The sequence below is a fragment of the Fringilla coelebs genome (assembly GCF_963513975.1).
Source record: "Fringilla coelebs genome assembly, chromosome: 4".
NCBI classification, from domain to species: Eukaryota; Metazoa; Chordata; class Aves; order Passeriformes; family Fringillidae; genus Fringilla; species Fringilla coelebs.
Genome location: NC_140032.1, coordinates 30,089,652 through 30,233,830, shown reverse-complemented (window position 1 = coordinate 30,233,830; position 144,179 = coordinate 30,089,652). Strand labels below are relative to the sequence as shown.

Sequence of the window (144,179 nt, the reverse complement as noted above, 5' to 3'; positions counted from 1 at the left end):
AATTCATGATTCACCTAATTTAGAGTACTCACTTTTATGGACTCAGTTTGCACACAGATGAGCACAAAAATTTAGGCTCCCAAAAGCATCTATTCATAGTAAACAGCTGTCACACTCATGCTCATATGCTTGGCTGACTCTGGGCGGCAGTTATTTCTGCAGAGAAATCTATTGCAACATATCTAAAGTTACAAGAAAATAACATATATTTACCACTGAGCTAAACCCTTACCAGGCATATGCCATGAAGAAAGCCACCTAAAATAGTTGATCTCCAAAAGGAAATAAATTATACCATTCTACTTATATAGAGCCCTTTCTGACTCAGGACATAGGGTAGCAGATATTATTATTGTTCTATTATTCTATGATTTTATACTATTGTTCTATTATTCTATGATTTTACCTCCATTTTTCACTTTCTCCACTTCCCAGGTAGGAACTGCTCCAGCCAAAACTTTTGCCTTTGGAGACAACACACTTCAAATTGGGTATCCAGTTAAGAAGCCTTGAATGAGTTCTGCAATAGATCTCAAATTAATTAGAGACAAGCCAAACCATACAGACACCAAAAAACCCCAAGCAAACAAACAAACAAAACACACTGAAAACCCAATACAAACAAACAAACCCACCAACCCAGCAACACTTGCTGATTTAGCACAAGCTGGGAAATTAGGTGTGAAACCTGGATACTATGTAAAGGCCAAGTAAATTCATTGATTTATTTAACATATACTGAAGAAAAGATGTTTTTACATTCCTGAATGCTAACCAAGGCACAGAAGTCATTATTTAAACCCAAGATTTTTTATATAGAAATTAAATACAGAATGTAAAGGGGGGAAAAATAGCCCATATCTAGTCAAAACTTAATTAGAGGGTTTTGGTGGGAGAAAGTGGAAGATAGTTTCAATCTGTCACTTAATAACAGAGTTCATGGCTTTAAGCTTTCAAAAGCACCTAAATAACATTTCTCCACAGCAAAATTTAAAGCAAAAGCTGTGTTTGGCCCTTCACAAGGACTTTATCAATGAGAGTGACAGGCACCAAAATCTCTCAAAAATGCAACACTGAAGTAATATTTTCCAACTAATTCTATAAGAAGAAAAAAGGTTACAACCTCAATGATTACCTCAAGATCTTTTTAGGAATTCTGGAAGTCAAAAAGAATTATGGAAAGTGTACTATGAATAGAAAGCACAAACACTCAGAGCTGAAATAAAAAGGCTGAAATACCAATCAACTAACAAAGAAACAGAAAAAGATCCTATAAATACACTAAAAGACAAAACCAGAAGAAAATACAGGTTGACTGTTTCACAGGGAAGCCAGGTGAGCTGATGATAACAAAAAGGTTAATTTATAAAACAGCTTTATTTTTTGACAAATAAGGTGAGTTATAAGCAGATATTTTTAAAGGGGACAGATGAATTGGGCAAGTTAGGAAACATAGGTTAAGGAATATTCAGATAAATTGTATGTACACTGGTTTGCAAGTCTTGATTAAATTCTGTCTTTAGGACTCAGTGAAACAGCCTCTCAAACTTTAATGGATTTTTCAAAAATTCACTGGATACTCTCAGGGGACTGGAAAAGGATAATCTTGGTACCATCTTTAAGCAGGAGAGAAAGAAGGGACTGGGGAATTGGAGACAGCCTAACTGATTCCTGAAAAGATTCTGGAACATATTATTTAGCAATTTATAAGCACCTCAAGAATAATAAGATGATAAAAAACATATGACATGGATTTGTCAAGAAAAAAGGTTGTATCAAATTGGCATAATTTATTCCTTTGACAGAGTTGCAAGCTAATGGATAACAGGGAAGCAATAGATGTGATAAACATAAGCATTACTTTTTTCTTTTTTTTTCAATTCTCTACGGCATTCTCTTAAGTATGCTAAGAAAATCTGGTCTGCATTAATTCCCTGTAACATGGCAGAACTCTCTAAAAATCTCCCAAGTACAGACTTCAGCAGTTCCCTGTCAAAGTGCAAAAACATTTCAGACAATGGCAACCAAAAAACCCGTTACTTCTAGTCAATATTTTCACTGATGGTCTGAATGACAGGCAACATGGATGGTGAGGAAACAGCAAAACAGAAAATGAAGAACTTGCAGATAACAAAGCTTAACAACATTGTGAACACTTTCAATTTGCCTCTATTTTCAGGATGGTTATGAACATTTGCAGAAATAATTCAAAATCAGAAGCTGAAATACATTATGATAAGGTGAAGAAATCCACTACCCAGTTATGATATTCAAAACATCTGCATATGTTACGTACTATGAAGAAGATGTTGATCAACCATAAGCTGAGTAGATAACAATGGAAAATTCGGTGCAGAATATTGAAATTTGTCTTCAAATATACTAACTGGAATTTTATCTGTAATATAGGAGTAATTTTTTCACTTTACTTACATCTTTGAGCCCAAAGATAAAATGAATGTGCCTTGTCTTAGATAATGACTTCAACAAGAACACATAGCAATTTGAAAGAGTCCAAAAGAAAACCAACAAAAATACAAACAAGTTTGGAAAAAACTGTTACTTGGGATTAAAGCTTGAAAGATATTTACACTCTTTCATTTCATCTAGGAAAAAGAAAAGGGAAAATAATTGTCAATACTTAGTAAGTGGTTGTAAAATAAATGACAGATGACTCTTCTCTATGCTGACTCATAAAGAGAAGATATTTCCATTTGCAAAAAGATTCAGCTCAGATTCTAAGAAATATTTTTGTGACATGAGACATACCCAAATTGTCGTCACACCTTTCAAGGCAAGGGAAGGAATCGATCCAGTCTGACATGACAGGATCTAATCAATAAGAGTTTTAAACACTGAGCTACCCTTCACAGAAAGAGGATGTTGCAAACCTTCTTCACTGTCTGCTCTAGTGATCCCAAGTAATAGAGCACATTCAGAGCACGTAGCAAGAAAAGGAAAGCTTCTTCCAGGGCAAAAGGAGTACATGCTGTTACTGGGCAGGCTAATGAGCAAAACTTCAGACTCATAGGAAATTTCAACATAAAAACTCAGGGCACTTTTGTCCACGATTAGGTAAGAAAAAACAAGCAGAGGTTTTGGGATGCAACTTTGTATTAGCCCATAAACCATTACCAGGTGGGGCTTAGGAGTTTGCTATGTTCTGTAAACATATAGTCCAAGCTCTTTAAACAGCCTATTGCACTTTGACATTACGAGCCCAAGTCTGCAAAACTGCCATGTTTTTCAAAATGACACTACATCATGCCTGTTTCATATAGCCTTATCCATGCATTGAGAGAATGGATAAAGTAGTATCAGTATCAACAAGAACTTAAGCCTTCAGCGAATGTATGAATGAATTGACTATAAGTGGTACATATAAAGATTACTGATGTACTTGGGAGAAGAGTGAGCCAAAGATAGATGCTATGGATCCAATGTAAAATGACAGAGCTCTATTAATACTATTCATTTACAGCAGGTCAGATTCTACCATAAAAGAAAAGTTTGGTAAGGCAGAAAATAGCATGAAAAGGAAAAACCTAGCATGCAGTAAACCTAGGATCTGCTAAATTGTAAGGGACTGCTGTTTTTATCTTTCATTCTGAATATAAGCGTTTTGCAGAGACTAAAGTAAATTACTGTGGAAGAGAAATCTTTTGCCTAAATGAACACTGAAACTATGGTGTTATAATGAAGAAGGAATACACTCCGTACTACATTTTGTCCCCATCAACCCCATCTCGCCCCTTGACAATCCCTTTCTGTTAAAATATCTAAAAGACATGTTTTATATGCTGGGAAGAAATTACAGCAGTCATCAGTCTTCCATTTTCTCTAGAACAAGAGAAAAGAATGGCAGTGCTCTCTGGCTAGGAAAGTTAACAGTTTGTACAATCTAGTAGGTTCCTACTGAATGATAATTAACATTACCATATTTGCACTTTAACTTCCTTTGCCTTAATCAACATAAGCAATGACAGTATTCACTGCAGAAATCCTGCGCCTGAACTGAATACCCCAGTACTCTTGCTCATGGACTTTCCCTGAAGTCATCAAGCTTTATTCACTTCTCACTTATACCTTCAACAGGTTAGAATCAGAAGTGCTATCTACCACTACCATTATATGGTAATATCAGTGCAAGAGGCAAATTAGACATTTCAGGCTTTAGTGTCTCGTGTCACCAGACATCCACACCTACATGCTAAGGCTAGGTCTTGGGAGACAAAAGAAGGACATAGAGGTACTCTAAGTGGTGTTTGTTCCCAAATCAGTATGGATCTACAGCTAAAAATCTCTCACTAAGGACTATGATGCTCAATATCTTTAAGAAGAGATTCAATCCATCTTTTCTGTATTGCTCAAGCTTTTCTTTCTGCTACCCAATAGTTCAATGGTTTCCTGACTTCTATACTTCATAACATTCTATAAAGTGACAGCATGTACTCCATCTAAAGTTAATACAATTTAAAAGGGAAAGTTTGGTGAGCAAGGGAATCTTTTTCAGGCTTTTTTCTATCACCAACACTTCTGTTTCTGGAAGAGAAAATGTTCCTTCCATTCAAAAGGAAAACTTTCACACATGCAATTTTAAATGTTTTTTAAAACTATCTCTCAGCATATATGTGCAGACCATTTAACAAAATTGCTGTGTCTGTCTCCCTTAATCTCTGATTGAAGGAACATGACTAGCTCTCCTTAATCATCTCTCATGCACTCTTTCCATCTAGTAAGATTTCTTTCTGTCTTAACCTTCACTGTATCCCCTACATACTGTAAGTTAAGCTCCAAGTAGTAAATGAGATCCTGCAAAATTAAGAGAATAAATTTTTATTTTAAAGGTTGAAAAAACAAGATTTCCCACATAAAGCTACAGTTAAACACCAAATTGATCTAACTTTAGAAACAGTTCCTTTATCTTCAGTGAGTTGTAATGTGACTGCTGCCTCTTATAACACTTCTGAATTACTGTCACATTCATCATGACAGATGTGGGTCATTAGAACTGAGGAATTAACTACATGCAGAAGGGATTGGGAGCAGACTGATTTTGATGGAAAATCTAAAATCTACCAGAACTGGGAGGTCAGGTAATGCTTAAAAATTACTTTCTGCCAGTAAAAACAAAACTGTAGGAGGTAATTATCTGACTCTATAAAAACACTATGCTTCTTGATTAGACTAACATATGGACTCCACGAGTTCTCTGGACACAAAAAACAGTAAAACTATGACCCTGATAGAGTCTGACATCAGTCATTATAGGTGGCATGGAAAACATGCACCACATGGAAGAACAAATCCAGAGTTCTAATCCCAAAGGGTATCAGAAAATCTTTACTTCCTGCAGAAATGCTTGCTAAAGTACATTCATGGGATTCTCTTTGGAAAAAACAGTAAATATGATTTTTGGTCAATTATTTTATTAACAAGAAATAAATCAAAATAAATATTCATGAAAGACTGTCACAAGTATCTTTCACGTAACAAACGTGGTAGGTCTCAAACAAAAATTTACACAAGCAGTATATATTCTAAAGCATAGATTTAAAATATTACAATAAAGGATAATTTATGGAAATCAAGGGTTCCAGTTAACCACAGTGTACAAAGGCTACCCTATAGTGAACATGTTGTTTGCCACTGCAGTGCTTGCATATTTAACAGCAACTAAAGTGAATGGGCATCACTTTGTATCTCAAAAACTGCCAAGTTCTTCTTCTCACTATATATTCATGCAGAAAAACAGGACATCGAGAATTACTAATTCATTGCAGCATTTATATGAAAATAAAATTATCTTAAAAAAACTTAAGAGAAAGCAGATTGATCAAAGCAAGAAAACACAGACTGGCAAACAGAATGATGACAAGGAACTGTCTCTGTTAAACTCAGCAGAAGAACAAAAAATCAATTACAGACTGTCATTGTCCCTTTCCCTAGTCCTTTTTTGTTGCTTCCATTTGTAATTAAGTTTATAAAAGCCTTTGTTCTGAGATCGCACAATAAAATGTAAAGAACTTCAACTTTAAAAAAGCCTGGGGATAAACTTATCACCACTGTTTTGTTGCTATTTAACAGATCCAGTATCATGAGAAAGGATATACTTTTGCCACTAATATGCTCAGTGCAGTCACAAAACACAAGCCTTTACAAAAACTCCAGAGTATTTCACCTGTAAACACATAGGGAAAAAAGCGACAAGACCCAAATCTCGCACACTAATAGGAATCTGGAATGAGGTATCTAGTTATTTTTAAACTTCATTTAAACTTCATTACACAGAAATAATGGCAAATTAATCAATGGTGTCTGCTCTCCCTTGAAAGCCTCAGCTGCTAGAATGCTCATTTAGTGTTGCTTCAAATTGAGAAAAGAGTACAATTTTGATCTGATGGGCCTTTCTTTCCATTTACAGGAAATCTGGCAGCCAACACAGAGTGTTGCACTATTGCACCACATTCATAAAAGATAAGCAAGGCACAACTCTGCATGCATAACAAAAGTAATTATTAATCTAGGTCTTGTTGTCAGGATATATTTCAGGTGATCCTAGCTGTTTCCAGGAAAGGAGCAGGCAGATGCTAGAGCTATGTGCCTCTGTTGATGGTAGTAAGCAAAATGATGACTTGACAGCAACACTCATCATAATCACTCTTGCCCCTGCTGTCTCACACATATATACAACCTGCTAGGAACAAATCCTTATGCAACAGAAAGCTGAATATAATGCAAGTTGTGACATGTGGGGAATGTAAAGTGATTCTTTTGGGAGTTATTTGGTACTACTGCCTAATGTCTGACATTTAACAGATGTGCATCCACACGGTGAGTCAGTCCGAAAAACCTCTTTGATCAAAACGAATACATCTTAAGCACTAAGTGCATTTTGCAAATACCTTAGACCCCTGACCAGTTCCAACAGGACAATTCACAAACTATGTCCTTTTACAGAAATCTTTCTATGGCATATTTTGAAAGAAGCATTGACTGGAAGACAGATGCCTTTTAGTGCAATAATAGCAACACTCTGTTATACATAGATCCAAAATTAATTGGTTTTCTGATGGAAGCAATATCTACTTCCTGAACTTACTGTATTTCACCCAATGCCATGATAGATGCCTACAGCACAGTAAACTGTATTTTCCTCTTCAATAGTTAACTATTTCTGTACTAGTCACTGTGTTTGACATTAAGGAATTCACACCACAACTCCAATTGAATTGGAGTTGTTCAATATATTTCAGGTAAGCAGGTCACTTGCACTTTTACAGGACAAGATGTGTTCCTTTTTAAAAGGTAAAGAAAATGAGAGGGTATACATAAAGCTGTGATCCTAACAAAGGCCACTTTCTCTTCCAAGCTAAAAGAAACAGAGGTGGTTTAGCAACCTAAATTTCAATGGTAGAAGGCTATTTGTGAATAGATTAATAATTTTCCCTAGGTCTTGCTAAGCTATATATATATTTATGAGTACATTTTTTTCTGTTAATCAACTTTGAAAGCAGTCAAAAATAGTCATTATACTAAATACTCAGAAATGTTTTTACTCTCTGCCAGATGGAAAACAGGTGACAAACATGTTTTTCTATTCAGCTATCTCTGCCTCTAATACCTACAACAAATAGCAGAAATGCACTGTCAGAAGTGCAAGAGCCACAAGCCCAGCAGTCCTGCACTGCTTTGCATGTCTAGGCCTTGACAGGCCAGGCTATTTCTGTGTTTTATTACCTGTTATTACAGTGTCTTTACATTTGACCTGTAGCTTGCAACTATGAAATGTGGTACACATCAAGGTACACTAGGTTATTGAACTTTTAGTACAGTAGAAACAAATGTGACTTAATGCAGTAGTTTAATTGCCATTTAAAACAAGTGCCAATCTTTTAAGTGATTTAACTAACAATTACTTACAAGTAGCAGGTGTTTTGCCTTCAGATGAAAGAAGATAGCAGCTAATTTCTCAAGAAGCTATAATGTCAACAGTAAAGCTATTTTAGGAAAAAGACATATGAATTTTGTGGAATCTGTTATGTTTTATCATAAGAGAAAAGGAACTTGCATTACTCTGGGCTCATAAAGAGGTTTTTTAAATTTATAGGGACCCCTGTTATTCCTTAGTAATGGATCAAATTCAGCATTAACTAAAAGATAAGTACTGTCAGCAGCAGCATTCTTACTCTACTCAGTAGGCAACATACATAGTCCTTCGAGGGAATGCCAAATGGGCACAAATGTCCTTGAACCTCAAGAGATGGCACTGTCACTGCTACCAATCAGAAGTATGACCTGCAGGCTTTATGGCAGCGATGATGTCTGGAAAAAGCTGAAGCAAAGCATCAGGAGACATTCTATCCATATTTATTTTAGTAAAACATTGCTTAAGAACAGGGCATAGCCGCCAGAAACATAGGTTTTAAATAAGCTAAAGCCTAGCAAGAATATATCTTAAAAGTACTTATATTTTTATGGCTAAATATCTGGTTTAAAGTACCAGTTTTCCAACAGGGAGGACAGAGATTCTGGGGTTTAATTGGTAGGTGTCTGATTGCAAAGTAAATAGCATTTAAAATGTTAAGACTGCCATTCAGAGCAGGTAAGTGCCACTTGATGCTCCTTGCATAGAAGCAACACATGGGTATTTTTCCCTATAGATCTCATATTCAAAGCATTAACATCCAAAGCTTCCTTTTCTTTTCTCTTTCTGTGACATACAGTTGCACTACAGATTTATGAGCATTCAGCTCTTGCAAGAGCTATGCATATTGCTTGAATTCAAAGACAGACAATCCTGAAAAGCCACAGAGAAAGATAAAGGGCCAGTCCTATTTCATAAAGGTTGCAGATCACAACATGTTAGTGGCTATGCATATAAAGCATTCTCATACTGATTTATCAGTTCATGATCTTCCTGCATTGCAAGACAGTTAGCCACAAAACATTTCTTTAATAATTAAAAGGAACTATCTAAAATTTTATTGGCCTCATACAGCTGTTCTGCCATTTACTCCATTACAAATAATGTATTAATATTGCATTAAAAAGAAACTGTGATCAGCTTACGAGCACAAAATGAGTGCCTATATACTAAAGTCTAATTAATAAATCTAAATGCCTTCTCTGTAATATCTGAAGTACTTCCTACTATTAGTCCCAAATCAGAAACAAGGCTTTTATTTTGAGAAAGCAATGTAAGAGCAATTTTTCTCCTCACTCCTTTTTTCCTTGTCTCTTGCTCTTCCTTTTCTTACTGCTAACCTTTTTATCCTCTATCTTTATTGTCTTTAGTTGTGCCCATGGGAGCTAAGTTGTAGTGAGTTTTATACTTCGCCTAGGAGACAGAGAGATTTGTGGTCATTCTTATCTACTCAGATAATAATTTCCAAAGCTTTGGCTGTGTTGCTGAGGAGGTCTTGTCTTCTGCCCTCTCAGGCTTCACCCTTGAAGTTGACAGCTTCATAATTCCTGAGGAACACAGCTGTCAGGAGAGGTTGCATTCACAAAGAGAGTTTCTCTGAGGTAACATGTACCAATTCTGTTAACGACTTTGAAGATTAACCCCATGACCTCGAATTTAACATTGCATCCTGTGAGGAGTCAGAATCATGAGGCAAGTATCAGTATGATGTGCCCTAATGGGCTGGCACATTGAAAGAAGAGGGATGTTATATTCTGGAAAACGTGAAAACTGTTTCAGTCTTCACCAGAGATACACACTCACAGACATTGGCTTGCATAATACAAATGTACTCCAGGTTACAAAATCACAAAGAATTTACTCACTCTCTAATGCAAGCATATGATCAGCAATATCATCACCAAAGGCCTAAGTTGTGATTGAAGGAAAGCATACACTTAAAAGCCTTGCTGGATTGGCAGACTGTCCTTCATTTTTGCAGATTCAAACAGGCAGTGGGAGTGAGGACAGATTTCCTATTTGATAACAATTTCTGATCAGCTATAGGTGAAACAAATGTATTTCTCATTCTGTCATGAGCTCTGTGTGTAGTGGTTTGAAACTAAAAGATTAATTTCCCACTTTGCAGAGCAGTTTGACAAACAATAATAGATTCATTTTGCAGAGGACATACTGGACCTTGCTTTACCAGCACTCTCTTTGACATGCTTGTGTTAAGCTCCAGGCAGGTGACTTCCATGCAGAGACAGAAATCAGCAGGAAGCCAGAGAGTTGGCAGAAGCAAGCCACACGTAAACTGTAAGTCCTGCTGAAAAGACAGCTGCTATACCAGTCATTTCACCACCTACATGTGATGACAGCTCCAGCCTCAGCATTTTTTGTAATCACAACAAACTATAAGGAAAGAAGCAGAAACATAGTAAAGGTAATAAGCACACAGAAAGCAAACAGAAAGCTCAAGAATTAAAAACAAAAAACAAGAAAATAACTAAAAAATCCCCTATCATACAGCTCCCTTTTCTGTGAATTCCATACTAGCAGTGCTGTCACTTAATGCCACTGCAAAACCACAGCCAGGGCCTGACTTCAAAGCGAGTTTGAGAGCCTCAAGTGTAACTAGTGCAGCAGTTTGTCTTGCATAGAGGCCAGTAGAAAAAGCTACAGGAAAGAGCATAAAAAGAGAAAGTAAAGAAGAAGCTTGCCTAATTTTGCCATTCCACGTTCCAGCAATCACATTTTAGATTTTATTAGCTGAAAGATTCATCAAAACATTGCTTCACATTTTCTTCCATGAACTTGCATAATCTCCATTTAAATGCATTTATTCTCCATGAAGTCCTATCTCAGTGCATTGCAAAACCAAACTATGGATACCGTGGAAAAGAATCTTAATTTCATATGTACCAAGTCTGCCCTTTGATGTTGTCAATGGACTGTCCCCTACTTCCTATAGGGAAATGGGGTTTTTATTCCCCTTTATTGACCTTCTATAACTATCTCATTTATGATTTTGTATTAACATATTGTACTACCAACTCACCCTTTAGTCCAGGCAGCCCATTTAAAGGCAAGTGCTTCAGAATAAAGGTGAACACTTGGGATTTTCCAAACAGCTCTTTACATTCTGATTAAAAATAGCATGTGCTTATTCAACAAGCTGTTTTAAGGGCAGACAATATTTAATGGCTTAAAGGGGACTTAGTAGGGCAGGAGAGTGGAGGCCAATTGGTTCATTTTTCAGATTTCTTTTAAAATCATGGGGAAAATTCACCATACTAACCAGGATGGTCTGACTCTGGATTGTGGATCATGACTAAGAGATCTCCCAGTACTTTAGAAAGGTTGAAATATGTGTTTTGATCGCTTGTGCCTACTCCAGATGCAGGCTGCACAATATTCTTTCTTGAAACTGTGATACATATTACATTATGTCTAATCATAATTTGTATCTGAAATACAGTTTCCCTTAGCAAAGAATATATGATTCTAGCTATCAAGATCATGACAGATGCTGCTTTATATAAATCTTTATAAACTTTTCCTAAAAAAATATATTTAAGTATAACATTTGAGAACTGCATCTAAAAATAACTTCAAAATGTCTAATGCTAAATATTTGGATCTTCATTTAATCTCAGTAATTTCAGGATGTATGTGTGAATCTATGGAATGCCATAAGCCTTTGCTCTTTGTTCTGTATATACGTGTGAACAAATACCAAGACTAAATTTTTCATTTAGATAAAGTATGAACTATTCCTTTTTTCCCCCTCTGTGCTGTTAATTGTTAATGCGAGATTGCTACAAACTTTCTTAGTATGAAAATCATCTATTCTGCCAAACTAGAGATTACTACACCTATTGACAAGAACTGAGGGAACTTAGTGACAAGAATTTCAGAGAGAAAACTGTTATTAAAAGTGACACAGGATATTCTGATACTCAAGAAAACCCATACTAATTATAGATGTTTTAGATAATATTAAATAATTCTCATTTTATACATAGGAATATGATAGACTGGACTTCCAGACATTACAGGAGAAATTTTTTTCTTTAATATATACTAGCTAGCTAGTTAAGCCAAGTCACTATTCAGAAAAGAAGTGACTAACAAGCACCTTTATCCAAGGGATTGTCTCAAAATTTATAAATTAATTTACCTCCCAGTAGATCCTGGGATCAAGTCTACCCCACGTTACCTGGAGGCCATGTCCATTGCCCAACATAAGCAATTGTTCCCATGAGCTAGGCCATTTCTCCCCAATAGTACAATTTAGAAATATTGTGTACACAACTTCTTTGCTACTTACACATGTTGCACAATGTCTTCAACTACTCTGTGAACTCACATCATTTCACAGTTTGAAGAATCCTTAGCAAAACAAGAATCAGATCTATAGGGAAGTTTCAGGAGTCCACCATAGTAACAATATTATAAATGCCAAAATTGCCAAAATATATGACACATACACATATTCTCTGCTACATGTCCACCCTATTTTAAAATCTTAACTAGATTGTGCTAAAAGGAAAAAAAAAAAAACAAAAAAAAACCTGCTATGATAATATTTCTTGAAATGTCCTTATCTAGATTGCTAAATTTCTCCACCCCACCAAATTCACTGCCTCAGCCCTGTTTTCTAGGACATCAAAACCATTGTCTTTTTCAGAAAGACTAGCGAGCTAATCTGTTTCTTTAAGAAAACTTCATCATCACTTCATTGTTCCTTTTCTCTCTGCTAAACCAACTGACCTCACTCCCAGCAAAGTTCCGTATCAACCTTTTTTTCCACCTTGCTATGGGATACCTCTCCCAACACCTGCTATTGCAACATCATTTGGAAAGATAATGGGCAATTGAGAACACCGAAGACTTTTGCACTGGAAGGTTTACCCATGCAAAAGAGGCAGTCATATGTGGGGTTTGCAGAGAAAATATGAGAGTTTTGTTTATACAAGCACTTTCACCTGCACTGTGGATAAATGGCTATTTTCTAACAAAAGTTTTGTGAAACTTCCAGCAGATGTTTTAAGAAAAAGTGCCCAAGTTCCCTTAGTCTGTCCAATTTCTAACAAAACTGCTTAGCCAATTCATTCACAGATCATACAGTGTCCAGTCCCTTTCATTTTCTAATCTCATGAAATCTGAATATTAATCTGAAAGAGAATTTGGAACAGATATAACGTATTTTGAATTTCAAGAAGGATTTTGCCTTGTTAATCTCAAAGGATTGGCATAGAAATTTTACCACTTTTTCTAAAAAAATCCATACAAATTTAAAGTCAAGTTCTGGATTTAATTGAAGTAACCTTTTGTACAATCTAGCTTTAATGAAGTGCAATGAAGTTAAACTCCATAGGGGCCATTAATCTGAAACACTCCATTAAAACAACTACAAGGGGAGTTTTTAATAAACAGTGTGAACTAATGCCCATGTGGAAAGGTAATTGAGAGGGAACTGGTGTCTGGGCCAGATTGTTATTAAATCCTTATCACAGGTAAAGCTGAAACCCCAAATGGCAAGCTGCCATGTGATTTATAGTGACCTTCTCTTCCTAGCCTTAAAGAAAAGACTATGTTCAATAATAAAAAAATCCTGTGACTAAGCTATAAAATAACTGAGCAATTACTTAGAATAATTTATACAGTGCAATACACTGACCTTGCTCCAAGCATAAAATCTACAAAATAACTTCAGTAATAAAACTGTGAGCTACTAAAAGGACTAAAGGTTTAACCATTTTTATAGTGCAGAACCTGAGGGTACTATAAATACATATCACACTCCTAATAGGAGACCTTAAAAAAATCCTAATTTTTTAATCTTAAAAAAAGCTTCTCTAAAGTCAGGTAGGGTTTTGCCATATTGCAGGAATGCCTACTGTCCTATTTTAAAACATTCTACTGGGCTGCTAAAGTCCACACGTTTGAGCATAATATACACTCAGCAGCTGAGCCCTGTCTAAGTCAAGTCTCACAGGAAGCAATGCAACAGGAGACAGAAAACTGCACCACAGAACAGTTTGGTTTATAACAGTATAAACTGTAAATGTAAGAAAGAAAAAAAATACTTTTACTATTCTCTTGAAAGGTAGTATAAGAACACATACTTGCTCTAACAATACGTGTATAAAGGTAGAATGCATACATAAAAACAAAGAATATACACTGTGAAACAATCAAAATACTTTTCTGTAAAAATTTGAATAGAGATTATTTCAAATCAAAATGATAAGAAGCATGGCTTCAGAACATAGTGGAAATGTTTTTAGTACCAGCTCTGTACTTTTTTGTATGCTTCAAATGTCTGCAATTTTTATCTAAATAACAGAATTGGAATGTGTTTTGTGACCAGGCATATAATAACCATAAGAGTGCTACAATGAAAGTTTGACAGGGTCAAGTATAATCAACAGCAGAATACTTCAGCTGAAAAGAAAAATAACCACTTTTATTTTCCGTCTAGCAAAAATCCAGATTACAGCGATGTCATCCAGAAGGATACAGGATATGCCCAGCATAACTGACAGATAGAAATTGTCAGCAGGCTCATATCATGCAAGACAAAAAGCTGTCATCTTGATTAATTGGAGCTTAGTTAACTTGGCAACATGCCAAAGGTTAGGACATTCCATTACATACAGCTTGTGTTGCCATCATCAGTGGGCACTTCTACTGAGTTCATTTCCTTTCAGGAAGGGAAACGAAATCTTGCAATTTCAATAGGAATCAATTTTGGCATTAGCTTTAGCCCATGTTCCTGTACTTCATGGCATCCCATGTCTTTGATGGCTTTCACTTTGGTGAAGATTTTTTTGGGGTTTTTTTTTTTCATTATCCATGCCATGTCTCCCCTATCTTCCCCTCAACGTTGTGTCTTCTTCCTTGATTTTTTCCCCTACTTTTGCAGCATCTGTGAGGTTAGTTTTGGCATGTTTTGGTCCTTTGCACTGCACCTCATTTCCTCCCAGACCATTTTCTTGTAGTCACTATATGTCCCAATTTTCTGGGTTTTTTGGGTTTTTTTCAATTGCATTTCATTTGATCATATCTCCTTTCCAGAGTGTTTGTAAAGTCTTTCTTTTCTATTTTGCAAGATTTCTTTCCCTTCTCGAAAGGAAATGAAATTTCCTTTCGGGAAGGGAAACAAAACCTTGCGATTTCAATGGGGATCAACTGGCCAATCTTTGGTCCATGTCCATGTTGCTTTTGCAACATCTGTGAGGTTCGTTTTGGCATGTTTTGATCCTTCACACTACACCTCATGTAATCTCGGGTCCATTTCCTTGTAGTCACTAAATGTCCCAATTTTCTTTTTTTTTTTTTTCTTCAATTGCATTTCCTTTGATCGTATGTCCTTTCCAGAGTGTTTGTCAGTCCTTTTTTTCTGCTTCCAGGATTTCAATGGGGATCCATTTTGGCAAGCTTTGGTCCATGTCCCTGCACTTCACGGCATCCCATGCCATTTGATGGCTTTCACTTTGGTGAAGATTGGTTTTTTTCAGTATCCATGGCATGTCACTCATATCTTCTCCTCAAAGTTCTGTCTTTGTCCTTGATTTTTCCCCTGCTTTTGCAGCATCTCTGAAGTTAGTTTTGGCATCTTTTGGTCCTTTGCACTGCACCTCATTTTCTTGTAGTCACTAAATGTCCCAATTTTTTTGTTTTTTTTCAACTGTATTTCATTTGGTCATATCTCCTTTCCAGAGTGTTTGTCTTTCTTTTCTGTTTTGCAAGATTTCACTTCTCTTCCCAAAAGGAAATGAAATTTCCTATCTCTGATTTCAAAGCGGAAAGAACCTCGAGAAGGTCCCTTGCAACATACAGGTAAAACTACTCAGAATACACTTGTCAACTTATTCACAGGTATTGATCTCTTTCCAGGGGGTTAACATGCGCTATCTTTTTTGACTTTTGGCCAAAACACATCTTACACTCTTATCATGAGAAGAGATACTTTCGGTAAATTTAGATTAGATATTAAGAACAAATTCTTTCCCGTGAGGATAGTGAGACATTGGAACAAGTTGCTCAGAGAAGGTGTGGACGCCCCATTCCTGGAAATGTTCAAAACCAAGCTGGATGGAGCTTTGAGCAAACTGGTCTAGTGGAAGGTGTCCCTGTACATGGCAGAGAGGTGATGGAACAAGATAATCTTTAAGGTCACTTCCAACCCAAACCACTCCATGATCCAAGGATTCTGTGACTCAGTGATGGTTACTAGGGTGCATCTGTATTTAATAAACACAAGCAAATCTGCACTTGTTTCTGTTTATTGGCACCTGAAACATACAGCCAATAAATACAGTCAGTGGAAACTCTGGGTTATGAAGAAATTACTCCAGTGTTGTTTTATGCTTCCTCAGAAGAAAGTGTGAGTTTCATATGTCTTTTTACCTCATTTTAAAAATAGAAATATAATTTAGCTACATATTGGCAAGTGGACAACTCTGTCATTTTAACACGAGTAAAAGTGAAAGCTCTGTATGAAAGCCCTGGAAAGAAATGGAGTTCAGCATGTGACTAAAGTTAAATTTATTATTTAAGTACATTATTAAACAAGGATGAACTGAAGCATGTGTTTAAATGTTTCACTGAAGTGTGTCGGAGAAAGGACTATTTTCAGCTTCTGCTTATGATTTTTCCAATGCTAAATCTAGAACAAAATGAAGCCATTCCAAACAATTAAATGCGCTTAACTGTACTGGTCTCTTTCCTCAGCCAGCTGATTCTTGTATTTCAGTGGAGTCACTCCAGTTTGTATCAGCCCACTACCTGCTTCAACATCTGACTGGGAAGATTTTTTACTTTAAAAATTCTAGAAAAAAGTTCTGTTGAGGTCTTTGAACATGACTGAACTACATTTCATAGGGAAATGCCCTATGATAGGGTAGGATAAGGAGTCTTGGTCAAAAGAACAAACTAGTGAAAATGATGCCTCTCCCCAAAAGGTTTTTCTTTTCTTGCAATTTCAGAAAATAATATTTGAAATTTTCAACTTGGAATAATTCAGTTATTTACAAGTTTCTAGAGATTGGCATGAAGAGGAATTCAGTGTTACACTCTAAGTTGCTTTTTCTGAATTTTCTGATGGAAAATTGTTTCTTTCTCAGCTCTCAGTACTGTCCCCTCACAATCTATTTTCTTCCTATGTTACTTCTTTACCATGATTCTAAAGAACCTGTGCAGCCCTGACACAGCACTACTCAGTAATGGGGAGGGTACCTGGCAGTCTTTGCACTGCTATCTAGAGAAGAGATCTGAAGACAATCTGAACTGTTTCTGCTTTGAGAGTTACAAGACTTGTTTGGGAGAATGTCAGCAAATGTTAAGAATCCTACCATGTTAACTCTAATATTGGCTGGACATTGCTTTACTAATGGAATATCATCCATTTCAGCATCATTTGTTTGATTAGGAGTTATTGACTAAATCAGTATCTTCTGTCAGTTATCTGCTTCACAGAGAGAAATCATGATCTTTTCCTATTTTTGCCTGAATTTCTCCAAAGACATTTCCTAATGGGTATGGATAATATACTCTAGCCATATGGCAATATAGAAATATATATACACACAAGCCCACTACATCTGTATGTGCAAAACACCTTTAAAAGTAAGTTTCATAATACTGGCCATGTACGTAGTCATGCAAATCAAGTATGTAAACACATACATTTCTGTCAGCTTTAAAAAGGTATGTTATTTCCTGAGCTTAAAGCAAATAGCAGGCTCCTAAGGAATAACAATGCCTAGTCAGAAAGGAACATACTGAATATTCAGAACAATTTAGGTATCTGCTGTTCTGCAATTACAGTTTCCTCCCAACACACAAATAATTTTTTACCATATAAAATTCCCTGCCCCTTAACACAAGGAAAATTACCTAAGTTTCAATACAAGCCTGGCTGTCAGGAAGTTCCCAAGACAGATGACTGGACAAAGTATAAAACCTTCTTCCTCTTATAAAATCCCACTGTACCATTTCTGAAGGGAGCTTGGCTTCTTTGAAATGGTTAAGACAAAACATGAAGACAACATTTCATTTTTTTGGCAATCTGCAAAATTATTCTTCTAACCCAACGCAGAACTCAATGTTATTTCGTTCTAAGGGGATGTCCCAGTTGATGCAAGGGTGGCTCATGGATTTCATTACCTGCAATCTACTTTCATAAGTGATGGACCCCTTCCAGTTCTGCACTGTCCCATGAAGGAGTTAGAACCTCAGATAAATCCCAACACAGGATTTCAGTCACCTGATGTTATATTTTATCATAGAATTATTCAGGTTGGAGAGACCTTTAAGACAACTCAGTCCCACCTTTGACTGAACACCATCATTCCAACTAAACTCCAGCACTGAGTGCCATATCCAGTCACTTCTTGAACATTTCTAGGGATGGTGACTCCACCAGCTCCCTGGTCAGCCCATTCTAATGCTTAACCACACTTTCAGTGAAGAAATTCTTCCTGATGTCCAACACGAACCACCCCAAGTGCAGCTTGAAACCATTTCCTCTTGTCCTGTCACTTGTTACCTGTGAGAAGAGGCCAACACCCACCTGTCTACAACCTCCTTTCAGGGAACTGTAGAGGGAAAAGGTCTCCCTTAAGCTTCCTCTTCTCCAGACTAAACAAATGCAGCAAAGCTCCAGAAAGAGGTAACACCTGTAAATTTGTGCTGTTTAGTAATGCACTTTCAGAATACAGCATACACTGAAAACAACAAAAGCTAAGGAAAATAAAGCTTTATCTTTACTGCCCTCTTCAGGCTGCAATAATTTTGGGTTTGTTATGTGTAACAAACACACTCTTCAATGCAGCAGGTCCTTAGAGCCATTCTGAAATACTTTGTTTAATCTGTGATTTTGCCTAAAAGAAGCTATTTGATTTAGACTGATGAAAGAGAGCGACTCTATGGGTGTATGAAAATCAAAGAAACTTTTGATGGCTTCATAAAACATACACTATATGAAGCTGTCACTGTCACATTAATTGAGAAATTCACAGTGAAACAAGCTCTTAAGATTTTTCAGAACAGCAACAGCAGAAACATGATAGCGTTCATATCAAACAGCTGTTCCATAATTTAGAAGTGTTTTAAAGAACAGAATGCTAGAATCAAACATTCAGTAAATATATGATTTTTCACCCCTACAAAGTTAAAATTTCATATTAATTTTAATCATGTTGCATCATTTCATTCTACAAACAAAAACTTCCATATTCTATATTTTCCACTGCCTAAGTCCCTCTATTTCTTTAAGATCTAATTCATATTCCTAACTTTTTCCAAATGTGGCTTATTTCATATTTTTTAAAATATTGTTTATTCTCTCATACAGTATGTTGATGAAGACAGGAAACTACTCTGGAATTTAAACTTATTTCTGAACAATTAAGTCACCTAGTCTCATTTAAAAAAAAAGGATTTTAATATTTATATTTAAAGGACCAAGATTATTCTTAATAATTTCCTTGAAAACCATTAAAACTTTTTCTTTTCTTTTTTTTTTTCTGGCATTTCAGAATTTGGTCTTAGAATCCCAACATCAGCCAAAAAAAATGTTACCACAAACTCAATCTTGTGCATAGTTTGCTTCTATTTTGTATATAAGGCCTGGTGTAAAATCATGTGAGACTTGTCCATAAAATTCAAGAGGACCATGATTAAAATCCAGCCCCTACTAACACAGCCAAACCTTCTGAGATCTAACACTCTAATTCACATTATTGCAATATTCTGGGACCAAGTTCCATACTTGAGGCAATAGCGTGTCCCATCTTTTCTGTTTATCTTTCCTTAATTCACCCCACGTTTATTCTGACTTTTTGCAGTATTTTGGGCTCATAGTTTTAGATTGTTCTAGGATTTACTTTTGTTCCACCTTACTTTACCTAGATCTGTCTTCCAACATTTTTCCTTTCCTTGTTCACTTGTTCATCGTTACCCTTCTGTTTTCATCCTTTTGACCGCTCTTCTCTGTGCTCTAAAAAAATTTGTCCTTGTTATCGTGATTAATCTCAACATATAGAGTCTGAGTCCACCAATTCAAAAGTCAGTAATCTAAGGGAAGGATTTGGTCCATAAAAAATGGCTTTCCCCCCTTGAATTCTGTGAGTATGAAGTATGAAATACCTAAGTAAGATATGATATATTATCATTTTGTTTTCTAATATGTACATAATATGGAAACAGCAAAAAAACAGGTGCTCTTCTAATAATCATAAATATAACTGCATGCTTAGCAAAAACCCTGAATAGTTGTGTTTGCTCATAAGTAGTAATGCCACAAGTGTGACAAGCGTGACCTGCATTACACATAACTTCAGCTTTTTGATTATGGCACATTCTTATGGAAGTTGGATTTTTTTCTGACACAGTTTGGAGGAGGAAAGGGTTAAGAGGTCATAGAAAGCAGGGATTTAGAGAAAATGGCAAAGGTATTTGGATAAAACCAAGCAAGTACTTTAATTTGTGTTTTCCAGTATTTCTGTCTATTCAACCTGGTTACCTTAGGCATTAGCCTGCAAAGCATTTCATTTTAAGCATATAACCAGGTTTAATCACATGCTTAAAATTAAATATATGCTTTGGTTTCATAATGAACCAAGCCTTGTGCCCTCTGACTTAAATGGATTAAAATATAGTTGTATTTCCATCAAATACAGCTTGTACAAATAATGCCAAGCAGTCAGGCTCCTCAAAACAGATACTTTTTATTATTTATTTGTTCCTGAAGCATGTTCATCATTTTGGTACCTCAAATAAGGGGGACTGAGGAAGAAAATTAGCAGACAAGGCTGAATTGGTTAAAATGAAAAAATAACGTTACCTTATTATGTTTGCTAGCTAGCATGTGGCTGCTTAGGGGAAAAAACTTCTCACCCATCACAGATATTACCACATGTGCATGTATTTATATGTATCTTATAGTCCCTGCATTTCTCTTTCACTGTTTTAATTCAGTTTTTGAAACGTGCCAGACAAGCAGACACAAACAGGACCTTGTTTGATCTGATTAGGCTAGAAGGGAGAGTTTGATTTCTTTCCAAAGTTTTCCAACAGTTGACCTGAAACGTATTAAAGCAACTTCCAGCTCTTTTGTTTCTATAAAGTTGTCCCAATTTCCTAATTTCACCAGATCCCACAGTTGCCATGTCTTTGAAGTTCATTTGTTGCTCATGGTTATTTTCTTTCTAGTGATTAGTATAGCAGACACTTAGATTTCAAGTTTGTCTGTAATTTATTCTAGTTGAGAACCTACATGCTGAGGCAGAAATACTATATTCTACAATTGAAACATGCAGAGATCAGGATGTTAACATCTTTGGCATTGAGTACTGCAACACCACATCATAATCACCGTATTACTTGATATTTCTGCAGTGTTATTAAATTGGAATGTGAACATGTACACAGAAATTGATTGTAGAGTAGTGCTAGAACTCATGTGCTGAAAGACTTTATAATCAAGATCATGAGATCATGAACACTTCCTTTCTAACAAATGCTGTGCAATTTATCACATATTGTTTCACACAATCAGTCTTGGTTTAAGAAGAAAAAAAGCAAAGTTCATACTAAATATGAAACCAAATGTCATTTACTTTTAATACCCATCACCACATGTTAGCACGGTCATTAGCTTTGCCTCAAGGTAATGACATTCATATAAATATTGCAAAATATGTTTTCATAGCTTTTTATTTTTCTTAGGATTTCTTCCCAAAATGAAGAGGAATGGTCAGGGGAGATTAGCAAGAAATTATGCAGCAGCCATTAAGTATTTCTTTAGTATCAAAAGTCAGGCTTTGCTGAACCTTCTTTTGAGACAGCATTTTGTTTACTTACAAGTCTAAGTAGGACACCGACAGGAAAATCCTTTGTTTCCCATCAAACATCAGGCTTGGCACATGGATGGCAAGGCAACTGTTTCCTGAGAAGAGGATTTCCATGAGACCAACCTTCAAACTGTAATTGCAATTCATGGTGGTGCAGGATAACTGCCAGAATGGGGCGGTCTGTATTGGCCAACGTGCTCAGGCAGCGCCTTGCTGTAACATCCTCATCTCTCCTGAATCCAAAGGGCCATTGTAGAGCCACATCAATACACAGCAACTGAGACCCTGTCCAAGCACAGGAGGCCCAGAAAGATTTTCTTTCTGGCACTTGGAGCTAAGCTAATCAGGAAATTTGGCACAGAGAGAGGAGTAGAAGGAATCCCACTTCATAAAACAAACTAGTGAACACAAGGGAAAACTTTGCAAGCAGGAAAATCTCTGACGGGCAAAGAAAAGTTTAGGGGACTTTTTAAGCAAGCAACAAGAAGAAGGAAGAGAGAATTTTAAGAATGCTGTGTACCAGTTCAAAACTGTGTGAAAAATTGTTAGTATTTTGAGGAGCATCATATAAAAAAATCATGGCAGACTGTCACGTTCTCAACACTGCAATAGCAGTGGCATATGTGGCTTTCCTGTAACTGTTTGATGAAGGACTCAAAGCCATTAATCTATAAAGGTTATTGACATCAGTGGTTCACTAAATAACTGATACTAGAACATTTAATGAAGAAGAAGAATTGTTTTCAGAAGCAGACAGACATACTCTGACAATAGCCCATAACTCCTTGCTGACACAGACATAAAAACATGTCAAAAGCCCTAAGGTTTAAATTTTAAGACTTCCCTGCTTGTAGGGCCATGTCTACACAGCAATATGGAGAGATACCTGATCTAACTTCAAATGCTTTTATTAGTACACTTGACAAGACAGTGTTCAAAGTCTAAATTCTTTAGTTGATCCTAAATCTTGAGGACAAGTAGCTGCTTTCACTTTGTTTGCTCACCTCTTCTGCTGGGGCCTCTGCCATTTCTGGTTACTTCAGCATTACTCTAATGGCAATATTTACAACTGAAATCACAAATGCAAATCTATGTACAGAATATTTTTCAAGTTTAAAGTACCCTTTGGTGTCAAAACCTTGCAATTATTCAACTATAAGCTGTGTAATTTATTCTTTTGAGACCTCATGTGCAGTCCAAAATAAAAAGTACAACATCCTAAATGTGACAAAGAAAGAATTTTCCCCACTTTGATAGAAATGAAATTGTTGGTGAGCTTTACACTTGCAATCACTGCATTACTGGCCACACCTCCTGGAAAGAAAAATAGATGAGTGTTTGCCTTTCCCTTATGCAGAACATTTAAAAGTCAGTAAAGCTGGATATGGCACAAAAACCAGCTAATATCTATTATTTTTAATTTCAAATGCACTCTTTTTTAATATCACAAACCATTGCAGAATCATCGTTGTAGCCCACATTCTTTACCATTTTTATAAGTAACAGTTGTTTTGTACAAAAGGTTAAACTTGACAATTGCAGACACCTCATTCTTAAGATGGGAAAACACACTGAAGACATTACCGCCTCCTCTAATCTGCTGACATTCCTAGGCCCCTCTCCTGTACTGCCTTTCTTTTCACACTTCTCTTTCTTCAATGCAGCTTTTAGAGAGAACAAAAAAGAAAATTTTCCATACTTTGACATTAACAAATCTCTCTTAATACCTCACACCTCTTCACTTTCCACTGCTGCTTTTTCCAACTAAGCTAAATGTCAGGGGGAATGTCTTTCTCTGCTTACTAGATATGCCTTACTGCACTCTTTCCTGATGACTTAAAGAACTGCCCTTGGCTCAAATGTTACTGATTTCCCACTGCTTTGAAATAATCAGTCATCATTCTTTGCAAGGACTAGCTTCTCAGGAATATTGTATTTCTTTGATCAAATTGTCCTTCTAACCACCTGACTCTTTCTGCAACCTTTCTTAACAGTTCGACTAGCAAGACTAAGTATTCTGTTCATACACAGTAACTCCCAGAGCTTTCTCTGGAATCTTACCCGGTCCACATTCTGGCTTCCTGACCTGACTTTCAGAAACCTTTAAGTGCAGCTAGCTCCTGGCTGACAAATGAGTCTGATACAGACAAACTGACAGATACACATTTTTGACAGTATATATTGCATTTGTGGAACAAATAAGCTAAGCTTTTTGTTGACGAAGACTGTTTTCAGCAGAGAAATTTCCCAACTCATCATACTGGGAGACATTCAACTGGTTTACACACATGAGATTCTAAAGGAAAGAAGACAGAATAAAGCTTACTGCTCTTACTACCTCTTATGCAGTAAGATACTTTGAGTCTCTTGAAAATGCAAGCATATATTCTAAATGTATCCCCCTAAAGGAGGGGACACATGTAATCTAGGAAAGTACTCAGACCCAACAGCAAAAACTGGGAAAGATTCAATCTAACTTATTCACATTTTAATTGAGCTGCTGTTCCAATCATTCAGCCTGCCAGTTTGATATGGCACAGGACATTCATTCTGCAACACCCCAACATCCTAAGACAGAAATGTCCGCTCCCTTGCTGGTGTCAAATTCCCTGTTGCTGATCCCATCCACGTCTTTAAGTGACATTTCTGGCAAGCACTGTTCTAGATTAATCTCTTGTAAAACCCATCTGCCTTTTCCCAGAAGAACACCAAGTGCTTCCTGCTGCCACTCAGGGGAAAACATGGTAAGAAAAATGTCTTTCTTCCTCAGCTGAGTGCTAAAATGATTGAGGCTCTGTTTTCACTCTTACACACCCTCAGTTTCCATCATGTCAGGACAGATGTTAAGATACACAATACTCCCAACTCATTCATATCTTGAGGTTCATCTTTGTCTTATCATCTACATTAGATTTATGTATCCAGGCATCTCTAAACTTAAATAAAAGGAAAACCATCAGTGTTACCTAAGCCAACTTCACATCTAATTTTGTTTCTAAGGTTCTTTGGAAGAGAGATCTTTCTCCAAATTTCCTAAAGGATTTCTCAATGCCAACTGATGTCAGTAATAATGAACTAGAAAATGAGAAATCAATTAATTATGTCACTACAGTACTTTTATTTCTATGAAGGGACCAGAAGTTTTGTGTTAAGCAGGAAAAGAGCTACTTTTCTTTAGCACAACCAGAAACCAGCATTTGAAACTCTAACTGACTTTTAGAGACATCATATCAGTCCTCAAATACAATGCCACCATCTAGCTCTTCCATTACCTTTTATTCAAGATAAAACTATCTATTTCTTGAAGCCTGACTAGCCTGAAAATGCACTTAATAGAGTTTGCTACAGTGCACACTGGCTTCCTGCTTTGCAGGGGAGAGAGCTATTCTCAGTTATACACATTTTATGCCTAGAAACCCAGTAAAAGGATAATCCACTGAAATATGTGTATGTGTGTAGAATTCTAATGTAAAAACAAGTAGAGAAAAATATCAAGCATCCTTCAAAAGCTAACAAGACTTTGTTGTTTGGGTTTTTTTTATTTATTACATGCAAAATCTCATTGGTATCTGCAAAATTCATTTCAAACATCATTTTCAGCTATGGATATGACTCCTAAAACAGCAGCAGAAAGGAGGCAAAAAAGATCTAACAATCCTTGGCATATCTGGGCTCTTCCTTTGTTCCTTGCAAAAATAAAAAACATTAAAAAAGAAAATTTTCACATCTTGTTCAAATTTACATGTACTTACTGTGTTATATGAACACAAGGGTTAAGCTCAGCAAAAGAAAAGCAAGATTCTCTGCTTGAATCAAATGCAACAATTTCCTGAAGATTCCTACGTTGCCATTAGGCATACTCACCACCTCTTCACAGTTTTGTATATATCTATACTCTAAAAAATATTTTGAGGATGTTGTTGACATATACAATGATGCTTATATGAGCATATGAGTGAGAATTTGACAAGTCTTTTGAGGTGAGTCTAGACACACAGATTAATCACTACAGTTAAAGTTCTAGCACACAAGAACCTTGAGTCAACTGTATCACTAACAATTCAATCACATCAAAATGGTGTTGAAAAGAACTCCTCAGTCTTTCAGAAGACTAAAATACCTCTGATTGCACTTAATCGCTCTGGTTTCAACAGCAAGCATAGGCTGGTGAACAAGCAATTTAATAAATTCAAGCATCCATTAATATTTAGGAGAAAAAGTCCTGCTATCTAGGAGGATTTGTAAACCCTGATGCTCCAGAAGGACTTTAAATGAGAGGTTCCTGTCCTTGTATTATGTTCGTAATTTGTGCTAAGTATCATTGATCAACTGCTGGGCTTCCAAAATGAACCTGAAATCTCCTAGAGAAAACAGACTGCCTAACAAGTCCTTAAAATCAAAACTTTGGGGAAAAAAAAAAAAGAAAGAGCAGGCAGACATTGGTGCACCTCTATCAGTAGCTACTTCTAATATCTTTATACTTAAATATAGTCTTCATGTATATGTGTTTGCACATATGCACTAACCTTCCTAAACATGTTGCTCTGAGATCTTACTTAAAAAGCAAGTTTTAAATATAAACACTCACAGCTTTTGATACTCCTCAGCTAAATTCTACTGACCAGATTTTTAAACTCCTGTTTCTGATTTCTGTGCCCTTTGGTTAGTAGAATTCTACATCAGAATAACATCAGTTTGACTTGAATAAGAAAAGCAGAGTAGTTCAAACTGCACTGAGACAGTGTGAAGAGAGCCATCAATAAGCACTCACGAGATGTGCTTTGAATCTCAAGTAATTACCACAAAATGCTCTTCATCTATGAAATACTTTATTTCTCCACTTTTGGTGCTACTTTTGTATTCTACAAAACACTGAGGGTGGTCTTCTTCTATGCTGAAAAATTCAAGCAACTCCTGTTGTCCTGTTCAACTGTTAATTTTTGGTATTGTCCTGTTACTTCCCCATACACCCCTACATGGTGTCTTTAAGATGAATATTTTAAAATGTACTGCATGTTTATAAAGAGAACACTTCTTTTAAAGGGAATTGACTTCTGCTATGACCTTTTCCTTCTCTTGTGATCTATCACTCAGGAAACAAAAGGTCCAAGGACATCTCAGCCATTAGGTACTCTGTTGCCCTCTTTTGGAATAGTTGCATTCATAGATATGGGTGTGTGACATGAATTGGGGCATCTTCGTATTTTTATCCCCTGTATTTGCCTTCATGGGTAAAAACACCAAGTGCCAGTTCACATATGCAGATACTTTTGTATCTTTCTACTAACAGGTAGAGCATAATAAATAAATGGTTTTTGGGGTTTATTTAGTTTTATTTTTAAAACAAGTCTTTGCCTGTTAGAAATTATACTGGTAGAACGAAACAAGTATAGGAATGGCAGCAGCTTTACCGAAGATGAATAGATGAGTGCAAAAACTCCATTGCTATGAAAAAGTTCGTCCAAGCAGAAACTAGCTTAAGGTTTGCCTTTGTTCCCTTTCTGAGGGTTGGTATTTTCTGGTCTTGTGCATAAATTGAAATAAAAACTTTAAGCAACTTCTCTAGAAAATCCAGCCATCATAAATCCAGCCACTGAAAAATTTATTCCCAAGCTTCACTCCAATGCTGGGCCATAGTTATGTCACTGTAATTTAACAGACTGTGACATGGTAGGGTTTATATAAGTGGAACAAAAGTCACTTACATAAACTTGTTCCCAGGTACCCTCAGATTCATAGCTGGGATTCACCAATAAGCACTAATTTCCACAAGAAGTATGGGTGAGGAGAGTACTTTCAAGTGGTCCTTTCCAGAAGATGAGGTTTAGTTAGCAACGAACAGTGTGTGACAAGTTTTGTCCTGTAGAAACACATGAATAAAAGCAGCTTGCCTACATATTCAGAAATAAGCTTTTACAAAAGCCTGTAATAGTAGGGCAGATTTTCAATGACTGAACAAATCACATCTCTACTAAATTGACTCGGGTTTGGATTCTTCAGTGAACAACTCTGAGCTGGAAATGTGTGCTAATGAAATATGTATAGGTATCATGGATTCCCCATTATTTAAAGAAGCATAAAATAAATGAATACATGTTCTCAAAAAGTAGAGCCAGTGCTTTTGGGCAGTCATTCATCAAGCAAGCGCCCGTTGGGGGGCATTTGGAATTTCATATTTGATGATACTTCTCCAGTGTTTCATTAGTTCTGTTCACTTAATTATGTCTTGTCTAAATGATCACTTAAATTTTTTATAGAGCCAGATTCCCTTCAAAGAAGCCAGTCATGCAATACTAAAGGCATGTGGCTTTATAGCTCCTAGCAGCCATTTAAAGGAGTAGAATCCCCCTGGAGCTCCATGGAGATTTCAGTGGGCACAAATGCAATGAAATATTATCAATTTTGCATTACTTTTATACAGAACAGGTGTCTCATTATAAAATATTCCTACTCAGGTGCTGAGAGAAGATGACCTGCCAAAACAAGACAACAACTTCACTTTAAAACAATTGAATTAGGCAGTATAGACTCTTTCCCTGTGTCTTTATCTGGGTACGTTTTATGTCAGCGGAGAGCCACACTTACAAAACATAACCCTCCAGCAGATATGGCTTAAAGAAATAGGACATTATAATCACAAAACACTTGAAATAATCACAGTATTTTTTTCCCCCTCAAGTGAAAACAGTTGTGAAGGGTGGGAGTGTCATGTTTTACTTATGTGCTCAGTCACAAAGGAAGATCTGTCTGCCGGTTCACAGAACAATTTTTTTCCCACATACAAAAGGTTAAAAATATAAATCCAAAGATCCCAGATGAATGAGTTAAAATTCCAATCCCACTAAATGATCATTCTAACCACTGATTTCAGCAAAAGGTTTCACATGGCATTTATACAGCTCCAGCCTGACCCACCTTCCTTCACAACGCCTGCCATGGAGATTTGCAGACAAATTCATGCATCAATACCATAATCATTATTCAGTCAAGTACCCAAGGGAGTGTGAGAGCAGAGGAGGAAAGGAAATAGATACTCAGTGAACCTCCACTGAGTATGCAATTCAGAGATGTTAATAAGCACAGCCGTGTGGAAAAGATCAGCAGACTTGCTCTGCCTCCTCCTCAGCAGTCAATGCTCTCTCTGTGGAGCACAGGCTTTCCTCTCCTACCTTTTGCTTCACATGGAAGAGTTATTCTGAGCCTGTACTTCAGTGTGAAATGACTGTTCAACTCAAAACAATGATGGTCCTGGGGCTCTCACAGGAAACCTCCCAGCACAATGTCCTGGATAGGTAAATCACTTCAGTCTGTCATACAAATGTTTTAATTTTCCCTTGTTTCTATCAAGTTTTTTCCCAGTCAAAAAATCCAGCATGAAAATGCTGTCTCTTTAAAGAACTCATGTGTTTCAGGGCGTAAATACAAACTTCAGCACTGAGGATGAATAAAGCAAGTATGGTGGTAACCAGTCCAACAGAATGCTCACCCCAAAACTGGATTATCTCTGCCTCTGTTTTCTTGACAAGATTTTAGGGGAATTCAAATGCTTCAAAGTTATTTGAATTGAGTTACTTTCATGAGGATCCACAGCACAAGTAAACTTATTAACAGCAATAACAGCTATATATATATAATACATAATACTAACTATAGTTAACAAATGTTATTGTTCTCTACCTGTATTATGTACATCTATTTTGTAAGATTACTATTTCCAGTTCTGCCAAAACTTTAATAAAGGATCTCTCAATTTTGAAAAAGAAAGAAAAAAGACAATCTGTGATTTCTGTCATTTTCAGTAAAGGGTTGTGGGTGAGCTGGATAGTTTGCATATCCTACTGTGCTCTTTTTTATACAGCTGTTATGTCTCACCTGCCTATATTTTCAGATAGGAAATTCTAATCTGGGAAGCTTTTCTCAAAAGGCAGAAAAGGAATACTGAAAGTGCTCTAAAAAATACTGTTACTAAACCTCCACTATCTCTCTTCTGGGTATTTTTGGTACATAGGTGATGTTTGGGAACTTCTTGATTTTCAGAGATTTAGAGTAGGACAGTAGGCCTATATATGGAGTGTAGTTGTTTTGTTCAGAAGTAAGTTAGGATTTGCCTATATATGGAGTGTAGTTATATTTATGTAGTTATATTTTCAGACTCCCCTGAAAATAACCTCCTCACTGGTGTGTGCCTACATGACAGAAAAGGGCAGTACACTACAGAATCACTATTTGTGAAGCACAACTGTCATAGTCTAGCTTGTGAAGACAACTCTGGTTGTTTGACTTTCAAAAAGTATTACAAAAAGCTTAGAACCAGCTTCAAAAGTGCAGTGGCTGCTCTATGCAGCTTTCTGACAATTTCTGCTCTGGCTCTATTTTTACACTAAAGAAATTCAGGAAAAAAAAGTGCTGTGGTTGAGGAAAAAAATATATCCAAACCACTGACACTTAGGTAGTTACATTTAGCAGCTTTTCAAGGCTTTGATCACCTGCCACTTGTCTGAAGGTGATATATGGTTAAACGCTCCCAGCCAAAAGCAGTTTCTGGGAAGAAGATATTATCACTGGAAGAGTAGCAAGGGGTATTGATCATACTGCAGCACATTGAACTGTACCTCTGAGACTTCAGATTTTCTTCCTCAATACACAGACAACTGTAAGAATCTGTCCTTATTGTTTTTAATGACTCTTAGCCAACTAAGATTTCTTTTTTTTAAAAGGCCTTCCTTTGGCCAAGCTTTGGGTGTGCAGTAAGAGAATTATTTTTACAAGCAAAATTAGTATAACAAGTAAATACTAGAGAAAATATTTTTTTAAAAAATCAAACTGACTACCACAAGCAGATGAATATCTACAAAGATATAGAGCTACTGAAACTTGATGGAAAGCAATCACCAGACTTCATTTTCAGAGCAACAAGGGCTCACATTAACACAGATAAAAGGGCAATATCTTGATCCAAAGCACTCTAATGTCAATGGAAAGATTGATCAAGCTCTAATTTCCATGGACAAAGATGAGACTGGGAACAGGTCAGCCCTCTGAGAATGGATGGAGAAAAAAATTACTGAAATGTCAGCTAAATCACACATTGCAAATTAATCAGCTCTATTCTGCTGTAATCGCCCCAGTGGAAAGTATTTGCTTATTATAAAAAAAGTAAAATAAATTGCCTGCGCTTGCTCCAATAATAAGTAACTTACATTAGCCTTAGGTGTCTAAGAAAGGCATACAGACACTTGCCAAGTACAAAGGATAGACTGCAAATTGACACCATAGTCTACCACACCGTCACCTATTTAAATAGCCACATCTTTCTTGCCAACAGATTGTTTGTCCTCACTATCACAAGCAAAGACAAGAATTCTAACAAAAAGTCAGTAGCTGCCATGGGACTTAGGAGGCAACCAGGATAGCAATTCCCACAGTAACCATCATAAGAGTACTAGGGGCAAAACCTATTAACTGAGAGTAGCATAAGCCTTGACCCCCAAGGCGGTTAGGCCAGATAAGGACTGGCAGCATCATGGGGGGTAGTGCTGTCACTACCCATGGGACCCCCAAGGGCTGGGCTTATGCCACCTCTCAGATCAGGGGCAAGCCTGGGTGGCTGCCGTGTTCTGCTGCCATGAGGCTCCACACTGGTTGCAACCCAGAAGGAATCAAGCAGGTGGAGCCATATGCCAATAGATTGTGATGTGGGCAATGAGCAGCCACGGTGTCTTCCTTACCCAGCTTGACTCTAAATCCCTTAACTCAATTGACATAATTACCAGACATGCTCTTAACATGGTGGGAGTCCCATTCATGGGAGCTCATTCACATCAATACCATCTAAGCCAGAAGCATGGGCCACCTCTAAGCCACAGAAGGGACACATCTGTGCATGTGTTTGATAAATAGCTCTGATTCTCACTTGCCTTTGTACTGGTATCTGAAAGTGCATTTTTCCCTCTTCCTAGGAAAGCCTTGCTATTCAAACTCAAGGAAATCATGCACATCACAGAAGGAATGATAAACAGATTTCATTATTTGATTAATATGCCACCCCAGCCTTGGATACTCAGCAAATTACTATGCTACCTCGATTTACCAAATAGTTTTCACTGAGAGAAAAGGAAAGTTTCACTACATGTTTAATACCAACAGAGAAAAAGTGATTCCCTTCTGACTCTTGAAATTAATATCCCTGAGGTATCAGTACTGGCACTTATCAGTGTAGGGCTGAACCCAGGTCAGCAAATGTCTAGTACCTTTCCTGTGCAGATGTTGGTATTCCTGAAGTTATTTCCCTGTACTATGAGATGAGACAAGAAATAAGGAAATGGGAGCACTCTTAGAGAGAACCACAGACCCCCTTGTACAATGTCAAAAGACTCTTCATCATAGCAAATTCTCATGTCACACTTTTTTGAAGATTATATTTCAGTATTTCTGCATGTGAGCTATATAGACTCGATCCCACCAAACTATTGGATTACTAAAAATCAATTTACTATGGGATTACTTAAATACCATACTATGTATCCAGTGACTAACTGCACATAGTGTGTGTGATATTCTGACTTGAGTGAGCTCAGCTCAAAAGGCACCTGCACAAAGCTTTTCAAAGAAACTGCAATAAATTTTACTGGTTGTGGGAAACCTTATAAACATTAAATAACGTCCTGCTTTATAAGCATTTCATTCAATGTGACTAAACACATGGATAGCATTGAGGATGATATTTAACTTTTTCCATGTGCAGATTTAATACCACAAGAAAATTTGAGTCCCCTATTGCTAATTTTCCACCATGTGGTAACTATTTAGTTGTTTTTTAAATGTTACTGAATTACAGAATTAAATTACAGAGCACAGCAACCACCAGTGGGCGTTCTATGTCCCTCTGGCTTAGCACAGGGTCACATATACTAGCATTAAATCATGACAGTATTCCTACTGCAGTACTGGTTGTGTTAATACAGGAATGAACATGCCAGCTGGCAAGACCCCATGCTTATGTACTTCTAAAAATAGAGCACACTAATGTCAGATTTGATTGATATGACTCCATCAGGTTCCTGTCATTTTTAGCACACCTGTGACAATAACACACTGTACAGAGGTACATATAATGCTGGTAGAAAGCCCTGTTAGCATACATACCTCAATTAAATCAAGTTAGACTAATTTATGCAGCTGTGCAGGTCCAGATGTAAAACGAGAAGTGTCCATGAAAGTTGAGGCTAGAAACATTCACAATATGGAAAACAAGGGAAAAATATGGTTTTTAAGCTTCCCTCACAGGTTAGTTTACAACCTTAATCACTCTTTTTGGAGCAAGAAGCACTTTAACAGACCCACTGCAAACTGCCACAGGAGAAAAGGAAACAGTAACCACAAACATTTCATTCTTTCAGTATCAGTGAGGAAGACCATTTATTTCCAGTGGATGAGTGGAACAGAACTTCGTTGTCTTTCAAAGTGCATCTTCTAAAATTTGACTAAAGTTCAGAGCTTTTTCTCTATTTTACAAACTGATGTACATCAACACTGTGGTATCTGAATATGTTCCTCAAAAGCAGTAAAATATCTTCCAGATCCTATTCACCCCAAAGTTGTGTATAAGTATACAGGATTAGAAATATACTGCCTAAGCTTTATGGAGCATGAGAAATGCTACTGAAGCATCCAAATGCACAGTTCCTGAACTAGTTTATTTCTTTACTTACCCCATCTTGGGGGTGTTTGAGACAACATTCACAGAAACACAACAGATCATAATCATAATCACATTGATAAGAATGGAACATAAAGTCCAAATCCTAGCAATGTAAGCACAAAGATTTTAACTACTCTTTTTAGAACAATCAATGGCAATTAATGTAGCCTTAGCCAGGTTTAATTAATTCTCTCCTAGTCATTGTCTCTCAATATTGTGGAGAAGAAAAATTTCTCTCACAGTCTCTACTACCTAGTATTTGTAAAGACATACACAGAAAAGAGTGAATAGTTGTAAAGAATAAGTCCCAATTTTCTGCCATTGTATTCTCTCTAGACATATTACTTACCTAAAGGGAGTAAAGAGAGCAAGGTGTGAGTTAAGTACCTTATACACTGCTGGTTCCAATTTATATCTGCCAAAACCCTCTGTATTAATATTATTATTAAGAATAGTAAAAGGCAGAGGAAAGGATGGAAGCAGACCCTCCCCTCAAAAATCATAACAAAAAAAAATTAAATTGCAAAGAAGGAATGCAGAAAAAACATAGGGGAGATACCCATTCAGGGGAGCAGCAGAAAAGATACAAAAGCAGAAAGGGCAAAAAAGCATCAAGTATGTATCCCTTCTTATGATTCCTATTTCAAAAATCCTGTTTGAGACATTGTGTTTAAGTGTTGACTCCACTTCCATTCATCTATTCAGTAAGGTCTGTATTCCAAAGAGTTTTAGGATAGAAAACCCATTACTAATGCCCCAGGGCTCAAAGGGGCTCAGTTTCAGAATACACATTAATTCTCAGAATATCCTTTCACCTAAGCCTGTTCTAAAGCCCTTGAATTGTGTTCCTGTCCTTGTATTAGTAACTCCCCATGCATATTAGCCTGGAAAGTATAATGTATATTAACAGCCTTTTGATACACAATTCCCCATAGTTTTAGATCCTGTTGTATTTAAATGTTACTGTATTTTACTTAGCAACTATTAAATTGCATATTAAACTACTGAAAAATTCAGACAGCATCAGCCTGGCCTTTATGTTTTTTTGTGCTCAATACCAGACAAATAATACTTTCCCTGGCTAACTATTTTTTGGCATCATGCAAATATCCAAGACCAAAGTATTTTCTAAATATTAATTGGATATTACAACTACACAACTGCTGTGTGGACAACCAGCAGTACTTGCTCTTCTTTTGTTAATAATGCTAAGCTCCCAGGAGCTCATTAACAGTCTTCATCTAGACAATCATTTAAGCATCATGTCTGATGAACAGGATATGGGTCGGTGAATTAGCAAGTAGTCTTTCACTAAGACATCACTCCACAGCTACAGCATGGCTTCTCAGGCCAAGCTGAAAATGAATGTACACAGATCTTCATTTGCCTCTTGCTCAAAACACAAGTTCTTCCATTTCTTATTTCCAGTATGGCACCATATCCTCCACTCTACTCCATCAGCCTCTAGTGCTTCAAAATTTCACAAAATATGGTAAAAATATGAAAAAAAGGACTACACAGCATGCATTTATTAACAGTTTCTGTAGAGAGAGGCTTATTTTTCTATCCATATCTAAGATTGTTTCTAATAGGTTTTATCTGACTGTACTGGTTGAAAATCTTAGAACAGTCTTGCAAAAGGAAAGACTACCTTCGTGTTTCTTGCATTATAATACAAAAGAAGTTCATTAGTACCTAAAGAATTACATCTCTGCAGGAGATGATTACAATTCTCTTTCTGCTGTAGGCAGAAGGATAATCTTTGCTAGAATTTCAAAGTTCCTCATAGCATCCTGAAGAGAAAAAAGCTCCTTGTAGGTAAAGGGAATTAAGCATTTCTATGTGATTCTACCATTTCCTTTGTTTGAAAATTTTAAAAGCATTGCTTTAGAAAGCTATCTAATAAATCTTTCATTTGTTATATGATGTTCTATATATACAGAATCTATATTTCATTAAGCAGAAGCTAAAAGGCCAAAAGTACAGATTTGTGTGTGCCTATCACCACTAAAGAGAAAAGAAGTACAACAAAATAACTTTTCCAGGGGAAAGAACTTTGTCACCTTAGAGAAAAACCAAAGAATTTTCAAACCCATCACAGAGATCAGTTTAGAGTGAAGACATCATAACAGGTAACTCAGAAGAATTAAACCTGGAACTTTCTATCTATTGCTATTTTTTACATCCTGTAAATATTTGCTGGTTCAATTAATATTGTAATGTTATTTACATCTTAAGTGAAAAGGCAGACATATTCTCCATTTCTAATTCCTGTGTCTTGAAGGCTGCATTGATTGCAAGGGGTTTAGAGATTCTGAGCTCCAAGATAACACATAATGTCTTATTGCAACTGCAATGACTAAGACAGCAAAGAAATGCTTGTGGAGCCAACTTACCTCTATTTGAAAAAGGCTTTTTTCTGTCTCTGAGCACATTACAAAACCAGGCACCAACATTGCTTTATGGAAGAAGAAGCAGGAGCACCTGCAATTGGACATAGTGCAGACAACAGATGCTGGGCTAACTAGGAAAGAATGCTGCTGATGCAGCAGGTGAAGACAGCCTCACCATCAAGCATTGAGACAGAAGACCCAATCATGCCAAGCAACAGGGGCTTTGTCAAACAAAGCTTGGACTGATCCAGTGCAAAGGGGGAAAGATGGTGCAATAGCTTCACAGTGACACTATGCTGCTTATGGTCCTGTGGTTTTATTTCATCTGGTTGAGCTGTTATTTTCTTCACCAAACATCTGTTTGTCATCTCTGCCTTGCTTATGATCCACACTGGTATAGTGCTGATATGGGAGCACTCAGACTCAAATTAGATACTGAGTTCCTGGACATCCTTCTAAAATCATTTCCTGGCACTACTGCATGAGCTGCCTACAGTACAGATCTAATGCCAAAAGTAGCTACTGCTTCCTGGTTTATATTGCTCTGATAGTTGTCAGGAAAGAGAGCAAGCAGATATTAAAGCTGCAGGTAACTACCTTAAATTACTTGCTAGGAAAATAGGATTAACTACAATTATCCTACAGTAGAATGACAAGAATCTTGCACATATAAGCCTGCACATCAATACACAGAATGGAAGATTAACCTAAATCTGAAACTTTCTTTGCTATCTTTATTTCAGTCTTCAGATCTATTCTGGCATTTGCCAGAGAGAGAGGGAAGAGTAAATAAAAGCCTTTGCCCTCCAAAATCATCTTTTACCAAAGGGAAAAAAGGAGATATTATAACTGTGGGAATAATTGGTCTTGTCAACAAGGGTTCCCAGATAACAGTTTCGGACTTGTTTAAAGTAGCATAGATGAGAAATCTGGATGTTTGCATTGCTCAAAGGAAGATAAAGGGGTAAAGAGAACTGTTTAAGGGTCCCTGACATATAAAACTAAACTCTGTGGTTTAAAGACAGATTGCTTTGATTCCTCATGGCATCACCCTGCCACTTTTAAAGATCAGAGGAACTTGCAAAGCTGTGTGTTTGTTGACATATTCACTACGCATGACAACTGACTATTAAGCAAAAATAAAGAGAACAGTGATTTTTGAGTGTTACAGGAATACTGGACTGACGAATGAGAATGGGGAAGTGAACAATAAAAAGCTGTGATTTCTCATAATTCATACCTGCTTTTTTTCCTACATCCTGCTGGGTTTTCACCTTCTCATATGTTGCCAATCCTTATGCACTCATAAAGTATTGAGAAACAGGTGAGGAGAGTAACAAAACATGGGACAGAATACAAGTCAGGGAGCAGCTAAGAAACCAATGGTAAAAATTGCTTTGAAAACTAGGAATACTACTGGGAAATAGAAGTTGTTCTTGGATTTCTTCTTCTGCAACATCCCGTTATTCTCTAACTGAAAGTAGATCCAGTGTTATATTTTTATCTACTACTTTTACTGTCAGATTTCTCAAATGTGTAAAAACACCGAAACCACTGGGTATCCAGTCATTATTTCCCTTTACCTTCATATGTTAGGAAGGAAAATCTTCATATGCTAGGAAACATTTCTTTCCCAGTTATAGTCAAAGAGCGGAACATGCTTCCTAGAGAGGTGGTTGATGCCCCAAAGATGCATTTGGAAAACAGTGTGTCTTAACTTCTGTTCATCTCTGAGGTGGTCAGGCAGTTAGACCAGACAACTGTTGTCCCTTCCAACTGAACTATTCAATTCCACTCTATTCGTATTTCAAGGAGCAGACCACATCATAGTTTTTGCCTTTTCTAACTTGCCCCTGTGCAGCTTTTTCTTTTGTAAGTCAAGCAAAGTTACTCTAGGCAAAAAAAAATAATCCTTTTGTTTCAGATAAATAAGTAAATATAGAAAACTGCCTCCCTCTCCATGTTTCTCATGTGTAATCTTAAATTGGTAGAGTTCTCATCAAGTCATGATGTTAACTGCACATACTTACAGGATGTGGATGCATGCATGCACTTACAGGCACATTCCTGTACTATACTCTAAAAGCAGTGCCTCAAGCTAAATTAGAGAATTTCTCTTTTGCTTTCTGAGACATAAAATTATACAATGAGTTTGGGCTGGAAAGCACTTTTAAAAGTCATGTACTCCAACCTGCCTACACTGAGTAGGGGCATCTTCCAGTAGACCAGACTGCCCAGAGCCACGCCCAATCTGACCTTGAAATGCTTCCAAGGATGGGGCATCCACCATCTCTTTGGGCAACCTGTTCCAGTGTTTCACCACTCTCATTGTAAAAGCCTTCTTCCTTAGATCTAATCTAAATCATCCCTTTTCTGCCTATATCCTTTTCTCATATTGCAAAATCCCTGCTAAAAAGTTTGTCCTGCATTTCTCATAAGGCCCCTTCAAACACTGAGAGGCTGCAATCAGGTCCCTCCAAAGCCTCCTCTTCTGTAGGCTGAAAACTGCCCAGCTCTTTCAGATTGTCTTCAGAGAAGATTTGCTCCATCACTTTGATCATCTTCATGGTCTTCCTCTTAACCCAGCCCAACAGGTCCACACCCTTCCCTTGCTGAGGATTCCACAGTACTCCTGGTGGCATCTCACACAAGTAAAGCAGAGGGGTGGAATCCCCTCCCTCTCTCTGCTGCTGACACTGCTTTGGATACAGCACAGAACATGTTTTGGCTTCCTGGGCTGCAAGTACAAATGGCTGGGTCATGTCCAGCCTCTCATGTCACCAGCACCCCCAAATCCTTCTCAGCAGCGCTGTTCATAATCCATTCTTGCCCCAGAGTCAAGCAACAAACTATGCCTAAGAGAAAACAAAGTGTGTAGCAGCAGACTGCTGTGAAAACTAATAAATCAGAAGCAACCACTGCTTTAGCTCAGTTTGTCAAGTACTGCTTTTTAAGTGACCTTTTGAAGACTTCGATAGGCTGAATAGGCTTTCTTTGATTGCAGGGGATGAAGCTCCATCTATATTGCACACAGTTTAAGTAGCAGAACACCTTCAGTGAAGCAAAAGGAGGTATGGAGGACTTGGAATAAAGAGAAGGAGGTCTTCACAGAGCTAGTTGTTATCAGACTGTGATCCATACCATTATCCTTTATATAGGTACTGTTCATTCTCTAATTACCACAGAATAAATTACTGTGCAGACAGAGTGGGCAACAACAGCTATGCAGAACCTGTTCATTATCACAGCTGTAACCCAAGACCTAAGCTATGCAGGTGATCACTTAGTGACAAAATAAAGTTGTCTTACACAAGACCCAAGGTACAATATTAACAGTTTGTCTGTGTGCCTGCACTTAGAAAATATTCCCCTTTTATTGTTTGTTTTCAGAGATAGATGTGGAAGCACAGAGTCCAGAGACCACCCATTGCATTTTCTATGGCCCATTGCATTGTCTATGCAGTTTCCTCAAATGGGTTAATTATGTACCATTGGGAGATTTAAACATCTATTAATTCAAATTGTTAATGGTTTACAAAACTTGCTTGTATTACTAAAACAGTTTAGAATAATTGCTCCTGAATAAATGGTGAGGGTGCATTTTCCAGGGTCTTTTATGCCTAATTCACATCAATCACATCCAAAGACAAATGGACACAGGCCCCAGTAGCAGAACTGTGACTTGGCGATCAAGTTGCAGCAGTTCATGCATTCAACTCTGAAAACCCTTTTATCAATTCCTATCTGTTGGCCCAGAGCTGATTATCTAACAAAGGCAGCAGAATTTGGCCCACCATGTGCTCCATTTTGAAAGCACACAGCTGGGATTGCCAGCATAAGCAAATGTTGGCAGTGTTTAACTCTGACAGGAATGCTCTGTTACATATGCTATGGGACTGTCCAAATCCCTGGCAGAAAATAAAGTGCCAGTGTTTAAGTAACCAAATCTTTTAAAAATCCACATTTGTTTATTTTAGCAGCTCCAAGTGTACTCCCAAGGATAGCTACAGCACTAGTAGAAGGCTGTTGTGAGAATAATCCATTTCCAAAAGAAAAAGTCTTATGAAATAAAAAGCAACAAGAGAATTTTTCACATTCCTTGCAGGAATTAGCTCTGAACTGAAATTTTTAGTCTTTAAAGGAAATTGCCTTTCATCTAGAGTCCTGGATCACTTTTACTGAAGACTGTACCTTCCTCCCTTTATCACCTTAGGTATCTTTCGGTACGGGCTGTAAATCACAAACTTGGAAGAGAAGCTGCATCTATACCATGTTTATTGTGGCCTGCTTGTCTCCATTTGTTTAAATTGCCTCCTATCACAGATTGGCTGAAATTGGTCCAGGAATGCTGAAGCCTAGCAAATACATATATATTTGACAAAGTGGGCTGCAAGTAGATGAAAGTTATGAACAACATTATATTTATCATTTATCTTTCACAAGCTCACATAAATATCTGCCTTTCTTTCTGTACCTTAAAGAAACACCCTAGAAGCAGAAAAAAGTTACAGCTGAACCAGACATAAAAATCTAAAGTAAATCATAAAATTCTAAAGCAGTATCCCTCAATTTCTTTTACAACGCTTCTCAATATAACTCATTTATCCTCTTATCTAAACTTTCCATCCACACGGTAAACATGTAAAGAAACTTTTTTGTCCTTGTTGCTAAAGCATTTTGTACCGTGTTGAATTTCAACTACTAATATCAATAACCCGTAACTAATGTTTACCTAAATGCAAGTACCCAAAAGACTGACTTGGAAATGGATGGTCTATTTACTTAACTTGTGATGAGTATAAACATTCAATCCTTAAAATTGATTTATTTCTAAACACTCATTCTTCCCCATTTGATTTTCTGACAGAAGTTACCTGTAGGTTAATAGAAAGCTAAAGCTGGAGTAGTCAGCTGCAGAATACTGAGCTGCAGGAATTTTACTGTAAATGCAATTTCAAAGACAAGTCTTGCACAAGCCCCCTTTTTTTTCTAACATTTATTTTTCTTGTCTTGCATTGCTTTCAGCAATATGCCAACATAATGAGTTTTTCTTAACTTATATTCAAGATTTAATACTCACTGAAGAAAAAAATTCACAAGAAAGGCAGATAATGCACCTTCTCCAGTCCTGGACTCCAGCTCAGGAATCATCATGTGGCAGTACATAGAGCTGTAAGGTACATACGCATCTTACAGGGAATCAAAGCACCTTTTCCCTTTTCAGGGATCCTCTGCAGTGCTACAGAAACCCTTTCTTCTCTAGAGATCTACAGTTTTGAACATACAACATGGCAAATTCTCTACCTTTGAAAAGGTGTGACTCAGCACTCAAAGGAGGACTCTGGTCCTTTGATATGGTCAGCAGCAATATCAACGCATGGAACTGGGAACTTGGAACCGGGAACTACAAGTCTATAAGTTTCACTTAAAGCTCTGATTGCAATTATTCCTAAGCATGAAAATTTAGGAGAAATACCAGACATAGTTACAGCTAGCAATGCTGTGTGAGTCTCAAAAAACCTCTCTACCTCACCTCATCTCCCTGAGCTCATGGATGGCCTATGGCTGCCTGAAGAGATCAAGGGCTGACCTAGAGTGTGTGCTGACACAACCAACCTATTAAAGACTCAAGATAAAAGCACAATACTAGGAACTGATGACAGAATTTGCTCTAATCACTTTCACCTACCTTGATAAAAGAGAAAAGGCAATACCTCTGTCTCAGTCATTCAGTTTGGAGAAACTGGCTTGTTGGTAAGAGAAAACCTGCAAAATAGTGCTTTAAGATATCTGTTAAAAGCCTCTTAATATATCTGTGTACGTCTTCAGTATATTTACCTGAAGGTCAGAAAGAAAAGTAATCAGTGATTCTTAGATGGTTTTTTAATATAGTTCAGGTTCACAAATCATTCTGAAAAATAAACTGTTGCCCAAACATTTCAGTTTATTCCCACGACTGAAAAAACAGATGTGTCATAACATAGGACAGAGCTTGAAGAACTTTTGGGGGTAATCCTTCTGAGAATACCAACTATTCCCTTTAGCTAAGAATTTGTATACATAGTACTACTGCATGAAAAGCAATTTTTAAACTAGGGTTTACTTTAAGTAGATAAGAGACCAAAGCCATGTTTCAAAGTGTTAGGACACATAAGTATGATAACTGCCTTGCCAAACAGAGCTTATCCAAACAACGGTGTGAAATCCTCACTGTTTGCCTGTATTAGTTTTAAGTGCCTTCTAAAACCAACCATCATCAAAACACGTATTACCAAAAGGATGATTTTTTTTTTTAAACATGCAGTATGTTTGGGAAAACACATACTACGTATTGTGTTTATGGCCATTCTTAAAATGGTCTCAGCTGCTTCCCATCTACAAAACAAGTTACCAGGATGGGAATGAAACTTCATTTGCAAAGTCAGCTTCCAAATTAAGAAAACTCAAGTCCTTCATCTTATTTCTATTGCTATATGTTCAAGTGCCACAACTCTAACAGCACTAGAGAGAGAGAGAGAGAGAGATAACATCCCAGACTTGAAGAGACTACAAATTGTGAATTTCTGAGAGTGTTACATAAAATAAGTCATCAAAACTACTCCTGCATATGAAAACAAATAAAATCAGCTATTATTTTTGCAGTCTAGAAACTAACTGAAACTTATTAATGCCAAAAACTGTAATAAGGACCAGAGAAAGCATTTAATTTCTTTATTTTTCTAATAAAGTTCGGTAGTTCAGTGTATTGCCCTTTCAACAATTTTTTCAGGCTATTATTCCAAGTTGCTTTGGTTTTATTGCAGATGTCAGAGGCTTGAGAAGATGTTCAGTATTGGTTTCACATGGCAAGGGGTGCGAGGTGCCAGCTCCAAACCCACTGCAGGACACAGCTGAGGATATCAAGCAAGTTGGCGGCACCTCTGTGATAACTTATTTAAGAAAGGACAAAAAATACATCACACATAAGACAGTGAGGTGAGAAAAAAAAATCCCACAAACAAGGACAGCGGAGAAGGAAGGAAAGATGCTCCAGGGCTGCAGTAGAAAGTAGAAATTCCCTGCAAACCACAAAAAGCACCAGAGTGAAGCAGGTCGCCCCTGCAGGGCATGAAGAGCAACACTCTAGTGGGTGGATGTGCCCTGAAGAAAACTACAGCCCATGGAGAACCACTGCTGGAGCAAGCTACTGGCAGGAACTGATGCACATGAAGGTCCCAGGTTGGAGCAATCTGCCACTGAAGAACTTTAGCCTATAGGACAGAAAAGTATGAGGAGGTAGGAGCAGCAGAGACTAACCGTGCTGGAGTGATTGTAACCCAATTCCCCATCCTCCTGCATCTCTGGGGGTTGGGAAGGGGTAGGAGAATGGAGTGAAGTTGAGCCTGTCAAAGACAGGGGACAGGGGAAGGTGGTGTTATATTTGTCTTTTTTTTTCAAGCTAAGTCTATTTTGCCCATGATGATAATGGGTAAGTGGTCCCCCATCTTTATCTCAGCCACAAGCTTTTCCATCTTTTTTAATTCCTATGTACTGATTCACAGAATGATTAGGTTGGAAGAGACCTTCAAGATCGAGGCTAACCCGTGCCCTAACACCCCAACTAAACCATGGCACCAGTATGGTACAGTTGAGAAGGTGGAGTGCAACAGCAGCTGGGAGAGCATCTGGAAGTCTCCCAAGATCACTTTGTCACAGGTCATAAAGTACAGGCTAGATTTCTTTGGACATGTCACCATCATGGATCCTTCTTTTCATATTAGCAACAGAGAACAACCCCGAAAATGGCATTTATAGCATATTCCTTAGACACACCATGTTATTTCCTTCACTAAATACATTCATTTGGAACATATTCAGCATTTACCTTGATTTACATCATATTACAACCTTTTTCCCCCACATAGCTTTACCTATAATTATACACATCCTACATCATCGAACATGTTTGTTGCATTTAGTGCTTACTTTGAGGAGATAAAATAGTGAACATCTGAAATTGCATGCGGATCTTTCAGTAATTTTTGTAATTGGAGCCAGGCGATCTATGGATACATAGCATTTTTCTCATGTGCATCAAAAATTTTAGGCGTTTTATTTGTACCAAGTCCCCATTACAAGTGTTTATGATCTGGTTATAACCAAGAAACAAAATAAGAAAACCTCATCTTCCCATTGTCTATTCAAAATCCATTACACAGTAAGATAATCCATTCTAAATACTTACTACTAGAGCTGGGACAACTAAATTCTTCCTATAGCTATTCTGCTTTCTAAAGAAGCCACATTTAAAATCACAGATGTAGATGTTACCAGATCAAAACGATATTGTTCACTAAACTGTGAATATGATAGAACAAACCTGTAATGCCCAACAGCCTACTTGTCTACAGGTACTGATTTGGAAAACAAAATGAGATATTTCTCTGCCAATGTTCCCATCAGAATCATATATGTGAACATAAATGGGTAAAGACTTACCCAGGGTAATTAAGTTCATTCCCTTGATACCATGGGTGTCCTACCCAGGAATGCCTTCTACAAACTTGTCAAACTCCATCCTGAAAGATGTTAGTTTTTCTTCTGATTTCCACTTACATTAATTACATTTCATATACATTTACAGGCAGCGCTGAGAGAATTTCTTAATTCTCTCCAAGGTGCTTCATCAAGCTAAAAACCTACACATTTTCCTAAGTTCTCATTCAAGTTCCTGAGCGCTGGAGTTGTTTAGCCTGAACCTTATTGCAGAACCTTATTGCTCTCTTAACTACTTGAATGGAGGTTGTAACTAGGTGGGCAACAGCCTCTTTTCCAAAGTATCAGCTGAGAGGACAATAGAAAGTTGTGCTGGGATGTTCAGATTGGATATTAGGAAAAATTTCACTGAAACTAGTACTGAGAATTGAAATGGGCTGTCTAGGGAAATGGCTGTTCCACAATCCCCAGAGGTATTTAAAACAGGTGTAGATGTGGCATTTGGCATTTGGTAGGGAACTTGACAGAATTAGGTTAATGGTTTCTCCTGATGAGCTTAAGGGTCTTTTCCAATACCAATGATTTTATGATTCTACAGCTGAATGTATTGTAGTACATTCATATTCTCTCCTGTAATTGAGAAAAACACTATTATTTTATGATTGAATTTAAACTAAATTTACTCATTATAACATAATCCATAGTTACTTTGTCTAGCCTCCTGTTTATAGTCTAAGAATCATTAAGTTCTGCACGGATCTCCTGAGATCCAATCCCTTGAGTCCAAATTGCATGCTCAAGAAGGGTGAACATGAGCAAGTTGCCAGGACCACAACAGATTCTCACTCAATGAAAACAAGTTAAAATAAAACAATCTCTTCTTCTTGCAGTGCTATTGGGCAGCAAAATGATCCTAGAATGCAAGTACTAATAAAAGCTAATATAAAACTCACTTTAATTAATTTTGTATTAATCATAGCTAAAAAATTCCCAGATTCTGGAGCCTCTAGCCAAGCAATTACCAATAGCACAGTGAAAAGCATCTGTGCTGTGTCTAAAAACCTATTTGTATGTTTGGGGCTTTATGAGAGCATAGTCACTGCAAGTCATATCCAAACTAACTTACATTTAACTTACTCTCAATTTTATGAACTTCAGACATTAGGAGAGTAAGACAGAAAAGCAGGCAAATACTCAAGACAGTCAACCAGTTAGAAGTTGCAGTCATGGCAGTAAGCCTGCTACAGACAAACGCGGAACAAAACCAGACAATGTAAATTCAATATTGTCTTTGTGTGTATCTGCCTGCTGGAGAGAGCAGAACGGATCAAATGGATGACTGCTGCTCAATCTAACATCACATTTGAAGCCAAAACTGCTTTTCAGATAATCCTTCAAAACATAAACTCCATCTAGTCTTTCCTACTGTAAGGCAAGTCATACAGACAGGGTTAAGACTGTGTCAGAGACTGGGTTTTGATTTTTATATTAGGAGTCAGAAACCACATGAAAAACTACCTTTTTTTTCATGTTGGTATATTAGTTCTCTAAACCTTAGTTACAAACAAAGTTTTGATTTTTCTGTTTGAAACAGAAGATGGCTTGTAGAGTTCATCCACATGCATGTCTGTGCATAGAAATGCACACACCTTCTCTCTGTGAAAAGCCTAGCATTACAGAATACAAGAGAAACTAGAAGAGAAGAAGCCTAAAACTTCCTCCTGCTGCTGTGGTGGCATTGACAGGGTTAAACTGAGTGTCCACTTGTACTGCCGGTTCAGATAAATGGGTTTCATTTCATTGTTTCCTTGTACTTGATAAGGTTCTTGGATTGATTCCGGTGGCTCACAATGCCTTCCAGGCACAGGATGTTATTCATACTACTGCATCCAAAGCCTTTCACAACACTGTGGTTTCTTCTTACAAAGACAGGCATTACAAAACTAAAATATCAGCAAGATCAGTTTCTCCATTTTTGTAAAATGAAGAAAATTCTGTGAAATGAAATCAATTTTGTCACAGTACAAAAACCATGACAAACAGAAATATCAAGAGAGCTGGGAAAAAAAAATTCCCTCTTCCATCAGAATTGGACAATATTAAAGCAGCGTGGAATCCATGATTCACCTTAGTAATCCACAGCTATAAAAGTATCCAAACATGTTTCAAATCATAGAAGCGTCTCTTGCAGAGCAGGAAAGTATCTTTAACTGAGTCAATTAGTAACAGCAGCAACTCAGGTTCCTATAACTGAAAAAGTATGTCTCTCTCCTCATGGATCTCCATCTCAAATACAGCTAATAATAATAGCACCCCAAAAGGATTTACATTACTTTGCACTGGGAAATACAGTGAATCTGATTGCTTCACAGAAGACTAAATTCAAGACTTTTTGCATTAGTGCCTCAGCTCATCACTGACCTGCATAGTCTCAAAATATCTGTACATCTCTGCATGCCTTCATTTCATGCACTGTCTGCAATAAGATGTACACTAACATCTACTTACCCAACAGAAATGCTGCTGCTAACATTCCTCACTAATAATAAACTATTTTAAGAACTTAATTTTTTAATTAATTCAAAGAAGCCGAAAGACTGATTTTTCATCACCCCAGTCTGGTGATTGCACTGAACCTCCAAGACTGGGCCCATCATTTTGGAGCACACAGGAAATTTTTACTACAATAGCAATGGAGAGTATTTCTGCTTATGATCTGATCAAGAAAATGCAGAGGTTATTAAAATACCTAACGTATTAAGTATTTTCCTGCTTTTCACATGAATTTGGAGAATAAGTTCCCCAACATGAGTTTGTCCCAACATTGCAGAACTAGAGAACCAGCTCAGTTTTTTATACTTATACTCTGGTCAAAATCTTCTAAGATGATTTTAAACTTCTCCTGACATTTTCTTGCATCTCATCCAGCTCTTTCCTCCATGTTAGCCTGCTGTAAACTGTAGCTTTGGGACTGGCAGCACATAGGAGCTCCAACATTGCAATAGCACTTGCGTTACAACACCTGTCTCACACATCTTGCCATCCTAGGGAATCCTGCTCCATGGAAATCACCCAAACACTAACTGCAGAAGTGTTCAACACTGACAGCAGTACCTGTGAGTGGCAGCCTCTTCACCTGTTACATGCCTTACCAATTTTGTGGCTTAGGGAACAGAGCACATCACATTATCTCCTCAGCTTTCCTAACTCAGTAGCCTGTACACTCACAGGATGTTAAGGAGACAGCTGTCAAAGCTAATATTCTCATCTCTGAGCCATCACTCACAGCAACTGCTACAGAAGCACCACAGTAATCACAGCAAGTATGACACAGATCACAAATCAGAACCTTTACAAAAAGTAGTGTTTGCTAGGACTAAACACACAGCCCCCAGCGCTAGTAACCTGGTGAGCAGGAAACGCCAGAGAAGGTGCTTTCAATTCTGCCTTCCTTCAGGAGTTACAGGCTCCTTCCCCACAAGGTGCATGAAGACAACTAGACCAGATGAGGATTCACATCTCTGTATCCTCTAGATGTATACAGAACGGACAGTGGTAAATGGTGTTCCTCAAATCAAATTGCTATTAGTTTTTACAGGCAATCTGAACAGCATCATACAGAAAAAATTAAAGACCTGCTCAGAGCAGCACTAATCTCACTAGGACTCAAATCCTGGAGGTACATACTCAAAACCAGAGCAGGGTATCAAATCCTGGTCTCTGACATACTGGATGATCCCTTAAATGGTATGATAAAAAGGTGAAGGATGTTTGAGCCAAGGGATTTATGTCACATGTGCTAATTTAGAAATATTTAAACAAGAATCTCTTTGCCTAACTGTAGAGCAATATGTTCAGCACCATCTTCTTACATTCAAGGCCAGTTCTCTTAAACCCATGAGGAATTTCACACCTGTGCTTGAGCTTTCCTTTCAAATTAACTGCTCATCAACTCTATTACTAAACAAACATGAAGCAGCTGTAGCTCTCAGACTATGATTAAAATTAAACCCTTCAAATCCAGCCTAGCTTAGAGAACCTCTGTACAGTTGTTCTCCATTGATTAACTCCAACTGGCTCACTACTAAAACTAATCTATTAAGTCTGAAAAAAAGTTTCAAATAAAGCCTTTCACGTAAATGGGATCCAAATGATACTTCAAGTAAAACACAAAAAGATGGTGCCAGTAAAATGTTTTAATAAAAATAAATAATGTATAGGTTTAAAATGCTTTTTCTTTGCCTTAGAGCAGTTAAACTGTGGATTACTTTATTGATTCAGCATTCATTGTTTTGCTTTGCACAACACTGGAAAAACAGAACAATGCCCTTACTGGTCTTCTAAGGGAGGTAATGGAAGATGATAGAGCTACAAACCAACCTGCCAACTACCAGCTGCATGCACCACCTGTGGTGAAATACTGAGTGCTTACTAGAGGTTTTCGATCTGAACTTCCCAGCATACATACCCCCTCTGTGCAGTCAATGAAATACAGGAAAAGACAAATAGGGCTGATCCACAGGTCTGCATTATCCTCTTTAGTCATGATGTCACACATAGAACTAGAAGCTAGACAGTTACCTACACAGCAGGCAAGTGAGTCTTCCGAATGAAGTCTCAAAACATTGCAGAAAATAGCTCTTTGCCTTTACAATGTCTCTTTAAGAGAAAACACATCTGCTAACTGAAACTCATACATATGAGCAATACTTACCCAACCACATACTATCCTTTCCCTTGTTTCTATTTTAGGTTGAAAGCTTTTGCCTCAAGACCCGTGTCATTTTTACAGGTATGATTAAAGGGCTAAATCCTCTCCATGTAATGTTCTAGTGAAATTATTGGTATTTCACTAGAACCTAAACAGCCCTATAAACAACCCTTCGTTAGTATTCTCATGACTCTTTTCTCCACCTGCTTACTGACTTCAGCATTTAAAGTCTGCCAGCATCTTCCCCTCAAGATGGAGCTGGCTGCTTATTCACTTTGACAGTGATTCCATCCCCACTTGTCCATCACATCCTATGCTATACACAACCTCTCAAAAACTCAAAAGTTCACTATACCATTTCGAGATAGTAGCCTGATGTATTGTATGGTCCCAGCACTATGGATCTTTCTCTGAATCAGATGCACACATCATAGTCTCCAGAAACTGGCGCCCAGTTGAGGAAATGCCTGATTCCATTCTGAGGTTTGTAACAGATTTAAAATCTGTGCCAAATTAATGTTAAAACAATTCTAAAAACAAAAAAAAAACCAAAAAAAAAAAAAAGAAAAGGCTACAGATTTATGGAGATTTATGGGAAATGGGAAGACATAGAAGGCACAATATTTGGGAGCTTCAGAGATTAATACAGGCACCATAGAGCATGCAGCCTGTGTAGAGAATCTTACGGTACTTCAGGAAGAGGAAGAGAATGGAAACACCAAGGATCTGCCCTTCAGACATCAGCCTAGAGGATGACTGCATTGCCTTTCTCATGCCAAGAACAGACCACAATCCCAGCAGCAGCCAAAATCACACCAATCCAACCAGGATTATTCCCCAGCCTTTCTGTAAAGAGATGCTTTGTGAAGGCATAGGACAGCACTATGCATCCAGTAAAATGAGTGCTCTGTCACCAATATTCAAGGAGGCATTTGAAAAAAACAGCATAAAACAGCATTCTCCAGCTGCACCTCCTTCTTCCATTAGCAACGGACTCATAGGTGATCTTTAAGAAACTCCAGCATCTCCAGGTTACTTTCACCTGAATTGGATCCCCACACTGACATGCCCATCCATGAACACATCACAGCTACCAAGGCTTAAACATAATTTACTCTCAAGTTCCTCAACTCCAGAGAAGAGCAGGGTAAGGTACAAAAGCAGGTGTCAACCTGTTGGAAGTTGTAGTCACAGCAGTAAGTCTGATAGAGACAAATTCAGAATTAACACAGATAATGTAAATTTAATAGCCAGTCTTACTATATATCTACCTGTTGGGGAGAGTAGAACTAATAAAATGGTTGACTGCTGCTCAATCCAGCATCACATTTGAAGCCATAAGTACTTTTTAGATGCTATTTTAAAAATACACATCACTGGCACCAAGCTGGGGGAGTTCTGTCATGTGCTGCCACATGCAGGAGAGGAAACAAAAGGTGTCACCTGCAAGTATTCTTAGCAGCTCTTATCAGTACCCACACCCTGAGAAGCAGAGGGAGAGAAACACCTAGCACCTTCAGGTTAGAAAGGTGGGACAGTTGCTAGGTAAAGCAAGGAAGGGGGTTTCACACAGCAGAAGACGATTTTCATTTTTGTGTTTTTAGAGTTGTCACCATCATTTGGTGGACAAAGGTTCTACTTGCAGGAGTGGGTTGCTGGGTCTTACACTGCTACAAACCCTTGTTTCTTAATAGATGGCATGCCTTGGACTCATTTTGATACCACAGTGTGCTTTTGTTTCTCATTTCCTTTATCATGTGCTCCGTGTTTATGTTTGTTGTCTTCCTCTGCGTATTTTCTCTCAGGCCATAACCCAATCATGACTAGGAACACACTAAGTCTGAACTGATGCTGAAGTTTTGCAGAATGTTGCAGTAAACTGCAATGAACAACGTTTCAAACAATATCTGGAAATATTATGTGGTTTTGAATCTCAACTATTACACACTCCTACTAAAAAGGACAGTCCTTTACACACTCTGCCAGTCCCTGAGAAGAAGACTGACCTATACATAAACATCCTCTCTTCATTTTATTGCCCCAGCACAGCAGAAAAGCATTGAAGAGTTATTAACTGGCCTGGCCTGCAGGACTCACTCCTTGTCTCATACCACAGGACTGCAAATGTTCTTTTTACACTACAAACTTTCTCTACTTTAAAAACATGACCATGTTCCCTAAATTCCATTACACTGGGAGGGATGGGGGAAAGAACCACATCTTTTCTGTTTTCACTCTAATTTCAACCAGATGCAATGGTTGTCCTCTTGCATCCTGTCCCCGGGTGAGGGGGCCTCTGCACTCACTGGGTTGGACCATTTGCCTTGCTCAGGATAGAAGGAATCTTTCTTCCTGTCTCCAGGGGAAAATGAAGTGGAATGCTATGTTGTGGATAACCTACATCTCTGACCATAGATACACAGATTGACTGTTATTATAGCAGGGCAGTGTGGTATTTTTTTTTTTTTAACTAGAGTACTTGTGGCTTTCCACTATATATTTGGGAAAAAAAAAAAAAAAAAGCATGCTCCATTCATGGGTCTGGCAGAGGTAAATATTTTGTCTCCTCCTAGAAAAGGCAGTTTTGGGTAGCACCTCAGGCAGTGATGAAACCTGAGCTAGATCTTGGCTATATGCAACAAAGACAACAGCATCAATGGAAATTACCAATGTTGAATTCTTCCCCTGGACCCCAGCATAACCAGAACTGAGACCAGTTTTGATCCATCACAGGACTATATACCTGAACAGCTCAGGGAGAATTTCATGTCTAGTGCTCTGGTCCAGTTACAGCAAATTCTCACACACACCCTCCAAAAGGCTGAGGAACAGTAAGGATATGGCTCAATATTCTGTTAAGAATTTAATTGTATTCTGTTAAGAATTTAATTGCACCCCATCTACTGCATATGTCAGAAATCCTTCTGGATTATTCCCTAGTACTCCAGGATGCACTGAATCTGTGACACTCAGCCAGTCTCACAGATTTCACCTTTTAAGATCTAAACCAAGTCATACCTTGTCACAACATAGTTTCATGAAGCTGTGACAGCAAAAAGACTATTTTTATCTTTGCCAAATTAGAGTTGGGATTTCCAGAAGCAGTAGCCACCCCTTCAGAAAAATAAACCTTAATTGGGAAAAAATACTTTGTGCTGAACCTAGACTATAAGAAAAGCACTGACATACACCAACCGTATGCTGTGGGGAAAACAGCCTGAAAATAGGTGATGCATACTGAAATGTTCCCTCTCCTTTTCTCTCAGGATCAGAACATGAAAAGATCAGCACTTTCAACTTCTACTCACTTTACCTACTGTGACAGGACAAAAGCCAACAGATGTTCCCAATGCAAAGCACTCAAAAATCATTAGTCAGGCTCCAAAACTCAAAACAATGGCTTTAGAAGCAGAATTTAAAAGAAATATAGGTGTGCTCTTCTTTTGTTCTAGCTTTCAAATTTTTAAACCTTTACAATCAGGTTTTATGTCTGTTCATATCCATGGGGAACAGGCATTCTAGTTTGCACTGTATTTTTTCAGTGGAAGCTAAAATTTTTACATCATTCATTCTTTCAAAAGTTACTGAAGCTTCAAAAAAAAAGTCAAGCAGCATTAGGATGGTGAATGCTGCCATCTCTGGCTGCTGTATTTCAAAACAGTTTCCATACTGCCTTATGGGTTAGAAACCTTATTTACCTCATGTCAAAAAGGAGGTGATGATTATAAACCTGTTTCATCTGCTTTTGCTGCTTTTAAGAAAGTGCAAGACAAAAAGCTGGCCAAACTGGGCTTACTACATTTGTGGCAAAATTTAAAAAAAAAAAAAAAAATTACAAGTTATTGATGATAGTCATGATGAGGGCAAGGACTAGAAAGTTCTACATTTTCCTTTCAGCTATAACTGCCTCAATCTAATAAATATTGTCAACATTTGGAGGCTCTCTGGATGAATAAACAAGTAGGACAGTCTGAGTCAGACCATCAAAAATGAACAAGAGTGTACTATTTAAGTGTATTTAAGTGTACTTATTTCCCTTTCATATTTGTCCTGGAGGGGACGCACAAGTGGATCCATTATAACTTAGATTTTACACACTTACAAGGAAGTGAGTGGACAAGGATAATGAATAGTTCAGAATTCCCTCCAGAGCAAAAAGCTTTTTCTGTCTTTCCCTGGACTGTACCTATTCTATATGCAATGGTCTGCAGGTCCCCCTTTCACCTCCAAAATTCCTAGGTCCACACAAAAGCTTTTTTAACAAGATATTCACTGCCACTGCATTAGTAAAAATTTCCTCCTTCAGGAAGAGCATCTGCATTCAGGACAAATTACAGAGAATCAGAAGCTATGGAGGATAAGAGAAGAAAATAACTCATAATAGCTCTTCAAATTCAAATGGGCAATGCAAACAATCATAGCACATATATGCTCCAGTTCTGTTAGGGAAAAAAAGTGCTGAAAGAAACTATTTGGCAATTCTGGGAGAGAAGAAACATAATTTGCAAAGAGAAAGGGTACAGTTTTATGGCCATGAGGACAGCAGCACTGAAAATTAACACCCTGCCACAGGTTCATTCTTCTTTTAAGTCCTGCCAATCCACATCTCCATTGAAATTTTAAAGGACACCCATGGAAAGGACACTCAGAGGAAACAGAGTAGGAAAAATATATAGCCCAAAAGGAAGCCACATATCATTTTAGGGATGGTGAGGGTTATCATTTTAAGTCCCTTCTCAGAAGAAATGCTGTGAAGGTGAGTACAACCTGCCCAACTAGTTACAACCACCTGTTTATTTCCTACCAAATCACAGACAAATTACAAGGAGAAAGAAAGCATTTTTTAAGCACTGAATTTAATAAATTTTTTTAAATAGGCTACTTAGAAACTTTATTTAAATTAAACTGTATTATGGGCTAACAAAGAACAATCACAACAGTGATATACAAGTACATGAAAAAGAAAATCTTTCCCCATGGATCCCGTGGCTTTCCTAATGAGATACAAACTTGGCCACATGTAACAAGGGAAATAAGGCTCACTGGAGACAAAAAAAAAAGCACGTCCCAGACAGGGAAAAGTCTGCATATGAACACATAGCACAAAGCAGGTAACTTGCCACAAAAATTCTGCTGTGTTTAATTTATAGTCTGTGTTTTCCATACAGTATCAGTAAATAAGGAAATGAGTTTTCAGCTACATTTGCATCAAACATACCAGCTATTTGTCAGGAAATGTCAAAAATCATATGCTCAACTTACAGAATCAAATTTCCATCCCATAAGAAATGAAATTACAGTACAGAGAAATAAGTTGCTTTTTTAAGCACTGGAAGTAACACAGTTTGATTTTTCACTCATTAGTGCCCCAGATTTACTAGGAGATTTTTTCTCATAGACTGATTTCTGAATGAGTGTTCTCTCCCATCACTAGTAAGAGGGGAATTTATGTTGTAACCTCTGCCCTCGTCAGGGAAGTTATAAGTCTTTTTCCTACTTATCTAACAACAGTTTCAGAACTCACCAGATTTCAATCACTGCTGTGATTGTGCCTGTTAAAAAGGTATAAAGCTGGCCAGTTAAAAAAAATACTAATAAAGAAACAGACTAACAGACAGAGAAACAAAAGTCTTTATACACATATAAAAATTTTCCTTAGTACATCAGGATAAAATGCAGAGCACTTAGTAGAAAAGAATAACAGAATTTTAAGAAGTACATATGCATCATTTGGGATGACAAGCAGAAACCAGAAGGTCTGAGTTCAAGTAAACACCATAGAGAGTTGGCATCAGCACGAAGCCACTGTACATTTGCAGTCACTTTTTCATTTCTCTTTTGCACTCCCTCAGTGTGCAGCAGAAAGGAATTTTGGTGAGTGCTCCCTGAGAAACTCTAGAGCAGGATGTCAATGTCTGCAGAAGCAGATATTGAGGGTCTGGCCAGCTAGAAAAACTTCACTGCAAAACTTTACAGTGTGACAGCAGAGGACAGTGATGGAGTGATCAGGCAAAGCAGAAGAAGCTGAGAAGCCAGAACCAACACATGGTTTCTGTACCAGCGATGCTGAGGATTGGGGGATCTGAGCTGGGGGTCCATCCTGCCCTGACAGGATGAGGAACCCTTCCTAGCTCCCAAATACTCCAAGTACTGAGCCATAACCCGAGCAGGAGAAATGCAATTTTGAGAATATCTGTTTACCTATGCTTAAAAACCTAACACTAACATTTCCAGCTTAAAAAAAAAATTAATAAAGATAAGTTCTGATGACATTTAAAATTTGGAAGTTATTAACAAAATCATTTTCAGAATGCAGTATTAAAAATTCTATGAATCAAATTAGCTTTTTATTTACATCTGTCATGCGCCATTATGTCCTGGGGATGCTTCAACACTGGCACAACTGCTGCTGAACATTATGACAAACCACAACATTCCAGAGTATGTACTTTGTCCCACTGGGGAAAAATTAAAATATAGTTGCTCTGGTTCTAACTCACATCAGATTTCACTCCTTCTGTAAATGAGTAAACAAAACTATATCGATCTTGGCTGTTACATCAGTCAAGAGCTTTGATATTTCACAAGGGGCCCACACTTATAAACAAAAGAGGAAAAAAAAACACATAATCTGTCAACTTGGCTATCAAGAGAGCTACCTCAAGTTTCTCTGGTTTGGGGAGGTATTTTACTATTTCCTAGTGTAACAAAACATGATGGAAGAAAACTCCAAAACACCTAAGTTTGGGCCAGGCTCTTATGACACTAGACTATGACATAGATGCTCAATCCCAGCCCTTCACTTCCACCAGTCCTGAGTTTCCATTGCATTTTTGTAATGATCCCCTTCAAACTTGAATGATGAAAGTGCACATTATGCAAATGACACCTCAGCCAATCTGCCCCATCTGCATGAACGATGGCAAATGATTTCACTCTTTAGGCATTCAAAATAAAATGCACATGCGGCAAATTCCAAGCTGGCAGGAAAATCCAGTCATTAAAAAAGTGATTTGTTTTCTAGAAATGCAAACACAAAGGCTCCATTTATTTCCAATGCCATAAAGAAAATGAACTGTTATATTTTTTTTTAAACAACCACAGCCCGGACATATTGGAAATGTTTTAATTTCAAAAATACTAACTGGCAAATTAGAGTCTAAATAGCTTCTCTAAAGTGGTACCATCTTCTACACAGTTTTCAGATTTATTTCATCACTTTGCCCTGCAGGAAAAGGTTTTATCATCTTCTGCATAAATGGTAATGATGCCTATTTGTTGCTGGTGTCACTAAATTTAAGAAGAAACCTAAGATACGGGAATTTTAAGTAAAATTATACTCGTTAACAAGAAAATATATAATATGTTACGGGAGCCTGAAAAGAAATCTACATTTCTATTAAAATATTTATTGTCTCTGTCATTCTGTCTTTCCTACTTTCTTTTCATAAAACAGAAAAATGGAAACAGAACAGCAAATTTAAAAAATAGCAAACATAATTGATATAGCCCCATCCTAAAAAAGCCTGCAACCACTATCAACTTAACACTAAATGAGCTGCTTAATTGGACTCACCAGGACTATTCCCTATACAAAATGTAAGCACATGCATCATTCTTTTCAGGATCATGATTATGTAAGGGTCATCTGTAATGAAAATAAAACTACCTCCTTTCCCCCCGCCCCAAACTTCTCAATCTGCACTTATTTTCGTGGCTATAGCAGCATCTGGTGGACAAACAGCAAAATTAACATCGGCATATGATAAAAATATATCTATTTTAAAATATAAATTGCTTTAATTGCATTTGGTTTTTTTAAAGTTAAAAAGAAAAATAAATTAAACACAAAAAAATCCAGTTTAGATAATCCTTAATAACTTTAAAGTTATTACATCTCTTATAAATGCTTTTTATCCTTACCTTTTCCTCCCTCATTGGACCTCTCAGGTAAGTGCTTGTGTACTCTGAAGCGCTGGTCCTAGTCTATCAGTGAACACAGGCCCACCTTGACAAAAATGGTACAAATACCCCATAAATACCAAGGTTGCGCAGTTAAGCAGTCAAAAAATTAGAATCTATCAAAAATAAAGTTTTAAAGTTATAGTTAAGAGAACAAAACAAACTCCTGCAGGTTTTCTCTCAACAGAATCAAAGCCTAAAAAGAATTCAGATCCCTAAAATAACCAGTGAAGTGCAAGTTAGCATGCTAGAGTGGCTGACAGACATTTTTTCCTGCTTCACTCATCTCTTCTATGCTTTGTTCTGACTTTTATGCAATTGCTCTGTCCTCTTTCATATTCATTTTACTAAAATATATGCCCTATAGGAATATCTGTTTAGAACCTGAAAAAAAGTATTTAATGATAAGAGTCAAATACAGCTGTAACTGTATTTGATAAAATTGCTCACTGCTGAAGTTGGCTTGAAGTGAATCCCAAAGGGCTGGAAACATGAAAATTTTGGTTAAAATGACAACTTCCTCCTCCAAGTGAAAGAGGAGTTGACAAGGAGAGGTGCTATGCCAGACCCAGACCTTGTTCTCACCAACAAGGAGGGGCTGCTGAGGAATGTGAAGCACAAGGGCAGCTACGGCTGCAGCGACCATAATATGGTGGAGTTCCAGCTCTTCAGGGCAGCCAGGAGGATGAACAGCAAGCTGGCTTCCCCAGACTTCAGGCAAGAGGATTTGTATCTCTTCATGGATCTGCTTGGGAGAGTACCACGGGATAAAGCCCCGAGGGAGGAGGCACCCAAGAAAGATGGTTACTAGTCAAGGATCACCTCCTCTAAGCTTAGGAGCAATGCATCCCAACAAAGAGGAAGTTGGGCAAAACCATCAGGATGTCTGGACGGATAAGCAGCTCCTGGACAAATTGCAACATAGAAGTACCCTACAGAGGGCAGGTACTTTCCTACTTACTAGCGGAAAAGCTGTCACAGCATATGTCACAGTTGAGACAGCCCCAATACACAGAGTATCACCATACAATATCAGACAGCTTCAACCCATGCAGAGAAACACCATACCACATCAGAAGGCTGCGAGCATCAGCCCTTCTTGTCCTTTAGCCCGACTTTGGTACCCCTGATGTCCATGCATTGCACCTGTGTGCCCTCTGTTCCCTTTGGTGGTTGGTCAGTGCCCCTGGGCACTCCATGGCTCACTGCTGTCACTGCTGCTCACCTGCTGTTCACAGCTGTACCCACTGGGGACCAGGCTGGCCCCAGCCCCACTCCCAATCACCACAAACTGTGTGCCTACAGAAAGTAGCATATCCAACACACAACCACACACAAAAAGTAATCTGAATTTATATGGACCAGCAGCTTGGTTCAGGTATTTCTTTTGCAAAGAAACTCAACACCCCCAAAGCTCCAAAATGGGGGTCTTGCCCAAACCTCCTTTAAGTTCATTACTGTTGTTTGCATTTTACACAACAAGTGTAACAACTCCAGCTTCACAAACATCAATACAATTAGTATCATCTTAGGCACGGAGAGAGAAATTCAAAGAAGTTTTGGCGAGAAGAGGCAGGGTTCTGGATCCAACCAACGTATCTGTGGAAGACACCTGCAGTCATCCATCAACTCCAGGGTCGTTCACTAGGACTTTGTACATACCAAGCTTTATCAAGTGGTCACATTTTTGGTGACTTTAAAAGCCTTGACATAAACATGTATGAGACTCACATCTTACTTGTAGAAAATACCTGTGAGGTGCTGAAAAGCATAGATAGGAAGTAAGCATAGATAGGAAATTAACTTGGAAACTGAAATGAAACAACCCAATGCCAGCATCTCTGTAGCTGTACATTAGACATGTACAACAAGCCTTGGTAGGGGTAGTATTTTTCATTTAACCAGGTAATATAATCAACAGGCAACTTTTTGGGCACAAAGCCCCCCCTCTCATGAGTGTGAAGTAGGAAGAACGCTTTTGAAGACTAAACACAAATTACTACTGTAACTGGGATTCTAATCACACACGTGCTAGTAAGGCTGTTCCCCAAGGAAAGAGTCTTGGTACCTGTCTAGAATCTGGTGCTAGGTCAATATGAGAAAAAGGTTGTTATGTGTCATGGGGGAAGTCTGACATATATTTTATTCTGTAGAACACCAAGTGGCTAACAGGATGGGAGAAAAATTGTCATACCTCATTTCACCCCTAGCATGGTACACTTGGCTGACTTGCGAGCTGCATTTCCCCAGCTGGTCCTCACAGGTGTCCCTGGAAGTTTTTACTCCTTCACCAGCACATCCAGGCGTCCAGCTCCCGTGTAACCCTGCCAGAGGCAAGACCTGCTGCCCTTGGCCTGGCTGCTCTCATGTCCGAGGCCCTGCTGATGTCCATGACATGTGTTTTACAACAGACACACGAGGGCTGTAGAAGCTGCGGGCTCATTCCTTAGCGCTCTTTGCCTGCAGTCCGGCAAAGCGCAGGCATTGCACCCATGGAGCCAAGCCAGACTTAGACGGGAAAGGTGCCCAGGGACAGACTGTTTAAGTGTAAATTTAAACTCTTGCTTTATTTTCCCACTCAAACTCCGCGTCCAGCTCCCTCCATGTGCGCGGACCGAAGCGCAGCACCGCCGGTCCCCGCCCACAGCCGGGCGGAGGCAGGGCCGCGGCTTCAGGGCTTCCGCCCGGCCCGGGGCGGAGCCGCCTCCGGCCGCCCGCCCTTTCCGCATCCCGACATGGCGGAGTATTCCTGCGTCAAATCCACCAAGCTCGTCCTCAAAGGGTCGAAAGAGAAGAGGTGAGGAGCGGGCTGCCCGCCGCGCCGCCCCTGCCCCGCGCTGCGGCAGCCGCAGGGGCCCGCACCCCGCAGGGCCTGTGTAGGAGGCTAGGCAGGGGTGAGGCCGGGCCCTTCCCTTCCCCCCGGGGGCTCGCCGGCCGGGCAGGGGGCCGGGCCGGGGTCAGTGAGCCGCTCCTGCAGGGCCCGGCGGGACAAGGGCCGGGTCGGCGGCTCGTTCTCACTTCTTTGCATCTCCCATTGCAGTAAGAAAAAGCACAAGGAAAAGAAAAGGAAAAGGGAAGAGGATGCGGCAGAGCAGCTCGACATTGTTGGTGAGCTGCTTTCCAGGAGTTACGTGACAGTGCGGAAACTGTAGGGGATGCGGCAGAAGCTAATGAAGTTATAGGACTTCGTAAAGCAAGTGTAAATAGAAATACATATCTATTTCTCACAACGTGTCATTTGTGTCTTGGGATCTTCCTAGATTCCAAAGGGAGCTTGTGACACCAATAGAATGGAATCATTTTTTTATAAGTAGTTAAAAAAAAAAAGCATTACTATCTTAATGAGATAGGAAATATTTGTAAGACAGTAGCCAAGGAGAACATTTTACTGCTCAAAAAATGTAAAAGTCATAATTCTAGCTTGTGCGCATGGGAAGGGCTGCTTTTAACTTTGGTAGAATTCTGTAGGAGTCAAACGTTCAAATCCAGATTCGTTTGAATAACTGAGGTCTAAGGATTGCAACTCACATATTTAACAGCAAGATGAAATAGCATCTCTGTTTCTCTTGTGCTGGAGAATCTAATAAATGGATATCACCCCAAAACTTCAGGAGACAGATCCAGAGGGCAAAAATATTTTTCTTGTGAGGCGTATCTTTGCTGCATCAGCTGAATGAATCAGCTTGGTCTGTGGACTAACACAAAGAAGGGATGAAGCACAGGAGTTTGTAACTAGGGATGACAGAGGAGCAGGGAGCAGGTCAATGAGCAGGACTTCCTGAAGCAGCAGCAGCACCGTTAAATTGCCTCTGGGCTATAAAATAATGCACAAAGATTGTGAGATAACTATCTTTTGAATTTAACATTTCAGAGAAGATGTGGAAATATAACCTCTTTAGCTATTGTAATCAGAAGTTGTGATTACTCTGTTAAATAAACTGTCATGGTTTTGTATTACAGGAAACTGGTGGGCTGTCAGTAATTTTGGTGAAATTACAGGAACTATAGCTATAGAAATGGATAAAGGAGCTTACATCCATGCCCTCGACAATGGCTTGTTTACACTTGGAGCACCACATAAAGGTTGGTTCCAGGAAATTTGAAAATAGAGTTTTAATAATGAAGTGCCTAAAAGCCTAGAACTAGCATCACTTCAAGGCAAGCAGTGTTACAGCTAAAACCAGTTTACTAAAAAAAGTGCAATAATTCTAGCTGAAGCCATGCAGAGTACTTAAACCTAATGACTGCCAATCAGTTTCACTCATCTAGTTTCATGCTGGCTTATGTGTGCAATAAATTGAACTGCACTGGAGATAATTACCTGTTAAAAGCCATACCAATTCCTGGATAAAAAGCAGTATAATTTTTATTAAAACCTATAAAATGTTTATGGTGTCACCTGAAGAGTGAAATTCAAGGTAGATGAGTTTCAATGCTTATTGCTGCATCCTTGTCTCAATATACTTGTTTTGTCACTGCACAAGAGGACTACTAATGTGCTGGGATAATTAGCTTTTTTTTTTGAATTTGAGGGCAATGACTCTGACATGGACTGTTCCAGAACCCTGACAGTCTGTGTGTTTCATCTCCAGACACAGATCAGAGCAACAATGGCCATATTCTCCTCGTTTGGTTTTGAGGGATGGAGAAGCCAGTAGCTTTTAGGATACTGAGTTGATTTACCATAGCTGAACCATGATCCATTTTGTTATGAAAGAAATAACATTACAAGGAGATTAAGGTATTCGAAGCCACCAGGAAAATGACAAAACATTCTCAATTATAATTTTCATTAAATTATGATCATCTTTATTTTGTGTCTTGTTTTAAGCGCTGTAAATATGTGAAAATAAATGAGTACCTGCCTTGCTTTTTTAAAAGTGAAGACTCAAAAAGGAATTTTTAATGAAATAAATACTTTCATAGTATTTAGAAATAGTGTTTAATTCTTTTTGACACTGCAATATTAGTAGGCTAATATATCTTATGTTTATACTTCATACTTAACTAATGGAGAATTCATTCCTCAGGTGATGAAGGCCCTAGTCCTCCTGAGCAGTTTACAGCAGTAAAGTTGTCTGATACAAGGTAATTACTGTTATATTTTGGGTTTTGATACTTGTTATCTTTGGATTTTGTGAGAAGCCATTTCATTACTCTTTGAAATACATTGTCTACTATTAAAAGTGTCTGTGATGTTTTGGGTATTGTGGATTGCATTAATTAAAAACACTCTTTATTGTTTCCTACGTTTTCCCTTCGAGGATTGCTCTCAAGTCTGGTTATGGCAAATACCTTGGTATAAATTCAGAGGGGCTTGTTGTTGGACGTTCCGATGCAATAGGATCAAGAGAGCAGTGGGAACCTGTCTTCCAAGATGTAAGCTGTTTGGAATAGTTTATTTGATGTTGCTAGTGTTTGACTGTATTTTGAGTTAATCTATGTAGATTTTTTTTTTTTTACAATGAAGTAAAAGCCTTTTGCAATCTCTTTCATATTGTAACTTATGATTTTCCAACTGCAATGCATTTACTGTAATTGAAAGTTTTTTAAATACTTCAATAGCTGCATTTTGGCAGCTATAAGCATCTTAAAAATGAAGGAGTCAGCAAGTCTTGCTAGCTATTGAAGTATCCATACATAAAGGAATTATTTACGGAGACGTTTGGTGTATTGCAGAGGATATATTGTTACAAATCAAGGATTATATACAACCTCATTATACTTACAATGTGTGATATTGTTTCTGCAGAGGAAAATGGCATTACTAGCAGCAAACAGCCGTTTTATTAGGTGTAATGAAGAGGGGGACATAGAAGCCAAAAGCAAAACTGCAGGGGAAGAAGAAATGATAAAGGTAATCTGTAACTTCTACAATTAATACAGGATTGTCAGGAATCAAACTTAAACAAGCAGGTGTCTGTGTGCTATGATTTTCTGTTCATACAATTATAACTGTTTCCTATAAGCTGTCAGGTTATCTCGCCACAAGAAAAGTAAATTGGTTCCAGGGCTGCATAAATTCTCAGTACTTCATGTAGGGATAAGAAGATACTTTATCACTCAGGAGGACAAAAGATTCTATGTGATTTTCCCGGTAGTTGTAAACAGCTTGAGAGAGAAAAGAGGAATTATGACCAAATCAGGGATAGAGAAGGGTTTCCCAGAATGATCTAAAAGGGGAGATCTTTTAAGAGAATCTGAAAAGACTATCTTGACTTTATCTGAACATGGGGAATATATCTCTACTCTCCAAGTAGAGATAGGTGTCTTAACTAGTCAGAGCAGTAGTATTTTAAGTCAATCTCTGAATTGTCCCTGCCAAAATTAAGAACTGTAATAGTGCTTCTTTGAAATTAAAGGCAGTTATGTCTTGTTTCAAGGATTGCACTTAACATTTCCCATATTTCAGGCACCTCTTACTTTTGCAGTTGTTTCTGGTTAACCAGTTTGAAAACTGAACTTGAAAAGCCACTGTGACTCTCATTCTGTTACAAAGGATATGTAGTCATCTTTCACCTGTAACTTCCTGGTTTTAAAATACAAGTGTTTTCTGTTGTGTTCTGGTTGTTTTTTAATTTTTCTTTCAATTATTAGATTCGTACGTGTGCTGAAAGAGAAGCTAAGAAGAAAGATGATGTTCCACAGGAAGACAAAGGAAACGTTAAACAATGTGAAATCAATTACGTGTACGTACTTTAAAGCTGGTAACAGGCCCAAGTACCTTTTTTTGCTTCTTACTGGGGCTATCTTTGGTGGAAGGGCTCAACTCCATCCAGCCTTTCACTCACTTTTCATTAGCAGGACAAAAGAAGAAAACAGTGTGAGATAGCTCATTGCTTGAGATAAAGGAGAGCTGCTGTACCAGATACTGTCCCAGGGTTAACTGTGAACAATTAGTTAAATTTATTTCCTTTTAAATGGGTGTAGATTCTGAGAGACAAAACCACCACCTTTCCTTCTCCCATCTCTCAAGCTCAGCTTCTCTCCAGACTCTTCTACCTGCTCCTCCAAGCCAGATGGGCTATTGGTCAATACACAGTGGTTGCTTTCTGCCACTCCCTTCCCTTCCTGCTTTCTTCCCTTTTCTTTTCCCCTGCTCTGGTATGGTCTTATTCATGGGCTGGAAGGTAATATTTGCTCCAGTGCCTAAAGCCTCTCCTTCTCTGTGCTTGATGTTCCCACTGCCATTTTGCACTTTTTGGAGTTTTTTTTATTTCTCTGCCTGTGTGGAATTTTGCTTTGTCTTAAATGTGTTTCCGTAGGAGTGCCACCAGCTTTGCTGGTGGATTTGCCTGTGTCCTCTAATGGATGTCTTGAGAGCCAGCTCTGTCCAGTGCAGGTCAGCCCCTGGCCTTTTCTCACAGAGAAAATCCCTGCAGCTTCCCTACAGTCAGCACCTTGCAACTACAGCCAGTATACAGCTCCCTGATTTCATAAGCTAGTAGTTTAGAAGGGCTCTTTAGAATTTGTGACCATTTCATGCTAGTCACATAGGGGCTCATTCCTACTTAGACTGCCGAAAAAAAACAAAAGTTGAATAATTTTCACCTACAGAAGCCTTAGTGCAACCTTCGTACTGGGATGGTTTGCTGGATTTTACTAAGTCAGTTACCTGCTGCTTTAATAGGAGCTAAGATTCTTACCACAGCTGCTGTTGTGTTGGAAAACAAAAATTTTCAAAAGCTTCAGTTCTTTACTACTTTTCTTCCCCCTTACAGGAAGAAATTCCAAAGTTTTCAAGACAAAAAGCTTAAAATAAGCAAAGAAGATACAAAAGCCCTTAGAAAAGCCAGAAAAGAAGGCACTTTTCATGAAATGCTACTTGACAGGTACTTCAAAGTGCTCGAAGTAATGTATTGATTAAAAAACTTTTGGGAGATGGACATACGGTAAAACCTGGGGTACAAAAGAGGGCTAGATTTCAGGGAGACAGGTTCCTGAGCATTTTTCCTCTGGTGAGTGTTGTGCCTGAGTCCTAGGGGTTGCCACCTTTTTTTCTTTTTTTTTTATCTGGATTTTCACTTCTTTAGCTGAAGTTTGCATGTTTGAATTTACCTGTAAATTAGTTCTTTTGAAAATCTTTAACTAGGTTGTTCAGTTTGTCTATTACGAGTTGTTGAGGGATTAATCTTTTTAATTGTGAAAATTGAGCTAATTTTTAACATTTTTCAATACCTATGGTACCAGAATATTTTGGAAAGGCAGAACTTGCATTTTAAAGAGAAATAGTGTTTATTAAGGACAGTCTTCATGTCATCTAGAGGGAATTTTTTTCCCCCCAAAACTGAGACTAAAGAAACCATGTTGAATTTTTAAAGCCTTTTATGTCAGTAATATAGTATAAATATTTACATTAATTCAGTGGGTGGAATGCAGAAAACTAGTCCTGATAATTGCAAGTAATGTGAAAACACTCCTGGGCTCACACAGGTGGTCAGCTTTGGATCATGCTGAATGTGAATTCCATTCCTCAGGGGAGACAAAATGCAATTATTATTTGAAGGGAAAGTCAAGGTTAAATTTAGACACTGTAGTTCTACCTCCTTAGGAAAACAAAGTTAATTAACCAACCTAAAGTGTTGTTAGGCCTTTATATGTACTTTGTAGGAAAGTTCAAGAAAAATTGCTTTCAATGCATTCTTAGCACTTTGAGGCAGATAAAACACCCAGGTGTAATTGTATTTGGTCTTAATCTAATTTTTTTTTCTTTCACTCTTCCCATGCAGGAGGGCTAAAGTGAAAGCAGATAGATACTGCAAGTGACATCCGGCTGGCCCATTTTTCTTCTACGACTTTGATGGCAGTGTCAAATTGAAAAAGAGTAAAATATTTTATAGGGTTTTTTATTTAAGGCATTTTTTAAGTATCTTCAGGAACTGTATTAAAATTTTCTCAAATATTAATAACCCAGTTATCTTGTTAACTGTATCATTTGTGAATACTTGGCTTGTATTAAGGGAATGGCTCCAACAAAAATTAAAGGTAAATCAATTAACAATGGTAAGCTGTTTGCCATGTAACTTAAGCCCTGGGAGACAGACTGTACACTGATTTAGTCCAGAGAGAAAGCTCCCCGGCTTTTAGTTTCCTTCAGGACAAAATGTAGAAATAAATAGATTATTGTATGCAAATGTTTCTGGCCAGAGTCAGGAAATGCAGCATAGCTGTGAGTTGTGCTGTGGAAGAGAGGGAGAAAAAAAATTACGGATTTTTCTGGTGCTGGAAGATAACTGTTTCTTAAACTGACAGTTTCTTTACCAGTGAAAGAACTAAACCAGAATCACAAAGATGCCTCAAAAAAGTACACTGTGTAACGTGACAATGACATCATTTTGTCTTCAGAGCATTTGGGAGAGATTTTAATTTTCCGAAGTCATTGTTTATTTTCCCCTGTTAAAAATGTACTAAAGATGGTACAGCATCTAGACAAAGATTATGAAGTCCCTAAGAGCTGTTTGCCCCAGATATAAAAGATGACCAAAAGATGTTCAGAAAATAGCAGGACCAACTTAATCAGACTCTTTCTTACCATAGCCCATAATAGTATGTTCAGGTATCTGGAAGTAAACACAGGATTATTGTCTTATATGTATTTATTTTCAACTGAAAATATTTTCCAAACCCTATAGAAACTGCCTGATGTCCTGTTTTTAAAAAAAAGCTTACATGAAAATCTCAAGGTTTATCCTGTTACACTGTAATTTTCCTCAGTTTCTAAATCCACAGATTGGTTCTGTATCTTCTTTCACCTGTGCTTAAATGTTTTTATGCCTTGGTCTCTAAAGCTCCATGCAATTCCCAGCTTCTGCTCTGAGCTGGCTCCTTACTACACTGTTGCATGCTCTCCTCCCAAGGCTTTCCCACACTATAGTACATTTTTTATCCTTTCCTGTTTCTTAATTTTTGCAGTTCCATACAGCTTTCCAGTCAACTGTCTGCCAAGGACTTCCCTTTTTTTTCTTGCCGCCCCCACTTGGTTTTGTAAGAGAGTTAATTGCACAGGCAGTTAAGTCACGATGTAGAGACTGCATCACTTCTTTTCTGTGTGCCTAAAAACACGTGGCATGGCTTAGGCATTGCACAGAGCACATGAGACAAGCTAAAACACAGGCATCCTGGAAAGTTTTGAGTACTTTCTCATGGTGCTTCCACTAACTGTTGCCAATGTACACACTCATTAAGCATTTGTTTGCTCACACTGAAATGATAATGCTCATACTAAAATGACAGTATGCGCCTAATTTGGATGCTGATTTGTACTTGTTGTTACAAGAGCCTGGTCTAGTGGAAGGTGGCCCTGCCTGTAGCAGGGGGCTTGGAACTAGATTATCTTTAAGGTCCCTTCCAACTCGCACCATCCTCCAATTCTATGAAACATCTATCATTTAAGTAATAGTTAGAAGGCAGGGCACTTATAGATGGATGCATCTCATACCCTGTTTTCTCATTAGTCTGTCTCCCCAGCTGCCCACTTTCTGCACTTCTAAACTGCAAGATGGAGAAAATCCTTCCTCAAGAATGTGCCTGCCTGGCACTTTTCATTACCACTGGTGCTCAAAAGATAGGCTGGAAATAAATCCCCATGGACCGATACCTGTAAAGCAGATATTTGTTCATTGCAGTGCTGGTGGTGAGGGGCAAATCTCCACCTAACTCACCCACCTGTGTCAAGTGCTGTGGTATATTTATACAGTAAGTATTGCTTAGTATTGCTATGTCACTGCAATATCATCACATACGTGCTGGAACTAATTTACATAGTCTGATCTCATGGTTATTAGATTGTTCTTTTGCTTGCATCTGCCCAATTCAGAGGTCATCAGGGGTATTTGATGAAGGCTTCTACGGTCTTCTTCGCATCTTAACTTTTCAATTTTGTCTTCAGAGCATGCACAGTTATGGTGTTCCTTGGTCTGTCTGGTCCCAGCCAGTCTAAATTCTTTATTTTGTGGCTAATGGGCTTTATTAGTACTATACTTACCTCTGTCTAAAGCCATCTACCTGCTGAGTTTTTTCTTCTTTTTTTTTTTCCTATTCAGCATTAAGCAACTAGTTAACCACATACCAGCCATTACAGTGTCTAGAAAGTTATTTACATCAGGTTGTATACATGTATCAGGTTATATTGATACCTTACAACTCAAGCTATATAAGCACCTTGTAACTTTGACCTAAGTTACACAGGCATCACCACACAGCCTATCTAAAATCTGCGCAGGACAGAGTAATTAAAAATCGCACTACTGCCTAAGTGAAAACTGGTGCCACGGGTTTTCTCCCGGCGTTGCCAAAGAGAGGCGATTCTATTTCGTACTCTTCTGTGCGGAAGTTGCCATTTGTGGAAGGGCGACTGAAAATGAACTGCTGAGCTTCATCATAACTGCACGGGCGGGGCGGTGGGGGGAGCGCCGTGCCGTGCCGTGCCGGGTCGGGCCGGGCCGGGCCGGGCCGGCGCTCCCGCCCCCGGCGGGCGGGGCTCTGTCATGTGGCCGCCGCTCCGGGAAGCGCCGCTCGGAGCGGAGCCGGGCAGGACCATGGCGGGCTGGGGCCGGGCGCTGCTGGCGCTGCTCGTCCTGGCGCAGCCCGCCTGGGCGCCGGACCCGGTGAGCCTGGCGGGGGACGGGCAGGGGCGAGCGGAGCCGGCGAGAGCGGATCGCCCCGGGGCTGGCGGGGGGATGCGGCCGCCGCCCTTCCCGAGGCGGGAGGCCGGGCGAGCCTCCGGATCCACGCGAATGGATGCGCGGCAGCGCCTCGCTGCCCCCACGGGCTCCCGGAGCCGGACAGGGCTCCTGCGGCGAGCGGCGGGAGGGGCTGTGCCGCGGCGGTGCCGTACGAGCCCTTGCTGGCTCCTGCGCTCGGTTCCGTGCGTGTCTGTAATGTCAGTGTCGCGCTGTTCCACCGCAGCGGCGATCTGCAGAAGGAAAGTTCAGAGGGGCTTGCTGGAAAAGCGCACGGTGCTGAATCTGCTGAGTGTGTGGGCTGTGGCTCACCCGAGGGGAGGAGCGTAGGCCCGGTGGACTTGGTGTGTCGTTTCTTGCTCTTTCGGCCGTTTGGGTTTTTTTTTCCTGAACAAATTAAAGATTTAACTTTTGGTGGAATTGGGAAGGTGGGAAGGCGGGGGAAGTCGTTTGGAGCAGGCTGGCTTCCATCTCCTGGGCGTGTAAACAGTTGCTCTTGTTTCCTGGTGTAGTCCTGAAGCAGCGAAGCATTCTTTCATCTCTTGATGTTCCTAAATTTACTCGTCCACTTGTCCTCTATGAAGAGGACAGGTTTTAAATATCTCTGGATTTCAAAATATCCTTTGCAATCTATTTTTAAATATTCTACGAATATACTACCTCTTTTATTCTTTACTTTGCTCCAAGTCTTTTTTTGTTGTTGTTTTTTGTTTTGTTTTGTTGTTTTGTTTTTAGCAAATTGCACTGATTTTGGGAAAATTATTATGGGCTTTATGAAAGGGGAGAGCTGCAGGAAATTGCTGTGGACATCTGGATGGCCAGTGTTCCCTTAGTGTCTTTTAATACACAGGATTTGGCTTTTCTCTCTCCCCTCTCTTCCCTTCTTCCAGTCCCATCCTACCAGCCAAGAGCAACTTCCTAATGCTATAAGCTATCTCCAGCTTAAAACACCTTCAGAATTTTAGCCAAAAGTATCCTGGAGCATGGAGTTGTAGGAGAAAGTGCCAGCTGTCAGAAAAGTAGTAGCATTAGAGCTTGATTTGAATGTGATTTCACTCGGTACATCTTTGCACTTGCACAATATCCGCTGTGTATCCAGGCTGCAGGTTGTGCTGCTGTGCAGCCAGGTATTAGGCTTGGATATTTTATTTTTGTTTGAGATGCAGGGTTGCATCACATGCTGAAGAATTCTTCCTAAGTGCCGCTGGGTTCATCTCATTAACAAAGAACACAGAAGATAAATGCCTTGAATTACATCTCAGAGGTGCAGACTGTCAGTCCCTTCAGCTTTCACTGATGCCCCCTCAGCCATGCTGACCTTTTTGTCCACACTGCAGTTTAGGTAGTCTTGTCACTGTTTCTTCTACTGCAAGAGTACTCCTAACCTCTGTGTTCAGAAAGGTGAACAGCATTGGGACTCCTGCAGCACAATAATGTTGTGTTGGCATTATCCCATGAGGGAAGAGGAGCAGAGAGGAAAGTATGTTAGATCACAGAGTTCAGAGACCAAAGCATGCTGAATATAACAGATTGACTGAAAAGATGGAATTATATTTAATAGGTCAAAGAGGTAGTTTTCTATTTGCTTTTACATAGGAATGTGAAAAAATATAAAATACATACATATTAAGGAGGGATGCCAGAGATGGTCTACATCAAAAATAAATAAAGGAAGTGGTGGTATTCCTTAGACTGGACAATCTACATTCAGTCTATTTCATATTAATGAAATCAGGCTAGGTGTCAAAATATTTACTCAGCAGTCATTAAGCCATGCATTAATTTTCTGTGCTGCAGTCAATAATAACTGTTACTGCTTGATATTTTTTACAGTTCATGCAATTCATCTCAACAGCTTGCAAGTTATATGGTTTCTGTTCCACTTTTTTTTCATACAGTCAGTCAAAATATGAATCTTGTGTGCACTTCCACTTTTTATTTCCATCTTTCTCCATACCATGTTCTACTTCTCCTCCACTGTGTTATCTTCCTGTTAATGTTTCAGTCCTGTGCTGTCACACGTCTGGCTTTGTGTCATTACACACATCTCAATTTCAAAGCTGCCAGTATGTAAGATCATTGAAATATGCAACCTGCTGGTAAGAGTAGATTTTAAAAAGCAAAACAAAGGGAGCATTAAATCCCCATTCAAGAATAGCTGTATTGCTCTTAGGGGGTTCAATGGGTGTTTGAAAAGCACGTTTATGGTCGTAATCTGCTGTTTGGGACCAGCTGCCAAAAGCTTTTTCTAGGGGACGACCTCTGGCTTGTCACATTGGAAACTGCAGGTGATTCTGTCATGCTGGAAGGATGTTCCTGGCTTTCGTGGACAGCATTTATTGTTGTTCTTCCAGCGTCAAGCATCTGCAGAAAGGAGAACCCCAGTGACCACAGTGATAACTTCATAGCTGCTTATTTTACTCTGGTTATAAAAAGTGCTTGACGGTTTTTCTGCTGCTGCCAGAAAATTCTTTAGGTGTCTTTTTTTTTTTTTTAACCTTCTCAGAAAGCTTTGCAGATAATCTCTAGCTGGTTGCAAAAGATAACAATTTTTTTATTCCTTGTTAAAACTTTGTGTAAAAAACCAAAACAACTAAACACCCCACTTCTAGTTTTCAGACTGTCATCTTTTTAAGTTGCTGCCTATGTGTCAGGAGCTGTTGCAGTCACTTGGTTTGTTCTCATTGGAGAAGAGACTGAGGGGAGAGCTCATTGCAGTCTACAGCTCTTCACAAGGAGAAGCACAGGGCAGGCACTGATCTCTTCTTGTTGCTGATCAGCAGTGGGAGCTGAGGGAATGGCCTGAAGCTGTGTCAGGGAAGGTTTAAACTGGCTGTTAGGGAAAGGTTTTTCACGGAGGCTGGTGGGGCACCGCCTGTCAGAGATCAAGATGCATTTGAACGTGTTCTCAGGCACAGGGTGGAACTCTTGGACGTGTCCCATGCAGGGCTAGGAGTTGGACTTGAGGGTCCTTTGTGGGTACCTTCTAACTCAGGATACCCTGTGATTTCATGATATTATAGTTAACCTAAAGAAACAGTTATTATTAGCTCTAATTTCTTCAGATACCTCAATCAGTTTTGAAAGATGTACCGGTTGTTTTAGGAATTACTGACTTCTTTACCTTGCTTTAAACACAGACAGGTTAAAAATCTAAAAATACCACATGTAAGGAGGGAACATTTTCTCTGTTCTCTGTGCCTTTATCTGTTGCATTCCTTTTTTTTTTTTTCTTTTTTTTTTTTTTTGTAGCTTAGGCTGTAAAGCACTGGGAAGATAAAAATAGGTGCAGCTACAGGATTAAAATCTCAGGGGGAAGGTGCCAGGAGTGACATAATGTTTAGCACCTTTAGCTTAAAACCCTCTGAAATCAGTTTTGCACAGGTGCCACTGTTTCCTCTGTGAGCACGGGCTCTACTGACAGAGCAACAGAATTCTGATCCACTTTGGATAACTTTTTTTTAGAAGCTTTATCTGTCAGGAAACATATTTTGATGGAGGTATTTCCTGAAGGTCCAAATGTGTACATCCATTCCAGTAGGATGTATATGTAATGTCACTTCTTTCTGATGGATTTTAGAATTGCAGGATGGAAAATTGCACAAGACAGTTGTGTCAATACTGTTAAGCATTAGTCTGGCTTTGCACAAAACCTCTGACTTTTGTTGCCTAATTAGTCATCTGATATGCCTCCTACCCTCCTTGTTTTGATGCTTCCTCACTTTGAAATAGCCTTTTGTGTTAGACTTTTTGTTCCAGCTGTGCAAAGGCTGTTAACTGCAGTGCAGTGAAATCTAGGAAACACAGTGCTGCTGGTCCTATGCCTTCACCTCATGTATTGGAAAACCAAAATTTGTCTCATGCTTTCTCCCACAAACTGGAAACAGTAGAAAGAGATGACATTATAACGCAGAGAAATCAATCCCAATTCAGAATTGCTGTTTCCAGTTGTAACAAATTAGGCTGGTGCTTCAAGTCTGTTGCATTGTGTAAGACGTTGTGTTTTCTATATTAATGCATTAAAAACAGATAATGAGATTAGCCCAAAGAGAACATTGGCATGAGTTAACTTCTTTGTCCTAATTATGTAGGTGCTAGAGATGTTGCCGCAGTTTTCACTGGAACCAGAATGAATTTCAAGGACACACTAGTAATCTAATTGATACAGCCTAATAAATATTGGAAATCAAGGGTGGGGAGGAAGGGAAGTGGTGGTGGAAGGCTCGTTCCATGTTTTGTTTGTGTTCTGTCTCCCAAACAACTGTGCTTTGGGAGTTTTTCTATGGGCTCCCAGAACAGCACATGTACCTTTCCTTTTTCTTAGTGAGATATATTATACTCTAAGGTGCTTACTGACCTTCTCACATAGTTTTGGGACCAAACCTGGCCTGCTGTCAACTGGCTTGAAGCACAAGTGTGGGTGGCCAGTAGGCATTTGCTTGTATGTCACTGGGTAGAACATAGAATTACAATTGTGGCATGCATATGCATATGTTTATTATATTTATATGCATGCTTTATGTAATTGATAGAAAAACAGCATTGCATTCACTTTGAGTACATCTAAAATAGTTCTCAAACTTTCATTTGTAACTAGCCATGCTCCCAGGAATGAAGGTATATTTTTTAGTTGCTTTCCTGAATTGTACCCCACAAGTTCAGCAGCACTTCTCCACACTGAATCCTCAGCTCATTCCACTAGCTGAAGGACTGCCCAAAGTTCATCATGCTTTCCCTGCTCCAGCTGTGCAGCTTAACACTAAACATAATTAGGAATGACACTATAAAATGGTTATGGATTGGACAAACAGAACAGACTGGTCCATACTGAGATCTGAGGTTCTTGAATGTGTATAAATAATATGCTTTTGAAGGGCTCTTCATTAAATCATATGGAGTAAAAATATATGCAGTTTGTGTATTTATCGTACCCTTGTGCTTGCCATGGAGTACATTAGACAAGTTGTCTAGAGGTCTGTCAGACAGCATGGGGAAGTTGCTGCTGGTCCCTCCTCCTCTATTTTCCTCTTTCCAAAGTCCCAAGACTTTTAATTAACTGACTAGTCCTAAAGGTTTAATTCAAAACTAAGTCTACTAGAATAATAGTGTTTTAACAAAGAAGCTAAATAGTAATGTTTCATTGTCTTTGCAGTATGGAGAAGAGTGTAGGAGTAAAATGTACCCTCCTTCAGGACCAACGTAAGTAATCTGATTGAACTTGTCTAGCAAATTACAGAGAAGTTGTGATTTGCAAGTCTGAACAGAGTTTTTTTCTTGGAACTTGTTCCTGTTGCAGGTCTAAAAAATGCTAGTTACAGGTGGGAAGCACCTATTTTGTCAAATGTTTTTTCAGAGCCTTTTAAAATTTGATCTCTGGTGTTTTTCTCTCAGGTTCAAAGGTAATATACCCACATATGTCATAAATCTCGATCTACCTCCCAGCAGAAGGTGGGATGACTTGATGCGGGACAAAAAGACAGAGGTAAGAAATGCCGAGCTGCTCTGAAGCTTAGCAGATATAAAACTAGCACATAGCCTTTTGTTTTGAGAAAAGTTTTTAAAGGAATACGTGTGCTAACAGTGTCTGAAAGGAATAATATTTCCTGTTGACTTTTCTAATATGATTCCAGTTCAAAATAATTACTTGGGTAAATTATTTTTTCTGTTTAACACTTAAGCTAGCAGCATCAAGTGTAGAGACACTTGTGTTTGGGATGTAGAGGTGTAAAAACCAGTGTGCCATAAACAAGTGTGTGCCATTCCATTTATCAGGGAGCAATACACCAAAAGAACAGCCTTGGTTAAACTGAAGTGAAACTAAGGCAGCATTTCCTCTCTGCACCTCCCTACTTCTCTGAAAATGCTATGTGAGATGATGAACTGGCAAGGGGGAGATTAAGAGCTTCCTACCCTTTTCAGGAATGCTGGTTGTAGCACTGCTGTTTACATAGCACAAATATTTTTTTTAATATTTGAGCCTATTTCAAACTGCTTAAAATAGCTGTGGTGAAGATGGATGAAAATTAAGTTCAGTAATTTTTCATTTCTCAAATGAAGGCTAGGGCTTTTTTTCTCTATCCCTTGACTTTGGACTTTCCACTCTGAAAACCAGACAAATTCTACTTAGATGCTAATATTTATTTTAAAAGGCGTTGGAAGCTTCAGGTTTCGCCTTAAATTCTGAAGAGTTTTATCTCTTGTGTACTTTGGAGTTAGATCACATGGAGTGGAACTCTTATTTGTGACATTTACATGTTGCAGATCGAAAGCACGTGCTTTCATAGGAAGTTTATTGAGTGTTTTCACTAACATCAGTGCTTAAGCAAAGAGCTTGAAATTAACATTCTGAAAGATAGAAGAGTGCAGAGTATTAAAATGTGTTCAGAGGAGCAGAAGATGAGGATGGCTTTACTGTAATTTGTTATTTCTGGTAGAAGGACACATTGGAATTAATCAAGAAAGTTACTTGAACAAAGCTTGAAGAGTGATTCTAGTGGGGACTTGAGGGTATTTGTCTCAATAAGAAGGTGACATTTAGTACTTATTTAAATACGTATTTTTCTCAGCAAAGTTTTTTTTTTTTTTCAAAAGTCTATCAAGGAGTTCTGTTAGTATTCCAGCAATTCTTATGCTTAAGATCTTCTATTCAACAAAAGTCCTTCCTCTTTTTAGCTGAAGACTGTGGTCCAGAATATTAAAGATATAGCAAATACCTTCTTCCCCAGTGGCAAAGTTGTTGACATAGTGGATAACAAAATAGTAAGTATTTTCAGCTTACTTACTTCATTACTGTATGCTCTGACTACAGAATTAGAATGCTTCTGAATGTGGCAATTAAGAACTTTCAAAGTTATCAATTTACAAGTTCTTAATTCCACTTCTGGAACAGAACAAAAAGGCTATTTCCAACAGTCACTCTGAAATTTTGCCTTGTTGTCTGCTCGGAATGACTGAGACCATCAAACAAAAAATGCAGGTCTCTTCCTCCTCTAGTTTCTTCCTAAGATCTTTTCAAGTTTGGATTAGTAACACTAGACAAATATGCAACAGCCTTAGTTACTGTAGCAAAACACTTGACTGAAATTTTTTACCATGTTCCACTTCTTTTAAAAAGTAAAGTAAAATCAGGTTTTGAAAATTAATAAATGTCTGATTACAGGGACCAACTTTGACCCTAAAAATTAATTTGATTCTGATTAGAGTATGCTTTGGCATGGAACAGGGGAAAGCAGTGTAGGGTTAGAGACAGCAAAAGGTCAGATCTCTGCCCCATCTTTAGTTACAGCGTATCTCTGTGTGCCTGAGTGGACATAAAAGCAGCTTTTATGGGTTGCCATGCCAATGTGTGAAGGTCAGAGATGCCCATAAACAATGATGTTGAGCTCCATTGCAGTTGAGCTTTTACTATGTACGAGTCCTACTTCACTTTTCTGTCTGTTGCTGCTAAGAGAGGCTGTGCTCATGTCCATTGCTCACGTCAGTGTTTTGATAAGTGTTTTACTTCCCTTAAGTATATACTTATCTTCCAAGTACTCTGCAAACATCCTCAAGTTCTACAGGCTGCAGAGAAATTAAACACTCAATAGCTGGGAGAAAAGTGTGCCTGTTGAGGAGACATTTGTTGTAAGTAACAAAATACTGTTAATTTAAACATATATCATACAAAAACTTTTCCTTTCAGGCTCATCTGACTGCTACACTTCCTTATCCTTTCAATGAAGAGCTCCAAGGGATTGCGAATTCATCTGGGATTCCTTTGGGTAACAGTTTCCAACACTTGATTAACATAGTGGAAAGCTAGTAATGCAGACTCATTTAAAATTAGTGTGTTTACCAATATGCAGTTAGTTGTAGCCATCTGTGACTTTAACAAATCATTAATTAAGTTGTTAAGGCAATAAATTACACCTCACCCTAAACAAAAACAGTCTTGTAGAGAAGAATGGAATAAATCACATAAGCCTTTTACCAGGCTGGGACTGCTCTGTAGAGCTGTAAGTTCTCACTCCTAGGTTTTGGCAAGTGGAGCAAGTCTCAGCTCCTGTGCACCTAAATTTGAGGGAGTCTTTTATTCTTGTTGGTTTTGCACTCTGCTGTGTATCTGCTGTTGACATAGAAAGAAGTCAAGACTCAGTTTCCTGCTGTGCTTTCTTTCCCTTGTGTTCCTTGCCATGTCCTTCTGCCTTCCCTCTGTACCTCCTGCAAAAGAATGCTGTTCCAGGTGAGGAGTAGGCACTGAGTTCTTCCAGAGCTGAAACAGAGAAGGACCACTGTCTGTTTGCACTGCTTCCCTCATACAGCAGCACTTCTGCTAGCAGCAGCTCTTACGTGGCAGTAGTGGTGCATATAGCAGCCTTCTTCTTTAAAGTCAATTTTATAGCTTGTTTTGGACTTTTCAGAGGAGGAAGTAGCAATGACTGTCAGCTTAGTGCATGGTGAGGCAGAAAGGTGATTCTGATCCCTCTATTTGCTTTTCAGGATGCTCTTGATTTTGCTGAACCAGTCATTTTAAAGATCAAAGGAGATTTAAATTGGAATGTTTAACAGAAATATTACAGAATACTGAATTTGCACTATGCTTATTTTCTAACCAGTTTTTCTGTTCATGGCAAGTTTCAAACTATTGAACTTCATTTCTTTTTTTTTTTCTAGGGGAAATCGTTATTTTTAACATCTTTTATGAAATTTTTACTGTATGTACATCAATAGTGGCAGAAGATAAAACAGGTAATGCAGTCCAAAATCATGTTAACAGATTTTATGTAGCAGAGGGTCCACCTCAGTTATGCAAATACAGTCCTCCTCAACTGCAGCCAATAAGGTCTATTAAAGAGACTAAAAGATAATAATTATGCCTAAGGACTGATAATTAAAGGTATTCCTTGAGAAAGTGAATAAAAGTTCATAAGTGTCTTATGTTTAACAAAAAGAACAAAAATACTTTCAAAGATAATTTGGGTTTGGTTTTGTTGGATGGTGAGATTTTTGTGCTTGGGGTGTTGGGGTTTTTTTAAGAAGTGGTATTTGTTTTTCTGGGGGAGAGAAACACCAGCACCATGCTTGAAACTTTCTCAGTGCCATGTAGGATTTTGCATCTAGTTTCTAGATATTGCATGTGTATGCTGGTAGAGAAAATGGACAGTGTCTTCTAAGAAAAGAGACTCTCATTCTCGTACTTAGTTCTGCAGTCCTTGTCTGCACCTGTTCCAACTTAGGAAGTTTCTAAGGGATTCTCAGGGGACAAACATTTAACTTTTAGAGGAAGCTCAAGGTGTTGCAACTGAATTGAGATAATGTGGAAAGATTAAATCCTGAGGTGGACAGCAGTTTGCAAAGATTACTTGTTTTCAGTTAGGGCAAAACACTTCTTTGACCGATAAAAACACATCATTATATTGTGGTTAGTAGAGAATGGTATTTTCTTTGCACACTTTCCCAGGTATTTGACTGCTTACTCATTTCTTGGGTTTCTAATCTGAAATTTGTCTATTTGTTTAGAAAATTGTATTTAATTTTTTTATTGTTGTATAGGGAAACTGTACCACGCCAGAAACTTGGATTTTGGACTTTTCCTAGGGTAAGTATTTAAACTTTTGACTTTTTTTTAAACCCAGACAAAAAGCAAGCTGAACTTTAAATAGCTACACACATTCTTTGAGTCTTCTTTGGATGTCTGTAAGGTTCTGACAAGTAATTCTCCATTGTGTGTTGTGAAAAAAAGCTAAAATTAAAAGATCAGGATGTTCTGCTGATCTTATGTCAAACTGCCCCAAGTGCATCAATAACAAGTAGCTGTGTTTTGCTACTTACTTTTTTTTTCTCAGCTCCAGTTCAAACTGTGTCAAACCAAAGAATGGCCCATGTAACCTGATCTCTGAGGCACAATATGTCTTGTGCTTTACATGAGGGGATGAAGCATCAATTTTAATATATTCAGTGAAATGGGGATTGGATTGGGGCATGGAGTTTTAATGATTTCCTCCCCACTCTTGCCCCCTAGTTACTGTACTGTGCTCTACTGACACTTCCCATCATTCTTCATTTCCGCACAAACTCTGTAGTTTGTTGCCCAGCACTCATTAGTTCTCCTTTCATGCCCCTGATCAGGTAGTTCAGCATTTGCTTTTATTATCCCAGTATATTTTGTAACATCATTCATCCAGGTGATGCTCAATGCACAATTGGAATTTAAATGCTCATCTTTATGAAAATTCTTACCTATCTATTAAAAGCTCACCCATTGTCTACTGTGACTCCACCTGTCCCTTGGTTTGGCTTGTGTTGGACTTCTCTGACTTGCCAGAAATACTGTGAACATGCTTCCTGAAAATTAAGCAGACTTTCAAAGCTGCTCCCAGAGTCTGGATTATTTCCAGAGAATTTAACAGTCTGCTAACTGCTCTGTATCAACCTTTTGCCTCCAAACTGGTCTGGCTAATTTTACAAACTAGAATTGGTACTTCCCTTCATGTAGAGCAAATCCAGTAGTGCGTGGTTTCTTTTCTGCCTTTGAAAAATAAGAATTCAAGGTTTGGTGTCACAGGCAGTACCTCTGGCTCCCTTTGCCAGCAGGTCCAGAACAAAGTTATGTGTTCAAAACAACATATGGTTGATGGTGGTGCTGTTTAATCCTGAGCAATATACATGTTCTTGGTTCAAACAAAACTTAGTTGTTTTCACTGCCAGCCTGTGCGTTTAGACTTCTTAGTTGTTCCTTGCTGGTACTGCTCAGGTAACTACAGAGCAGTGATCTTGCCTGATGTGAGTAAGATCAGAGCACAGGCATCACACACAGGATGTCTGCATGCTGTGAAGGGAAGCGTTGAAAACTACTGAGGGAAGTTTCAAATGCTGTACTGTCTCCTGCAGATGGGATGTTAAAAATAATTCCTGGACGTTAACTCGGGAACTGAAGCCTTTAGTGGTACTCTTGGACTTTCAGAGAAACAACAAAACAGTGTTCAAGTCCACAAATTTTGCAGGATACATAGGCATGGTGTCTGGAGTCAAACCAGTAAGTATGGGAATGGGGTTTTGTCAATTTGTTACAAATGCTTCAGACTTTCCTTTAATATTTAAATTTTTCTGCTTTCATGCTGTGCCTTGGGATGTTTTCCAATAAATCATCTCTAAGTTGTTCTGGTGCACAGCATAGCTTCTTGAAGACTGATAAAAGAAAAAAATATTGTACCCTTCCTTGTGAAAGGAGATTGCCTAAATGAAATGTTTCTGTTTGGACACTTCTTAAAAACAGCATTGAATTCTGAATATAAACAGGAGTGAATACAAAGTGCTGAAGTGATTAGAGTTTCTTGCTAGCTAATAGCTAATGCTGTGATCCCAGAGGGGAAACAGCACACTTGTGCTATTTAATTCTTTCTCCAATCCTTCTTGGAAAAGGCAGTCCTGCATTTTAAGATTTTTTTTGTTAGGATTTTATTTAATAGGCACCTGAAATCCGGGGTTTACATACATCTTAAAAACCAGCAGTACAGAACTATATCAAGGTGTCCAACTTGCCACAACTCCTCCTTTTCTACATGCTCTATCTTCTGTTATAGGTAGACTCTTCTTGTAGAGCATTTCTGGCATAAATCCCTGCATTATATCCATGTATTTTTGTCTTCTGATCAAATAAATTAGGAAGATGCCGTTCTGAAAATGATTCAGTGTGTAGCTGAATTCAGTTTTTGTCTGAAACATTAGTTGGAGAAGACTGAGATTTGAATTTGAGTTGTGTGTTCCAGTTAGCATGGACTGCAATGTGTGCAGCTGCATGCCCATGCAAATAGCAGTAACATATCAGGGTGTGCTTAGCACTGGGACTTAAAAATCTGCCTTCAAACTAGAATAGTACTCAGAGGTTTGAGAAGAAGGTGACATACAGCAGGGGAAGGAAAACTGCTAATTCAGCAATGCAGCACAGACTAAGAGGAAAAAATGGTCACAGGCTTGACTTGCTTAGCATAAAAGCATGCCTTGCTGATTGTCTGCCAGGTCAGGAAACTAATTTCTAGTTATTCAAGCCCTGCTAAATTAGGTTCTTCTCTACATGAGCTTGATCTTGCAGTCTGTTACTTGAAGGGGAAGAGTCTAACAAACAAGAAGCTAAATTGACATCTAAATTGCAATGCTGCCTCTTGTTTATTTACTGGCACTTGTGGGCTGGCAATGGCTGAAGATTGGCTTGTTTAATGCTTTTCAGAACTTGTTCACTCTGACAATGAATGAGCGTTTCAGTCTTGATGGTGGTTATGTGGGTGAGTAATGTTCATTTCTTTCATTATTTCTGCACAAGTTTTCCAGACCTTAGGCAAACCAGTTACCTTAATAAACAGGTACACAAGTAGTGAAAAGATTGCAGATGAGTTACATAAAACGCAGCTTATTTTAAAACCAGCTGTGAAAGTTAGAATAGCATGAGTGAACTGTCTGAAAACAAATTATTCTGATATTTTGCAGGAATCTTTGAATGGTTTCTTGGTAGAAGAGATGGTATGTGGATGGGCTTTCTCACAAGAACTGTATTAGAGAATGCTACAAGGTATTTCCTCTCCCTTTAAATATTATACTCCTTTAATCTGTTTTGCATTCAACTAGCATGAATACTGTAGATGTATGCTTAATGTCCAGTAATACAGATACTTTCCTTGTGGCCTTAACTTTAAATAGTTCTGATGTTGCTGGTACTCTGGAGTAGGAAGCAAAGCATCACACATGATCCCTCAAATATTTTTTCTCAGATTTTTTTTTTCCTGATGAGCTTGTTGCTAATCTAAATGTATAACAGTATTCTGCATCAAAGCACATCCAACAGGTACTAGTATATTGTAGGAAGTAAGCAGAAACAAAGCTGTTATGTAATAAATCAATTCATTGGAATATGACACAGTATATAATCATTTTACTCATATTTTAAGTGTAGAAAAAGTGCAGAGAGCACCTCTAAACAATCATACTTTAAGTACAAAATGAGGCCAGAAGCTTTGCTTAAATGTGTTCCTTTATCATGATCATGTTTCCTCATATGTGCATAAAAAGGGAAGAAAGGCTTAAATACCCAAACTTTTCCTGGCTCTGTGAAACTTGCTCTTCAGTACTTGAACCATTTATAGCATTTAATAGTCCAGCATTATCTTACCCACAGTTACCAGGATGCAAAAGACAGACTGGCAAAAACAAGACTACTGGCTCCAGCTTACTTTATTCTGGGTGGAAAAAATTCTGGAGAAGGGTGTGTGATAACTCGATCCAGGACAGCTGCTTTGGATATCTGGGAGTGAGTATGCTTGACCTGACACCTGACACAGCCTTCCAGAAGAGGACAGGTTCTACCAATAATTGTGTGCTCTGTTACTTGTGACTTCATTGTACAAGACCTCACTTCTTTACCATCATTGAAAAATACCACTGCAAGCCTAAAAATATAATTCATCTGTATATAGTATATACTGTATATGTGTACTTGCTATATACTTAGAGAAGCAAAACACAAACTTAGACCTCTTTTCCAGCCTTGATATCAAGAAGGGTACATGGTATGTGGTAGAAACCAACTATGATCGCTGGAAGCCTCCATTGGTGCTGGATAATCGTAGAGGACCTGCAATGAAATGCCTGAACCAGACAACACAAGAGGTAAACATCCTCCAAATACCTCATATCCTGCTGGTCTGAAACTCCCAGGTTGCACTACTGACCTGACACAGCCAGGAGCATTCAGTTTATTTTCAAGCACAGCTGTAATGACACAAGTGGCTGATGATTTGTGGTAACTTGTCTCTGCTTCTGGGTTAGAAGAAGCTGCCTCTTTACATGGGGATTTACATTGTGGGTTTCTTGTTTATTTGTTTGGGTTTTTTGGGGTAGTGTTTGGTTTTTGGTGGTGGTTTTAGGGGGGATTTGGTTTTTGGGATTCTTTTTGGTTTGGTTTGTTTGTTTTGGGCTTTCTTTTCATCTAGGTGGGTTTCCTGAAAGTATTTTCAGCAGCTGCATAGGCAGGAGGGTACACCCAGAGATACCTTGAGAAAGACTTTTGGTGGTTTTAGGGTAGTTTTACCAGTGAATTTCAAATACACACTCTGGAGCTGCAAACACACTTAAGTGTGTCATGCTCTACTAAGATCTGGTCTGGTCAAATTTTTGCAGCCCACATTCTTCTGATATCAGAGTGTTACGGGTATCTTGTACTTTTAAAAGTTGTATCTTGTTATTTAAGTGAGGTGTAAAAAAGTTAGTTCTCAGCATTTACATTAATAGATAATGCCCCTTAATATCAGTGTATTATTTTCTTTCAGAATCTCTCCCTACCTGCAATTTATGATGTTCTCTCCACAAAGCCTGTGCTCAATAAGGTAATGCTTCCATTTTTGCAAGAAGTTTAGAGTGGGGAGCAGACCACTAACTACAGTACATATACAGAAGAGGCTTCAGTGGTACGTTCAGGGTTTTTAGGTGAAAACATGTATGTAAAAACAAATTTCACATTACTTTGTGAAAGCAAGTGTAATTGCTGGAATAGCTATTTCCCAAAGGCCATACAGCTTTAAAATTCCCAGTAGCCTGAACCCTTTCTTCATAGCTGGTGCTAGTTTGAGGCAGGAGCTGCTCTGCAGACATCTTGAGCACCCTTCTGACCAGAATTAATGTGCGATCTATGTCTTTGTAATTGACATAAAACAAGTTAATATACCTCATGATTTAAGCGTACTGCAGGCACATTACTCTTGCAACACAAAAGGTTTTAGTCTGGAATTGAAATTTATGTGTTTAGGAAAAAAAATAAAGGAAGGAAATAGTTTTTAAGAGTTCTTGAATGATGTTTAGTTCCTGTGTTAAGTGGAGAGTGAGACAGTGAGTGAGAACACAGACAGTTTATACTTGCATGTTGTTGACTGAAGAAGGTAAATGCTCATTTTAGTAGAACTGTTCAGAGAGAGTTTTTTGCTAATTCCTGTAATGAGGTTTATTTTCTTTTTTCTTCTTCCTCCCCCGTGCCCATCAGCTGACTGTGTGCACAACGCTGATGGAGGTGTATAATGGCCATACAGAGACTTACCTGCGGGAATGCCCAGATCCCTGCAGTCCTTGGTAGCCCTGCACCTCTCCGTGCTGGAAGCTGCTTGTCACTGTTTGCAGTCCTCCACAAGAAAACGTTTCTGGAAAGAGATTTCTCAGTCTGACTCCTTTCTTCAGAAATCTAATGGCTCTACAGAAATGGCAAAGTGCTTCTAACAGTGAAGGGACCCTGTCTCACAGCAGACTTTCTTGCTTTGTAACCAGCAGTTCTGCTGACAAGAAATGTATCCTCACAAGTGTCTGGTGTGATTTCAGCTCTTTCTGCCAAATGAGTTCTAGATCTCTTCAGTCTTGGCAGTGTTCTTGGTGTTTTGTTGGTTGAGGGCTTGTTAATTGGGTTTTTTGGTTTGGTTTATTTAGATTAAAATCCTTCTAAAGAACACAAGTTATAATGGCACCTACCAAGCATCAAAAAGAATTGGGTGTAAGAAGACCATCTGGGACAATACAATTCTATTATTCTTTCATAAGCACTTAAAATTCATTGCTATTGTTCTGGTATAATGTGAGGATATGTCTGATATGCCCTTTTATAAAATAACCTACCAAGTGTCATATCTAGTCACAGTCACAAGGTCTTGAGGAAATATCTGAAACAAGATCTGAGCCAAGAATGTCTTGCTACTGATTTATAACTTTTGCTGAAGCTCTTTCTTGGCCTGTTAACAAATGTGTTTTTTTAATGCAGATTTTTCTGTTGTCTCGAAAAAAATACTAATTCAATAAAGAAAAGATACTTCCTGTCACCAAAGTACACATGTGCTGATTTCATACTTCAGTCTGAGACTTCATGCCTGTTAGATACCACAGTGCTTTCATTTCTATAGACTGTGTCTGAAAAATTGATTTCTTCTGATTTTGTAAACTGGTAGTTAAAACTATTATCATAATAAGGCAGTTGGGTTGTTTTGGGAGGATTTTGGTTTGTTGATTTTTTTGAAGGTGGGGAAAGGAAGCCAAGTCAGATTACACCATTGTCTGCAATTGAAGTTAAGAAAGAAAGGTTGTTTAGAGAGTAGTAGCAGCACCCTAATGTCCGAGGAAGCAGATAAGGTAGGAGGCAGTAATTTTATCTGTACCACTGGCTGCATTGCTGGGACTAGCTTACAGTTCCAACTCCTATGTTTTCTACACAAGAATGCTATTTACCAAATAATTTTAGCAGCTGATAAAGAAACACGGCTTCTGGTTGAAGAAAATGAAGTACTGATATTCTAGGCCTTAAGGCAATGCCTGTAGTAGCACAGCAAGAAGCAGTCAAGGGGGATGTAACACTGACAAATTGAGAGCACACAGAAATCAACGTCCCACTGATTAAACAAGGGCCACTCTAGTTGTACATCTAATTTCTTTTTTAACTGAACCATGCCAGCAGAAGTGTGTTAGCATGATTGTACTACCAAGGTCCATTTTTAATCTCAGCTCTGAATATTGAAATCTATTGAAAGCAGTATTGAATCTATTGAAACCAAATATAACAACACAATTTAAATTAGTGAAAAATGAATGTGTGAAATGTAGCTCCTGGGCCATTTGATACATAAAAGGCAATGGAACCAAGTCAGATGTTGCAGTCTGTACTGCAGAGAGCCCATCACATGTTTCTGAGTGCACACCTCGACCTGCCAGGGGATTGTTCGGATTTATGTGGAATGAAGTTGTGTAACATCCATAATCAAATTACTGCCTAATTTAAAAATCAGTTTACTTGCTTAATTAGTCTTGTCCCACTTTAGCATATGTAGAACAAGGCAGTGTAGACTAGTAACAGTTAAGTAACGTCCCTTGTGCAAGACAATGCACATTTCCACACTTGAAATTGCTTTACAATTGCAAAAGGACAGCTAAATTCCATAGATGTCTGTCCAGAGCCTGAATGCCTATGCTGCTATTGGCTAAAATAAACAAAGCTATTTAAAAGCAAAACCCCCAACAACTGTCTTACTGTGTCTGCCCTAATATACAAAAAGTGATGAATGTAATTGTTTATTCATTTAACCTTCACCTGTCAAGTCTGAAAGTTTTCTCAAGCCGGACAAAAAGTTTAATTTGCTTTTGTTACAGATAGACACACCTATTTTTAATCTCAGTTTACTTCCTTCCCCCTGCTGCTGCTCTAAGGCACAGTGACCATTTCACTGAAGAAATGTTTGCGGCTACTTGCAATGTTGGGGTTTTGTTTAGCTGCCTTTTATTTTACATAGAAAGGCACAATGGCAATGGGTGTGGTTTTTTAATATTAATTTGCTGCACACATAGTTGAGATCCCTCACAAACACAGAGGCAATGGTCTGACTACTTTTTCTTAGGTTTGTTTTTTTCTCAGGTCTAGTAACCAGCCATATCTATTTTTCTCTTCAAGTTTACATAAGAGATTTATGCAGCTTTCCTAACTCTGCTGTGAAAAACAATCAAATTGTTGCAAAAAAGGTGAATATGTGAGCAACAAGAAAAACATACTTAATTTTTGATTATTACTGCATAGCCTAGTTCTAGAAGAATCAGCCTTAGCTTCTAGCACATTTACTGTCTATGTAAGTGCAAAGAGTTAATCCAGTTTACTGTAAACTAGATTAAATAAGGTGTTACAGAAGAGACCAAACTGTTTGGGTGCTGGCATTTAAATGAAAAAAAAAAAAAAACAAACCCAAAAAAACAGCTTGCCAAGTCACTTTTACAATTTCAAGAACCCATGCAGTGAAGCTCCCTACCATTTCAGAGGAAATAAAAATGTCATCTCCCATGTTAAAAAGCAAAATTTTGGCAGTTAATGAGGACAGGAGAAGGCAGGAATTTGAATCTTAATCAAAATCAAGCAGAAGTTCTGGGACACACATGCAAGTGAGTTTGCTTCAATTCAGTTACAAGTCAAGGCTTTGCTTAGAAGCAAAACTCCAGAGCAGGGTCCATAGATGTCCTGGCAAATACCTGCAAGGAAAGCAGCAAGAGTAAATAAAAGGCTTTCACTGGAGTGAGCATGCACGATGGAGAGTGGATGGACAACCAGCAGGTGAGAGCTTCAGGCAAGCTCCACAACTAACAATTAAATACTCCTTCCTCCCAGCACAAGCTTGTGTCCTGCTTTCACATGGCCAGCTCCTTGGGCTACAGGTGCAAGGAGAAAGAAATGCCAAGAAAAAGCTGGATTTCACCTCAGTGGCTGGCAACAGCAGCTTATGGCAAGATCCTGCTTATGGCATGGATCATCAGATGAATTCTTCTGCTTTTGGAGGACCAGCACTGTTAGTGAGAAGGGCACACCCAAGCTCTCTGAGCAGTAAAACCTCTCATCCTTTGGACCAGAAGAACAAGATGAGCCAGGAGTAATCCTCAATCAAAGAACTGGCACAAGCCACAGTTTGCCTTGGGAAGAAAACTGCAGATATTTATGCATTTTGTAAGAAGCTGTCTTTGACAGTTAAGAGAGTCTGAAAACTGAACATACCAGCTGGCCAAAGGCTGTGATCTAGAACCAAGCAGACCATGTGGTTGTTCCCTCCAGCTCTGCCTACCAGTTTTTCAGACCACTGTAACTTGGCAGAATCCAAAATTTTAAAAGTCCTTTGTAACTATGTCTGCTCCCACACAGTTATGTACAGGAGAGGACAATAATTAAAAAGGAGCTAGCCTGTTTACATACCAAGAAGCACTATACTTAGGGCATTTCTGATCTACAGTGAATCAGCTCTGAATTACATTAATTGTATATGAGACAATCTCAGTCTCATCTGCTTTGCAAAGTTTGTTCTCCTAGCTCAAGGGTTACACATGAGCAATAGAAGGATCTCAGTAGTGAGTCTGCCTCTGCTGGAGAGTCACCATTTAAGGTAACTCCAGTCTTTGCTTAATGTTTTGTACTATTAGTCTTTTAAACTTGCTAAGTTTTCACTATTTGGCAGATACACAATGTAGAAAAAAAACACAACAACATGCCTAGGTTTTTTCCTCTTTATATTTCAGTGAAAATGGGTCATCTCTGTAAGAAAGATTTTTTTTGTGTGTTTTTTTATTTGCTTTTGCTACAACTCAGTGCTTGTGATCTAATATTTTTTAGTGAAAAATATTAGATCGTAAGCACTGATTTGTAGCAAAGAGTTGCCATCTTGTTTTTAAAGGGGAACTTTAATTCAGGTACCTGGATTAGACATAGTCTAATGTTTGGATTAGACAGAGTCTTTTCTCAGGCTACACCTACCATCTGAATTGCACCAGTATTATAACCTTTGAGTAGTTACATATCATTTGCATCCGCTTCGTTTCCAAAATGCTACATTTACATTTCTGCAAGAGGTGTACATGCACCATCCCCTGAGAGCTGGAAACAGTTCTCTCAAGACAGCCATATCCAGCTCTATGAAACTTCTGCATGAACCAGGAGGGAAAAAAAAGTTAATGTGACTGGATGGAAAGGAGAAAACAGGGAAGGGGGGAAAAAAAAAGTTAAAGGAGCAGGAGTTAATCACAAAACATCAGAGGAAAGGGAAGTAAAACAGCACAATAAGACAGACAGTAGTGCCAGGCTATAAAGATCTAGGAACTGCAGTGTGCTCCTCTACTGACCCTTCCTTTCCTACCATCTGAATCCCCATCCAAAATGTGCCTCCTCATCTGCAGCAATTGCTGTTACCATATATTTTCAAATTATGGTGAGAGACAGTAGATCTAAATTGATTCTTTAGGAAAAGAATATTGAAATCAAAAATACATATTATCTCAAGCAACTGTTCTTCAGATTTAAAATCAAGATAAGTTGCATTAGAAGCATACTCAGGCTGTGAAGTGGCCAGAAGAATAGAAGCCAGTCATTCCCCCTTCTTTTTGAATCAGATACAGTCTCTATGTGTGATCCCAAAATTCCCTTTGCAGAGATCCCTTGTTTTGCTCACTGCACACGATGGGCTGCATTCCTGTGAAGAATGAGAACAGCATAACAAAGGAGAAAGCTGTTCCAGTTTTCAAGACACCTCTCTTGCAAGAGAAGGGATGATGTTACAGACCAGGCACATCTCAGTACCCACTGGGTCCACTAAACCCCAGCTCTGCCAGGTGCTGCACAGGTTGTGGTGTCTAGCTGGTATCCAGTCTGTGATACCAGGGGTTATATTTTGGAAGTACTGATCACAAAGGCAATTGAGACAGTGGGAGTTATGCTGCAATCATATAAAGTAATGTAAAGTGAATCCTAATTTTTTTACATCTCAGTTGAGTCTCTCAAAACTATCCAGCAGTCTTGATTTCAAACTGTACATCAGAGCTCCGTATGTAACACAGGCACAATATTCCCTTTTCTCATTATCAGGAGGATAAACTAATGCAAAAGTCTAAACTAATGCAAAAGTCTAAACTAATGCAAAAAGCTGTCAAAGAAAGTTGATTTAGTTTGATCCCAGCAAGTCTTCAAGGATCATGGAAGGGAGAGCACCATAGGGAAACTGATGAAAAAAATGCATCACTTCAGTGCAAGGTTTGCTTGGTTCACAAAATAAGCAGGGCTCAGAGCAGCTGAACATAGTCATCCCCATGTTGGCTGAGGCATTGACTTTGTGAAAGGCCAGCACAGAGAAAAAGATTAAGAGCCCTGTAAGCACAGGGCAGCAGGTTACATACATGTACTTAGTATGCTTCTGGGGTTTTCTTATTTTGTAGGGCCTGAGTGTCTGAGCTAGACAGGTCAAGATTTTAGTTGATGAGAATGAAAGACACAGCAGACTGTGGCTTCCATGTGTCTGTGTGAGAAAGAGAGACAATAAAGGAACTTGACACATCCCATTTACTCAAGGTGTGGACCACAACCTCCCACCATGCCATCTGCACCAGCCTCTGCTCTGCCAACGGGTCAAGCATACCACATTTGCTTTGTGAAGATCTTCCCTACACCTTTGCCCTCCAAAGCAGCAACCCACTAATTTTCTCCTCCAACCTCTGATTAGACTCTATATTTATTTCTTCCTCCTGAGACTGCTCTGTTGATTATCTGCCTCCTTCCTATCAAGTAGCCTGCAAATGCAGTGCATGCCCATATCATTTCAGATAAACATCCCAGCCACCCAAACGGGTTTGAAAGGAAGCCAAGTGACTTTGCCTATCCCTGTCTCAAGCTCCCATTTTCAATAATGTCCGTGTTACACAATATCATAACAACATACCAGCACGAATCCTGCTTCCCACAGCCCAGGTGCCAGGGCTACCTGCAGTCTGAAACACCTTCTCTAATTTTTTTAAATAAATACCACACTTTTTTTTTTCTTTTTTCTTTTTTTTTTTTTTGGCTTGGCTGTGAGTGTGCAGAGCTGAGCCAGCACCTCTGTCTGCTACATGGGGGTTAGCTGTCCTTGCCAGAGGAGTTGTCAGCCACAGCATGACAGGTGACAGCCGTTTCCTGTTTCTGAAAGCAGTGGTACCAGCCACACCATCCCTGTCCTTAATTTAGAAAGCTGTTTTGTTGTCATCTGGTTCTACACTTCCACATGCAGGCTGAGGGCTGTAGCAGGAATAACAGCACTGAGGTTACACGACACTTTCCCTGTTCAAACCACTGGGCAAGGAAATCCACAGGAATTGTTCATTGTAAACATTTCCCACAGACTAAACACAACAGGTAGCAGCAAGCAGTGTTGCTCCCCTGCATTTTCTGCTGTAACATGACAACAAAGGAGCATGCTCAAGAACCACTATATGGAATGAGGTAGAGCTCTTCAATGTTACCCTGTGGACATTCTATATTTGCAGCTGAAGATTCATGCCAAATACACTTCTCAGCTCTGAGTATCTGCCAAGTGGATTCTTATAAATGGGGAAACAGAAAAAAAAAGCAATAGCAGAATTTTTCTCAGCATACAGGATGAAACCAATTTCTGCTACTATAAATTACAAAGCAAGACCAGAGCTAATATCAAGGATTTTTTTATAGTCACCTCTTCTTGCCGTTTCTAAAAAACAGTCTCAAACCTTTAAAGTTTTTGAATCTAAATTCCTGGTTACAATGGTTAAAATATGAGGGTTTTTTTTGCTCTGGTATCCACCAGTTCTCAGAGGCACTACCTTCTGCAGTGACATTTACAGATGCCAGTCCCACAATCTGTCCTATGCAGACAAACACCCACACCTTGAGTCCTCAGTGGACCCACATGCCTGGCAAGTCAGAGAGTCAGAAATGCAGCAACAAACAGCAGTAACAAAAGCACAATACATGCTGCAACACGTACAGTGGAGCTGTAAGTCACGTCACTACAAAACACCAGCCTCCACTGTGCAGATGTAAAAAAAAGTTCTGAAAGAGGCACAGATTTGAGATGAAATGTGATGACTGCAATCCTAATAGAATTCAGTGTTTTAACCCTGTACTGTACAATGTCCAGCACCCTTATTTCAACATTGTTTTTAAACAGAGATATCTAATCCATAAAATAGTATCTATAACTTTGTCTTCTAGAAAGGTACAGTGAAAAACTGCTCTTTCTTTCCTTTTGAAGACATAAACCACCTAAAAGGATTAATAAGTAAAAATATGGGAACTAGTAACCATTCCAGTTTTTCCTTTAAGATATTAAAATTTCCAGTTTGGTTTTGTTCTGAAAGCTTCTAAACAAGTTATGTAAATTAGCTATCCTAAGTACCTGGTTCACAACAACAACAAAAGGAGCTAATGATTATGTTACTTTTAGTCTTCTAAAGTTATGCTAATGAAAACCCTAATCAAAGATTGCAGTCACATTTTCAGTCCTTGCCTGTTGTAGGTGGATTTCATGGAGCAATAAGATTTATAGCTTCATCATGACACAACACATATTAGGCTGAACTCACTCAGTTGCTAATGAAATGTGATTTGGGGACTCTTGCACCAGCTGGGTGATGATGATTAGGCCTTATCACAGATAGGTCTAGGAAAAGGCTGGGAAATACTTAAGCTTGTTTTGCAGTAGCCTTGAGCTCTTAGGAAAGGAGCAATTTCTCTACAACATAAGCCTGAAGTTTTCTGCCCATACAAGAGAGGTAATGATAAAGTTTTTAATTGATTTGCAAGTGATAGGGTTATATGAAGTCTGGCAAAATCCTATCAAATCTTTCTGGTTTAGTGCCTTTTATATTGTGAGATGGGTACTTTGTCTTCTCAGACAGCTCAAAAAAAATTTAATTAAGCAACTGGCTTCAGAGAAACCTTGCGAAACTTGCTCTATATGATGCCTCTTCACTTGAAATTCTGCTTTTAATAGTTGCCTGCTGGCACAACAAGCAACTCTGCATAGGTTTCCCACAGCAAAAAGAGGATCCTAAATGTAGTTTCTGATTATGGGAATGGCTCCATATAAACTATAAGCAGCTGGGCCACTCAAACATCTAAGTTATTGAATAATTTTTAAAAAAATGTTTTAAGAAGACAGCTCCTACCCTCATAAAAATAAAGACTTTAAAAGCAGAGGAAGTTCAAAGTTAAACTATGACTTCTAGACTATCTTGTCCATACATGCTGTCAGCTGGGGAAAAAAAAGGGAGGGAAGAATCTATGTGAGTAGTAGAATACCTGTCTCCTTAACACAGACTGTAGCTCAGCTGTAGAGCAGAATTCAGTTTAAAGTCCTTCTGGCTTCAGAGGGCTACACACTTCCCACTCCTTTCCTTGGTAAGGATGGTCTCCAGCTCCTCTCAAAAGAGAACTGCTGCCTGTCAACTGAAAACTACATAATAACTTTTTAAAATCAGTAGTTTTCATGAACTGTGAGATTTTGAATTGGGTGATTAAATGATTCAGAGGTTTTTCAGAGTGGATTGGAGAAATAAAACTTCAAATATAGCAGAGCACAGTAGAAAAAGCTTCCCCCTGTTTTTATTTTAAGTAATTTTTATTGTAAAATACATCCAAAGTTCATTCTTTTATAGCCTAAAGGAAGATTTCTTGAGGGGGTTGTTTTTTCCATTAATGTCTTTTATTCAGGTCAAACTCAGTCATTTTTGTAAAAGAAAGCCATTTCCTTTTCTATTGAACCAAAGGCTTGTATATTTAAAATTCCCCTGCAAATGGACAGTGAGTTCTATGGATTTGTTTTTGAAAAGAGCTGCTCACTTGTATTCCAGAATAAGTTCATAATATTTAAACTATGTGTTTAAGTATGACAGAGGGCAAGGTTAGGCTCTTTGGTATGAGTGTGGTGAGGTTTCCTGGTGATTGTGGGTGATTCTGATTTTCTGTGTGTTTGGTTGTTGTTTTTTTTTTTTTAATGCCTATTTTACATGGATGTAAGACTGTACCTGACAAGCTTTCAGCATCAAAGTGCTCAGAAACACTTCAGAGTAGTGCTTGCTTTAGAGATGCAGGTATGCAGTGCCAGTCTGAGCTAAGGAGTCATCCAGAGAATTGCTAGGTCAGCAAACCTCCTGCTTACAGTTCAGGTCCTACTTCTTCCCTAATGATGTTACCTACTTATCACACTCCCTTTGAAATAATTTTATTCTGCAAAGAAAAAAGAGTCATGAGAGCTGTATCTAATACAAGTCCTTTAAGTATGGGCATTCTGCTGACATACCAGCCAAGAACTAGATGAAGAAACAGTTTTGTTCTTTTTGTTTAATACTTCCACAATCAAACTACAGGTCATACAATACAAACCCACAGAGAGGACACCCCAGCCCTTTCTGAGATGTATCCCAGACCAATGCATGTGAGCAGTAACACTCCCACTACAGATGCTGGGGCTGCCCTTGGGGCTCCTCAGCAGCGCTGGGCTGGGTTACAGAATTCCATGGTGGCTGCTTTCCTTTGGGCCTGTACTGAAGACTACAGTGCCTCCATGCTGTGGACTCTGCCCAGTGTGGAAGGACAAGGCTCAGTGCTCTCCAGAGCACTTCCCTGAGGAAACTCAAAGCCATGCTACTCTTCTCTGGAACTGGCTGAGGACATTGTCTATCCTTTCCTTACTGCTAACTATAAAGCACTGCACAGGAAAAAAAAAAGCTCAAAGATAGGCCAGGAAGAGGAAGAAAAAGAAGCATAAGTTAGCATATTTTTCTGTGGATTTAATTTGTTAAGCCTCTTTTGAGGGTGAGGGTAAAGAAGAAGTGAAAGAGTAATACAAAAAGAACAACTTTTTTAAAGTGCTTATTCATGAAGGCTTTTGTCAAAAAGCACAGAAATGCTGCACTTAGGCTGAGAAAGGTTGTCAAGGAACAGACTGATGTTTCCAAAGCTTCACTCCTTACTGTTGTTAACTTTAACTCTTGGAACAGAATAATTTAGGTTAGGAGGAGGATCTGGAGGCCATCTGGTCCCTTTCTCATGGCAAAAGTACTCTCAAAGCCAAGTCAGTCTGCTCTGGCTCTTGTCCTGTTGGAGTGCAGAGACTCAACCTCTTTCCTGGACAGCCCATTCCAATGTTCCCTCACTTTTCCTGTAGGAAATTTAAGTCAGTGTGGTGCACCATCTTCAGGGTTTCCAGACTCAGACCAGCAGGTTTCTATTGTCTTTGTTTTCCATAAGGTGCACTCTGTGAAGTGGAAATTTAATTACAGCCCAAGTACTAGGCTAGTGCAAGTGGTTCTGTTTGTTTAACTAGGATTTCTGATAAAGGCTCCCTGGAAGCTCTGATAGCAATATGCAGTTACCTGGGCTGGAGCTTTACCACCCTCTGCAGTGGGTGCCAGGGCTGGATGTAGTGTGCTATCCTCTACCCTCCCACCTCCTCACCCAGTGGCTACACCGGCACCCTGGCTGGGCATTGCATGGCTCCCTGCAAAACCATCTGGCTAGAGGCAGCAGTGGCAAATACTACTGTAGGATTTTAACATGCCTCAAAAAAGGGAATTGCCATTTGGCTTTGCTGAAACACATCCTAATTTCTTTTTTCTTCTCCCTCCTTACAAATGAGAAACTGTTAGAACAGTTGGACTGATTAAAATTAGTTACATTCTCATTAATGAGATTAGGAATATGGCCTGAAGTCCTACTTCTAGATGAGAAGAGCACTGAGGGATAAAATGTGCTATCCCAAATACCTTGTGCTGAGGGCCAGATAACTTGGAGCATCCTGTGCCCCAGCTTTGCAAAATCTTTGTCTGATCACAGCAGTGTCACTGACATGTTTTATGAAAAATCCTTTCCTTAGGATTTCTTCTCCTGAAAAGCTGAAAGGCCTCAGGAATGAAATGTAAACAATGATTATCTGCTGCTGTGGAATGCAACAGGTGGATCTGTGATTGGTCTCATGTAGCGGTTTCTAATTAATGGCCAATCACAGTCCAGCTGTCCAGACTGTCTCGGTTGGTCACAAGCCTTTGTTATTCATTCCTTTTCTACTCTTAGCCAGCCTTCTGATGAAATCCTTCTATTCTTTTAGTATAGTTTTAATTTAATATATATAATAAAATAATAAATCAAGCCTTCTGAAACATGGAGTCAACATTCTTGTCTCTTCCCTCCTCCTGGGACCCCTGTGAACACCATCACACAGCAGCCAACAGAAATATCACAAAGAGCATGTGAACAGGTGTTCAAATGTCTCTTGTGGCTTTGCAAGGCAGATAGAGTTTCAATTAAGATTTCTTGTCCTGAGCTTTATTTTTGACGGTTTTACTTTTACTTCTGCTCTCACCTGGCTGGCTGTGAATGCAAACAGGCAGATGTAGACATGCAAGTTAAATGTGCTGTCTTCTGGGAGGATTATGAACTTTCTGTAACACATTTTCCTAGATACCTTCTTTTTACACATCTTTTACAAAAAGAGGATTTTTACACAAGAGGATATAAATATTTCAGGGGTAAGTATTGCACTTCAAGATTAGATAATTTCTGATACCTATTAATACCTTCCCCATCTCCAATGCAGGTTAAGGATTTTACATTCCTCTATTTAGTGAACAACCTTGCAGAAGTGAAGCGCAGCACAGCAAATGACACGTTTTACACCTGCCTGTGTAAGGCAGGTGTAAAACCCCTTTAAGAAGGGTTTGCTGCAGCTCACCTCCCTTCTTTTGTTGTACAGTACTTCTCCACTGGCAGCGGCTCAGCTCCTGATGGAGGAGCACAACGTTCCCAGCAAGGTGCCGGCAGCCCTGAAGCGCCTGGCCAAATGCATAGTGCGTGGTTTCTATGGTGTGGAGTGCTCCCTGGCCCTGGATCTGCTGATCCACTACCCCTGTGTGAAAGAGGAGGATTTGTTACAGCTGCTCAAGTACGAGCGAAAGCAACTGCGCACCGCCCTCAACGCGCTCAAGGCAGACAAGCTGGTGAAGCTGCGGACGCGAGTTGAAACGGGGCCTAATGGCAAGAGCACGAGACACAATTACTACTACATCAACTACAAGGTGCTGGTGGATGTGGTAAAGTACAAACTGGATCATGTGCGCCGGAAAATAGAAGCAGATGAGCGGGATTCAACAACCAGACCCTCTTTTAAATGCCCATCTTGCTTTAGCACGTACACGGACCTTGAAGTCAATCAACTCTTTGATGCATTCACAGGTGTGTTACTTATATTGCTTATTTGCCGTTATCGTAAAGAATAACCCTGAAAGCACAAAACTGTTTCCTAAGTGAACTTTGCAATAAAAGCACGTTTGTTAGAATGTGCTTCTTGTTTGCTGGTGGACAAGGGCCAGCATTGGAATAGGGGATGCTGGGAGGTGAGGGTAAGAGAAATGCTGCTGCCTCTGTAGAACATGCCAAAAAAGGAAGGTTAATCTTGAATGTACAAGCTGGGGTTGAGAATCAGATTCCAGGCCTCAGCTTTGCTTTGAACCTGGTTGAGTAATCTTAACTCATCCATGTCTTGTGAGTCTCACTTCCTCATATGGAAATATGAACACAGTACTGTCTTTACTCTGTTTTGAATCTCTTAGTTAATCCATTTGTGTGGTCAGTCCTTCTGACTGATGTGTTGGACAAGATGGGTAAAACCGTTTGCAGTCACCTACTGTAATAAGCGTCTTGCAGCTCAGTGGCACCACAGCAGAGCTGTTCTCCTGGGCTGGGAAGTTCAGGCTCCTCACAGGTCAACATGACACATCTGCAGCAGAAGTGGTGTCAGAGCTTGTGGATTTTTCTTCTCTAAAAACAAAATAACTAAAAAGAGTATTATTTCAAAATGAGTCAGTAAGGCATCATGTGCAATACATTACTCAGAGCACAGTTACTGTGCTGACATCTGGGTCATGGAATCTGCAAAGGATTCCAGAGCCAAGCAGAATGAGCCTTATATATGACTAACCTGAAATGCCAACAGTGAAATTTGTGTTCTGCCACTTGGCAAAATCATCCCTTTCTTCCTAAATGGAGGGGCTCTGTCAAGTTACTGAAATGCAAACATTGAAGCTGGTGATATATTTTCACAGAATAAGCTTGAGGTTTTGTTTGTTTTCCTGAATATGTAAACATGGGGTTCTAGCATATGCCTTGACTCTGACTCTGGAACAACTAAAACCAGATGCTACTTATGCTTGAAAATGTCTTCTGTTACATTAAGAACTGAGAAGATGAGACTGGAAAAGAAAAAAAATAATCTGATGATAGCACATGTCTATCCAGCCTAAATTTCTCTCCCAAGATATTTCTCACTTGCATAACAAGTGTATAATACTGGTCTGTCTCAAGTTTGCCTGTAGAGTCGCGTTCCGCTAGTTAATGTGAACAAATGGATAAAGCCAGAATGCCTGGACAGATGTCCAGGCTGCAGGCTGCTTAACAACATCCTGCTGATCTTTTTGCATTCTATGATCATGAGAATTTCCACTTTGGAAAATGTTACAGAAACTTTTCGCTGCACTTACTGCAACACTGAGGTAGAGGAAGATGGCTCAGCATTTCCGAAGCACGACGCTCGAATGCTGCTGGCGAAGTTCAACGAGCAGATCGAGCCCGTCTTTGTGCTGCTGCGTGAGACCGAAGATATTGAGCTGCCCTATGACTTGCTGGAGCCTCAGCCAACAGAAATACCAGAATTATCAGAAAGGTATGAACATCACCCTAGAACTCCTGATCAATACAAATTCCCCCAACAACTTACCAGTTGTAAAATCTTTGAAATACTGAACTTGCAGCCTACGTACTCCATTCTCCTTTGTTCAGTACAGTCAGCTGTTTAATGAAGAAGTCTGTAATATCTAAGGCATCCTAAATTATTGCTATACCTTTTTAATTTTTTGATGCATTTTTAAAAGTAATTTATTCCCCAGATTACTCCTTCAGCTAATGTTCATAGCCCTTCCTATAGAAAGTAGTATTTCTGTATCAGTGTGCTTCATCCAGAGATGCACTTCTGAGGAGATTTTGCAAAAATCAATGGTTCAGAACCACTTGCTTCTGAGAGGTAAAAGGGATGGTAAATTATTAGAGCACTTCTTAAAGCTAGTCTGTTGACAAAACATGTTTTTGGAGTTGCCTGTTTGTGATTTTGTTCAGTTTTTTTTTTAATGGGAACTGGGGGTGGGGGTTCTTGCCTGAATAATACTTCTTCAAAATGTGACATGTCATTCAGCTTTGATCCAAAGTTGGGCTCAAGCATGCTGGAATCCTGCAGCCGCCCTGAAAAATGGGCATGCAGAAGTTCTGCTTTTGGCCTTACATACACCCAAAACTTAACTATTGATGTCCAAGACTCAAAGCAAGAGAAGAAAAGAAGAGAAAAAGCAACTGAAAAGCAACCTATCTGGCTGTCACACAGCACTGTGGAAGGACCAGCAACAGCCATCAACAATAGTGTTGGTAAGTTTAGTGAATTCTCCAATTAATTCTGCAGCCTTAGTGTAAATACAACTTTCCCACTGAAAACGTAGCGAGCTTGGTTTAGAAGATACTGTTTCAATTCTGTGTTAGTGGTTATTATCAGACCTTAGTTTCCAAAATCTAGTTTTAAGACTGATTGAGGTTATATTCCTAAAGTCAAAGATCAGGTGTGTCCTATAACTTCTGGCTTTAGCCATGCAGTAATTTTAGTGATAATTTTAACAGCTGAAAGCTCCCAGAAATGTCTGTATTTTCAAGAGAATTCTAGTGTGGGTAAAAAAAGATCCAGAAGAGAAAAAAATCATCTATGTAGGATGCCTATGTGGTAGCTGTAAACTCTTGATCCCTCTAACACTTAGTGTTGTGTATTAGGAGTAAATGCTTCTGAAGAAACTGAAGAAAATATTAAAGAAACTGTCACTGATAATGACATCATCAAGATTCTTCTAATCCATGAATCCAAGTCATCATCTAGCACAGACCAGGTTCCTATTGTCAAAAGCAAACAACATGGATCACACAGTGATAGCAGTGAGTTTGAAGAGGATGCCAAGCACCCAAGACGAGCAGCAATGAAAGTAGCAGGCAGCAACTTTGAACAAGAGGAGGAACAGGAAATTCTGGGTCCTATTTTAATGGTAGCTGGCCAGCCCTATTCTTATGGCCAAGTTAGTGAAAACCCAGAGCTTGTGTCTCTCATGACAAATGAAGAGAGGGACACTTATATAAAAGTAGGACAAGAAATATTCCAGTCTGTCTTTGAGTAACTACTACTGTAGGAATATCCAACCTTGTATAGAATAGATGGAAGGCTTCTGACTTATGTTCTTCAACGTTTACCACTGAAGGGTTTTGTTTGAACTTGCTCTTAAGCAAGATTGTAATCCTGTAGTAGGTAACTTCAGTTCAAATATTATCATTGCAGCCACAGCAAGTGTTGTTTGTTGTTGTAATGCTTAGACTTTGTGGATGATGTAATTAGTTTTGGAGCATGAATAATTTCAGAATACATTTGGATGTGATTAAAATAACATTTGAAAAGCAGTGATGCAATCTATAATAAGAAATAAATTATTCCACCTCTCTCTCAGAAGTAACAGTTACTTCCAGTAGTGAAAATGAGTCCAAATCCAGTATGAGCTGGTTTCATTCCATATGTGCGTTCCACTGGTTTGTTAGGTCGCTCACTGTACAACACTAAAGGACAGGTGTCACACAGCAACCTCCTTAGAAGGGAAGAGCTGTTACTAAATTGCATTAGCAATAGACTAGAAGCAACTCTGGCCTCTGAACTTTCATCCTCAGAATAATTTTTCCAATTCTTCATACTCACTATACAGAACTGTCTTGAATGGTGAACTGTGCAAGGGGCACTTGACAGTAAAGTGTAGCGTTTCATTTTGGTGTAGATCAGTAAGGGAGTAAGCAATGTATCAAGCACAAGACTCTGCTTCTCCCACCTCCCTCCCATACTCCCCAGTGTTCTTTTTAAGCAAGAAAGAAAATTCTGCTTGAAATGAACTTTGTAAGTAGAAGGACTGGCATTAGACATGAGTGAGAGTTTAACTTAATCAGCAGTCCTGCTACTTGAGCAATAATGAAAGTAGACTAGAAGGGCACAAAGTAAAACACAGGCAGTTCCCTCTGAATGTTAGAGAAACACTTCACTGTAAGGGTGAAGTGGCATTGGCACAGGTTGCCCAGAGAGGTGGTAGTCTCCCACCAGGGAGATACTCAAAAGCCACCTGGGCAAACAGCTCTAAGTGGCCCTGCTGGCACAAGATGACCTTGAGAGGTCCTTGCTGACCATTCCATGATGAAACAGTAGAGAGAAGCTATGACCAAAGAAACACCATTTCAATGCATTTTTCATGTATGCATACCGTTGGCTCTGACAGGTAATTTTCTGTACAGTAGCTGGTGTGGGGCTGTTTTGAATCTGTGCTGAAAATGTGTTGATACCTCAGAGCAGTTTTCCTTATTGCTGAGCAACACTTGCACAGAGTCCAGACTGCTTATCACCCCCTGCCCCCAGCAAGAAGGCTGGGGATATACAGTTAGGAGGGGATGGCACCAGGACAGCTACCCAACACTGACTAAAGTGCTATCCCACACCACAGGGCATCATGAACATTGACCTCAAAAAATAAGGAACAGGAGACAGTTGGAGTAATGGCATTTGTCTTCCCAAGTCCTTGTTATGCATCATGGAGCCATTTTCCTGGAGGTGGCTTAACACCTGTTTGCTATTTTGCTTTGCTTGCATATGTAGCTTTTGCTTTACAGATTAATCTTTCTTTCAACTATGAATTATTTTGTTTTCACTCTTCCACTTCTCTCTCTGAGCCCACTGGTTGGGGAGTGAGTAACCAGCTGCCTGGTGCTCAGTTGCTGGCTGGGGTTAAACCTATCATTCTAGTGCAAGAATTCACGAACAGGGTGTGCTCAGACTCTTTCTTAAGCTTAGAATTTAATGATTCACCATATAAACTAACCTTATGTCAAAGCTGCACACATAATCTCACTCTACTTGATAAAAAATGTCCTCTTTTAGGTCTGAGTGAGTGTTGTGCTTTATTAGTAATTAGATGTTTGATTGTTTCAGTTTCACAGGTTTGTCTTTGTCAAAACGTAGCTTCTTGGTCCTCAAAATGGTAATTTTTTTTCTGCCTACAGTAGTACCACCAGTGTAAAGCCTGCAGAGTACCTAAACTATCATAAAACTATACTTTCATTCTTGCACATGAGAGGCATGTGACCATAATCTGCCAATTCAAAATTTGTTCATGAAACCTAGAGACACTCCAAACAAACTAGAAAAAAATCACAGAAGAATTACAATCTCATTTTATTTAAACTTCAAGCATATTTAGGCTTTACCATCACTATACTGTCTCTCACAGTATATAGCCATATTGTCATACTAACCTCAAAAGCGACACAATCCTGAATTAAAGATAACCAGTGCTTTTTAACTACTTTCAGAAAAGCCTTGTGTTTAAGGTAAACAGGATCTTTATATTGTAGCAGGTGTGCTGAATAAGCTTCTTCTAGCTCAGTTTTATGACCTAGTGTTATTAGCAACTCTGACCTGAAAAACTGAACAAAGTTTTCCAATTTACTTTTCTGTAATTCTACCTTGAGACTCCAGGAGGTGCTGACTTCGACTGTTTTTTAAAACATTAACTTTGTAATGAAATTTAGGAAACTACAAATAAACTCAAACACTTTAGAACAGATTCTCCAGACTTTCAATTGCAGCAATTTTAAGTTAGCTATGAAAAGACATAAACATTTTCAGACGGGTTTAATCCTGTGAACATCAAAAGGATTCAGCAAATGCAGAAAAATACAGCTGGTTTCTGCAGTAAACTATAAACCTGGGGTATTCAGCTTCATCTCAGATAAATGGGCTGATAGAAAGGAATTCCACAGGCCCTGAACAGGAACTTTTTTGTTACAGACAAGCTATACTCTAGGCTATAAAGACAACACGTAGGTATGTACTGTGTCTAGACCTTGTATTTTGGGAAGATGCAAGAAACTTGGAAAATTTCTTGTCCCAGGAAAATTAGCATTGTTTCTTGTAAGAGAAGCTACAAGCATGCCAACAAGTCAATTAACTTCTGGCAACAAACTCAACATACCAGTTTGTAAGCCAAAGAAAATTTTTCAAAAGAGAAAACTTACAGACAAGTCCAAACTTTATTTAAAACTACCATTGTGAACAATTTTAAAATTACCAAACAAGTCACAATAAAAAATAAAAAATTAAGACAGAAAAAGAACAGTGCAGCAAAACTGAATAGAAGTGGATTCAGTTCTAGCTGTTTAAACTGCCACAGGCAGAAGATCACATACCTATCCTAAAGAGGCAGCGTGTTAAAAATTTTACATTTTTATACACTTCCAGAATTCTGGGAAATTAGTACTGATCTTTATGCATTTGTATACATAGAGTTTATTAATGCAGACATCTTCGGGTAATTCTTATGCATTTGGAGCTCCAAAAGTTTCTGTAAAATAAGAATAAAATCATTGTCTAATATCTACAAGGTCTCAAACAGCTCATTACCACATTTCAGCTGCTATTTCATCCTCACAAGCATTTTGAGCCATGGCTTACTTGAACAGCTACAGCAATCCCACCCTTAAGAACGGCTTAAGAACGGCTCAGAGCTACAACTTTGGTGTAGCATGGCATTCTTGGTCAGACTGTTCCCACAGCAGGCCTGGGCCTCAGTATCCACCAAATGGGAACAACAGGCTTGTGCTGGCAGAGTTGTGAGAAGCAGAACACTGAGCAGGCAGTGACCAAAATGGAAGGAAAGACGTGACTTTCCTCACACTTTGTTCTGGAAAAAAAATCTGGGCTGCCACTGCAAATCTATGAAATAAAAGCAGGTTCATCAGCTTATACTATCTGGGGAATTGGAAGGAGGCACACTAGGAGAGAACTGCTACTATCAGAATACCCAGTTCATGCCCTTTATATATGCCATTATTGTATACTCCACTGGAGAACTACACATTCTAACAATAAAACAGAAATCTTTAATACTGTAATTCTGTCACAATATTATAGAAAAAAACCCCAATTTACTTCAAAATGTTGAAGTAAAACATCAGTTATTTGTACCCTTACACACTTAAGTATAAGCAATCTTTCCCATGAGTGTATGTGGTTTGATTTCTGACTGAAAAAAGTTTTAAAAAGCCCACAAAAACCATTTTCTCTGACCTCCATTATCAGTAAGTTTTTGTATCTGCATAAAAAATATTTCATGAAAGTGAAAAATTTTATTGCTATCATACACATTGGAACTTTTTTCTACCTCATGGTATACTTCACATGAAAAATAATTTCTTTCTCCCTGAGGAGCTGAAAACTCTCTTGAATGTTTTTATCACAGAGGTACTGAGCAGTCTGTCAGGAAATTATACTGAGTGTTATTAAATCAGATAATAGCAATTACAATTTACAGTATTATAAAACCCAAGCTTGTGAAACAAGAAACAAAAATACCGCTCCATTTGAATAAGTTTCAAAACCATTATGTTGTGACATACACTTTAAATATGTTAATTTTTATGACTTTATCAGCCACAGAATCTAAGAAAGTATATAGAAGAGAGATGGACAGCAAGATAAAATCCCTTCATATCAATACATCACTTTCAAATGCACTATAACAAAACCACCCAATATTTTTACTGCACTATGATAATTGCTTACTTCAATCAGCAATATTTAAATTCTAGTATTCCTGAGTGTTTTTCCAATATGTGTGCAGAATATAGAAAAAAATTACCAGGTTCTTTCAATGCTTGGGCATCTCCTACTAATTCTTGATCTTGAGCTCCACCTCTATCCAGTAATTCATCAGACAAACTCTTGGTTTGGGCCTCTGTTTCCATTTTCTTCATTAAATCTGCCTTTGTAACAGAAAAAGCAAATCTGAAACTTTTGGATAATTCTTGCTGCTGTCTGGGTAATGCAGACATTGACAGTTACACATGCACTTCTAAACAACAATTGCACAAATAATAGCAAAATACCTCTGAATATACAGCAAGTTTGAGGGGTAAGTCTTCGACTTTCACAAAGTCATCTTCATCAGATTTTTGACTTACATTTCCAGAACCAGGTTCCTGTTAATAAAAATGTGGTATTTAAGAAGTGCTATTTTCTTTTCTTTTCACTCCAAAACTATTAAAGTACATTTAAAAAAATATGCACATATCAAATTTGTAGATGGAAACAAAACAAGAGTGCAAACCAGAAATACAGTGAAATAAAAAATAAAAGCTTATAATTTCTCTTGGATGGATCTTAACTGAAATATACACACATATTCATTCACTAGCACAGGTGACTCTGTATCAGGGCTGCCAGCCATGGAGCTTTCAGAACTTGCACCAGATTTGTTTTCTGCACATGTGGTATCTGGTGTTTGAGTTTCATTCACTGCCAAAGATGAGCCTGATCCTTCAGTTTTCACAGTGGCTGTTTTAAAGGATTCTGGGGTATTGGTTGTTAAAGCTGGTGTATTCTCCATGACACTGAGGTAATGATGCACAGCTGCAGCCACATCTTGTTCACCTAAAACCACAGAATTACATTTCAACTAGGAAGAGATAGTAAAATATTCTGAACATACAAAAATTATTATTATTCTTTTTAAAATTATGATCCAAATCTACAGATGAGCAATGAAAGTGAATTAAGAGTCTCTTGGACAACACAAACCTGATTGAAGTAAAACATCTGTTATTTGTACCCTTACACACTTAAGTATAAGCCATTTATCCCATGAGAGTATGTGATTTGATTTCTGACTGAAAAAAGTTTTTAAAAAACCCCAATAAACAACTTCCAGAACTAAGTGACCTACTACAAAATATTCATTCTAGTTATGAGGAGATATAATACAGAACAGTAAATACCTTAATATTTTGCCACTCTAATATTGATTTTTAGTCTACAAAAAAAGGCCAAGAACAAAACTAGTGTTTGCAACAGAAAAACATAGGGAAGGTAATAAATAGCAGTTACACTAGAAATAACATTCATACAACCCAGTAATGCTCCCTTCTTTTGATGGAAAAGCATTTCTTCTCTCTTAATCAGTTACAACATTACTCACAGAAAAAAAAAATTAAATAGAAATTTCAATAACTAGTAAAATGGTAGTAGCAGAAAAAACAAGTACAAGACAAATCCAAACATCAAAACATTTAAACACTTATTAATTCTGATACAGTTGTGTGCCAAGAGCTGCAACAAGCAGTTAAAATTCTTGCTCATGTCAAGCACCAAAAACCACATCTACCATGTTTCCCCTTTAAAAGGTTTACTGTGTAAATATCAACACAGATACATCAGGCAACTGATACAGTTCCACCAAAAAGACAGTCCAATAAATTTGATCACCTTTCTCTTAGTTACATGTATCACAGGCACTGTCCAAGACAATTCTCACCATATGCAAATTCATATGGAAGTGTTACTGCATACAGGGCTTACCTTTAGCAGGTTGTTCTGATGATGAAATCTCACTGCTTTTTGCCTTACTCAACTCTTGGTTTGAAGTCTATTGGGGAAGGTAAAAATGAGTTAGAACAAAATTTTACTGATCAGCTTCATAGATTATTGGCTAATTTACTAACTAGAAACACACTTGCTCCATGAATTTGTCTTTCCACTAGTTTAAAACAAAGACAGCAAATCCTACTTGCCAGCTGGTCAGTAACAGTTCACAAAACTATTAACACTGATATGCATGTTTTATCTGAATGTTTTCTTTTACTGCAGTAGCTCCCACGAAAACTCTGGTTCCACTTAAAAGATCTACTGTTTTAGACTTTAAAGTAAAATGTTCCAGTTACATCCTTGCCTAATGTTAATACGTGTTGAGCAAACCAAAATTTCAACAGATTGTCAGTCTTATTTAATTTGCAAAGAACTGACAATTCTCCAAAACAAGGTCACGTACATTAAAATTTGAAGAAAACTAACAGTGAAATGACAATCATACCCATTAACATTTCACCATTGTTCCAGAAATAACTATCACAAAAGGGAGGAAAGACAAACAAAAGACATGCTAGAATACAACAGTGATTGATTTACTCCCAATTAGAACTTGATCTCAGCAAACACAAAGAAAGAACTACTTAAAGGTTTAAAATTATGGTTTTTTTAAAAGTTTAACTTCTCACTTGCAGTTTAACATTTTTTCCTCTCTCATAGTAAACATTAGTTTTGTCTCTATTCATCCATCCACTCAGGTGAGGAATGCTACGTTTTACATGTAGCACCTACTGGCATCATATGATTTCCTGCATTATTCTTTTACTTTCAATAGTACAAAAAAAGAAGAAAATGAGATACACAGATATATGTACTGAAAAGCTGTGCACTGGCACAGGCTTGTTCTGCTTTTACAATTTTGTCTGCACCTGTTCATTTTCAGTTGTTTCACTGCTGGCTTGTAATGATGTTTGCACATCAACAGGTCCTTCCTCAAACTCTATTTCTTCATCTTCATTCTCATCTTCTCCACTGCCATAGTTAGTCAGAGCTTGGGTTTCTGCTTTTGATAAACCTAAAGGCAAATCAATGTAAAACCACCTTTGAATTGCCAAATCCTGTTGGGGAATTTGATGCAATGATACCCCTTACTTCAAAACATCCTTTAAGAGTAAGTAACGACTGAACTTTCAAAGACCTCTATGTTTCACATCAGCTATATTATGAACAAACACTCCCATTGGTGAGAAACGTCAAAGTTATTAAACAAGTTGGTGCAAAGAATGTAAATGGTAAAGGAATCCAAGCCAGAAGTAGTTGGTGTAAGACAAAAATAAATAAATAAATAAATGCAAGCTTTACTTTAAAGTAAATGCACATTTTAAAAAGCCACATTGTTTAAATGAAAAACTGCATAAAATTTGCACAGCTTTCACATCATTCAGGTTAAAGTCTGAGAAATTTGGAGTTAAGGTGAGACAGGATATATAACCAAATGAATCAATTTCTAATGTATTTTTACAGATCTACTGATTAGGAAAAAAATTACTTCCTCTAATTGGAATATTTAACCCTTGACATAACACTAGGAAATACAATACTGCAAAACTTTCACTGACAAAGGACTGACTATAAAATGAGTGAGAGAAGGTATTACACAGCACTACTTCATGCAAATCCTGTTGTAAGATTAGCTGATCAAAACTACAGTGGAAATACTGAGTAATCAACTATATAAAAGTTCCTTACTTATTGCCACTGGACCACTTTCACTTTCCTCATCTTCCTCTTGATCAGATGCATCAGATCTAATATTTTCAGGCACTCTGTTACCAGCACACACTTCTGAATCCGGTACTTGTTTAGCAGTTTCAGTCTCATCCTTGTCCTAGGAAAACATGGAATACTGTGCAATTTCATGTTTATCTAAAGAGTACACTAAGGTTTCTGCATAAAGGAGTTGTTTCTCAGAAGTTAAAAAGTATCTACTAAAAATCTAAGTAGTTTAAGTAGTCCTTACAGACTTGAAATGAATACAGCAGAACAATACTCCTGAACAGAGCATCAGAACATGGCCCTGTTCAGACACAGCTTTCAAGGACCTCATAACTACTGAGTATGCATTATCTGTAAAGGTCGACATTGATCAGCATGCTAGGTTAAAAAACCCTTTCAATTAGATTTGTCATTATCAAGAAGACAGACACAACTGCATTATTACTTTGCAGCAACTTCCCTGCTCCTCCTAAATGAGGAGTAAAAATATTCCTAATTGCAGCCTCTCATTTCTTTAGCAGTCTACTTTGTTGACTAATTTGCTAAATATGCTGAATGGGAAAATTCTGCATTCCTATATGAACCTCATGTAAAGCCCTGAGCTTGGCTCCAAATGTTGAAAGGACTTCTCTACACTACAGCAACCGTAACAAGTGACGTACAACTTTCTACTTGTACTTCCAAAGCAGTGTGACAGAAGCTCTAAGCCCTGGAAGAAAGCACTGACTCCACTCCCACACATGTCTACTTCTATACCCATATCCATTTAGGATAGCAATTGACATCCTGCTTGGTATATATACCTGTACCATTCCCTTGACTGGAGAAAGCTGAACATTCCAGCTGAGCATTTAAAACTTCATACACAACACATTTCGCCAATGATATCAGTGCTTTACAAAAGAAACTTGAAAAGAAAAGGGACAAATTCTGAGCACTAACATTTCATACTCTGAGCACAGTCAGGCTTGGACTCTGAGACCTTCAATACCACATGTCCCAATTAAAAACATCTACCTTCTCCTAAAGATGGAAAGTAAATTAACTTATTCCATACCATTAAAAAAGAAAATGTTAACTGCTAAAAATAGTTAAGCTGTCCTTAGAAATGCAAATTATAATTTACTTTGTAACTTCAATAAAATAAATGACTGAAAATAACAGAAAGGAGATAAATAAATTTCTAAAGGCTGGAAAATGGGTTGCTTAAGGTACTTGATTTCTATGACAGACAACAGTAAGACTAAGTGACCTATGAAATTATCTGAGGTATAGAGACAGTTGAAAGGCATACACATACTTTGTCCTCATCGACATCTTCAACAGAAGAACAAACATCCACCTGGAGACCTTTTTTTGCCTAGAAGAAACACAAACTGTCTTCAATTCTAAACCAAAATAACTTGCAAATACTGAATCAAACTATGGCTTCATGAAAGCCAGGCTGAAATGTTAACCTTACTAAGAAGCGCTATCTTAAAACAGCAGGAAGCCACAGGGACTTTTGTACACACAGATGTTTTCAAAATTTTAGAGTTGCAAAGCATTAAAAAAATTTGTGCTAACCCTTCTTATTTAAACAATTCTGCTTATATTGGGCTAATCTTACAGTCTGTGGTTGATGCATACCTAGCACATAGAATTTGATACATCATGGCAGGAGGGTTTGAAACTAGATGATCTTTAAGGTCCTTACCAATTCAAACCACTTCATTATTCTAACTCTGATCAAGACAAAGGGCTGTGTGTTCAGCAGTTACTTTACTGGACTCAAGAGTCAGAAAATTGAGCAAGATCAAATATGTCTGCATCAGGATTCCAGAGTTGAGGGCTGTGAAAGACCATCTAGAGATAATTGCGCAGGTCTGTACAAAGTAACCAGGATCTACCACTTCTGGCTCATCTCCAGCTTTGCTGAATCTGAACCTCTGCCACAGCAATGAGACAAACATTAACCTTATTAATTCTAATTCTGTCTTCCAAGAGAGAAGAAATGCTGAATTTAAGCTGGCTCCATGCTTTCTCATAGCAGATATAAACCAACTCTTCATGTAACAAAGATACATAGTGTTGGTTTATACCTGATATGAGATTGGCAACTCAGAGCAGGTATAAACTCAATGGGCAACTTCAGATAAAACGGGAAGTCATGTCTAAATCTTTCTGGATTCAGAGTGTTCCTCTGGCCTCTTTACAAAGCAATCCACAGTCTCCCTCATACCAGCCATACTATTGATATATCTAAATTTATTATCTTGAAGTATAGCTGGTGGTACACCTAAGAATACTTGTAGGACTTTATAGTTTGTAACAGGTTCAAAAAATATCTTCTGCTGGCATTTAAAAATTAATTAATGGTATATTTTGGTACTTGTATTCCTAGAAGAAAGCTGAAAGGACACTGAAATCATAAATACGTGAACATGATCTGGTTTATTGTTTGTTTTGTAAACTTAAAAAACTGCAGCTATGCTCCCAATAAAAGCAATACTAAGATTAATAATGTAAATGGTGTGAAACCTAGCCAAAGCTTGCTTTTTAGAGCAAGAATACGTCCTACATATGTCTCAAGTACTTCTGAAAACTTTATATATATTTTACACACCAAGTCCAGAAACTGATTCTTTCTGCATATGCCAACAAACCAACTACATGACAACTTCAGAAGATTTACTCTTATTTTTTTCAAGATGATGCAAGGAAACCAGCAGACAAACTGAAGAGATAATGAACTGGGACCTCCAATATGTCAAAATACTTAGCTGGGTGTAGTGGGGCCATGCCAAACCAATACACTGGGACAGAGGTAAACTTCCTCACAGTAGATAGTATGAGGCTGTGTTTTCAATTTGTGTTGAACACAGGGTGGACAGCACAGGGATGTTTTCATTACTGTCAAACAGCATTCCACAGAGCCAAGACCTTCTCTGCTCCTTACCCCACTCCAAAAGCAAGAGATCAGAGTGCAGAGCACTTGGAAGAGGACACAGCCAGGGAAGATGATCCTCACTAACCCAAGGATGTTCCACACCACACAGCATCATGCTCAGCATATAAAGCTGAAGGGTGAAGAGTGAGGGAGGGGGCGAGATCCAAAGTGATGGTGCTTGACTTCCCATGTCACCATCACATGTGATGGAGACCTGCTCTCCTAGAGGTGGCTGAACATCTGCCTGCCTATGGGAAGTGGTGAATTAATTCCTTGGTTTGCTCTGCTTGCACATGCAGCTTTTGCTTTACCAATTCAACTACCTTTATCTCAACCCAGGAGTGTTCTCTGTTTTACCCTTCTGCTTGTCTCCCCATCCCACAGAGAGGACAGAGTGGCTGTGAGAGGCTCAGCTGCCTACTGGGGTTAAACTACTCAATGGCCCCAGGTGTTAAAACTATTTCAACACTTGTTAATTCCTTCCTATGTTCACATAAAACCATTAAGACATTACCTCTGAATTATGAACAAAGTCTACACAATTAGACATCTGTAACAGATCCTCATCTGTAACACAGGACTTGCCCTTACTGAGGAAAACCTGTTCACACTCCTACACAAGCAATACTGTGATTACACAGCAACTTGTAAAATAAATAAATAAACAAACATATATATAAGGTACAAAAGAAGGCAATCAAACTAGTTTAGAAAATACACATATTTAGCAATCTACCAAAAGCTACATTTTTCAAAAATGAAATAAAACAAACCTCTTTAGCATAAGACTGCATTACTTCAGTGGTTTCTATTTTTCGTTTACATCTCTGCTTTACAGAAATACTGTTGTTGTCCAAGTCTTGCATGAGTTTAAAAAAGGCTAATTCATTGAATAACACTTCAGAGATCTCCACAAGAAGATCCTCCCCACAATCTTTTAATTTTCTACCAGCAAATTTTGCCAGTGAATCCTGTGAAGAGAAATAATTCTTCAGTTTCTGAAATAAGCTTTCAAGCTTTAAAGATTAAGTATTTTTCATATTTCTAATAACTTGAAATTAGTTATGTATGTATAAGCTCATATTTTTTAAAAAAGTTTTAGTGTCCTAAACAGATTTTACATGGAATCTCTAGTCACATAACACAGAACTTAATAAGCACATGATTTAAACTCCATGCTTGTAGAAAAAAAAGAGGAAAAAAAAAAAGTGCAAACTACAGATTTTCAGGAATTTACACAAGATGTCCATAAAAAGCATCACCAGAGCTCTCCTTGAATACAATCACCGGCCAGAGATACACTTCTCACTACCTCGCTGTGACAGAAAAGATGTTCTTTGTGCAGTAAATAATTTGTTTAGGAACAAAGGTAATACCTTATCACTGTATCTAAGGTGAGGGAGAACAGCAGCCATGCTATTCAAGGTGTAAAATACAACTTCAGAGAAGTTTGCTCGTTAGCCAACTTGAGTGCTGCAAAACAGAACTGAAAGACTACTAACCTGAAGTATACAACCAAGCTGCTTATGAAAGAACTTCACAAATTCTTTACTTTCATCATTTTGTTGCGTAAGAGTCAAGACCATACGTCTTACTGACGTCAGTAATTGAGAAGAGCAGACTTCATCCATGTGTTCCTACACAAGTATCACAAAATGAGCATTGTTGCCACTTCAAAAGAAAAACTAGCCATCAACCCAAATAGAGAAATTAATTTATAAAAAAACCCACCTGTCCACTGAAGGAACAGCACACCACAAAAAAGTCCTAACCAATCTCACAAACACCTTGTTTTTCATTTCATTAATGAAATTGACTTCATTAATGACTGCTTGGTCACAACATACAAAGATTTATCTCAGTTTTCTAGTACATGAGTACTTGGCATCTTATAATGTTTGGCCAAACTAAGAAGCTTCATTTATTGTGGCTGTGTACACAAGTGTATTTAAGTGTATATTAAGATATCTACTGTTAGATGCAGCTTAAAATTGCAAATAAAGAACAAGTCTTCAGACACTCTGACTCTGGCATGTCAACAATATACAGTTTTTAAACTTGGTATCAACAAATATCTTATTAGACAAACCTAAGCTTATATACTGTGCATACTATAAAAAGGAACAGAGAGATGCCTTAAGCAACTCAATCTTCTCTGCTCCCTAACCTTGCAAAGAAGAACTGTGACTATTTCTCCTTCTTTAAAGAAGAACATTTCTTCTTTGTAGTCATAGAAGTTAAAAAGTTCTCAACAACTTTAAAGATATTTGTAAACAGGAGAAAATAATGCTAAAAATCAACTACTCAGAGATATTCTTCAAAAATACCCTATTACTGTACATGTAGCAGTTTTAATCAGTGATGTCAGTTCTGTCTGCTAAAAGGCACCAAATATTTCAGAAGTACATTCTCAAACATTCCTATACTTAATTTTGTCAGCTCCAAAGCAAGCAACCTCTATTCTTTTTGATGTCAAGTCCACCTGCCCTATGAAATCAAGAAGTCTCACCACTTATTTCTCCTATTAAAAACTACACAGAATCTAATGTGGAACATCTAATTCTTACTTCATCTTCAGCAGGGTCTGCAACTGAACACACATTTATCCTCAGCTGTTCCTAAGAGGCAAGTTTTAGATTTTAAATAATGTTCTTCTGTGCAATTACACAAATGCTTTTCTTACTCTTCTAATTCACGCCATATTATAAAGACCCCTTACCTTCAGAAAAGGAATGACCTCTTTCATAATTGCTTTAATCTGCCGGTCCAGCTGCTGAGTATCTATACGAGGACATGGAACTGCAGAAACATCACCTGACTGTGGCACAGACTGACATTCACCAGTACCGGAACCTTGTTTTAATAAAAAGAGGAAAAAAAAAAAAAAGGAGTACTTTTAATACATTCGACATCACTGTTAAAGAAATATCACTTTCAAAAATTTATTTTCAAAAAGAAATCTTATTTCCTTAAGTATGTAAACATCCTTTCAAACTTTGCTAAGTTTTCAATCTAGATAAAGAGGAAAGCAATTTAGCTTGATAGTTACTATAATTATTTTCTAAAACTAAGCAAAATATATGTATATGTGCATACCTTCTAATTTAGCAGCAGAAGCACCCTGAAAATTACTAGAGCAGCCCTCAGAGTCAAGGGTACTTTCAGCTTCAACTTTCATACGCTCATATTCCCTCATCCAAGACAAAGCTTTATCTAAGTGAATCACTGTGTTGCCTATATTCAGAATAAAAACACTTTTTAATCTAAATAAAAAGTTTTCAATTGATAGACAAATAAACAATGATTAAAATTACTTTAAGGCTCCAAGTTTTGAAATCCACATATAACTAGTTGTAATATTTTATTATACACTTTGATAAACTCTGTGTTTCACAATTAGCTAATATAATTATATTTTGTCTTACAAAACTTGTAATTACGCACTAAAAATCAAATAACAGTGTGCTAAAGAACAGACAATTGCAGGCATTTAGGGAGAAAGGGAGGGAGTAACACTTAAAACACTAAGTCACATCATTCTCACCAAGGTCATCAGTGGCAAAGGGTTCAAAATTTGAAGAAGTAGACATAGTACTGCCATTGTCTGCATCAGGTTGTTCACAATCTTGACATGCTTCTGCAGAAAAGTTCTTGCCGAAAGTTTCCTAAAAAATACCAGATAACTGAATACAAAGAAGGAACACACCATACTCTCACAGATGAGTGAACAAGACTGCAATTCTTTTCAGTGACTTGCTGTGGTATCAGGGTTTGTCATCAGACTGCCTTGACCGGAGAATAATCCGACTTTCAAGTTATAAATCCATCAGGTTAATGTACCATGCTTACTTCAAATAATTTAAGTGCAAAACATGTAAGAAACTGTACAGAGGTGTAATTGATTTCCTAAATATAAAAAAGCAAAAAATTTTGGAGAATCATGTGATCAGTACTTGACCTGACCTTACTCAGGAGAGGAATTCGGCTCTTTCTGAATGTATCAGTTTCCAATTTACATTCCTCTCCATGTTTCATTTGCCCCTGACACATCACTCATTTGCAGTACCAAGAATCCTACTGTATTTTATCACTTTTGCATTGATTCTTTTGACACTAGTTGTTTAGAGAAGTCTGTGTAAGTCAGTATTAATTTTAACAAAATTCAATCCTTACTACATTTCACTAGACAAGCATACATGTATGCAAACTGAAATACAGGAAAAGCTGCCAGTAGCTTCTGAATTTCAACACTTACATCATCTGTAGAAGCAAGACTTTCACTAGGAGTGAGTTCAGAATTTGATGCCACCCATGTTGAAGAATTCAGTGATTTTGCACACTTCCCTTTTTCATTTTTCTCACATAAATGTCTGGTCACTATATCCTGGAAAAGATAATCTATGCTGTACAAAAAGATCTAAGGTTTGCTCGATTCATAAACAAAATCAAAAATTCTGTGCATACCTGTAAAGCATATAGAGCCCTTTGCCTCAGATAATCTGTATTTAGCAGCTGAAGCTCATGGAAAAGTTCAATAAGAAAGTGGGGACGAGACTCATTTTGAGAAATAAGAGTGGCCACTTCAGAATAAATTGTGTCTCGCAAAGCTTCAAACATAGAAAGATCACTACCAGTTTCTGTAGAAAAAAGTAAAGGAACTTGTTTAATCCTTGACAGGCATCCATTTAACAGGCTATCAGGTATGCAAGTTATGGGTATACAAATTAAGTCTCAATCATTGCAGATTCCCTAATATAGCTGCTTTCATAAAGCTTATTAATTTCCTGAAGGGCAAACATTCTTAAATTATACCTTATGCAATCTTCAATATATAAAATACAATACAGAGCAATTGTAAAAATAATTTTCTTTACACTTCTGAACAATATCTTTTGAAAGGATTGTTTATAAAAGAGGATACTGCACACAGCACAATAACTATTAAACACTGAAAATGGAGTTTTAAGACATTTCAAGAAAGATAGTGAAAGGTCTCAGGTTTATATAATTCCACATTTCTGCAACACAAGCAGCATTAAGAAAACTTTAGACTAAATTCAAGAAAGCCACTCTTTCTCAACATAAATGCTACATTCTTATACATGTCTAGTATCTCCCAAGTTCACAAAAAACCTCCTACCCTTAAACCCTATTACATAAGACAATGTGTTGCCTAACAAATCTCCCATTCATTTGAAAATTAAGGATTATCCTTGCATCACAACAATCAAATTATTACATGCATTATTTGGGAAGTGCTGAATGGAAACATAGTTAAATCTGGAAAACTCAGTTTAACAGATGTGTAATTGTTAATATTCAAGTTAATGAAGTTATTAGGAAACATTACTGTGCAATTTGATTATCTGCAAATAGCTTACCAATTTTTTAAGCACAGGAAAGCTTTTTCAACCTTTGAAAAGTTACCACAAATTGCATCCCTCCCCCATTACTAATATGTAATAGCAGCTTTTAAACATACTAAAGATGCCTACTGAAATAAATTTTTTGATGTAGTATCTACCTCCACATTTTCTATTTTTCCTATTTCTAATTGTTACTAGTCAAGAACATGGTAACCACGTTCTCCACAACTGTAATTCAAAGCAGCTGGTGACTGCACTTCATGCAAGGTTACTTCTCTTGTCTTGGTTATAGGGAAGGTGCTGCAATAGCAACTAACCTTGAACATCTGCTAAACAGTGAGTTATAGGACCAAAGGTAAGAAAAGAAAAAAAAAAAAGTAATAGCATATTGTTGAAGCTAAGCAGTGAATGCATTACCTGGCGCTTCAATGCATGCATTTCTGTTAGACTGCTGCAGAATTCTCCTAGCATGCGCTGTAGAAAGTGGGGATAGACAGTGATAAACACAAAAATGCGCACCAGAAATAAAGACAGGGTCTATACAAAACAGCAGGAGGAAGACTGCTGAGTCATCCAAACCACATCAGAGCTGCTTACTGTGAGAATGAGAACTTTACCAGTGAAGTTTATTATGTACGCCAATAAACAGCTCTTAGTGTGGATATAGCTACACTGGCAAAGCTTTATATTGTGCTACAACAACTAAAATTTCCGCATCTCTTAAACAAAAGAGAAATAATGGCAGAACCAAAAAAGGCACAGGAGAGAGAATTTGTATGATCTAGATACAAGAAAAGCAGCGCAGATGGCAAAAATGTAAGGGTTTATGTGATGTTAAAAGACTGAATTTGAATGATATTTGATGGAACTCATTTAAGCACAAACAAGAAGACATGTATGCAGTACAAGCTGTAGTTTACACATTAAGCAAAGTTTTATCAGTTTAACAGTTATTTTCCATAAAATCACCAACAAATGGGTGAGATTGGCTACGTTTTTGGTTTTTGTACTGTAAAAGGTTACTAAATTACTTTAATCAAGTATTTAATATACAGAGAATGCCAGAAAGCAATTAATATCAAAATTTTTATACATTTACAGCATCCTTAGAAATTAAAATGCAAAATCCACATGCTAAATATACAGTTCTGTCTTCCTGCCAAAACACACTGCATTTAGATAACACACTAGCAACTAAGGTCCCTTACACAAGTAAGTTAACAAAATAATTAAAGATTTAGAAAAGAGTACCTGAAGACATTTCTGTAGATCTACTATATTTAATTATTTTTTCCAATTGCTCCTGATTCCTTTTGCTGAACACCTTCGCATGAACCACATCATCAGAGTGTCTGCTTTTATTGTTTTTGCAGGGCTCACACACACTAGAAGCACTTGCACTTTCATAACCTAATGGGAGGAAATGAAAAGGAAGAAATAAAGAAACAGCTTACAAAATGTTTTATTATTTTAGAAAATTTGTTCAAGGGCACTCTTAGAGATGCAAAATATTAATGATGTTTCCTATACTAAAATCTTCCTCTGTATACTGAAGCCATACAGTAGTACTAAATCCTCACCAACCCCAGCAGTACTACAATACTAACTAGTACTGTCCCTCTCTTTTCACAATATTAATGAAGCTTTTTTTTTTTCAGCAAATAATCCAGTTTGAACAAGACGAAAATGAAGAAGATTCTCCTTATCATTTTAAATCTGTACATATCTACATTCATGATCCTCTCAATTGGTTATTTATTTTCTATTTACTGAAATGCTAAAAAACTTTATGCAGTTGTATTATATAAAATTAAGTCATTTCAATAACTTATTTTTGTTATTTTAGGTACTATTTATGGAGAATAAATTCTCTGGAATGTAATGATTATAATCCAAGCCAAGTTTGCCACAGTATCTAACATTACTTTACAACCTACCAGCATTTTTAGTTCTGCCTTTTAGCTGAGAACTCTTCCTCTTATTCTTTGATTTGGGCGTTTTATCTTTTGATGCCAGGCTTGCTTGTGCTGATGCTTTTCTAGATCTAAATGTCTTTGTCACAGTAGTTGGGTCTATTGGATCAGGCATGCTACTGAAACTCTCCAAAGACTCTTCATCAAACTCTCTTCTCTGGTTCATATCACACTGATTTTTATGACCAGAAGCAATGTTTTGTACTGAAACTGCAAAACCTGCATTCAGCTGAGACTGATCATCTTTCTTCATTTCTTGGTTATCATCAAGCCAAGTTGATCTTTTTTCCGTTTCTTCTTCAGGTTGTCTCTGATTCCTTCTGTCAGAAAAAAAAAAAGAGCCACCAATCTCAATATACCATAACCTAATCTCTCAGATAGAAACATCAATTATTACCAGGCAAAAAGTTTATCTGTAATGCAAATTATATGCCCTTGTTAGTTAGGCATCAAATGAATATTGAAAAATAACTAACTCCAGAGAACCCTTCCAAATGGAGAATGGAACTTCCCATTTATCTATCGCTGGTTTCAACATTAATATATTCATGCAGCTACTGCTGTGCTCAAATAGTACCACAGGTCAAAACATTTCTTAAAGCAACATTCAGTACAATCTACAGCAACACAAAAAAAAAGCATTCACTGAAAGTACATCCTCTAGTTATTCAAACAATTCAGTTTCAAAACAATCCCAGAGAAACAAAATCTTACTCCACCTACAGAAAGTGTTAGAAAACCACTCCAAGATTGCATTCGATTTTAAAATTTTCATGAAATGATACATTAATTAATATATAGAAAAGCATAACACTACTGAAAAAAATGAAAAAAATTAAACTGGAAGTTTAGAAAAGTCAAGCTCATATAGTAATTCTATGACAATAAATTCCCTTAATGAATTCCCACAAGCCCCAGAATAGGGAGGAGAAGTTATTAAAGGAGAGCTGCATTTTGACATTCAATACCTTTGTTTTTCTGCTCCATTAGAGGAACTGCTTTCAAAGGGTTTGGGGAATGCCATATACTCTGTTTTCCCAGAAGCATTATGATCTAGAGGATGCTGCTGCTCCTGCTGCTCACTGCTGTGTGGAGAAACATTATGTGCAAAATCTCCAAAACCAGATGGAAACACTGGATTACAGTTAATACCTACAAAGTAAACAAGAGAGTCAGAAGATACTACCTCATTTATTTGTATAGTAAAATTCAAATTTGAGACATACTGTGTGGTAGCATGAAATTACGAAGCAAAAACACATAGGGGAAGTAAGCAAGAACTGTTCTCATCCTGAAAGCACTGTAAACAATCAGATTTTATCTTTAGTGCAGGTTTTGAACACTACTAGATACTACAATCCCATCAGTGGAGATCAAGGTTCTTCCAGAAACTCCAGTAAAGAGCTACAAATAACAACAGTTCCAAAAAAAAGGCAGAATTCTGTCTGCCTGAAGACCGTATCAATACTTCAACCACCATCAAATTGACAAGAAAATTCCAATGGTTCAGGTACTTATAGAGCCGAAGAAGTCATAGTTTCATACTACTTCAATTTTAACATCAGAATCTTTATGGCAGTGGCAAACTGAATGTAACTGTTTTTTTGGGGGTAGGTTCCATGTAATTTTAAAAATGTTCTCAAACAGAAAACAGACTCTGCAATTTGAAAGTTCTAATCTAGGTCTATGCCTATTTCCTGGTTTCCTAATAAGATTGAAACATTAAGACAATTTCGTTTACTTTGAGTTATACAGTAAAATGCCTACACTCTTCCTCCAAATCCAACAGCAAAAGTAGATTATAGAAAAAGATTAGGAATACTGTATTCAAGTCAACAGTTACTGTATAACTCTGATGGGAACAAAAACTGGTTAACATGCTCCATTTACAGGCATTTATAACAAACACGAGTGTTTGAAGTTCTAAGAAAAACAGAAATAATTACCAAGTGCCACCTTCCAGTTACATGGTTCACTCAGAATATGATTTCAACTATTAAATGATTGCTGAAGGTATGTAAAAGCTTCAAACACTGTGTTTTGTATGTTGGATTTGAAACCTTACACGGAGTGAGTATTTTCAAGTATAACTAACTTCATACAGTCTTGCTCTTCCTACTAAAGTAAAAATACACAATTATTCAGCAATAAATAGTAAACTTCTGCTTAAGACCATTTCAATATAAAGGAAAAATGACTGAGTTTCATTAAGTTCACATTATAACTTCAATTAAATGAGAAAATGTCAATTTTTGAAATTCATATTACTTCTCACACCTACAGTAATACTCACCTGGAGCAAAGGAGGAAAAATTAGTAAACCCTGGAACACTAAAGAGGTTCACAGGTTGTGGAGGGTAGTTGAACGGACAGAAAACAGGAGATGGAGGTGGTGGTGCACTACTGCCTCTCTCCCTTCTTGATGGTTTCTCTTGACACTGTTGTTCTTGCTGCTGCATAAGATCACTTAACATTTGTTTCAACCTTGAAAATAAGAAAAAAAAAACAGCTTTGGGAAAAGGAAGAATATTATGGGAAAGCTGTAAATTTATACTCAAGTAATTTGAGCTTTATATTATTTCACCTACACCATGTAATGTATGTAAAGAAGTGCTCTATTTAGCTTATAAAAAAACCTCAAGACAAAAATTACATTTAATCCTGAGTTGGTTTAAAATCAACTGCTCTGTACTAGTGGTCATGCATGCACAGTTTAAACATCCTTATAAGAACAAAAAAACCTGACTACATACTAAAGAAATAAGCAAGCTGAAACACCAACAGAAACAATCAAATATACAAAGTATTTACAGAACTGAGGTTAAAATTGATTTTTAAAGCTTTTTAAGAGGACGGCACATATATATCACTTTCCAAATACAAAACAGAGATGAAGAGCTTCAACTTTCATGCAATCTTACATTCCATGATCCAAATGGAATGTAAGAAGCACAAATTTTAACTGAAAACACTAAGAAAGGACAAAAAGCTTTTTTGCTGTATATTACCATTAGAATCCAGAATCTTGCCAGGTAGTCTAGTGAAGACTACAGACACAAAAGCATATTAGAAAATAACTATTGCAACAGATTTTTTCCAACTTTTGGTTCTCTTCAATGAAGATTACTAGGAAAGTACTTTTAAAGGTAATAAAGAGGTCGTGGGGGAAAAAGACGACAAACAAATGCTGTACACAATTTCAAAAGCACATTATCAACTTAGCAGTTGAAGATTCTCATATTTAACTATTATCTGTAATCTTTTATTCACATAACCATGTTTCTGCTACTGAAGCATTTCAAATTCCACAGTTAAACACAAATACAGTCAACAAACCTTTGGACATTATTCTGCTGCCAAGTCAGTTGAGTGTAACACTGGTTTAACTGATGCATAATGAGATGTATTTGTGAAGATGCAACATTATTGGGCATCATGCTGTAGGGGCCTGTGAGCAAAGTCTGCAGAAGGCAAGAGAGGGTCTGTGGAAATAAAATATATAACAGTGACCAATCACAAAAAACAGATGCTAGAAAGAGTTAGAAAGAGAATAAAAGGAAAATAAAACCAGCAAAATAACTGTTCTTCATATCTACCTGCTGATCCTGCATCAAAGTTTGACAAATGGTGACACTAAATTCATGCTGTTTCTTCAACTGATTGATCTGCTCTTGCCATCGTTCCTTTTCTTCCACATAGGAAAGCTCAGATATCCACCGAAAATTTTCCTGACGCCGCATATTTATGTTTTGCTGTTGCCTGGCCTTAGACACTGGACGATAATTTCCATCTGCTGAAAGGGGACGGCAGTTTTTCCACCTGGGTTGGGAAAATTTGAAGAATGAGGACAAAATCAGATAATTCAAACAACTAATAATACTTTTATTTTCAAATTATGTTTAATTTTTAGTATTTTTCATTACTGCTAACATGTACTTGATGAAAATAGAAGGCACCACCATAATACATTGACAAGTCCAGCCCCTGATGAGCCCACTGTCTGCTAAAATCCTTTTGGTATCCAAACCAGAAGAAATAACTGCAGATATATACATTCATTTTAACGTGGTATTTTCATTTAATCACACAAATGTTAAAAAGGAAGTCAATCAGGTAAACAAGAGTTAAAATTATTCACAATAATTAAGAAATAGTTTTCACAACTACAGAAGCCAGCAAGTTAGAAGGAAAAATTTCAGAGTTAGTTTAATTCTGTGAATTACTATTTTTGAAGAGACTGATCATAGCAAAAATTTCACACATGTGATTATCTTTTAAGCTGATTAAAAATAAATGGGATCATCAGAAGACACTATCATACAACTGGAGAGCTCAATGGCAGACTTTTAATAAGACTGAAAACAAAAGAAATCACCACGTCAGTTATATACACTGCAGCTACAAAGACTAAGACAAGAAACTGCCGCTAACAAGCAGAAAGAAATTTTCTTTGCTGTGAGGATGCCTTGTAGTTAATGCAATGCTTCTTCCACCCTCTTCCAAATACTCAGACAAGCATCAGATTAACAAATAAGGTTACTAACCTATCTTTGTTTCCTTTACCAAAATAGGCATTTTCTGGTATGTTGTTATTGGGATAAACAGAGAAACTGTCATTCAAACTTGAGGCATCTTCTTCCTCTTCTTCTGCCTGACCAGCTCCATCAGAGAGATAACCATCTTCATCTCCATTTTCTTCCTCTAGGGCACACTGGGTAGAACCTCCCCAGGTAGCCATTGTCCTAGTGAACATTGCAGGGTCAGGGAGAAAAGGGGTGTTTGGAAAAAGTGTGTTTTAATAATTCGTCATAAAATTGAAAACAAAATAATCTGTTGACAATTGCAAGTCTACCTGCAATTAATCAAGCTGCACCAAAAAGGACTGAACTGTTCTGAACATGAGTCAGCAGTGTGCCCACATGGCCAAGAAGGCCATTAGCAACCTTGCCTATATCAGGAATAGTGTGGCCAGCAAGACCAGGGAGGTCATTCTTCCCCTGTACTTGGCACTGGTTAGGCCACACCTTGAGTGCCATGTCCAGTTCTGGGCCCCGCAATTTAGGAAGGACGTTAAGATGTTGGAGCATATCCAGAGAAGGGCAACAAGAGACTGGTGAAGAGACTGGAACACAAGTCCTATAAGAAGTGGCTGACGGAGCTGGGGTTGTTTAGCCTGGAGGAGTTTTAAGGGAGATCATATTGCTCTCTACAACTGCTTGATAGGAGGGGCTGCCAGGTGGGGGGGTCAGCCTCATCTCCAAGGCAACCAGTGACAGGACATGAGGACAATCTTAAGCTGAGTCAGGAGGGTTTAGGCTGGACATTAGTGATTGACTAGGCATTGGAATGGGCTGTCCAGGGAGGTGGTTGAGTCATTGTCCCTGGAGGCATTTAAGGATGTGGCACTCAGTGCCATGGTCTCGTTGTCAAGGTGGTATCAGGTCATAGTTTGGACTCAATCTTCACGGTCTTTTCCAACCAAGTTGATTCTGTGATTCTCACCAATGCAAACTTGCATTCTGCTTCTAATACTGGGACAGATAAATGAAATTACTGTCTATATTGGAAATGTATTACTTTACTATGCTATAAAATGGGTAGAGATGAAAAAAAACCTACTCTGATAATTTGGCATTTTCCATGCAATTTCTTCTTCTTAGGTGTTTCTTTTCCCCACTGGTAGAACAGAAGAGACTGAATATGCTGGGAAAACCCATAAAACTGGCAAGTTGCTAAATAACAGTCACTTCACAAGCCAAGAAATTAATTTCCTGCTCTGTTAAATCATCACATTCAGTGGTCAGTTGAACACAGAAAACTGCCCCCAACAGTGAAATCCTACTAAAAAATGGAAGCACCCATGAATGAATACAGAATAACTTGTGCTCTTACTTTTCAGTCCTGCTCTGCCGTGGAGTACACTGAGCTTCTGACCCTTCACTTTTAACAGATGCAGCAACAGTAGATATTGTTTCTGCAAGCTCTCTCCTTCTCTGATCTTCAGCCATTAAAGCTTCAAGTTGCTTTCTTCTCTGTCGCAATTCTTCTCTTAAAATCTCATGTCTTCTCATCTCAGACCATAACTGCTTGCAGTAAAATAGAAGAATTAGAATATAATGCTAGCATAATTTCAGGAAAGAATAAGTAATACCCAGATCAATATCAAAGACAATTTCAGGGGAAAAAGTGAAGAAAGACACAAAGATAAATCAGGTTACAACAAATACTTTCATCATTTTCTCAAAGGATGATCTGCCTACAGTATACAATATCAAATGTTCATGGTAAAAATTAAAAATTAATTCAACTTTCGCATTAATATTTAGTAACAATTGCTATATTTGGGGGAGAATTTCTTGCCAGTTCAGGTCAGTACTTCCTTTTTTCCAGAAACAAAATAAAAAAATTATACACGCTTTGTTAAAATATCTACTACTCCCTTCCCCAGGCCAGCTACTTAAAATTCATCCAAGCAACCTGTAACGTCTTTCTAAACCCTTTAAAAGTCACTGCATATCATATCAAGTATGAAATACCTCATTGCCTACTGGTAATGATTCATCACACTCAAATAAAGGCTTGCCGGCTGCGTTACACTCATTCGTGGCTGGAGTTGATGTTGCTTGTGAAGTCTGTCTATTTGCTGGGCAGTTACCCAGGCCAGCTGACAACTGAAATAAAAAACAAAATGGCAAAATAGAATATAATAGCTTTCTAAAACCTACCTGCAGTTAAAACCCAACATAGTTAAGGCTTTATGAGGTTAGAACGTCAGTATCCTAGGAAAAGGATTTTTGAGTCAAGGCTTAATAGTTATTTCAAAAGTTACCTAGGAATCAACAAAACTTATATATTATTATATAATGTTCTAGATGCACAGTATTGATAATTTACTGCTCACGTCACAGAAAGAATTTAATCTTCAAAGACCATGGAAAACAGTAAAGGCTTGTAGAGTTAAATTAAAATGCAATGAAGTGTTGATCACGCATACAAGACACAGCATTGCTCCAAAATAATGACTACTAAGGGAAGTAAAGAAGCAGCGACTGACCAGTACAGATAGACATATTTCAGGCTAAAAATAAGACAGAAGGTGCTGTATCTTTGAAGACTCTGTCAAAGATTTGAAGACAAACCGCAGCGAAATTAACCACTGAACAGGAATGATTGAAAAGTGAGTGACATAAGCAGAACTCTCGGTTTAAAAATCCACCTGCTTATAGTATACAAGCATTACCCATTTTAAGTTTTTTCCAATTTTCATAGGGAAAAAAGGGTGAGCAAGGTATTTTTTGTTTCTTTGCTCAACACCATAAGACTGCAAAGAAATACATTCTACCTACCTGAAGGTCAGGACAAGCTTTCTGTAACACTTGAATTTTTTCCTGGATTTCAAACAGTTTTCTTCTTTCTTCTTGTAACTGCTTAAGCTCCCGTTGCTGCTGCTGAAGTTTAGCTTCATAGAACTTCTCTCTGTGTAAATAAGTTATCCACGTGTTACTTGGCAAGAAGTTGCCTAAAGCACAGCTCTACCATCTGACAAAGGCTTACCTTGCCTTTTCATTCAGTCGCACATCTTTTTTTAACTTGTTGGAACTTGCTCGGACATTGTTTGGTTGTTGCTTTGTCTCTTCCACCTCACCCAACAAGTCACCAATATTAGATGCATTTGCAATTGCTCCTTGAGGTTCTGGATCATCAGCCTAAAAGGATGTCAGAAAGGCAATTAGACTATTTTCAAGTTGATACAAAAAAAAAATGTAACCTAGCTAGTTTGTCAAGTTTATCTGGTTTGATTTTTTTTCAAAACTAATCAGTCTGAATAGCTCTATCTTTAGTACAAACCAAGAACTGAGAAGTCATTATCACCATGGCATCATGACTTTAAGATAAATTGAGTTAATGAGAGAATTTATTTAACTCAACCTCAACTACTGAAACTTCCACTCTAAATGTAAATAATTTGTCTCATTCTTGAAGCATAAACCACTTGCCTGTGACTCAGTGGACAGAAACATACAAGCATATGAAGAAAGAACAAGAAGGAGACCAAGGTGAACAAGACTGCCTATTTACCACAATCAGTGAACTTAAATATTATTATTAACAATAACAAATCTACTCTTGAAAACTGAATCTGAAATATTTTGGAGAAAGTCCTACTGGTTTTCTATTCTGCTTTTATTTTTTTCCTAATTTCTGTATTTCCAGTTCTCAAATTGAAAATATGAAAGCTGTAGCCACTGCTGCTTTTGTTTTTAAATGTAATCATTCTTCATAAAGACTCCACTGAACAGGAGACCACTGGTGACCAAGAATGACACAGCTCAAAAACCTACTGTATCTTTGCTGAGGTTACATACATATAACAAGCCCTGGAAATATTAGTGAAGATATGCCATTAATTAGGCTTTTTATCAAGGAAGCTGCTGAATCATCTCTAATTCAGATTTATATCACTGCACAGTTAGCATCTCTATAGTGATGATAAAAACAACACTGATCTAGATGCTGAGAAATAATACAGAAGTATTATCTTGAAAAACCAATTTTGTGTTTATACTCTTGCTATTGTAAAATATAGGTTCCAACTGAGCTTGATCTTAAAGCTTTCAGATAAAGCCTTTTCATTTCTGATACACCTCTGTGTATCCAATATGTAGATGTTACAGCAGATGATGATCAAATGTGAGCATTCTGAAGGGACATTAGATCCATGACGTTGCGCTACTAACATCACTAAATTAGCATGAGATACTCTAAATTAAAAACACTTCCAAAATAGAGCTGGCCCTCAAAACTTTCAAAATAAATAAAACCACTGCCTCCAAACCAAAATACTGCAAGTCAAATATATTTCAACATTCAAATATTTTGATGAAAAATGTTCCTCATTGATCGAACATTGTAAAACTTAAACGTGTTGAATGTTCAGTATAATCTTAAAAATGTCTAATATTTTAAAAAATAATACTGATATACTTCTTGGTTTGAATTTTGTAATCCAGTGCTAAGGTCAAATATAAAGACCACTGTTCTCTTAGGCTAGCATCCTCCAGAAAATCCCTGAATTGAACCTCAGAAGTAGCACCTTTGAAATCAGAAAAATCAAACAGTATCTCTTTTTCCCTAGACTACAAATAAGCGTTTTAAATGTTGCATTAAGCAGTTTTTCCCTATCAGAAGGTACAGATAACACAAAACAACGAATGCTAAATTTTTGTGCTCAAGTTTATATTTATAACATACCTGCACCATAGCAGCAAGGTTTTGTAACTGTCTAAGCTTCTGTTTTGCAGCTATAAGCCTATTGATCTTCTGCTCAAACTCGGCATCTCCAGCCACATCACCCAGGCTGCTTCGGTGACTACTCATGGAATCTTCACTAACTCGATCTTCTTCCACTTCATCATCTTCACCTTGGGGTAGATCGAGGTGTTTGTCATTCTCCCTATTATGACAGTCTGGAAAGAGGGAGAGGAGGAAACCAGACAATCCCAAAGACACATTACTGAACTTCTAAAGTCCACTGTAATTAATGGGCATTAGAAAAATATTAGTTTAATGAGAAGGCTCTTGAAAATTCTGCTCATCAAGCAAGGATCTCCCAGACTCTGTGCAGCTATCAGAGTTATTTGCACTAAGAAGTAAAATTATTGGAAGATTACAGAACATACCTAAAGCAGAAGACATGTTTAGAGTCCTTATATTAGCAGCAGATCGGTTGTTTATTTCACAGTCTGTATTAAGATGTCTTCCATCTCTGTTATTAGTTCCACATTGTACGTTTGAGTTGCTATTTATTTCACTCCAACTACTGATTCCTTGAGGGTTTCTAGGTGAAATAAATTACTCATGTTAACTTTTTAAAAACTGGAATGGATACAATTTTACTTTTGTCTTTTTCTACCTACCTTTTTTACAAACAGGTGTTCTGGCCCCTCCCCCTAAAAAAAAAACAACAAAACCCCCAAACAAACAAACAAACTCCAAACCCATATAAAATCCATCCAGACTTTGGGAGCTTTTCCATATTCATCTCTCCAACAGATTACTTTTTTTTAAAACAATCAAACCAGCTTTAAATTATCCCCTGCTAGATCTGCAAAAATACATTAGGTCTTACAGCTATATAAATACAATATAAAAGCTTCATGCTTGGCTAAGTGACTGTTCATTTCTACCAGGTGAAGATCCTCAATGCACACAGGTGCCAGACTATAGCTGTAAACTGAAGGGTTTTTTACTCCAATTCTTTAGTCTAAGACTGCAATCTTCTAGTGAAATTCCATACACATAATTCAGTACTTAAACCCAAAGGAATTATATATTTTTAAATCTTATAACGATTTTCTAAATGTTCATGCTAATCTAAATAAATAAGACACCAAGGATTAGATAATTATTAAACATCTGTGTAACAGTTACCTCAAAATAAAAAATCTGTAATTTTGTTAATGTAATAAGCACAGATTTAAGTTACTTCTGGTTGACTCAAATAAAATATTGCAGGTTTCCTGAAGCAACAACTCAGCTACAAAGACTTTGGATAACAAAAAATACAACAACCTAATATTAGTAACAGGCTGTGGATCCTCATGTTCAGAATCACTTTCTGATTCTTCTGTTTCTTCCTCCTCCTTAGTGTTTTCATTCACAGCATCTGCCATCATATCAGATGTCTGCTCATAGTAGTGAACTAACTCACGTAACTCATTCAGTCTCTTACGAACCTCATTCAGCTTCCTGAGGAGAAAAAAAAATTTTATCTGTTTTGCTGTATTATGCTAATCAATGTAGAGTTAAAAAGAATACATGTACTCTAAAGTTCTTAAGAGTTTACTGCCAGTTTTCAAGCTGTAAGAACTTTACACTTGAAAAGCTCTGAATTCAGTTAAATGTATTAGATTGTTTACTAAGTAATCTTTAATATTAAATTAGGAAGGTCAAAAAATGGAAACAGTTACTTAACACAAAACTTATTAAAAAAAGTAACATTCCAAATTACTACATCAAACACTGAAAAAAACTTAAAAGAACTTTTACTGAAGCTTTTCTGTTGGATTTAGATTTTCATCCTCTTCACTCTCATTTTGAGAAACCAGGGAATCAGGAGGATACGGAGCAGATGCCAGACTGTTTGGTTCACCATTGACAACAGTTACTATGCCTACAGGACCAGAAGCAGCTGAAGTTGTACTTCTTTGATCAACACTCCTTTGAGGAGAACTTGAAGCAGGAACAACTACAGAAAAGAAATACAGTTTATGTGAACAATTCATAATAAGGAATCTGCTTAACTGAATTATATTAAAATAACGACAGAAAACATTATCAATAGACAAACCAGCAGTTAATAACTTCTTTCCTAAGCAAAATAAAACCTTTTTTCTTAAGTTTCATTGCACGCAATGCCAATAGGCAGTGAGTAGTAAAGTGGCTTTTGTAAACAAGATTTCAGTCATTCCCTTTTAGCTTTATCAAATGTCAGAAGTAGATGCTTTCATGCTGTGAATCTGCCCATAGAGTTTTTTCAAGGGTTTACTCAGGGCCATATTGCTTTTTTTATAAAAATTTAACATTTTAGAATTTTGATCAAAAGAAAAATCCTAGCAAATTTTTCACCTCTGCTAAGTTCTCTTGTCCATTTGCTGTACAATGAAATGGATGTTTGCTTCTTGCAGCTACATGAAATCATATCCAAATATTTTCATATTACATGCATTAAAATACATACATAAAAATTGGGGTACAGTAACACAACTATTAAATCAGCATGTCCTTCTCCAAGTGCATGCTTCAAGGCCTCATTTCTCAATGCTAACCAGAATATGCTGTGAGTGCCCCTCAGAAGTTTTCAGACACAGGACAAATGTCATCAGTACAAATGCATTGTTAGAAACAGAGAGTGAGAGCAGCAAGTGGACAGGTCTGCATCAATAAGCAGAGTACAAAGCCATTAAAAGAAAAGCCAAAGCTCTAGTCCAGTCAGACAAGCAAGGCCTCCTAGAATGGCCTGTGATTGAAGTCCCTGCCACAAGTGCACATGAAAGTCTTTTGACAGAGAGGGAGCAAAGCAATATTGCCATAAAGCTACTAACAAGTGAAGTGCCAAGTAGACAAATGCAAACATACTGTGATAAAAACACACAAAGCTCAAGTTCATATGGCTCTTTTTTTCACAAGCCAGATGTGTCACAGACAAGCCTTGAAGAAAAAACTCATCCTCACATAAGTCAACTTCAGTATTATAAATAAAAGTGTTAATAAAGTCATCATCATTAAGTGTTAAGACACTTATTATCACCTGTAGAGCTTTTTGTTAAGACAGAAACTTATACAGCATTAAAAACCATTTACATTAATATTGCCCCAGCAGTTTTTATCACCAGCATTTCACTGACCAATTACAATCTTAAAGACAATGTTACAAAACATGCACATTAAAAATGTGGTATTCATGAAAAAAATATAGTTCTACCTAGATTGACTTACAGGAAGAGTTATTTAGATGTTGGTCACGAAGTGTATGAAGTTCTCCTAATAGTTTGTCCATCTTTTGCTTTTTACCCTGCAACATTCGCATCTTGTTAAAAAGCTGTGCCTTCTCATCTGACTGGTGGTCACACATTGAAGAGTTTCTGCTTTGTGAAATCTCTCTGGTAAGTGAAAGGCTTTCTGCTTGCCTTCTATTGTCAGGCACAGACTGTGTCTAAAAAGAGTAATTCCATTTTATTCAGAGTACTACAAAAAAGTAAGTAAATTGTAAGAAACAAAAAGCTTTCTTATGGACCTTCTATACGCAACACCAGAATCAACACCAAAACAAACAATATTATAAAGGGAAATATATTGAAAACACTCTAATGACATCCCAATAATACACTGAGTTAATAATTAAATTGCAATAAAGAAACTACTTCTCTAGACTTGAATGGAAACCCACGAAACACAAAGCATAGATCTGTCAGCTAATAATTGTCAAGTTTGCTGAGTTCTCAAGTTTGGGGGGGAACTCTGATAACTTCACTAATACACACAGATGAGCAAGACAAACACTGAACTGCATTGTTAAATAGAATAAAAACTGATAATGGCAAAATCTATGCAGTACAATCTCAGGACTAACCTGAGAATCATGGAGTTGGTTGTGAAAGCGTTGAATTAAGTCATTCAATTCTTCATTCAGTTCTGATGTAAGACTCACTCCTGAAACACTACCTGTAGTTTCTGTTACAACTGGGCATACGGAAAAAAGGGAAAATATAAATATTTTTCCACAGCAATGAAATAAAGGCTATTCAAATAAAAATGTGTGGTTTAGCAACATCAATATTCTGACCCTCTAAAAATACGTAAAGCACGTATTTTTAATTTTGTGTCCTTTCCACCAGCTTTACTCATGAAAGAGGATTTCTGCTACAAAAATACTAACAAGACAACTCAGAGCTGCTTTGTAAGGGACCATCCAGAAGGACTTCAGCTTTGCTCTGTCTTTTGCTAAATAGGTCAGAGCAAAACGAAAACAACCAATTTGTCTAAGGTTGATAGAAACTTATTAGAAATAAAACAGCAATTTTTAAATAAAGCTAAACTAACAGTGCACGTAATTTCACTTTCTCAAAATAATAAATTAACAGGACACTGAGCTTTCATATTGGTGTAAGTTGCAATATTTACATCTGCAAATGGTGTCTTGGCAGTTTTTTCTTCAAGAAGCTTTATGAGAGAAATAAATTTAAAAGAAAGCTTTTTGCCTTTGCCTCAAAGTTCATATTCAAACAATACTAAATATGCAAGTGACAGTTGAAAGATCCAAATGATTCTACTTCCCCCCAAATACAAACCAACGGCTCATAAGAAAGTCAAACACAAATGTTATTCATTTTCCCCAGAGATTATGACTTCATTACACACATAGTAAAGTTGCACTGGTTTCAAATTTCAAAAACATTTATTTTGCCACAAGTTGAATTTGAATCTTAACATTGAGTAGACCAGTTCTCAGGAACAAAACCCATGCTTTTAGGATTTCACAGGTAAACCACAGTAATCCACTCTGGGTTTTTAAATAACACACCATTTTATAATGTTACATTGTCAACTCTTCAGAAACAGAGACTTTGCAATAAAAAAAAGCCTTTTTAATGTGTATTTCACAATTCCAGCTTGGATCATTCAGTCAGCATGCTAACATGATATAAAAGATACCATCATTCCACATACCAGAATCATCCAGGACAGCAATGGCTTGCTCTGCTTTATGCTGCAAAGCAAGAAGAGCTGCCTGTCTTCCTTGAAGAGCCTTCAATTCCTCCTGCTGTTGTAGCATCCTTTTCAATAAATCATGCTGTTTCTTCAAGTTCTCCAGCTCTTCTTTAGCTTCCTGTTGAGGATCTCTGGCCTGCAAGAGATGGAGCAACAGTACCATAACTACATTTATCTGTTGAGAACTAGTAAAAGAAGCATCAAAGCAAGAACTTGGATATAATTAACAGCCTGGTTAATGGAAAAAAAGTAAAAATGAAACAGTCCACCTTTCTGATAGTCCTTTATTTAAAAAAAAAAACCTCAGACACCCAACAGGAAGAAACCTGTACCATCAAGATGCGCTTATAGCTCCTGAGGGTTTAAGTTTTCTTTTTCTTTACAAAGCCAGTCAGCTGCCCTAATGTGACCCAAAGACTAACCAAAGCCTCCCTCTGTCTTTTAAATCATAACAGAGGGTATTAACCTTTAAGACTGCTAAGGTAAGCAAGGTAAGGCAGTGCATCATGGAGCTATATAAAACACAAGATCTCAATTGGTTTACTGGCCTAAAATCACTAAAATTTTCAGAATAATGTTTTCGGCAGTAATTCATTTCTAACCTATAATGTGTTAGTTCTGTGTGCGGTATTTATGGTATTGATACTAGAATACATCAAGTTTAGGTAAATCAATTCCATAACAAACATGCACAGAACCCTGTCTACATTGTTTTCAAAAAATATTTTAAACTAGTTCTGAAAGAATGAAAGCATGCTGAGCAGTTAAAATTTATTAAAACTCAGTTATTTTCCTCATCCAATGCTAATTAGGAGCTGGAGATTTGCATCAAAACTTTTACTCAAATTAAGTATTTTAATGAGACATCCACAGTTAAGATCCTGATCCTGTCTGAAGCTGCATTATTGCACTTTGCACATGAAATAATGAAAAATAACAAACATTTACAAAGAACACGACTAATTTGAATGCATAATCTTCTATCCATATAGTATTAAGTTTCTAAAGTAGAAAATTCTGTCCAAATACTCTGCACCAAATGTCAGAATAGAAGCAGGCATCTTATTAACTAGTTCTAAGCTTTCGCCCAGCAGAGAAAGCTGAAAACGTCCAGAATTCCAAACTCCTCAAAGTGCCACTAAAAGCTGCACTGCAACTAACACTGATGATTGCTGTTTAACTCTCACCTTTCATATAAACAGCAGAGTAGAGTCAAAATAGATCACACACTGAAATCAGTACAGGAAGGAACAAGGGGAAGAAAGGGAACAAGGGTATATGTCTCAGCCTCACTCACCTATGAAATATCCAGGCTTTAGATAAAGTACCAGATCTGCTTGAGTTCATGAAAATTGCATTAACAAGTTTTTCAAACTTAGTTCTACATTAAGACTAGTAAGCTTGACAAAACATTTAAGTCTTTTATTTTTGGGGAAAAATGATTGAATTAAAGACTTTTTAAAAATTAAATCACAGGATGGGCAATGATATAGACAAGCTCATAATGGGTAAAAAAAGACGCTTTTGACACTGCACCCCTTGAAAGTTTTCCTCCTTCCACCAAATATTGGTATCAACAGCTACAGAAAAACACTTGTGGGACAATTAAGGCTACTAATTTCTAACTTGTCTTCTGTATTTGGTATAAGTTTAAATGTGCATTGGCAGACTATTAGTGTAACCATGACAAGCGTCTGAAAGTCACATATGCAATGTTTTCCCAAGAAGGGAACAACAAAACCCAGAAGGATGATCTACATTAAATCATAAAACCTGCTGTACAGAGTTACATCAAAGCTAACTTTCAATGCTAACAATTCAGAAGAAAAAGTTGTAAAACATTTCTATTCAAAGAAAAAATATTCTAGGCAAAGAAGACTAATTCATGAAAAGACAGCTGGATACAGATTGCTTATCAGTGGGAACATTCGCTGTAAGTAACAAGTACATTTGAAGCAATTAATAGGGGAGATGGGGGAGCGGGGAAGACTAGCCTGTATAAACCCTATTTGAGGCTAAAGTAACATTTTGAAGTGTACCTTTGAAAGCAATCCATGATCCTGGCTATTAATCCCACAAGGCCAGATTTCCCTGTCATTCAGAGCAGCTCTCTGTCTTTTCCCTTTAGGGCTTGGTGTAACATCAATGTCTGTAACCTGTTCTCGTGCAGCTGAATTCCCTAGTTTGTCCTCAATGCGGGGCCGACAACTCAAACTAAAAGATACCTCCTATATTGAATAGTTTAGTATGTTAGATTTTGAAAACGTGCTCCAACTTAGCATGCATTTTTAAGTTACAAACCTACCCACTTTATCTTGTCAAATAATGAAAACTAGTATCTAATAACATCTACTAAAGAGTGAAGACAATTTTAGTCATTCTTAGAATTTGCACAACAATAAAGCTGCATATAGCAATCAACATTATACGACCAGAAGTATGCACTCTGCATGTAAAATATTCAAGCTGCATGTAAAGAGAGCTTAGATGCAAAAATTAAGAGCCAAACAAAAAACTTAAGCGCAAAATTTTGCAAATATTGAGACAACTGCAAGTTTACATGGACACTTCTTAAAAAACATACCTGTCTTTTTCTGCATTTTCCAAATTTAATTTTTTTAAAGTTAAAAGTGCATCTTCCATGTCTATCATTTTATTTCCTTACAGAGATAGAAAGGGTTCTTGTAAAGCTAAAAATAATTACAAAAGCTTCTTAATGTTTTAACTGTTTTATTTCCAAGCAGATAAATTCTCTTTATCCATAGGACATTCAGTGTGCTAACTGGCCAAAAAGAGTACCTGCTCTCTGGTACTTTTCTTCAGTGTAATAGAATGGAAGACACAAAACTTAAGTTATTAAAATGCCTTTACTACAAGATATGTTTACCATGTTAAAAAAAAAGCTTTTATAAATAGAAAGGAACATTGGACTGTTTATCTCAGCACTAAATTCAGAACACATTTTCTGAAGAGGTGCCCATCTTCCCAAGAAATGAGAGAAACTTTGATGTTAGGTCAATAATTCTGTTTAATCACTAGAAAGATGCTTGGACAATGGCCCACTAATGATATATTTCTAACCCTCCCCTCACCCAACACCCAAAAATTTTCCCCACTAACAGAAACAAACCTAGAGATGAAAAATTGTATATAAAGGTGTTTCTTCCTAGAAGTGAGTGAATTCTCTGCCAAAGTATACATTTAACTCTTCATTGTACCATTGTACTTTGAAGGAAGAATAAAGATTTAAAAGATTCTTCAGATTGTTGTTGTGACAGAATCATTACTTTTTTTCTCATATTAAAAAAGTAAATCCACACATGCATGGACACCTCCTGAATGGAGTGCTTGGGGATTTACTACTTTTAAATTGAACTGCAGATTATGACACTATCATGAAACCGATGAAAAAACCAAAATAAAGCCCTCATTTCTACCTTAATTGCTAAAAGGCAGCTTACCGTGGTATCTGAAGCCTCAGACTGCACATCAATGTTTAGCGATGTGCTCTCACCTACAGAACCAGATCCCACAGCTGAATCTATAGTCCGAACATCATCCTCCTCATTTTCTCTAGCCTGAAATATTTCATTGGCACAAATCAAAAGCTATATAAGGGGGCAGTAAAAATGAATTATGGAAGGTACTATATTCCAAAATCAACACCCTCAGTAGCACCATCAAAACATAAACGGTCAACTCCTAAAAAAATCTTACAGTGCAGAAACAAACATATTATGTTCTCAAACTTACAAGCATCTTTTGCAAAAATTTCAGATAGGATTTCTCCTGCTCTTTAAGGTCATCTATAAGGTGTGATAAACGCTCAACATTGGCCGATCTTTCATTTTTCTCTACAAGATCATCCCGCATGGAGCTGGCCTTAGCAATATAGTCGCGAATCTGAACTAGTCTGCTCACAATCTGCAAAGACACTCAAGTTACTGAATGCATTCAGCTACAACTGCAACGTATTCAATGCACAAGACACAGTGATAGCAACAGCAAAGGATTTATGAAATGGGGATAGGTTAGTACTTTCCCTCCTCCAAGCACTCTTCCACAAGTGGTTAAAAGTCAACAGCCTTTATAAGGATAGATTTATGCATGCGGGAAGTTGCAAGGCTGGAGCACAGGGCTTCTGGTCAACACAGGCTAAAACACAACTGAGCTCATCAACACAGGAAAACAGTCAACTGTGAGAGCACTTTCTGGAGCCACATAAAAGGGAACCAACCTCTAAAACAAAAATTATTACTATTTCTGTTACCAAGAAGCAGATTTCTAAAGAACAGTAGATGATTAAGTTTGGTTTCAAATTTTCTTCAAGTTTCAGAACAGCAGGAAGTTAAATATTTCCAATATTTATACTTTGAAGAAATTTAGAAAGCAGCACTGAAGATTAAGAGTCAATATTTTGTAGACTTTATAGGCTGTGTAAATACCTGGCTACTATCCATCGCTTGTTCTCCCCTTCCATCTTCTTGAGCAGACACTTGACAATTTTGCAAAAAATCCTTGCTTAGAGCAGCTCCAAACAACTCTTTACGTTGTGCTGGTACCCCACCTTCCTTTTTTTGGGAACCTGAGGCAGGATCTTTGCTTTTGTTAGTGTTAATCTGTAGTGACAGGAAGTTGAATGGTTTTTTGTTTTCATTAAGTTGACGTTTGTTATTAGCAGCCGTTGCCCTGCCTTGAGAATCACTTCCAATGCTTCTCTGTATACAAACAAAAGAAAGAACAATTGCTTTTTCATCCAATATGTTCGCAACACTGTTTCGTTTCCCTGCTTGTATTACCATTTCTACAGTATTATTAGACTGATTTTAAAGTTACCTAATTAGTCACCAACTGGCCAAAAGTTAGCTGAAGACAATGCCAATAATTTTTGCCATAAAGTTTTCAGAAAGCAAATCCATCCTCCCAGAACAATGAGAAGCAAAAACATTTTGTAGTTTCTCAAAATTTAGTTCCTCATTTTTGTTGTAATCTCAACCTTTACTGTAACAAAAGGCAGTCTACTTCTCCTGGTACATTTGAGAAAAGAACAGTAATAAAAGAGCAACATATTCCTGTGCAGAACATAATACCTCAGAACTTCAGCTTTTCTTTAAAATCCTGTGAATGGCAACATGTTGCCCTAACATAAATTTGAGGAGGAAGTTATGCCCAGCCTTTAAACTATAAATCAACACAATGAATCACACTGGAAAGAACCATCATAACCAAAGAAGTTAGCAATAACCTTTGGTAAAGATGAACTAGCCTCTGTTCTGAAATTGTTAGCACGAATTTCTGCCTTGTTCTAAAAGAATCAATCCCTCATATTTTTCCTTAACTTTGGAAAAGGGAAGGATGAATGCACTGTATTTCCAAAAAAGTAGTTATGGCTCAAGAATTTGTGCCATAAAATTCTCTGCTCTACTGAGGAGCAGTTTTTCATGATACTCCTCTGCTTAATTCACAAGGGTAACAATGTTCAGGATCACAAACTGGCAGTTTGAGAACAGACTTTCAAAATAAGGTAACAGCTACTTTCAGGTAGCATACAAGTATGATGAGTAGGAAGTACTGCTCTGAGGACACAGGAATTTGTTAATGGCTGAGAGCAAGAAGATGGCTATCACACAAACAGAGGAAAGCCATAGTCCTGAACTTTCTCTTATTTTCTGATGTTCAAAACCAGAATTTTGATTTGGTTGTCATGGCGCCTATAATCTTTGTTTTTTTTTTTTTTACCTTGATCACTTATGGAAGGATTCTTTACTCATCTGTCACTTCATTAAGAGATAACTAAATACATTTCAGAGTCACATTTCTAGTGGGAGCTAGTATTCACACAAACCTGATCCAGATCACTGAAGTTTATTCTTTGTTTAAGCCTTTCTAGTTCAGCCTGCTCTGGAACAGACATCTGAGTCATGTATCGAGCATGAGGAAAGCTATGAGAAGTTCTGGTCTTCCGTCGTTCCATTCCAGGTGAAGATTCTGGAGATATGTCATTAGTAAGCCTTGTTTCACCTTCTCCAGTAAGCTTTTTCTTGTTTTTCTCAGAAGATCTGTTTGCTTTCTTCTGTTGACCTCCCCAGTCCTTAAAGGGAAGGAGAGAGAGAAAAAAATCATATTTGTTATCCACCCAGACAAAAAGCAAATGTTTGCATTCTGTGAGAGAGTTTACTTCCATTTTAGAAGTAAAAATAGCAAGGCACATTGAAGTAAGCACTAAGTTTTCTAGAGCAAACGTCACTTTACAAAATAAAATTTTCTCCACTGCATAATTAAAAATAGTTTGTCAGGAAATTTTAAATCCATTTAACCCTAAATGCATTAAATTAACCTCAAATGAAGCTCAAGTTGTATTTTTCTTCTTTGCTGGGGAATCTTTTACTTTCAGGAGTTTAGAATGTTTTCAATTACAGCTTTCACTTTCCTGTCACCTACAATGCTTTTGTGCCCAGCTACTTTATTTACCCAAAACACTTCTCATAAATAACCCTACAGACCTCACAATCTCTGAATGATACCCACTGCTTGCTTACATCTACCTCAAGTTTTCCAGGTAAAGCCGCACTGGATATAAAGCCATGCATGATAAGGCTTAGGGGTTTGCATTGTTACCTGCCAGAATCTAGCTGGTAATTCTAATGTACGGCATCAAATGGCAACAAAAAGGAAAAAAAAATAGAAAAGAAATAAAGAAAAAGAAAAAGAAAAAGAAAAAGAAAAAGAAAAAGAAAAAGAAAAAGAAAAAGAAAAAGAAAAAGAAAAAGAAAAAGAAAAAGAAAAAGAAAAAGAAAAAGAAAAAGAAAAAGAAAAAGAAAAAGAAAAAGAAAAAGAAAAAGAAAAAGAATTTTTACCGTGTTGTTCAGCCGGTCGTCAAGGCTCTCATTGCTCCAGCTGGGCAAGTCCTGATCATTCATGCCTTCTTCAAAGGGAGCACCTCCTGTTGCCATGACAAGCGATCAATAAAAGCAATCTATAGGAAGGAGTTGAAAGAAATGTGCTGTATTAAAATCAATTTACATAGAAAATGTTAAAGATTTGTGATTTGAGAAGACAACTACATATTCATCATAAGATGAAAACACAAAGCTGTTTAGGAAATTAAAACTCCCCATTTACTATGCTCTGTTACTAGAAACGTATCAATGAGAAGAACACAGAAGCTGGCATTAAAAAAGAAAGAAATAGTAGTTGTGGGTTCAGGGCTTTTTAACCTCTGATCTATGAAAGAAAGATTTAGGCTTTTTTGAGGGTTTTAATTGTCCTCGCTTTAAAACAAACTGTACAGTGCTCAGAAAGGCTGCTTTGTAATTCATAAAGCCTACACTTTCAGGCGCAGGGTGATATCTATTTGACACAGTAAAGTGACTCTGGAGACCCAGTATGTCAAACTTTCGCATTCATTTTAATACTGAGATACTGAAAACAGAGTACTGAATGACACACTTGAAATACTACAAGGAAAACAGAAGTCAGTAAAACGATTTTTACTTTCATTACCACACATTAAGCTATTTAAGCAGTGAATGACCAGCCACTTACATTACAGATTCTACCAAAACCAAACAAAACCATAGGAGTTTCAGAGAGGTTAGCTGCTCTCCATCAGTGTCACTCTGTGCAATATTAAGCAACTTAAATGTTTGAAATTTTTATTTTCATTTCTTGCTTTGACATTAGAACTAAAAAATTGTTAAATTTGAAAGATCAGGAAAAGTATTCCTTTATGAGAGTGAAATTAGATTAGGCTGTTCCAAAAGGTGAAGAATATGTAACTAACTCTATTTGCTAAGTGCTGCTGGCACAATTCCACTGCAGAAAGCTACAAAATTTACCTATGGAGAACTGTAACAGATGCAGAAGAAAAACAGTCTTGCAGAGATTTATTTTTTCCAGCTCATTCCCACCACTATGTTAGGACATAACCCTACGCTTAACTGCAAAAATAAAAATATAGAAGTTGATGGGAACCACTTTCTCAACATTTTACTTCAACTATCTACTACGAATTTCCACAGACTGCAGGTGATGAAATCACACAAAACTAAAGATTACAAAGTATTTAAGAAGTTTGTTGGTTTTTTAAATATCAGTTCCAGAAAGGAAAACAGATTAATCTTGAACTAAGTTTAAAAGCTGTCCTAGTACATCTATCTTGCTTAGGTATAGGATTCAATCAAAATCACACAGTACAGCCCTCTCAAGAGGCACACTTACAAGGCAGTATTCCTATGCAAACACAGCCAATTACTAAATCATAAAGGAAATGGGATCTAGCAGGCATGCTCCTTACACCATAACCACATCTCTACTCACCAGTGCGCCAGCCTAGGCCACAGTAACACAGTTTGGAGTCATTCTGCTTCTGCATCTCACAATCAGCACACACACAGAGCAGGTGGAAGTGCCTCTGCTTTGGCAACTCTGCCCTGTACAAGAACTCATACTCCTGTCTTCATCCCAACAGAAGTGCCCACTAGGCCATGAAACCAGAGGGTACATCTTATAAAAAGTTCATAGGGAAGCTCATGCTAAAACTTACAAGCATTCAAAGCAAATACATAGTTATCAGTTTAAAAACAGCCATGATTTTAACGAACTATCTCCAGTTACAGATAAACTGCTCAGCTATGTAGATGTGTAACACCCAACATTTCAGCAGACACTGTATCCTGACCTATGTCACTGAGCATTATGAGGAAGATTAGAGGCCATCTGGGTTTACAGTTCAATTCTGTAAGCTGTTTCCTCATCATCACGTTATATAATTCTACTAAAACCATAGCAAAAGTAGTTTTTCCCTATCTTCCACAGTAAAAAGAAGTGGCTCTATTCATCTCTACATAATACAACTAACTACTCACATTTATTTCTACTAAAACGTTCACAAAACCTGTTCTCAACTATCTTTCCTGCAGGACACTCTCATTACCTCTGAAGTATATTCACTGCTCCAGATGGAATATTGTGAATAACAGGACTCTCAAACAAGGAGACCCAGCATACACCAACATGCCCTGACAAACATGGCTCAAAAATAACAGTATCTTCATAATTTCCAGCAAGTGGATTTTAAAGTGTTGTAACAGAACCATCCCCTTACAAAAAGTTTCTAAACATTCCTATTATAGTCTTTGATACCTCTAAATGAACTGTAATCAAGCAAGTTTAAGATCAGAGAGCTCTGATAGTATATAACCTCTTTAACTCAGTTAAAAAACACGAAGAGGTGCAGCTAGGTTTTTTCTTCTTTCACACTAAGCTGTGCTCTCACCAATACACATTTCTTTGTTTTCATTTACCAACTACTTCTACAAAAAATCCTCATCTAAAAACTGTGCTATCGTCCCATTATCTACCTATCTACCTACAGCAACCAATTGCTAATTACAGGTTCTTGCAACTCATAGAATCTGTACAAAAGCTTTTGAGCATGTGCCTACCGCCTTACAATATTTATCAGGGATTTGAGAAAAAAAGAAGACTTTCAACTAAACTTTCTACAGAAATAATAACTTCAGATAACATGCAGAATTATAAGCAAAACATGTAAGACTACAATCAAAACATTCTGTACATGTATCAGCAATATGTAAATTACACAGAAGAAACACAAGCAAGTAAAACAAAGGTATGTACTTCAAAAGGCTCTTTTTCCTCATCTAAAGATGCTCTTGAGAATTTTTTCCCGTAGCATTCATGTGAATGCAGGAGCTCTCTAGAGCGCCAAACACTGCAGAGAGGAAACTTTTGACAATCAAAAAAAATTAAACGGAAAACAGAAAGCCGCAAAAAGCCATCATAGCTTTCACCATAAAGGCTGAAAATAAGGTCAAATATTTCTTTTAAAGTTTAGCTTTTTAAGACGCGCGCTCCTCACTGGGCCTTAACTCCTTAAAAGCAAACTATACAGAATCATAACACAGAAGCAGTCAACAGAGCAAATCCTCTCCTGCCGCACCGGACAGCGCTCACACGAGCCGCACATTCACACACCCGGCACTTCCAGCTTCCAGCGCAGGGCCTCCCCAGCGCCCGCAGCCTCCGCCGTCCCGACCCGCTCCGATCCCAACGGCAGGCGCCGAGCGCAGGCCCGGCGGGTCTCGTCGCCGCCAGCGGGGCCGGCGGAGCGAGCGATGGCCCGGCGGCTCTGCCGGCCGCACCGCTCACTGCCTGAGGCGGGTGAGGCGCTCCCGGCCCGGGGGCGGCGGGCAGAGATCCCGCTCCTTCCCGGCGCCAAAGCCCGGGCGCCGCGGGGTGCGTGGGTAGGCGGGCTCTGCTCAAGGCGCTTCCACTGCCGCGAACGCGGCGGCGTCTCCTTGGAGAGCAGATAACGCGCCCTGCCTTGTGCGAGGGGCGCGGCCCGCACAGCCCGCTGCTACCGCACGGTTTCCCCGCCGCCCCGCACCTGCCTCCGAGCCCACAGCCGGCTCCAAGCCCCCACCCTCGCGGGCCGCCGCCCTGCCCCACCGCACCAGCACGGCCCTGCCGCCACCAGGGAAAGGGACGAGGAAGGGGCAGCGCGCCGCGTCAGGGGCAGAAGGCGGCTCACCCCGCGCCGGAGGGGAGGTCACCCGGCCTGGCTCCTCCTCCACCGCCGGCCGCCACTCGCGGGGCCCGGGCTGCCCGGACGAACGTTTCGCCTTCGGGCAGCGGAGGAGCGGCACGGCCTCGCTTCGCCCGACGCGGCGGGACCGGGCTGGCGGAGGCGCTCACGACGCTCCTGCCTCAGCCACCGCCGCCATCTTGGCCGCCACTCCGCTGGGGGCGCGGGGGGCGGTTCCTGGCGGAGGGATACAGATACAGACGGACAGACAGACATTCACCGTTACCTGGTAACCTCCGCCCGCCCATGCCCTTCCGAACTGCGCGCGCCCCGCTCGATCCGGACCGCGGAGCGCCCGAGAATCCCCCGCGCAACCGCCGGGGCGGTCGGGAGAAGAGCGGTGGGCGAAGAAACTCCAACTCCCAAGGTGCATTGTGCGGGGGGCGCGGCGCCCCCAGGGCCGGTGGCGGTGCCTCCTGGGAGTGGTAGTTTCTCACTCAGGGCACGGCCCCGCCCCATGACGGGACTGGGGTGCATCCGCCGCTGCTGTGTGGCGGGCGGGGAATCGCCCAGCGTGTTTTTCTTACAAAATAAAATACGAAAACGCCGATGAACTCTGTAAATGCCTTTGCCTGATTGAAAGACAAGTAAAGTCATGTCAAAACCCTAAGCGTGGATGAGGATCAGTTCCTGCCCTCGTTTGGAGCAGTCTTGACTGCTCTGTTCCTGTCAGCCTTTGGCGTGTTTGCTCCTTAACTTCTGGCATGGAGTTTATGCATCTAGGTTCTTTATAATTTCCTTTGGGGGAAAAGAAAAATAAATAGAGGGTTTGGCATTTAAAAAACGATAGTTGTGCGTAAAAAGCCTGTGTGTTGTGCTTGGCATTTAACTGAAGTTAATCACAGAATATGCTGAGTAGGAAGCGACTCTTTAAGATCCAGCTCTGGCCCTGCACAGGACAGTCCCAAGAGTCACACATGTGTCCGAGAGGGTTTTCCGAACACTTCTTGAGCTCTGTCAGGCTTGGCGCTGTGACCACTTCCCTGGGGAGCCCAACCACCCTCTGGACAAAACACTTTTCCTAATATCCGATCTAAACCTCCCCTGATGCAATTTCAGGCCCTGTCACTGTCACCACAGGGAAGAGGTCAGTGCCTGGTCCTCCTCTTCCCCTCACAAGGAAGCTGTTAGTCCTTCAGGGCACTGGACTTGGATAACACACCCAGGATTTCTATTTCAGTGAAGCTGGTTTTGTGTATGTGACTTTCATTTGGGGGGGATTGTCCCTTGTCAAAAACCCCAGCATTTTCTGCATTTCCATTACGCTGAGTTTCTAAAGCAAAAGCATTTAGCATTCACATAGGCCTCATAATTGATCCTGTTAGAGAAACATACTACTGGTACAACATGGAAATGTAGTTTGTTCTCATCTCTCCCATATTAGGACTTACACTAATGTATTTTGCTAAAGAAAAAAGAAAAAGATGCATGAATCCTTTTAAATGATCCATTAATCTGTAATCTAGAAAAAGAACTAAATACTTGGAAAAGCATCAAAATAAAGATGTTTCAATAAAATTAATTTTGTTATCTCCAGCACATTCCCCCATACGAAGTTCTGGATAATACTGAGTCGGTGCAAGAGGTGAGCGTAAGACAGCCTAGTAGAGCAGAATCTTTCTCCCATTTCTACCATGAGCTACTTGATTGTATAGCCACAAATGAAATTACTTTGGAAACAACCTACAACAGTTTGATGGAAGATCTCTGTGTGATGAATATATATTATCAATCTCT

At 38.1% G+C, this 144,179-nt stretch overlaps 4 protein-coding genes across 12 annotated transcripts; 3 read left to right on the top strand and 1 right to left on the bottom strand.

The window, feature by feature from the left end:
- The first annotated feature begins 59,721 nt into the window (after positions 1-59,721).
- FRG1 (FSHD region gene 1) lies at positions 59,722-66,023 on the top strand. Its single transcript, XM_084204069.1, has 9 exons — positions 59,722-59,813; positions 60,057-60,124; positions 60,977-61,099; positions 62,047-62,104; positions 62,281-62,395; positions 62,769-62,873; positions 63,614-63,705; positions 64,738-64,848; positions 65,746-66,023. The coding sequence occupies exons 1-9, from the start codon at positions 59,752-59,754 to the stop codon at positions 65,780-65,782; spliced, it is 771 nt and encodes a 256-aa protein (XP_084060195.1). The 5' UTR covers positions 59,722-59,751; the 3' UTR covers positions 65,783-66,023.
- A 2,477-nt stretch (positions 66,024-68,500) lies between these two features.
- Positions 68,501-84,520, top strand: ASAH1 (N-acylsphingosine amidohydrolase 1). Its single transcript, XM_084204587.1, has 14 exons — positions 68,501-68,622; positions 73,850-73,896; positions 74,089-74,179; positions 75,370-75,456; positions 76,379-76,457; positions 77,350-77,424; positions 78,229-78,274; positions 79,567-79,711; positions 80,903-80,957; positions 81,160-81,241; positions 81,845-81,976; positions 82,212-82,335; positions 82,995-83,051; positions 83,702-84,520. Exons 1-14 carry the CDS (start codon positions 68,503-68,505, stop codon positions 83,789-83,791), a joined length of 1,230 nt encoding a protein of 409 aa, XP_084060713.1. The 5' UTR covers positions 68,501-68,502; the 3' UTR covers positions 83,792-84,520.
- Positions 84,521-95,778: 11,258 nt separating this feature from the next.
- On the top strand, positions 95,779-99,252 carry LOC311153062 (general transcription factor IIE subunit 1-like; the record flags this gene model as incomplete). Its single annotated transcript, XM_084204614.1, has 4 exons — positions 95,779-96,226; positions 97,511-97,712; positions 98,238-98,464; positions 98,858-99,252. The coding sequence occupies 4 exons, from the start codon at positions 95,779-95,781 to the stop codon at positions 99,250-99,252; spliced, it is 1,272 nt and encodes a 423-aa protein (XP_084060740.1).
- Positions 99,253-101,514: 2,262 nt separating this feature from the next.
- PCM1 (pericentriolar material 1) lies at positions 101,515-142,780 on the bottom strand. Of its 9 annotated transcripts, none has more exons than XM_084204986.1 (39): positions 142,669-142,780; positions 138,691-138,809; positions 137,679-137,924; positions 136,279-136,551; positions 135,587-135,757; positions 131,792-131,969; positions 130,695-130,804; positions 130,061-130,277; positions 128,612-128,810; positions 128,135-128,311; positions 127,243-127,400; positions 126,815-127,029; positions 125,117-125,268; positions 124,909-125,038; positions 124,099-124,233; positions 123,455-123,648; positions 122,107-122,304; positions 121,159-121,381; positions 120,899-121,044; positions 119,856-120,046; positions 118,531-118,714; positions 117,527-117,882; positions 116,841-116,999; positions 116,007-116,063; positions 114,688-114,860; positions 114,479-114,607; positions 113,768-113,888; positions 113,320-113,457; positions 112,943-113,076; positions 111,726-111,860; positions 110,997-111,194; positions 108,595-108,654; positions 107,268-107,406; positions 106,448-106,593; positions 105,513-105,579; positions 104,338-104,588; positions 104,045-104,137; positions 103,798-103,921; positions 101,515-102,501 (listed from the first exon to the last, which is right to left on the bottom strand). In XM_084204986.1, the coding sequence occupies exons 2-39, from the start codon at positions 138,784-138,786 to the stop codon at positions 102,476-102,478; spliced, it is 6,099 nt and encodes a 2,032-aa protein (XP_084061112.1). In that variant the 5' UTR covers positions 138,787-138,809; positions 142,669-142,780; the 3' UTR covers positions 101,515-102,475. The 9 variants fall into 9 exon arrangements, with proteins under 9 accessions (XP_084061112.1, XP_084061111.1, XP_084061114.1 ...); XM_084204985.1 differs by having other exon boundaries at positions 142,389-142,763; XM_084204988.1 differs by having other exon boundaries at positions 123,455-123,645; positions 142,389-142,763.
- Between the last annotated feature and the right edge of the window lie 1,399 nt (positions 142,781-144,179).

Coding starts and splice junctions, on each gene's coding strand:
- FRG1 (XM_084204069.1), top strand. CDS start 59,752: ATGGCGGAGTATTCCTGCGTCAAATCCACCAAGCTCGTCCTCAAAGGG. Junction 61,100..62,046: donor ACTTGGAGCACCACATAAAG/GTTGGTTCCAGG, acceptor TTCATTCCTCAG/GTGATGAAGGCCCTAGTCCT. Junction 62,874..63,613: donor GGGAAGAAGAAATGATAAAG/GTAATCTGTAAC, acceptor TTCAATTATTAG/ATTCGTACGTGTGCTGAAAG.
- ASAH1 (XM_084204587.1), top strand. CDS start 68,503: ATGTGGCCGCCGCTCCGGGAAGCGCCGCTCGGAGCGGAGCCGGGCAGG. Junction 74,180..75,369: donor TGCGGGACAAAAAGACAGAG/GTAAGAAATGCC, acceptor TCCTCTTTTTAG/CTGAAGACTGTGGTCCAGAA. Junction 81,977..82,211: donor GCTGCTTTGGATATCTGGGA/GTGAGTATGCTT, acceptor CCTCTTTTCCAG/CCTTGATATCAAGAAGGGTA.
- PCM1 (XM_084204986.1), bottom strand. CDS start 138,786: ATGGCAACAGGAGGTGCTCCCTTTGAAGAAGGCATGAATGATCAGGAC. Junction 125,039..125,116: donor CGACTGAATGAAAAGGCAAG/GTAAGCCTTTGT, acceptor TTATTTACACAG/AGAGAAGTTCTATGAAGCTA. Junction 104,589..105,512: donor ATCAGAACAACCTGCTAAAG/GTAAGCCCTGTA, acceptor CTGTGGTTTTAG/GTGAACAAGATGTGGCTGCA.